General features: G+C 39.8%; 1 protein-coding gene across 5 annotated transcripts; it reads right to left on the bottom strand.

Moving 5' to 3' along the window:
* Positions 1-47481: 47481 nt before the first annotated feature.
* On the bottom strand, positions 47482-106563 carry LOC135629622 (alpha-N-acetylglucosaminidase-like). Of its 5 annotated transcripts, XM_065137254.1 has the most exons (21): positions 106263-106403; positions 106148-106175; positions 105506-105618; positions 103761-103837; positions 102620-102831; positions 100584-100705; positions 96409-96494; positions 96152-96246; positions 81773-81854; positions 80569-80675; positions 79574-79658; positions 56905-57022; positions 56163-56210; positions 55003-55111; positions 54785-54888; positions 53628-53726; positions 52305-52415; positions 49851-50095; positions 48378-48615; positions 48201-48279; positions 47482-48102 (listed from the first exon to the last, which is right to left on the bottom strand). In XM_065137254.1, the coding sequence occupies exons 3-21, from the start codon at positions 105506-105508 to the stop codon at positions 47795-47797; spliced, it is 2328 nt and encodes a 775-aa protein (XP_064993326.1). In that variant the 5' UTR covers positions 105509-105618; positions 106148-106175; positions 106263-106403; the 3' UTR covers positions 47482-47794. The 5 variants fall into 5 exon arrangements, with proteins under 5 accessions (XP_064993326.1, XP_064993327.1, XP_064993324.1 ...); XM_065137255.1 differs by lacking the exon at positions 106148-106175 and having other exon boundaries at positions 106263-106399; XM_065137252.1 differs by lacking the exons at positions 105506-105618; positions 106148-106175 and having other exon boundaries at positions 106263-106563.
* Between the last annotated feature and the right edge of the window lie 37616 nt (positions 106564-144179).

Raw genomic sequence — 144179 nt, 5'->3', positions numbered from 1 at the left:
ATCTCTCTTGGAATTTTTCATGCCAAATCTTTTGACAATAATGTCTATGTACCTGGACTAGGACAAGCCAAGCATCCTCTTGGATTTATCTCTATAGATCTGAATCCCCAAGATATAAGATGCTTCCCCTAAGTCCTTTATGGAGAAGTATCTAGATAACCAAGCCTTTACTATGGATAGCATTCCTACATCATTCCCAATGATCAGGATGTCATCCACATATAACACCAAGAAGGTGATAGTGCTCTCACTTACCTTCCTATACACACAAGGCTCATTTTCGTTCTTAACGAAGTCATAAGATCTAATTACCTCATCATACCTTATGTTATAACTTCGGGAAGCTTGCTTTAGTCCATAAATGGATCTAAGCAACCTGCACACCTTATCTGGGTAGTCCTTGGACACGAATCCCTTGGGCTGTATCATATATACCTCCTCCTTGAGGTTGCTATTGAGGAATACGATTTTTACGTTCATTTGTCAGATCTCATAATTATAGTATGCTACAATAGCCAATAGAATTCGGATTTTAGCATGAGGTGAGAAGGTTTCGTAATAGTCAACACCTTGCCTTTGACAATACCCCTTAGCAACTAGTCTTGCTTTATAGGTCTCTATTTTTCCATCTACTATGATATTTTTCTTGAAGATCCACTTGCAACCGATAGATAGAATACCCTCGGGCGCATCAACTAGGTTCCAAACCTTGTTGGAGTACATGGAATCCATATAAGAATTCATGACTTCTTGCCACTTCCTGGAGTTTATACTCATAATAGCTTCCTCATAGGTTTGAGGATCAATATCCTTAACATCCTCTCATCTAATATGTCCCACATATCTCTCAGGAGGATAGGATACTCTACCGGACCTATGTAAAGTTGTAACTAGTGTGTTATGTACCTGAATATACTCGGGCTGTAGAGTGGTGTTTGAGCTAGGTTCTCCAACCTCGCTCAACTCTATCATGCTCCCACTGTCTCTACTAAGAATATGTTCCTTCTCAAGAAACACCTTTCTCTTGGCTACAAAGACCTTTTGATCATCAAGATGATAGAAATAATACCCATAAGTTTCCTTAGGTTATCCCATGAACTTGCACCGCTCCATCCTTGATTCCAACTTATCGGGGTTGTGTATTTAACGTGGGCAGGGTAGCCCCAAATCTTAACAACTTTAAGATCGAGCTTCTTCCCTTTCTATATCTCATATGGTGTAGACACTACTGACTTAGTTGGAACTCTATTCAAAATGTAAGCTACGGTCTCTAGGGCATATCCCCAAAATGAGATGGGTAGGTCACCGAAACTCATCATGGACCGTACCATGTCTAATAATGTACGATTCCTCCTTTCAGATACACCATTGAGCTGAGGTGTATAAGGAGGTGTCTATTGGGATAGAATCCCATGGTCTTTGAGGAACTAAGTAAACTCTATACTTAAGTACTCACCTCCTCGATCTGATCGAAGATTCTTGATACTCTTTCCAGTTTGGTTCTCCGCTTCATTCTTATATTCTCTAAATTTCTTAAAGGCCTCGGACTTGTACTTCATTAAGTACACATGTCCATACCTTGAGAAATCATTAGTAAAGGTAATGAAGTAGGAGTAACCACCAATAGCATGAGTTGACATGGGTCCACATACATCACTATGTATGAGTTCTAGTAGCTCAGTAGCTCTTTCTCCAATTCCACTAAATGAAGAGTTGGTTATTTTTCCATAAAGGCAAGGCTCACAAGTTGCATATGACTCATAGTCAAATAGATCTAGATATCCATCTTTTAGCAACTTTTGAATCCTTCCCTCATGGATGTGACCTAGCCTACAATGCCACAGGTATGCACTATTCACCTCATCTCGTTTCCTCTTAGACACACTTACATTCATGATATGTGGAGTAGTGTATAGCATAAATAAACTATTATGTAATATTTCTCTCATGATGATCTCATCATCTAATAATATTGAACAACCATTGTTCTCAAAAACTAATTTATATTCACTAATTGTCAAATATGAAATTGAAATAATATTTTTGATAATAGAAGGAACAAAATAACATACATCCAATGCAATAATAGCTCCACCAAGCAAATGTAGGGCAACCTCGCCAATAGCTACTATAGCAATTTTTGCTCCATTGCCCATCTTGAGGTCCATCTCGCCTCTCGCCAGTCTCCTAGGCCTTGCTAGAACCTGTAAAGAATTATAAATATGGTAAAGACTATCGGTATCTAATACCCATGTGTTATCATAAGAGTTTGACAAATAGAGACAGATCATGAATGTATCTAAAGCTTCTCGAAGCTTCTGTTTCACCCTCTCTGCAAGGTACTTTTGTAGTTCATCTTCCAATGCCCATCTTTTCCGTAGTGGAAGCACTGACCTTTGTCCTTTGCCGGGTCTTTCTTGGCAACCTTTGCTTTACCTGGTTTGCCCTTGCCCTTCTTAAGGGACTTTTATGCTTTTCTTTTCTTTTTGGTCTCACCAGTATAGAGAACTAGCTTCTTTTTCTTGATAGTGCTCTATGCCTCCATCAACATATTGAGGAGCTCCGGGAGAGTCACCTCAAGCTTGTTCATATTAAAATTCATTATGAACTATGAAAAGGAATCTGGTAGGAACTGAAGCACAAGATCCATAGATATGTTATCCTCTAGGACCATTCCTAAACCTGTGAGTTTCTCTTTCCAATCAATAATCTTTAGGACATGTTTATAAACCGGTGTCCCCTCAATCATCCTAACGCGTAAGAGGCTCTTAGATATCTCTATAACCGTTATTATTAAATATTATATTTAATAATAATGTAACCGTTCTTATTAAAATTCATAATTCATTATCATGAATTTCTTTATTAATTATGATTTAAATGATTTCAGTTTTTTATTCTTTATACATGAAACCGTTATTATTAAATTAAATATTTAATATCATTAAAGTTCTTCATTATGGTCCAAACGTTACAAATTTGAATTAATTCTTGAATGTTATGAATTGGTGATGATAAATGTTCTTGATGGGAGAACATCTATATATATATGAGGATTTTGGTCCCTGGGCTTAATCATCTCTTTGAAGCAAAAAAAGCTTTCCTACACCATCTAAAGTGAGAGTTCTGAGCTAAGAAGTGCCAAAGTTGAAGAAGAAATCTCTGCAGAAATTCTTGACAACAATGGCTGAAGGTACGCTATTTTATTTCCGTATTAGTTTTATTATGTTTCTATTATAATGATTTAGAAACACAAGTTGGCTTCAATAGTTTTCTTACATTTGGTATCAGAGCCTTTTGACCTCTGTCTTGATATGAAATAGTTTTCATTTTTATGCCATGAAAATGATTTGATTTTGGTTTCTTCTTGGAATCTTCTTGATGCATTTTGTTGAAAATCATGAGGAAATATCATTTTCAATATTTTTAGTCGCTAATATGCTCATATTGCGTATGCATATTTAGTTATACAAAATTATGCTTATGAGCAAATTTTTTATGTTTAAAATGTCTAGTGATCCATATAATCTTAATTAATTAAAAATTAGCCACAACATCCTTGATTAATTAAAATTATATATAAAGTTAAAATAAGGATCACATAAGTAATTAGACAGCATATTATGATTAATTATATTTCATATAATAATTGTTATCCCATAGGATCTTTTATTATATTTAATATAATTAATCAGGATAAAATATCAAATTATTTTCATAATTTACCCACAGGGATTATGAATTAGAATATAATTTGATAGTTTTATTATAAAGACCATTTGAATCTATTTGAATTAAGAATTTAACCCATAGGCAATTTTTATGTCATGAGATTCATATTTTTGACATGTTTCACATTGGTAAAACATGTAATTTAATCTATTAAGCTTAAAATTTTGACATAAGCATGTTTGATTTTATGCAGTTTCTCAAACTGTTAATTTCTCTGATATTCGATGTAATATTCCCGAACTTAATGATGATAACTATAAGATATGGAAGGAGAGGGTTCTCCTCCATTTAGGGTGGATGGATATCGATTATGCTATAAAAAAAACGAACCACTTATAGTCACTAATACCAGCACTCCAACTGAGATCACGTTATATGAACGATGGGAGCAATCCAATCGGCTCAGCGTGATTTTATCAAAACTAAGATGACTACTGGCATACGTGGTTCTGTTGACCAGCATGAAAATGTCCGAGACTTGCTAAAAGCTATTGATGAACAATTCGTCACTTCAGATAAGACATTAGCAAGTACCCTTATAATGAAATTTTCATCCCTTAGACTCACTAACATAAAGGGTGTGCGTGAGCACATAATGCAAATGCGAGATATTGCGGCTCAACTTAAGAAACTTAAGGTTAATATGTCAGAATCCTTCCTGGTGCACTATATTCTGAATGCCCTTCCACCTTAATATCGCCCTTTTAAAATTTCATACAATACACATAAGGACAAATGGTCAATCAATGAATTAATGACCATGTGTGTTCAAGAAGAAGAGAGGCTAGTGATGAAATTGGGTGAGAGTGCATTGGTAGGAACCACTCGCGGGAAAAACAAAACTAACAAACATCAAGCCAATCAGAAAGCTCATCAGCAAGGAAAAGGTAAAATACCACCCCAAGCTGATATCAAGAAAAAAGCAAGGTGTTTCTTTTGTAAAAAAAAGGGACACATGAAGAAGGAATGCACAAAATTCGAACGGTGGTCTGAAAAGAAAGGTAAACCAACCTCATATGTATGCTATTAATCTAATATGATCAATGTTAATATTAACACCTAGTGGATTGACTCTGGATCAACAATCCATATTGCAAACTCTTTGCAGGGTATGTAAAACTTAAGGAAGCTAGTGGGAAGTGAGCAAAGCATCTTATCAGGAAATAAGATGGGCTCACATGTGGAGGCAATTGGAACATGCATTTTAACTTTAAGTAGTGGTTTTGTTTTAAAATTAGAAAGGACCTTTTATGTACCAAGTTTCTCACAAAACATAATTTCTGTTTCCAGACTCATACAATTTGGGTATTCCTTTAATTTTAAAGACACATCATTTCGTTTATTACATAAATCTGATTGTGTTGGGAATGATATTTTGTCTGATGGTCTTCACTGTATTTTATTACAAAATAATAATACTCAAAGTTCAATGCATATTCACGCTGGCATTAAGAGGTGTAATATTAATGAAGACTCCTCTATATTATGGCATCGAAGATTAGGATATATCTCCGTATAGAGAATTAAAAGATTAGTTAAAGATGGGATACTTAGGACTCTTGATTTTACTAATTTTAAGACATGTGTGGACTGTATTAAGGGAAAGCTGACCAATAAGTCCAAAAAGGGTGCTAATAGGAGTTCAGAGTTATTAGAGATAATTCATACTGATATATGTTGTCCAGACATGGACATACATGGTCAGAAATACTTCATCTCCTTTATAGATGATTACTCACGATACATGTATATATATTTTCTTCATAAAAAAAATGAAGCATTGGATCCCTTTAATGTCTTTAAGGCTAAAGTTGAGAACCAATGTGGTAGGCAAATTAAAATTGTGAGATCAGATAGGAGTGGAGAATATTATGGTAGATATATTGAAAATGGACAAGCACCTGGTCCTTTTGCTAAGTTTCTTTAAGAACATGGGATTGTTGCCTAATACATTATGCCTGGTTCTCCAGATCAGAATGGTGTTGTAGAAAGAAGAAACCGAACATTATTAGACATGGTCCGGAGTATGCTCCAATCTTCCTAAGTTCTTGTGGACTGAAGAACTAACAATGACTGTGTATATATTAAACCGAGTTCCAATCAAGGCTGTCCAAAAGACACCATTTAAATTATAGAAAGGTTGGAAACCGAGTTTGCGACATATACGCATTTGGGGATATCCATCTGAAGTCAGGATATATAATCCACAAGAGAAGAAACTGGACCCGAGGACTATTAGTGGGTGTTTCATTGGATATGCCAAAAAGTCCAAAGGTTACAGATTCTATTGTCCATCTCACACAACTAGGATTGTGGAATCAACAAACGCTAAATTTCTTGAGGATGATGTGATTAGTGGGAGCGATCATTTCAGGAACATAGTTTCCGCACATGATCATATAGAATCTCAACCTTCCATATCAAATGATAAATTAGTTATAGTTCATAGCACTTCTCAAGTACAAACTAGTGCTGAACAACCAATCATTGAAATTCCACAAGTTGTTGATAGTATTCTAATAGATCAAGCAGTTCATGAATTACAACAAGCTCCTGAACAACTAGTTGAACCACAAGTTCCTCAAGGAACCATTGGTATAACATTAAGAAGATCTACTAGAAATAAAAGATCAGCAATTCCTAGTGATTATGTTATATATCTACAAGAATCTGATTATAATATTAGAGCCAAAAATGATCCTGAAACATTTTCACAAGCCATGAGTTGCAAAGAATCAAATTTGTGGCATGATGCCATGAAAGAAGAGATGAATTCCATGATGCGCGATGGAGTCTGGGATCTTGTAGAGTTGCCTAATGAAGCAAAGGCTATTGGTTGCAAATGGGTCTTTAAAATTAAGAAAGATTCGTTAGGCAACATTGAGAGATTCAAGACAAGACTTGTTGCAAAGGGATTTACTCAAAAAGAAGGAATCGATTATACGGAGACGTTTTCTCCTATATCTAAGAAAGATTCTCTATGTATTATTTTGGCATTAGTTGCTCATTTTGACCTTGAGTTGTAACAAATGGATGTGAAAACGACATTTCTTAAAGGAGATCTAGAGAAAGAGGTTTATATGAAACAACTTGAAGGTTTCTCCTCTAGTGTTGGTGAACACTTGGTTTGCAAGCTTAGGAAGTCTATATACGGCTTAAAACAAGCCTCCTGCTAATGGTATTTTAAATTTCATGAAGTAATTTCTTCATTTGGATTTGTTGAAAATCCCATGGATCAATGCATATACCAGAAGGTTAGTGGGAGAAAAATATGTTTCCTTATTTTATACGTAGATGATATTTTGCTTGCAACCAACGATAAGGGTTTGCTGCATGAGGTGAAACAATTCCTTTCTAAAAATTTTAACATGAAGGATATGGGTGAAGCATCTTATGTTATTGGCCTTAAGATCCATAGAGATAGACATCGAGGCATTTTAGGTCTATCACAAGAAACCTATATCGATAAACTTTTAGAAAGATTTCGGATGAAGGATTGTTCACTAAGTGTTACTCCCATTGTGAAAGATGATAGATTCAATTTGAACCAATGCCCAAAGAACAACTTTGAAAGGGAATTAATGAAAAACATCCCATATGCTTCTGTCGTAGGAAGCCTTATGTATGCTCAGGTTTGTACTAAACCTGATATTGCATTTATTATGGGGATGCTAGGTCGATATCAAAGTAATCCAAGTATGGACCATTGGAGAACTGCAAAGAAAGTGATGAGGTATCTACAAGGAACCAAAGATTACATGCTTATTTATAAACATACAGACAATCTGGATGTGATTGGTTACTCCGATTGAGACTTCGCCAGTTGTGTTGATTCTCATAAATCAACTTTAGGATAAATTTTTATAATGGCTGGTGGAGCTATTTCTTGGAGAAGCGCTAAGAAGACCTTGACTGCTACTTCTACCATGGAAGCTGAGTTTGTCTCTTGTTTTGAGGCTATTTCACATGGTGTATGGATTAAGAGTTTCATTTTTGGGCTTAGAATCATGGATTCTATTTCTAGGCCATTAAGAATTTTTTGTGACAATTCAGCTACTGTCTTTATAGCTAAAAACAATAAAAGTCGAAGTCGAAGTAAACACATCGACATTAAGTATTTAGCCATAAGAGAACGTATAAAAGAAAAGAAAGTGGTCATTGAGCATATTAGTACTGAATTGATGATTGCTGATCCTTTGACTAAAAGCATGCCACCTCTGAAATTCAAGGATCATGTAGAGAAAATGGGACTTGGTTCCACTTTTTAATGATATTGAAACTCTTATATATTAAGAAAATTTCTCATTCATGTGCACATTATTTTGAGAAAATATATTGTTACTGAACCAAGAATAAACATAAGGTTTATTCATTAAGTAGTATTACCAAATTGAGATTAAGAAACTAAATACATCGTGATACATGGATGATAATACTCGCTCTTAGAGGACTTATCGCTCTGATTCATGTATTTATTTCTTAAGAATGTTGTTTGAGAAAGATTAATTTAAATTATTAAGATAAACGTATGGACCAAGTGGGAGAATGTAACCGTTATTATTAAATATCTAATTTAATAATAATGTAACCGTTCTCATTAAGATTCATAATTCATTATCATGAATTTCTTCATTAATTATGATTTAAATGATTTCAGTTTTTTATTCTTTATATATGAAACTGTTATTATTAAATTAAATATTTAATATTATTAAAGTTCTTCATTATGGTCCAAACGTTACAAATTTGAATTAATTCTTGAACGTTATGAATTGGTGATGATAAATGTTCTTGATGGGAGAACATCTATATATATGAGGATTTTGGTGTTGGGAAATCATGGGGGCTACATCACATGTGCAGCGGAAGAACAAGAAAACAAAATCCCCGATTCCCAAAGAGATGTTCGTCGTCGTGCGAAGATTGGTGCGCAAAAGTCCGCGAAACATGAAACTGCGTATAGAGTAGATTGTGTTACCTAGGGAGATCGTATATCCCTGTTTCCTTGCAGATCCTTAGGAGAGGGTGAAGGAGGTCAAGCGTCCTCCTCTCTAGCGGTGATCCACACAGCAGGGTTGCGACGACGCTCCTCAAGACTCCAGGCCTGCTCTGAGGTGGAGAGGAAGAGGAGAATAGGAAAGGCAAGCAAAGACTATAGCCTATGAGGCTGTGAATCCCTCCTATTTATAGAGATCCCCTGTCAAACCCTAATGGGTCCTCCCCTAATGGGTATTGGATCTGCATCCAATAAGACAAGGGCTCCGTCGGATATCTCATATCCGAACCTCTACTCATCGCAATGCCTACCATATGTGTGTGACCCTCTAGGCCCAATATCGAGTTGGCCGTGAGTCATACCTGTCAGAACTCCTTCTAACTGAGTGAATTATTATCTCTGTAATAATTCACTCGACTCATCGACTACGGACGTACTAGGCCACTACGCCGTAGTCCCCAGACGATACAGGGGAATCCAATCCATTGGACCTGTCTGTCCTCAGTTACCGTGTACCTATAATCCCTCATCCATCTAATATCCCAGAGACCATATATCGAGCATGGTGTTGTCAGACCCATACGGTTTCTACTCGAGTCTCGCTCTAATCGGATTCTCCCGGAGAACTCTTTCTCTCTCAACCCGAATGACCCTGGCCAGGGATTTGTCTGAGCAAGAACACATGGGATATTCCTCTCATGACGCCGAGAGTGGATGATCCTCTATCGACACTCAATAGCCCTCGTAAGGTCGACTACCACTCCCAATGACCAGCTGTACTAGATCTGGGACAGCCAAACCTATAAGTCTGGTATCAAAGAGTGGAGCACACATACAGGACATCCTTGGTGTCTCAAGTCTAAGGACCAGATACACCACTAGGACTACAGAATCGCTGTCTGACAATAAGGCATCATCAACCATCCAGCATTCCGTAAGCGGATCAATCAGTGAACTCATTCTCCAATGAGCACCTGTACTGTATCCCTAGTATCCCTACACGAGCAGCTATGAGACCAGCTGCATCCATCATATGGACGGGTATACAGCACACCAGTCTATCCGGTTATCACGATGTCCCTCTTGAGTAACCTATGACCGGGATTATTTAGGATATGTGTTTAAAGGTGAATCGATCTCATTATCGTGATCTCATCACGATCCGATTCCCATTGCACAAATCCAAGGACATCACAATATATATATGCATTTATGCAATAGTTATAAAGTGATATACGCCAAAATATAATAAGCAAAAAGATTCTGTATCAAGTCACACGTGCCATCACTCACGTGATTGGCTTGCCGGGCACCTATGACTAGCAATCTCCCACTTGACCTAAAGCCAATCACCTATGTGTCTGATCCCCATCAGACTCCTGTGACGCTCAAAGACAATCTGAGACAATGGCTTTGTTAGTGGATCTGCAATGTTATCTTCGGATGGAACTCTTTCCACTGCTACATCTCCTCGGGTTACGATCTCTCTGATAAGCTGGAACCTACTCAGAACACTTCTGATGAGACCCGGGTTCCCTTATTTGAGTAATCGCCCCATAATTGTCGCAATATAAGGAAGTCGACTTCTCGCTATCCGAAACGACTCCCAAATCTGTGATGAACATCTTCAACCAGACTCCCTCCTTTGCTGCATCTGATGCAGCAATGTACTCCGCCTCTGTGGTTGAGTCAATAGTGGTATCTTGCTTGGAACTCTTCTAGCACACTGCTCCTCCATTCAAGGTGTACACATACCCTGAATTCGACTTGTTATCATCGACATCAGACTAAAAACTTGAGTCAGTGAAGCCTTCAACCTTAAGGCTATTACCTCCATATACTAGTAAAAGATCCTTAGTCCTTCTCAAGTACTTAAGGATACACTTTACTGCTTTCCAGTGCTCCAAGCCTGGATCCGCCTGATACCTACTCGTGACACTCAGAGCATGCGCTATATCAGGCCTAGTACATAGCATGGCATACATGATAGACCCTATTGCTTAGGCATAAGGTATCATATCCATGTTCGCCCTTTCTTAGAATTTTTCATGTCAAACCTTTTGACAATGGTTTCTATGTACCTGGACTGGGACAAGCCAAGCATCCTCTTGGATCTATCTCTATAGATTCTAATCCCCAAGATATAGGATGCTTCCCCTAAGTCCTTCATGGAGAAATGTCTAGATAACCAAGCCTTTACCATGGATAGCATTCCTACGTCATTCCCAATGATCAGGATGTTATCCACATATAACACCAAAAAAAGGTGATAGCGCTCCCACTTACCTTCCTGTACACACAAGGCTCATCTTCGTTCTTAACGAAGTCATAAGATCTGATTGCCTCATCAAATCTTATGTTCTAACTTCAGGAAGCTTGCTTTAGTCTATAAATGGATCTAAGCAACCTACACACCATATCTGGGCAGTTCTTGGACACGAATCCCTCAGGTTGCATCATATACACCTCCTCCTCGAGGTTCCCATTGAGGAATGCGGTTTTCACATCCATCTGCCAGATCTCATAATCATAGTGTGCTGCAATAGCCAATAGAATTCTGATGGATTTTAGCATTGCTACGGGTGAGAAAGTTTCATCATAGTCAACATCTTGCTTTTGACGATACCCCTTAGCCACTAGCCTTGCTTTATAGGTCTCTACCTTTCCATCTACTCCGATCTTTTTCTTAAAGATCCACTTGCAACCGATGGGTACAATACCTTCGGGCGCATCAACTAGGTTCCAAACCTTATTGGAGTACATAGAATCCATCTCAGAATTCATGGCTTTTTGCCACTTCTCGGAGTCTATACTCATAATAGCCTCCTCGTAGGTCTGAGGATCAATATCCTCAACATCCTCTCCTCTAATATGTCCCACATATCTCTCAGGAGGATGGGATACTCTATCAGACCTGCGTAAAGTTGAAACTTGTGTATTAGGTACCTGAACAGACTCGGGCTATAGAGTGGTGCTTGAGCTTGGTTCTCCAACCTCGCTCAACTCTATCATTCTCCCACTGTCTCCGCCAAGAATGTGTTCCTTCTCAAGGAACACTGCTCTCTTAGCTACAAAGACCTTTTGATCCTCGAGATGATAGAAATAATACCCACAAGTTTCCTTGGGGTATCCTGCAAATTTGCATCGCTCTGTCCTTGATTCTAACTTATCGGAGTTGTATCTTTTAACGTGGGTAAGGCAGCCCCAAATCTTAACAACCTTAAGATCAGGCTTCTTCCCTTTCCATATCTCATATGGTGTAGACACTACCGACTTAGTTGGAACTCTGTTCAGAAGGTAAGCTGTGGTTTCTAGGGCATATCCCCAGAATGAGATGAGTAGGTCAGCGAAACTCATCATGGACCGTACCATATCTAATAATGTACGATTTCTCCTTTCAGAGACACCATTGAGCTGAGGTGTGTAAGAAGGTGTCCATTGGGATAATATCCCATGGTCCTTGAGGAACTGAGTAAACTCTGTACTTAAGTACTCACCTCCTCGATCTGATCGAAGAGTTTTGATACTCTTTCCAGTTTGGTTCTCTACCTCATTCTTATACTCTATGAATTTCTCAAAGGCCTCGGACTTGTACTTCATTAAGTACACATATCCATACCTTGAGAAATCATCAGTAAATGTAATGAAGTAGGAGTAACCTCCAATGGCATGAGTTGACATGGGTCCACATACATCACTATGTATGAGTTCCAACAACTCAGTGGCTCTCTCTCCAGTTCCACTAAATGGAGAGTTGGTCAGTTTTCCACGAATATAAGGCTCACAAGTTACATATGACACATAGTCGAATGGATTTAGATATCCATTATTTAGCAACTTTTGAATCCTTCTTTCATGGATGTGACCTAGCCTACAATGCCATAGGTATGCACTGTTCACCTCATCTCGTTTCCTATTAGACACTTACATTCATGATATGTGGAGTAGTGTCTTGCATAAACAAACCTTTATGCAATATTCCTCTCGTCAATCTCCCCTTGGCTTTGCTAGAATTTACAATAAATTGTAGATGTAATAAGCAATACTGGTATCCAATACCAATGCACTATCACAAAAATCTGCCAATTGGAGATTGATCATGAATGTACCTGAAGCTTCACCAAGCTTCTTGTTTCACCCTTTCTGCAAGGTACTCTTTGCAGTTCCTCTTCCAGTGCCCATCTTTACCACAATGGAAGCACTGGCCTTTGTCCTTTGCTGGGTCTTTCTTAGCAACCTTTGCTTTACCTGGTTTGCCCTTGCCCTTTCCCTTCTCAAGGGACCTTTCTGCTTTCCTTTTCTTTCTGGTCTCACTAGTGTAGAGAATTGGCTTCTCTTTCTTAATAGTACTCTCTGCCTCCCTCAACATATTGAGGAGGGAGAGTCACCTCAAGCTTGTTCATATTAAAATCCATTATGAACTATGAAAAGGAATCTGGTAGGGACTGAAGTACAATGTCCACACATAAGTTATCCTCTAGGACCATTCCTAGACCTATGAGTTTCTCTATCCACTCAATCATCTTTAGGACATGGTTCTGAACCAGTGTCCCCTCAGTCATCCTAGCGCGGAAGAGGCTCTTAGATATCTCATATCGCTGAGTCCTTCCCTATTCCTCAAACAATTTACGGACATGTAGGAGAATGGATCTGGCATCCATCTTTTCATGTTGTCTCTGTAACTCAGGAGTCATAGAGCCCAACATATAGCACTGAGCAAGAGTGGAGTCATCAATGTACTTCACGTAGTGAGCGATCTCATCCTCGTTTGCCCCTTCTTCGGGCGTAGGCATCACTGTATCAAGGATGTACACGATTTTCTTCGCTGTGAGAACAATTCTCAAGTTACGGAGCCAATCCGTATAATTTAGACCAGTGAGGCGGTTGACATCAAGTACGCCACGTAAGGGATTTAAAAACGACATTTTCTGAAAATAAAGATGTAGCAGAAATGAATAACATGCAGATTTTGCAAGAAATAAACTATCAAGATATGGACTTCTATCTTAATATGCTCCCACTATTTTACTAACGAGTCACGCGACACCCTTAGCACGTGAAACGGAAGTCTCCGGCAGACTTCTAGTGGGGATCAGGATCCAATCAGCGTCTTAGTATAACCTCGAGGGACTCGACCAATCACACTAAGCCTGAAAGGTAGGCAACTCTTGCCGATCACAACTCCTTGTGATTCCCGTCCTGTTCGGCCTCCGAATCACCATGGCCTCGAGGGACTCGACCAACCATGATGCTCGATTAAGTCAACACCTTCGTTACAAGATGAGTCTGATTTGATGATATACCCTCGAGGGACTCGACCAAGCATACCATGCCCTCAGGTCACCGGTGACATCTCTATGTCGTAAGCAAGATAGCGAATCGCGATATAGGTGAGTCTCGAGGGACTCGACCAACTCAACCTACACCGGGAATCGGTTCCTACTCATAACGATGGAAGGCCACGTGGGTCAATCTAATTGCCTCACGTTTACCGACTTAATATTATCGAGAGATGTTTCTATGATTTGGTCTCCTAATATGACATGTCACACATATACATATTTAATATATATCTACATCGCATGCAAATATATATACATATCTAGTATGTGTATAAGCAATCACACCAGATGATCATGGACCACAACCTAATATGATTAGGCCCGAGCCAGTAGGCCTAATCACTCACATCAAGATCTATGTGTGCAACGGTGCATCTCCATGCCCTATGATCGTCCATCTCGTCCTTGTCGATTACGTCGACATCTTGATGCATCTCCATGCATCACGATCGTCCGTCTCGTGGGTCCCGCTATTGCATCCACACTCCCACTGCGCCTCCTCATGTGATTACAACTTAATCATAGGCACGCAGGCCCGACAATAAACGAGAAATATAATGGAGGCTCGCAGACCTCAATAATTATAATCACAAGTACACACATTACACGGTCCATGATCATCCGTCCACACATCATACATCACATGTATAAATAATCATCATCATGTAGGACTACTAGATAATAATAAAAATAATAATCAACTAAACCATTTAATTAATTAATATTTTCTGAAATCAGAGACATGTAGGAAATTTCTGAATTTATAGGGGTATTTTCATAATTTAGACAAAAGACAGAAACTGGAATTTCTCAAATTCCGAGGGGCAAAACTATCTTTTGCCCAGAAAACCCTAATGCCCTTTCCCCCTTTCGCTGCTGCCGCCGTCGCCACCCTGCCGGCGGCGGCCTGTGCGGCGGGGCGAGGGCACTGCCCTCGCCTGCAGGCGGCACGCCCGCTGGCGGCGATGCCGCTGCGGGTGGGCGCCGCTGCCTCCGCAGGCGGTACTGTCCCGCCGGGCGGCCACCCCTGTGGGGGGGGGGAGTTTCGCCCGTGGGAGCAGCGGCGGCAGGCGTCGCTGCCCTGCGGCGGCAGGCGCTGCTTCCTTACGGCGGAAGGCGCCGCTGCCCTGCGGCGGAAGGCGCCTCTGCCCGTGGGCTACCAGCCCCGCCGGCAGCAAGCCTGCTGCAAGCAGGCCGCCGGCCGGCTGCTGCTGACGCAGCCCCTGTGCTGCTCGCCTTCGGCTGCGCTTCACGCACGTAGATCGAGGGCAGCAACTGTTGCTGCCCTTTCTCGCTTTTGCGTCAACGATTTTGACGTCAATATTCTTCCTAAACATAACACACGCAGTTAAAAACCAATCATTCGCACGAACAACCTGGCTCTGATACCACTATTGGGAAATCATGGGGGCGACATCACATGCGTAGCGGAAGAACAAGAAAACAAAATCCCCGATTCCCAAAGAGATGTTCGTCGTGCGAAGATTGGTGCACAAAAGTCCGCGAAACATGAAACTGCGTATAGAGTAGATTGTGTTACCTAGGGAGATCGTATATCCCTGTTTCCTTGCAGATCCTTAGGAGAGGGTGAAGGAGGTCAAGCGTCCTCCTCTCTAGCGGTGATCCACACAGCAGGGTTACGACGACGCTCCTCAAGACTCCAGGCCTGCTCTGAGGTGGAGAGGAAGAGGAGAATAGGAAAGGCAAGCAAAGACTCTAGCCTATAAGGCTATGAATCCCTCCTATTTATAGAGATCCCCTGTCAAACCCTAATGGGTCCTCCCCTAATGGGTATTGGATCTGCATCCAATAAGACAAGGGCTCCGTCGGATATCTCATATCCGAACCTCTACTCATCGCAATGCCTACCATATGTGTGTGACCCTCTAGGCCCAATATCGAGCTAGCCGTGAGTCATACCTGTCAGAACTCCTTCTAACTGAGTGAATTATTATCTCTGTAATAATTCACTCGACTCATCGACTACGGACGTACTAGGCCACTACGCCGTAGTCCCCAGACGATACAGGGGAATCCAATCCATTGGACCTGTCTGTCCTCAGTTACCGTGTAACTATAATCCCTCATCCATCTAATATCCCAAAGACCGTATAACGAGCATGGTGCTGTCAGACCCATATGGTTTCTACTCGAGTCTCGCTCTAATCGGATTCTCCCGGAGAACTCTTTCTCTCTCAACCCGAATGACCCTGGCCAGGGATTTGTCTGAGCAAGAACACATGGGATATTCCTCTCATGACGCCGAGAGTGGATGATCCGCTATCGACACTCAATAGCCCTCGTAAGGTCGACTACCACTCCCAATGACCAGCTGTACTAGATCTGGGACAGCCAAACCTATAAGTCTGGTATCAAAGAGTGGAGCACTCATACAGGACATCCTTGGTGTCTCAAGTCTAAGGACCAAATACACCACTAGGACTACGGAATCGCTGTCTGACAATAAGTCATCATCAACCATCCAGCATTCCGTAAGCGGATCAATCAGTGAACTCATTCTCCAATGAGCACCTGTACTGTATCCCTAGTGTCCCTACACGAGCAGCTATGAGACCAGCTGCATCCATCATATGGACGGGTATACAGCACACTAGTCTATCCGATTATCACGATGTCCCTTTCGAGTAACCTATGACCGGGATTATTTAGGATATGTGTTTAAAGGTGAATCGATCTTATTATCGTGATCTTATCACGATCCGATTCCCATTGCACAAATCCAAGGACATCACAATATATATATGCATTTATGCAATAGTTATAAAGTGATATACGCCAAAATATAATAAGCAAAAAGATTCTGTATCAAGTCACACGTGCCATCACTCACGTGATTGGCTTGCCGGGCACCTATGACTAGCATTTGGTCCCTGGGCTCAATCATCTCTTTGAAGCAAAAAAACTTTCCTACACCATCTAAAGCGAGAGTTCTGAGCCGAGAAATGCCAAAGTTTAAGAAAAAACCTCTGCAGAAATTCTTGACAACAATAGCTGGAGGTACGCTATTTTTATTTCCGCATTAGTTTTATTGTGTTTCTATTATAATGATTTAGAAACACAAGTTGGCTTCAATGGTTTTCTTACATTTGATATCAGAGCCTTTTCACCTCTACCTTGATATGAAATAGTTTTCATTTTTATGCCATTAAAATGATTTGATTTTGGTTTCTTCTTGGAAACTTCTTGATGTATTTTGTTGAAAATCATGAGGAAATATCATTTTCAATATTTTTAGTCGGTAAAATGCTCATATTATGTATGCATATTTAGTTATATAAAATTATGCTTATGACAAATTTTTTATGTTTAAAATGTCTAGTGATCCATATAATCTTAATTAATTAAGAATTAGCCACAACATCCTTAATTAATTAAAATTATATATAAAGTTAAAATAAGGATCACATAAGTAATTAGACAGCATATTGTGATTGATGATATTTCATATAATAATTGTTATCCTATAGGATCTTTTATTATATTTAATATAATTAATCAGGATAAAATATCAGATTATTTTCGTAATTTACCCATAGGGATTATCATAAAGACCATTTGAATATATTTGAATTAAGAATTCAGCCCACAGGCAATTTTTATGTCATGAGATTCATATTTTTGGCATGTTTCACATTGGTAAAACATGTAATTTAGTCTATTAAGCTTCAAATTTTGACACAAGCATGTTTGATTTTATGTAGTTTCTCAAACTGTTAATTTCTCTGATATTCGATATGATATCCCCGAACTTAATGGTGATAACTATAAGATATGGAAGGAGAGGGTTCTCCTCCATTTATGCTATAAGAAAAGACGAACCACCTATAGTCATTAATACAATCACTCCAACTGAGATCACGTTATATGAGCGATGGGAGCGATCCAATCGGCTCAGCGTGATGTTTATCAAAACTAAGATGACTACTGGCATACGTGGTTCTGTTGACCAGCATGAAAATGTTCGAGACTTGCTAAAAGCTATTGATGAACAATTCATCACTTCGGATAAGGCATTAGCAAGTACCCTTATAATGAAATTTTCATCCTTTAGACTCACTAACATAAAGGGTGTGCATGAGCACATAATGCAAATGCGAGATATTGCGGCTCAACTTAAGAAACTTAAGGTTAATATGTCGGAATCCTTCCTGGTGCACTATATTTTGAACACTCTTCCACCTCAACATGGCCCTTTTAAAATTTCATACAATACATATAAGGACAAATGGTCAATCAATGAATTAATGACCATGTGTGTTCAAGAAGAAGAGAGGCTAGTGATGGAATTGGGTGAGAGTGCATTGATAGTAACAACTTGCGGGAAGAACAAAACTGACAAACATCAAGCCAATCAGAAAGCTCATCAGCAGGGAAAAGGTAAAATACCACCCCAAGCTGATATCAAGAAAGAAGCAAGGTGTTTCTTTTGTAAAAGAAAGGGACACATGAAGAAGGAATGCACGAAATTTCAACAGTGGCTTGAAAAGAAAGGTAAACCAACCTCAAATGTATGTTATGAATATAATATGGTCAATGCTAATATTAACATCTGGTGGATTGACTCTATATCAACAATCCATATTGCAAACTCTTTGTAGGGTATGCAAAACCTAAGGAAGCTAGTGGGAAGTGAGCAAAGCATCTTATCGGGAAATAAGATGGGCTCACATGTGGAGGCAATTGGAACATGCATTTTAACTTTAAGTAGTGGTTTTGTTTTAAAATTAGAAAGGACCTTTTATGTACCAAGTTTCTCACGAAACTTAATTTCTGTTTCCAGACTTGTACCATTTGGGTATTCCTTTAATTTTAAAGACACATCATTTCATTTATTACATAAATCTGATTGTGTTGGGAATGGTATTTTGTCTGATGGTCTTTATCGTGTTTTATTACAAAATGATAATACTCAAAGTTCAATACATGTTCACACTGGCATTAAGAGGTGTAATATTAATGGGGACTCCTCTATATTATGGCATCGGAGATTAGGACATATCTCCATAAAGAGAATTAAAAGATTAGTTAAAGATGAGGTACTTAGGACTCTTGATTTTACTAATTTTAAGACATGTGTGGACTATATTAAGGGAAAGTAGACCAATAAGTCCAAAAAGAGTGCTAATAGGAGTTCAGACTTATTAGAGATTAGGACATATCTCCATAAAGAGAATTAAAAGATTAGTTAAAGATGAGGTACTTAGGACTCTTGATTTTACTAATTTTAAGACATGTGTGGACTGTATTAAGGGAAAGTAGACCAATAAGTCCAAAAAGAGTGCTAATAGGAGTTCAGACTTATTAGAGATAATTCATACTGATATATGTTGTCCAGACATGGACATACATGGTCAGAAATACTTCATCTCCTTTATAGATGATTTCTCACAATATATGTATATATATTTGCTTCATAATAAAAATGAAGCATTGGATACCTTCAAAGTCTTTAAGGCTGAAGTTGAAAACCAATGTGGTAAGCAAATTAAAATTGTGAGATCAGATAGGGGTGGAGAATATTATGGTAGATATACTGAAAATGGACAAGCACCTGGTCCTTTTGCTAAGTTTATTCAAAAACATGGGATTGTTGCCCAATACACTATGCCTGGTTCAGCAGACCAGAATGGTGTTGCAGAAAGAAGAAACCGAACATTATTAGACATGGTGCAGAGTATGCTTAGCAACTCCAATCTTCCTAAGTTCTTGTGGACTGAAGCACTAAAGATGGTTGTGTATATATTAAACCGAGTTCCAATCAAGGCTGTCCACAAGACACCATTTGAATTATGGAAAGGTTGGAAACCGAGTTTGCGACATATGCGCGTTTGGGGATGTCCGTCTGAAGTCAGGATATATAATCCATAAGAGAAGAAACTGGACCTGAGGACAATTAGTGGGTATTTCTTTGGATATGCTGAAAAGTCCAAAGGTTACAGATTCTATTGTCCATCTCACATAACTAGGATTGTGGAATCAAGAAACGCTAAATTTCTTGAGGATGATGTGATTAGTGGGAGCGATCATTTCAAGAAAATAGTTTCCGCACATGATCATATAGAATCTCAATCTTCCATATCAAATGATAGATTGGTTATAGTTCATAGCACTCCTCAAGTACAAACTAGTACTGAACAACCAATCATTGAAATTCCACAAGTTGTTGATAGTATTCTAATAGATCAAACAGTTCAGGAATTACAACAAGCTCCTGAACAACTAGTTGAACTACAAGTTTCTCAAGGAACCATTGGTACAACATTAAGAAGATCTACTAGAAATAAAAGATCAGCAATTCCTAGTGATTATGTTATATATCTACAAGAATCTGATTATAATATTGGAGCCAAAAATGATCCTGAAACATTTTCACAAGCCATGAGTTGCAAAGAATCAAATTTATGGCATGATGCCATGAAAGAAGAGATGAATTCCATGATGAGCAAAGGAGTTTGGGATCTTATAGAGTTGTCTAATGAAGCAAAGGCTATTGGTTGCAAATGGGTCTTTAAAACTAAGAAAGATTCGTTAGGCAACATTGAGAGATACAAGGCAAGGCTTGTTGCAAAGGGATTTACTCAAAAAGAGGGAATCGATTATACGGAGACGTTTTCTCCTATATCTATGAAAGATTCTCTATGTATTATTTTGGCATTAGTTGCTCATTTTAACCTTGAGTTGCAACAAATGGATGTGAAAATGACATTTCTTAATGGAGATCTAGAGGAAGAGGTTTATTTGAAACAACCTGAAGGTTTCTCTTCTAGTGTTGGTGAACACTTGGTTTGCAAGCTTAGGAAGTCTATATACAGCTTAAAACAAGCCTACCGCCAATGGTATTTTAAATTTCATGAAGTAATTTCTTCATTCAGATTTGTTGAAAATCCCATGGATCAATGCATATACCAGAAGGTTAGTGGGAGTAAGATATATTTCCTTGTTTTATACGTAGATGATATTTTGCTTGCAACCAACGATAAGGGTTTGCTGCATGAGGTGAAACAATTCATTTCTAAAAATTTTGACATTAAGGATATGGGTGAAGCATCTTATGTCATTGGTATTAAGATCCATAGAGATAGACATCGAGGTATTTTAGGTCTATCACAAGAAATATATATCGATAAACTTTTAGAAAGATTTCGGATGAAGGATTGTTCACCAAGTGTTGCTTCCATTGTGAAAGATGATAGGTTCAATTTGAACCAATGCCCAAAGAACAACTTTGAAAGGGAATCAATGAAAAATATCCCATATGCTTCTATCGTAGGAAGCCTTATGTATACTCAGGTCTGTACTAGACTTGATATTGCATTTATTGTGGGGATGCTAGGTCGATATCAAAGTAATCCAGGTATGGACCTGTTAGGACCCTTTTTCTGAGCATTTGAATAATGTTTATTGAGTATGTTTAGTCCAGTTGTTTATTGAGTCGGTTTAGTTCAGTTAGAGTCAAGTAGAGGTTTATTTAATATTTATTTATTATTAGAGTTCAAGTCCTAATGGACTCTAGGTGGAACTCTATAAATAGGGATGTAACTGCTTCTTTTCAGTTATCTATAAAAAATACTATTCTGTCTTTTGACAAACCCTAGGAGGTCGATCCCCTCGAAGCGATCAAGGAGGCCGCCCCTCGAAGTGATCATCCCCTTTCTCTTCTTCTTTTTTATGATAAGAATTTAGGGTCTTATCAATTGGTATCAGAGCAGCGATCCTCGGCGTTCTCCCTGTAGTTCGTCATCTCAAAAAAAAAAAATTTGTGAGTGCGAAGTCGGCAGTCACGCACGTTGTTCCTTCTCAACCAAGAAGGAACATTTGCTTCCCGGCGCCGACCACCCTTGCTTTCCTTCTCCTCCACCGCGCTACTCCCTGGCCAGCGCCCACCGCTGCCGTTGTGCCCCAGCCAGCAACCTTCTCACCTCGCCTCCTCGCTGCCCACATCTCGCTCGAGCGAGAAGGGCCACGGCTGCCGTTTCCCAGCCAGCGGACCACCCATCGCTGCTTCTACCGTCGGCGATGCTGCCCTAGCCGCACCGCCATTGCTGCCTTCCCTTGGTTGCAGCTTTGGCCATGCGATCTGTCGGCATCGCTGTTTCTATGGTGCGATAGAAACAGAGCAGCCGCCGATCCCTCTGCTGCCACAGGCGCCGGTTGCCTCTACCGCCGCCGCTATTTCTTGGCCACTTCAACGCCACCCCTCTCCTTCGTTGCCGAGCCACCACCGCTGCCAGCCACCGTGCGATGACCGCCGCACACCTCCTAGCAGTCGATCCTCCTTGCTTTGCATCTGTAGTGCCAGAAATAGGGCAACTCACCGGTTGCCCTTGTTCCCAACCGTGACACCGCCGACTCCTCCTTCTCCACCGCTACCGCTGCTTCTCGGCCGCATGATCACCACCGCACCGCTGTTGCTAGCAATGCCAGTGGCTCCGGCTATGGTGCGATAGAAATAGAGCACCCTGTTTCCCATCTCCAGCATCGCAACTTCTTGGCCAGCGACGACGCTCGTTGCCTTTTTCTCCACCGCCGCCATCGCTTCCCGATCGCTCGATCACCGCCGCCCGCCTCCCAACCGCAACCCTCGCCGTGGCCGCGCCCCCCCCCCCCCCCCCCCCCCCCCCCCCCTTGGGTTGCAGCCACAGCCACCGGTTGCCGCAGCCCTCGTTGCAACGGTTACAGAAACAGAGCTTCCTTTGTTGCTGCAGCCCCCGTCGATCCTGGCCACAACCCTCGCTGCCTCCTTCTCCACTGCCAATGCTGCGCTCCGGCCAGCAACCACTGCTGCTGCCAGCCATCGCAGCCTTCTCCTCAACCACTCGTGATCCTTCCGGCCAACTCCTTTGGTGGTGCGACAAAAATAGAGTATGCAGCAACCACCACGCAGTAACAAAAACAGTGGCACCCTCTGCTGCCGCAGCCATCGATTGTAACCACCGTCGTCGCTCCTGGCCAACGACCAACCCCTCGTTCTGCAGCAGCCGCCCTCCAACAGTGAACGCAGCAACCGCAGCAAGTACGCTGCCTTGCCTCAACCCCAACAGCGCACGCAACACCGATTCCTCTTCTCAACCTCGGTCGCATCAACGCCGCCTCCCCCTTGCTTAGTATATTCTGCCACAACCACAGGTTGCCATCACCACAGGTTGCAATCACCGCAGCCTCAACCCCATTGCTCAGCGATCGCCCCTTGGGTCGCAGCAACTGCAGCCACATCAACGCAGTCGCCTTCCAACCCCACCGCTCTCACCCTACGTAGCGATAGAAATAGGGCAGCTACTCTTCCTCCAACACAGCGACTACAGCACTGCCCTTGGTGTCCACCTCCTCGGCAACTTTGCATCGACAGTGTTGATGCCCTTGACCGACACCAAAAACAGGAGTTGAGATTATAGATTTGCAGTCTTACACAATGGCTACTGATAACTCGGTGAAAGCACAAATGGAAGTATTAGAAATCAGAATTGAGAACCGATTGCAAGAAACACTTAATGATTTCAAAAAGAGCCTACTGGAGAGTCTCAGTAAATTTCAACAAAATGGGGGCTCAAGTTCTATGTTGCACAGATATGAAAATACAGGAAAAAGGCCTCAAGATTGTGACACAAACTACTTATACATGAAGGTGGAATTTTTGAGATGGAAAGATGGAGATCTGACTAGTTGGATCTCTAGGGCAGAAATTTTTTTCCATTTTCATAGAACTCTAGAAGAATCCAAGGTGGAAATAGCCTCAATCCAGCTCGATGAAGATGCACTCCAGTGGTACGATTGGTATGAATCTGTTTACGGAGTTCCTTCATGGGAGAAGTTCAAAAGAGGGCTTCTTGTTCGATTTGGCCCATCCGAATATGAGAATGTTGATGGCTAGCTCACCAAAATTTTTCAAACTTCTATAGTGTTGGAATATCAGAGTAGGTTTGAAAGATTGTCAAATCAAGCTAGAGATTGGTCAGAACGATAACTTCTGAATACATTTATTGAAGGGCTTAATCCGGAGATCCAGTGTGAAGTTAAGGCTCGTCAACCCCGCACTATGATAGCTGCGATCTCATTTGCACATCTACATGAGAAAAAAATTAGTAAGGAAAGATCAGCAAGGGGTTTGCACTATAATGAAAAGTGGAGTATAGAGCACCAATGTAACCAAGGGCAACATCTAATGATTCAGCCAATTAGAGAGGAACCGAAAGCAGAAGAGTTAGACTCCGATTATGAAGGTGTGAAAACTAATGAAGATATTGAACCCATCACATATACAGTGCATGCATTGGCCGACTATACTAACTCACAAACTATGAAAATCAGAGGAACTTTGAAGCATCAGCCTGTCACTATTTTGATTGATACGTGCAGCACTAATAATTTTATAGACAGTGAGACTATTGATCGATTGGCCCACCACATTGAAGACTATGACATATTCGAAGTAAAGATCGTTGATGGACGGATTTTCACTTGTGATAGCAAATGTTCAAAGATAAAATTGATTATACAGGGCCAGAAATTTCATGCAATGATTACTACACTGAAAGATCGACCCGTTGCTTACACTATCAAAAAGTGGAGACCATACTTACTTGATCAACGGGTTGTAATGTGTTGCAGATAGTCTATGGCTAAAGTGTTGAAAGAGAAGCTCCCCGAGATTGATGCTGCTCAGCCTTGAGGATAAGGTTGATTTGAAGAGGGAGGAACTATTAGGACCATTTTTCTGAGCTTTTGAATAATGTTTATTGAGTCTGTTTAGTCCAGTTGTTTATTGAGTCGGTTTAGTTCAATTAGAGTCAAGTAGAGGTTTATTTAATATTTATTTATTATTAAAGTTCAAGTCCTGATGGACTCTAGGTGGAACTCTATAAATAGGGATGTAACTGCTTCTTTTCAGTTATCTATGAAAAATACTATTCTGTCTTTTGGCAAACCCTAGGAGGCCGATCCCCTCGAAGTGATCATCCCCTTTCTCTTCTTCTTTTTTATGATAAGACTTTAGGGTCTTATCCGGACCACTGGAGAACTGTAAAGAAAGTGATGTGATATCTACAAGGAGCCAAAGATTATATGCTTATGTATAGACATACAAACAATCTGGATGTGATTGGTTACTCAAATTCAGACTTCGCCGGTTATGTTGATTCTCGTAAATCAACATCAGGATATATTTTTATAATGGCTGGTGGAGCTATTTCTTGGAGAAGTGCTAAGCAGACCTTGATTGCTACTTCTACCATGAAAGTTGAGTTTGTCTCCTGTTTTGAGGCTACTTCACATGGTGTATGGATTAAGAGTTTCATTTCTGGGCTTAGAATCATGGATTCTATTTCTAGGCCATTAAGAATTTTCTGTGACAATTCAGCTACTGTCTTTATGGCTAAAAATAATAAAAGTCGAAGTCGAAGTAAACACATCGATATTAAGTATTTAGCCATAAGAGAACATATAAAAGAAAAGAAAGTGGTCATTGAGCATATTAGCACTGAATTGATGATTGTTGATCCTTTGACTAAAGGCATGCCACCTCTGATATTCAAGGATCATGTAGAGAAAATGAGACTTGGTTTCACTTTGTAATGATATTGAAACTCTTATATATTATGAAATTTTCTCATTCATGTGCACATTATTTTGAGAAAATATATTGTTACTGGACCAAGAATAAACATAAGGTTTATTCATTAAGTAATATTACCACATTGAGATTAAGAAACTAAATACATCGTGATACATGGATGATAATACTCACTCATAGAGGACTTATCGCTATGATTTGTGTATTTATTTCTTAAGAAAGTTAATCGAGAAATATTAATTCAAATTATTAAGCTAAACGTATGGACCAAGTGGGAGAATGTAACCGTTATTATTAAATATTATATTTAATAATAATGTAACCGTTCTCATTAAGATTCATAATTCATTATCATGAATTTCTTCATTAATTAAGATTTAAATGATTTTAATTTTTTATTCTTTATACATGAAACCGTTATTATTAAATTAAATATTTAATATCATTAAAGTTCTTCATTATGGTCCAAACGTTAAAATTTGAATTAATTCTTGAACGTTATGAATTGGTGATGATAAATGTTCTTGATGGGAGAACATCTATATATATGAGGATTTTGGTCCGTGGGCTCAATCATCTCTTTGAAGTAAAAAAGGCTTTCCTACACCATTTAAAGCGAGAGTTCTAAGCCGAGAAGTGCCAAAGTTCAAGAAGAAACCTCCGCAAAAATTCTTGACAACAATGGTTGGAGGTATGCTATTTTATTTCCGCATTAATTTTATTGTGTTTCTATTATAATGATTTAGAAACACAAGTTGGCTTCAATAGTTTTCTTCCAATCTCATATCGTTGAGTCATTCTCTATTCCTCAAACAGTTTGTGGACATGTAGGAGAATGAATCTGACATCCATCTTTTCATGTTGTCTCTGTAACTTAGGAGTCATAGAGCCCAACATATAACACTGAGTAAGAGTGGAGTCATCAATGTACTTTATGTAGTGAGCGATCTCATCATCACTTGCCCTTTCCTCGGGCGTTGACATCACTGTATCAAGGACATATGCGATTTTTTTCGTCGTGAGAACAATTCTTAAATTGCGGAGCCAATCTGTATAATTTGGACAAGTGAGGTGGTTAACATAAAGTATGTCACGTAAGGGATTTGAAAGCGACATTTTCTGAAAATAAAGATGCAGCAAAAATAAATAACATGCAGATTTTACAAAATTAACAATCAAGATATGGACTTCTATCTTAATATGTTATCACTATTTTACTGGCAAGTCACGCAACACCCTCAGCATGTGAAACGGAAGTCTCCGACAGACTTCTAGTGAGGATCGGGATCCAATCAGCGTCTTAGTGTAACTTCGAGGGACTCGACCAATCACACTAAGCCCGAAAGGTAAGCAACTCTTGCTAATCACAACTTATGATTTCCATCCTATTCAGCCTCTGAATCATCATGGTCTCGAGGGACTCGACCAACCATGATGTTTAGTTAAGTCAACACCATCGTTACAATATGGTATAATTCGATAATATACCCTCGAGGGACTCGACCAAGCATACCATGTCCTTAGGTCACTGGTGACATCTCTATGTCATATGCAAGATAGTGAATCGCGACATAGGTAAGCATCGAGGGACTCGACCAACTCAACCTACACCGAGAATCGGTCCATTCCTATAATGATGGAAGGCCACATGGGTCAATCTAATTGCCTCATGTTTACTGATTTAATATTGTCAAGAGAGAGGTTTCTTTGATTTGGTCTCGGCATGTCACACATATACATATTTAATATATATCTACATCACATATAAATATATATATACGTATATAGTAGGTATATAAATAATCATATATCACATGAGCAATTACACCAGATGATCATGGACCACAGTCTAATGTCATCAGGCCCGAGCCAGTGGGCCTAATCACTTACATCAAGATTTATGTGTGCATCGGTGTATCTCCATACCATATGATCGTCCATCTCATCCTCGTCGGTTCCGTCAACATCTCGACACATCTCCATGCATCGCGATCGTCCATCTCATGGGTCTCGCTATCGCTTTCACGCTCAAGCTACGCCTCCTCGTGTGATTACAACTTAATCATAGGCACGCAGGCCCGATAATAAATGAGAAATAAAATGGAGGCTCGTAGGCCCCAATAATAATAATCACAAGTACACACATCACACGGTCCATGATCATCCATCCACATATCATACATCACATGTATAAATCATCATCATGTAGGACTACTAGATAATAATAAAAAAATAATAATCAATTAATCTTTTTAATTAATTAATATTTTTTGAAATCAAGGACATGTAGGAAATGTTTTAAATTCTGAGGGGCATTTTCATAATTTGGATAAAGGACAGAATCTGGAATTTCTAAAATTTCGAGGGGCAAAACTATCTTTTATTCGAAAAAAGCCCTAAGCCCTTCTCCCTCTCCCCTACTGCTGTGGTCACCACCACCCTACTAGTGGCGGCCCTCTGCGATGGGGGGCGAGGGCGCCGCCCCTACTTACGGGTGGCTTGCCCTCGGGCGGTGCCGCCCCTATAGATGGGCGCCCCCATGGGTGGACGCCACTATGGGTGGCACTGCACCTCGCGAGCACTGTGCCCATGGGTGTAGTGCCCGTAGGCGGCACCCTCGTGGGTGGGCACCCCTGTGGGTGGCGCCCCTACGGGCGGAGCCCCCCTCTTGCGGGCGCTGTGCCACTCGCAGGAGCCGTCCTTGTGAGCAGGTCGCCCCTGCAAGTGCTATTCTTGCAAGGTGCGTCCGCAGGCGGCATCGCTCCTGTAAGCGCTGTGCCCACAGGTTCTACCCGCGGGTGGGGCACCTGCGGGCTGCCAGCCCCCTCCCCGTTGTCGGCCACAGGCTTGCTGCAAGCATAGCGCCTGCGCATGTGCTGGCGCTGTGCTGCTTGCCTACGGCCACCACTGCAACGGCTGCACGCACGCAGGTGGCAACAAGCTACCATATGCGAGGGTAACAAGGGCAGCAACAGTTGATGTCCTTTCTCGCTTTTGCGTCAACGATTTTGACATCAAATCCTTCTCCAAAACATAACACATAGTTCAAAACCAATTTTCATACGAACAACCTAGCTTTGATACCATTGTTGGAAAATCTTGGGGGCGACATCACATGCGCAACGGATGAACATAAAACAAAATCCCTAATTCCCAAATATATGTTTGTCGTCGTGCGAAGATTGGTGCATAAAAATCTGTGAAATAGAAAACCACGTGTGAGATAGATTATGTTTCCTAAGGAGATCGTATATCCTTGAATTCCTGCAGATCTTTAGGAGAGGGTGAAGGAGGTCAAGCGCCCTCCTCTCTAGCGGTGATCCACACAACAGGGCTGCGATGACGCTCCTCAAAACTCCAGGCCTGCTCTAAGGTGGAGAGGGGGAGGAGAATAAGAGAGGAAGCAAAAGGTTCTAACCTATAAACTATTGAATCCCTCCTATTTTTAGAGGTACCCTGTCAACTTAACCCTAATGGATCCTCCCCTATTAGGTATTGGATCTCCATCCAACTACCTAAGCCTCTTAGATTAGTCGATCTCTTTCCAATAATCTCTCATGGGCTCTTATTGGATCTCATCCATAGGATCCAATAATTTAGGGGCTTATTGGATATCCAATAAGATAGGAGCTCCGACGGATATCTCATATCTGAACCTCGACTCATCACAATGCCTACCATATGTGTGTGACCCTCTAGGCCCAATATTGAGCTGGCCGTGAGTCATATCTGTCAGAACTCATTCTGGCTCAGTGAATTATTATCTCCATAATAATTCAGTCGACTCATCGATTGCGGACGTACTAGGCTACTACGCCGCAGTCCCTAGACGTTACAAGGGAATTCAATACATTGGACCTGTTTGTCCTCAGTTACCATGTACCTATAGTCCCTCATCCATCTAATATCCCAGAGACCGTATACCGGGCATGGTGTTGTCAGACCCATATGGTTTCAACTCGAGTCTTGCTCTAATCAAATTCTCCTAGAGAACTCTTTCTCTCTCAATAGAATGACCCTGGCTAGGGATTTGTCTGAGCAAGAACACATAGGACATTCCTCTCATGACACCAAGAGTGGATAATCCTCTATCGACACTCAATAGCCCTCGTAAAGTTGACTACCACTCCCGATGACCGGTTGTGCTAGATCTGGGGCACCCAAACCTATAAGTCCGGTATCAAAGAGTGGAGCACTCATACAAGACATCCTTGGTGTCTCAAGTCTAAGGACCAGATACACCACTGGGACTACGAAATTACTGTTTGACAATAAGGCATCATCAACTATTTAGGATTTCATAAGCGGATCAATTAGTGAACTCATTCTTCAATGAGCACTTGTATTGAATCCCTAGTGTCCCCACATGAGCAGCTATGAGACCAGCTACATCTATCATATGGATGGGTATATAACACACTAGTCTGTCCAGTTATCTCGATGTCCCTCTCGAGTAACTTATGACCGGGATTATTTAGGATCTGTGTTTAATGGTGAATCGGTTTCATTATCGTGATCTCATCATGATCCGATTCTCATTGCACAAATCCAAGGATATCACAATATATATATACATATATGCAACAAGTAATATAAAGTAATAAATGCCAAAATATAATAAGCAAAAAGACTGCATGTCAAGTCACACGTGCCATCACTCATGTGATTGGCTTGTAGGGCACCTATGACTAGTAGATGCCAAGGCTGATGGTTATTGGAGTTACCACTTTGCGAGAAATATTGATGATGAGGATAAGGGGGGGTTTGCTTGGGACCCATAGGGTCAAGAGATATCTTGGCCAAATATTTGTTGACGTGTTTATGTACTGGTTGCTCTTCCTCTTGGACTTTTGACTAACTTGAGCTGTGATGGTTGGTCCGGGCAATTTGTCCTAGCGCTTCAAATACATCTCATAGCCAGTCAACTTGTCATAGAGTTCTTCAAATGATATTGGTGAGTCACGTGCCCGGATTGCGGTTGCCAATTCCTTGTACTCATCTCCGAGGCCATTAAGGGTATAGATGATGACTTCTTCGTCATATACGGAATGACCTATCAAAGCCAAGTTATCAATGATAACTTTGATATTTTGTAGATAATTAGTAATAATACTTTCCTCTTATTTTATTTTCATTAGACTGGATAGAAGATTGAGCTTACGAGTATGCAAATGATTCGCTAAGGTTATTTGTAGTATACCATGCTTCTGCAGCAGTCACATATGAAGATATCAATGGGGCGACGGATCCAGCAATTAAGGCTTGAATAGCTTGGAGGGTGAGATGATCTTGACGTAACCATAGTTTGTAAGTTGGATTTGGTGCTGGACTGGGTTCTTCGGGGATGTTGATCATGTCTAGTGGACAACTAAGAGAGCTATTAACTTAGCCTAATAAGTCATATCCAAATATAAGATTAGAAAACTAGGCTCGCCAGGATGCATAGTTGTCACCATTTGATAACTTGAAAAGGGATTAGCGTGGCAACATTAATGGAGATAAGTCCTGCATGTAGAGAAGTACTATGATTCCCTATAGAAATGGTAATTGGAACATCAAAAGAAGATAATAAAGATAGTGTCGTGCTTACGGGGGCACTGAGAAATCATCTCCGGTAAGTTGTGGGGAACACTCTAGCTTCAGGAGATCTTAGATCTGTAGATCTGGGATCTGCATCTTAGGAGGTATCCGAGGACACCAGCAAAGTCGGCAGCGACTTTTGTGGCTGATGAGAGGGTTGTCAACCGACTATAGTGCTGATCGGGGGTGCCAGCGAGTGCGACGACGAGCCTGAGACCACAGGAGAACTTGACAGAGCGAAAGACTTTAGGGTTACAATGGCAGCAACAGTGGGGAGTCACGGTGGAGTGAGGTTCGCGATTGAAGAGGAAAAGAATAGTGTCGCGGATCGAGAAGAAGATGAATTTCTAATGCAAGAATTGCTCTGATACCATGATAGAAGATAGATGATAGAAATTAAAGATAGAAGAAGTTGTATTCCTCATTGATATGTTCTCCATATTTATACATTTTAGCAGGGAGGATTTCCCTCAACAGAGCAATAAGATTTCCTCATACAGTTGGAAAAATCTTATCTGCTATTATGATCAACTGCCTCCATCATATGTACGGGTATACAGTACACCAGTATGTCTGGTTATCTCGATATCCCTCTCGAGTAACCTATGACTAGGATTATTTAGGATCTGTGTTTAAAGGTGAATCGATCTCATTATCGTGATCTCATTATGATCCGATTCCTATTGCACAGATCCATGGACATCAGAATATATTCATGAAACAGGCAATATAAAGTAATAAAATGTCAGATAATAATAAGTAGAAAGAATGCATATAATGTCACACGTGCCATCACTTATGTGATTAGCTTGCAGGGCACCTATGACCAGTAGAAGATTGTGGTGAGAATATCAGTGATGATGCTCCTATAATTGATAATGTTGAACCAATTGAATAATTTGAGTAAGCACCTCCACCACCAATTGAGATTCCATTGAGAAGATCCATAAGAGAGCGACAACCATTTACAAGATATCCTCCACATGAGTATATTATGCTTACTAATGGGGGAGCCCCAAAAACTTACCAAGAAATTATATATCAGCACAAGAATTAGTGGGTTAAAACTATACAAAATAAAATAAGATTCTTGCTTGAAAACCTATGACTTAGTAAAGTTGCCTAAAGGGAAGAAAACTCTCAAGAATAAATGAGTTTATAAATTAAAGACTGAAAATAATAGCTCACAAAAAAGATACAAGGCATGACTAGTTATGAAAGGGTTCAATTAGAAGAAATATATTGACTTTGAAGAAATATTTTCTTATGTGGTGTAAATATCCTTTATCTGAGTTTTTCTTGGTGTGGCTACCTACTTGAACTTAGAAGTTGAGTAACTTGATGTGAAAACTGTATTTCTTTATGGTGACTTAGAAGAAGAAATTTACATGGAGCAATAAGAAGGTTTTAGGGTCAAGAGAAAAGAAAATATAGTGTGAAGCTTAGGAAAAGCTTATATGGACTCAAACAAGCATCTAGACAGTGGTACATGAAGTCTGATTTCTTTATGACAAGCTAAGGGTACAATAGAACCATATTTGTGCTAGTCATAGATGCCCGGCAAGCCAATCACGTGAGTGATGGCATGTGTGACTTGATACAGAATCTTTTTGCTTATTATATTTTGGCGTATATCACTTTATAACTATTGCATAAATGCATATATATATTGTGATGTCCTTGGATTTGTGCACTGGGAATCGAATCGTGATGAGATCACGATAATGAGATCGATTCACCTTTAAACACATATCCTAAATAATCTCGGTCATAGGTTACTCGAGAGGGAAATCGTGATAACCGGATAGACTGGTGTGCTGTATACCCGTCCATATGATGGATGTAGCTGGTCTCATAGCTGCTCGTGTAGGGACACTAGGGATACAGTACAGGTGCTCATTGGAGAATGAGTTCACTGATTGATCCGCTTACGGAATGCTGGATGGTTGATGATGCCTTATTGTCAGACAGCGATTCCGTAGTCCTAGTGGTGTATCTGGTCCTTAGACTTGAGACACCAAGGATGTCCTGTATAAGTGCTCCACTCTTTGATACCAGACTTATAGGTTTGGCTGTCCCAGATCTAGTACAGCTGGTCATTGGGAGTGGTAGTCGACCTTACGAGGGCTATTGAGTGTCGATAGAGGATCATCCACTCTCGGCGTCATGAGAGGAATATCCCATGTGTTATTGCTCAGACAAATCCCTGGCTAGGGTCATTCGGGTTGAGAGAGAAAGAGTTTTCCGGGAGAATCCGATTAGAGCGAGACTCGAGTAGAAACCGTATGGGTCTGACAGCACCATGCTCGATATACGGTCTCTGGGATATTAGATGGATGAGGGACTATAGGTACACGGTAACTGAGGACAGACAGGTCCAATAGATTGGATTCCCCTGTATCGTTTGGGGACTACGGCGTAGTGGCCTAGTACGTCCGTAGTCGATGAGTCGAGTGAATTATTACAGAGATAATAATTCACTGAGTTAGAAGGAGTTCTAACAGGTATGACTCACGGCCAGCTCGATATTGGGCCTAGAGGGTCACACACATATGGTAGGCATTGCGATGAGTAGAGATTCAGATATGAGATATCTGATGGAGCCCTTGTCTTATTGGATGCAGATCCAATACCCATTAGGGGAGGACCCATTAGGGTTTGACACGGGACCTCTATAAATAGGAGGGATTTACAGCCTCATAGGCTAGAGTCTTTGCTTGCCTTTCCTATTCTTCTCTCCCTCTCCACCTCAGAGCAGGCCTGGAGTTTTGAGGAGCATCGTCGCAACCCTGCTGTGTGGATCACCGCTAGAGAGGAGGACGCTTGACCTCCTTCACCCTCTCCTAAGGATCTGCAAGGAAACAGGGATATACGATCTCCCTAGGTAACACAATCTACTCTATACGCAGTTTTGAGTTTCGCGGATTTTTGCGCACCAATCTTCGCACGATGACGAACATCTTTTTGGGAATCGGGGATTTTTGTTTTCTTGTTCTTCCGCTGCGCATGTGATGTCGCCCCCATGATTTCCCAACAGTGGTATCAGAGCCAGGTTGTTCGTGCGAATGATTGGTTTTGAATTGCGTGAGTTGTGTTTAGGAAAAATATTGACATCAAAATCGTTGACGCAAAAGCGAGAAAGGGCAGCAACAGTTGCTGCCCTCGATCTACGTGCGTGAAGCGCAGCCGAAGGCGGGCAGCACAGGGGCTGCGTCTGCAGCAGCCGGCCGGCGGCCTGCTTGCAGCAGGCTTGCTGCCGGCGGGGCTGGCAGCCCACGGGCAGAGGCGCCGCAGGGCAGCGGCGCCTGCCGCCGCTGCTCCCGCGGGCGAAACCTCCCCCATAGGGGCGGCCGCCCGGCGGGACAGCACCGCCTGCGGAGGCAACGGCGCCCGAAGGGGGAGCCCACCTGCAGCGGCAGCGCCGCCAGCGGGCGTGCCGCCTGCAGGCGAGGGCAGCGCCCTCGCCCCGCCGCACAGGCCGCTGCCAGCAGGGTGGCGGCGGCGGCAGCGGCAGCCGTAAGAGTGAATTAGGGTTTTGGGCAAAAAGACAGTTTTGCCCCTGTGAATTTGAGAAATTCCAGTTTCTGTCTTTTGTCAAAATTATGAAAATACCCTTAGGCATTGAGAAATTCCCTATATATCCCTGATTTCAGAAAATATTAATTAATTAAAAGGTTTAGTTGATTATTATTTTTATTATTATCTAGTAGTCCTACATGATGATGATTATTTATACATGTGATGTATGATGTGTGGACGGATGATCATTGACCGTGTGATGTGTGTACTTGTGATTATTATTATTGAGGTCTGCGAACCTCCATTATATTTCTCGTTTATTGTCGGGCCTGCGTGCCTATGATTAAGTTGTAATCACATGAGGAGGTGCAGCGGGAGCGTGGATGCGATAACGGGACCCACGAGACGGACGATCGTGATGCATGGAGATGCATCAAGATGTCGACGGAACCGACGAGGACGAGATGGACGATCACAGGGCATGGAGATGCACCGTTGCACACATAGATCTTGATGTGAGTGATTAGGCCTACTGGCTCGGGCCTAATCATATTAGGTTGTGGTCCATGATCATCTGGTGTGATTGCTTATACACATACTAGATATGTATATATATTTGCATGCGATGTAGATATATATTAAATATATATATGTGTGACATGTCATAGAAACATCTCTCGATAATATTAAGTCGATAAACGTGAGGCAATTAGATTGACCCACGTGGCCTTCCATCGTTATAAGTAGGAACCGATTCACGGTGTAGGTTGAGTTGGTCGAGTCCCTCGAGACTCACCTATATCGCGATTCGCTATCTTGCTTACGACATAGAGATGTCACCGGTGACCTGAGGGCATGGTATGCTTGGTCGAGTCCCTCGAGGGTATATCATCAAATCAAACTCATCTTGTAACGAAGGTGTTGACTTAATCGAGCATCATGGTTGGTCGAGTCCCTCGAGGCCATGGTGATTCGGAGGCCGAACAGGACAGGAATCACAAGGAGTTGTGATCGGCAAGAGTTGCCTACCTTTTAGGCTTAGTGTGATTGGTCGAGTCCCTCGAGGTTACACTAAGACGCTGATTGGATCCTGATCCCCACTAGAAGTCTGCCGGAGACTTCCGTTTCACGTGCTGAGGGTGTCGCGTGACTCGTTAGTAAAATAGTGGGAGCATATTAAGATAGAAGTCCATAACTTGATAGTTTATTTCTTGCAAAATCTGCATGTTATTCATTTCTGCTGCATCTTTATTTTCAGAAAATGTCGCTTTTAAATCCCTTACGTGGCATACTTGATGTCAACCGCCTCACTGGTCCAAATTATACGGATTGGCTCCGTAACTTGAGAATTGTTCTCACAGCGGAGAAAATCGTGTACGTCCTTGATACAGTGATGCCTACGCCCGAAGAAGGGGCAAACGAGGATGAGATCGCTCGCTACGTGAAGTACATTGATGACTCCACTCTTGCTCAGTGCTATATGTTGGGCTCTATGACTCCTGAGTTACAGAGACAACATGAAAAGATGGATGCCAGATCCATTCTCCTACATGTCTGCAAATTGTTTGAGGAACAGGGAAGGACTTAACGATATGAGATATCCAAGAGCCTTTTCCGTGCTAGGATGACTGAGGGGACATCGGTTCAGAACCATGTCCTAAAGATGATTGAGTGGATAGAGAAACTCACAGGTCTAGGAATGGTCCTAGAGGATAACTTGTGTGTGGACATTGTGCTTCAGTCCCTACCAGATTCCTTTTCACAGTTCATAATGAATTTTAATATGAACAAGCTTGAGGTGACTCTCCCAGAGCTCCTCAATATGTTGAGGGAGGCAGAGAGTACTATTAAGAAAGAGAAGCCAGTTCTCTACACTGGTGAGACCAGAAAGAAAAGGAAAACAGAAAGGTCCCTTAAGAAGGGAAAGGGCAAGGGCAAACCAGGTAAAGCAAAGGTTGCTAAGAAAGACCCAACAAAGGATAAAGGCCAATGCTTCCACTGTGGTAAAGATGGGCACTGGAAGAGGAACTGCAAAGAGTACTTTGCAGAAAAGGCGAAATAGAAGCTTGGAGAAGCTTCAGGTACATTCATGATCAATCTCCAATTGTCAGATTTTTGTGATAGTGCATTGGTATTGGATACTAGTATTGCTTATTACATCTACAATTTATTGTAAATTCTAGCAAAGCCGAGGGGAGATTGACGAGAGGAATATTGCATAAAGGTTTGTTTATGCAAGACACTACTCCACATATCATGAATGTAAGTGTCTAAGAGGAAACGAGATGAGGTGAACAGTGCATACCTATGGCATTGCAGGCTAGGTCATATCCATGAGGGAATGATTCAAAAGTTGTTAAATGATGGATATCTATATCCATTTGACTATGTGTCATATGCAACTTGCGAGCTTTGCCTTCATGGAAAACTGACCAACTCTCCATTTAGTAGAACTGGAGAGAGAGCCACTGAGTTGTTGGAATTCATACATAGTGATGTATGTGGACCCATGTCAACTCATGCAATTGGTGGTTACTCCTACTTCATTATATTTACAGATGATTTCTCAAGGTATGAATATGTGTACTTAATGAAGTACAAGTTCGAGGCCTTTGAGAAATTCAGAGAGTATAAGAATGAGGTGGAGAACCAGACTGGAAAGAGTATCAAAACTCTTTGATCAGATGGAGGTGAGTACTTAAGTACAAAGTTTACTCAGTTCCTCAAGGACCATGTGATATTATCCCAATGGACACCTCTTTATACACCTCAGCTCAATGGTGTCTCTGAAAGGAGAAAACGTACGTTAGTAGATATGGTACGGTCCATGATGAGTTTCGCTGACCTACCCATCTTATTCTAGGGATATGCCCTAGAGACCGCAGCTTACCTTCTGAACAGAGTTCCAACCAAGTCGGTAGTGTCTACACCATATGAGATATGGAAAGGGAAGAAGCCTGATCTTAAGGTTGTTAAGATTTGGGGCTGCCCTGCCCACATTAAAAGACACAACCCCGATAAGTTAGAATCAAGGACAGAGCGATGCAAATTTGTGGGACACCCCAAGGAAACTTGTGGGTATTATTTCTATCATCTCGAGGACCAAAAGGTCTTTGTAGCTAAGAGAGTAGTGTTCCTTGAGAAGGAACACATTCTTGGCGGAGATAGTGGGAAAATGATAGAGTTGAGCGAGGTTGGAGAATCAAGCTTAAGCACCACTCTACAGCCCGAGTCTGTTCAGGTACCTAATACACAAGTTTCAACTTTACGCAGGTCTGATAGAGTATCCCATCCTCCTGAGAGATATGTGGGACATATTAGAGGAGAGGATGTTGAGGATATTGATCCTCAGACCTACGAGGAGGCTATTATGAGTATAGACTCCGGGAAGTGGCAAGAAGTCATGAATTCTGAGATGGATTCTATGTACTCCAATAAGGTTTGGAACCTAGTTGATGCGCCTGAAGGTATTGTACCCATCGGTTGCAAGTGGATCTTTAAGAAAAAGATCGGAGTAGATGGAAAGGTAGAGACCTATAAAGCAAGGCTAGTGGCTAAGGGGTATCGTCAAAGGCAAGATGTTGATTATGAGGAAACCTTCTCACCCATAGCAATGCTAAAATCCATCAGAATTCTATTGGCTATTGCAGCACACTATGATTATGAGATCTGGCAGATGGATGTGAAAACCGCATTCCTCAATGGGAACCTCGAGGAGGAGGTGTATATGATGCAACCTGAGGGATTCGTGTCCAAGAATTGCCCAGATAAGGTGTGTAGGTTGCTTAGATCCATTTATGGACTAAAGCAAGCTTCCCGAAGTTGGAACATAAGATTTGATGAGGCAATCAGATCTTATGACTTCGTTAAGAACGAAGATGAGCCTTGTGTATACGGAAAGGTAAGTGGGAGCGTTATCACCTTTTTGGTATTATATGTGGATGACATCCTCATCATTGGGAATGACGTAGGAATGCTATCCACAATAAAGGCTTGGTTATCTAGACAATTCTCCATGAAGGACTTGGGGGAAGCATCCTATATCTTGGGGATTAGAATATATAGAGATAGATCCAAGAGGATGCTTGGCTTGTCCGGTACATAGAAACCATTGTCAAAAGGTTTGGCATGGAAAATTCCAAGAGAGGTCTCATACCGATGAGACATGGGATATCGCTTTCTACGAGTATGTCCCCAAAGACTCCAGAAGAAAGGGCGAACATGAATATGATACCTTATGCCTCAGCAATAGGGTCTATCATGTATGCCATGCTATGTACTAGGCCTGATATAGCGCATGCTCTGAGTGTCACGAGCAGGTATCAGGTGGATCCAGGCTTGGAGCACTGGAAAGCAGTAAAGTGTATCCTTAAGTACTTGAGAAGGACTAAGGATCTTTTACTAGTATATGGAGGAAATAGCCTTAAGGTTGAAGGCTTCACTGACTCAAGTTTTCAGTCTGATGTCGATGATAACAAGTTGAATTTAGGGTATGTGTATACCTTGAATGGAGGAGCAGTGTGCTGGAAGAGTTCCAAGCAAGATACCACTACTGACTCGACCACAGAGGCGGAGTACATTGCTGCATCAGATGCAGCAAAGGAGGGAGTCTGGTTGAAGATGTTCATCACAGATTTGGGAGTCGTTTCGGATAGCGAGAAGTCGACTTCCTTATATTGCGACAATTATGGGGCGATTACTCAAATAAGGGAACCCGGGTCTCATCAGAAGTGTTCTGAGTAGGTTCCAGCTTATCAGAGAGATCGTAACCCGAGGAGATGTAGCAGTGGAAAGAGTTCCATCCGAAGATAACATTGTAGATCCACTGACAAAGGCGTTGTCTCAGATTGTCTTTGAGCGTCACAGGGGTCTGATGGGGATCAGACACATAGGTGATTGGCTTTAGGTCAAGTGGGAGATTGCTAGTCATAGATGCCCGGCAAGCCAATCACGTGAGTGATGGCACGTGTGACTTGATATAGAATCTTTTTGCTTATTATATTTTGGCGTATATCACTTTATAACTATTGCATAAATGCATATATATATTGTGATGTCCTTGGATTTGTGCAATGGGAATCGAATCGTGATGAGATCACGATAATGAGATCGATTCACCTTTAAACACATATCCTAAATAATCTCGGTCATAGGTTACTCGAGAGGGAAATCGTGATAACCGGATAGACTGGTGTGCTGTATACCCGTCCATATGATGGATGCAGTTGGTCTCATAGCTGCTCGTGTAGGGACACTAGGGATACAGTACAGGTGCTCATTGGAGAATGAGTTCACTGATTAATCCGCTTACGGAATGCTGGATGGTTGATAATGCCTTATTGTTAGACAGCGATTCCGTAGTCCTAGTGGTGTATCTGGTCCTTATACTTGAGACACCAAGGATGTCCTGTATGAGTGCTCCACTCTTTGATACCAGACTTATAGGTTTGGCTGTCCCAGATCTAGTACAGCTGGTCATTGGGAGTGGTAGTCGACCTTACGAGGGCTATTGAGTGTCGATAGAGGATCATCCACTCTCGGCGTCATGAAAGGAATATCCCATGTGTTATTGCTCAGACAAATCCCTGGCCAGGGTCATTCGGGTTGAGAGAGAAAGAGTTCTCCGGGAGAATCCGATTAGAGCGAGACTCGAGTAGAAACCGTATGGGTCTGACAGCACCATGCTCGATATACGGTCTCTGGGATATTAGATGGATGAGGGACTATAGGTACACGGTAACTGAGGACAGACAGGTCCAATGGATTAGATTCCCCTGTATCGTCTGGGGACTACGGTGTAGTGGCCTAGTACGTCTGTAGTCGATGAGTCGAGCGAATTATTACAGAGATAATAATTCACTGAGTTAGAAGGAGTTCTGACAGGTATGACTCACGGCCAGCTCGATATTGGGCCTAGAGGGTCACACACATATGGTAGGCATTGCGATGAGTAGAGATTCAGATATGAGATATCTGATGGAGCCCTTGTCTTATTGGATGCAGATCCAATACCCATTAGGGGAGGACCCATTAGGGTTTGACACGGGACCTCTATAAATAGGAGGGATTCACAGCCTCATAGGCTAGAGTCTTTGCTTGCCTTTCCTATTCTTCTCTCCCTCTCCACCTCAGAGCAGGCCTGGAGTTTTGAGGAGCATCGTCGCAACCCTGCTGTGTGGATCACCGCTAGAGAGGAGGACGCTTGACCTCCTTCACCCTCTCCTAAGGATCTGCAAGGAAACAGGGATATACGATCTCCCTAGGTAACACAATCTACTCTATACGCAGTTTTGAGTTTCGCGGATTTTTGCGCACCAATCTTCGCATGACGACGAACATCTTTTTGGGAATCGGGGATTTTTGTTTTCTTGTTCTTCCGCTGCGCATGTGATGTCGCCCCCATGATTTTCCAACAATTTGATCATTGTGAGTTTACAAAGAAGTTTTCAGATAATGATTTCATTATTCTCCTACTATATGTTGATGATATGCTGATTGTTAGCCATGATGATAATAAAATTAAGAAGCTTAAAAAAGAGTTAAGTGAGTCTTTTGCCATGAAAGGCTTGGGATCGATAAAATAAATACTTGGCATGGAGATTCTATGATAGGAATAATGAGAAGATTTGGCTATCGTGGGAGACCTATATTGAAAAGGTTCTTAGAAGATTCCACATGAGTAAAGCCAAAGTAGTTTGTTCTCCACTTACAGATTATTTCAAACTTAGTTCAAAACAATATCCTATAAGTGAGAAAGAAAAAGAAGAAATATCCAGAATGCCTTACTCATATGTAGTAGGCAGTTTGATGTGTACTATAGTTTGTATTAGGTAAGATATAGCTCATGCAGTTGGAGTTGTCAATTGATTTCTCTTTAATCCTGGTAAGAAACATTGGGCAGTAGTGAAATAGATATTAAGATATATAAAATATGCTTCCAAGTTGTGTTTATGTTTTGGCAATGGTGAACCTATGCTAGAGGGGTACACAAATACAGACATGACAAGTAATACTAATTCTAAGAAGTCCACTTTGGGGTTCTTGATGACGTTTGCAGGGGGAGTAGTCTAAGTTACATAATTGTGTTGCTCTATCATCCACAGAAGCAGAATACATAGCAATTACTGAAGTATGCAAGGAAGCTTTATGGATTAAAAAGTTTCTATAGGAATTGGACTTGAAACAGAAAGGATATATTATTTACTATGACAGTCAGAGTGTCATTCACATATTCAAGAATTCAACATACCATTTTAGATCCAAGCATATTGACATGAGATATCATTGGATTCATAATGTACTTGAGATAAAAGAATTGTATTTAGAAAATATGCATACCGATGAGAATGAGTCAGATATGTTGATAAAATCTTTGCTTAAGGAGAAGCTTAAAGCATGCAGGCGACGAGCAAGCTTAGTATAGCCCACCATATGAGCTAGAGGGGGAGAATGTTTAGGTCTAGCCCTAGGTGGGCTTTGACTGGACAATAGGGGCATTGAGCCCAAATCTGATCAATTATTTAAAAAAAGAAAAGGAAGAAAAAAAGTAAGGTCATGTGCGACATCAAAGGTGGGCGAACGGAAAAAGAACGATATAGAAAACAAAACAAAGAGAGAGAGAGAGAGAGAGAGAGAGAGTGAGTGAGGAGAGAGAAAGCTAGGGTTTTGAGATTTTTACTAGATGATCAAGCAGCTAAATTTCATCAGGTTTAGCCCAAATTTTATGTGGAGAATCCTTACAACAAGCTCTACAATTGCTAATCTATGATTTGTCCTCTCTAAGGTGTTTTTATGATATACTCACTTAGTGAGACCTAAACCTTTTCTTTGATGAAATCTATGGTGATGATGATATGTTATTGTTGAGCTAAGATTTATGTTCTTGATGTTATTGTGATCCTTTATTTATTCTGGAGAAGACTTATTATAAACCTATTATCATTATTGGTGATAGTAGAGGTTTGAAGTGGACTATGTTCCCGTAGTTTTTCCCACATTGGATTTTTCATATAAAAATTTATCTCACTTTGTGATTGATTCATTGTTCTATTATTTATGGTACTTTAGTTAATATTTCTTTTGGTAATAAATTGATATTTTGGTGAGGAATCCATTTTGATACATAGAGGGAAAAGAATTATTCCACTGTAATAGTTTTTCCCAACAAAGTGGTATCAAAGCTAGGTTTTTTGGTGCTAATTTTTCTTATGTGATTGAAATAGAAGAGTTAGACGGTGTGATTAAATTGAAACCGACTATCATGTCATCTATAGACACTTCAATATTCCTCGTAATCTAATACTCAAACATCTTGTTCACATTCTTTGGTATGCCACCCTTATATTTTTCAGTAACAATAATGGTATGATACTTAAACATCTTGTTCATATCCTATTTATAGAGAGCCCTCTTAACTTGACCCTAATAGATTCTGCCTTATTGAGTGTTAGATTTTCATCCAATTACCCTGGCATATTGGATACTGGATCTCTATCCAATTATCCCTAGCTTAATGAAAATTAGATCTCTATCCAAATATCCACTATAAGCTCTTATTGGGTTTCACCCAATAAATCCAATAAACCAGGGGCTTATTGGATATCACATATTCAATCCTCTTTTTGTTGCGTCATTCACTATATGTGTGTGACCCTCTAGGCTCAATACCGAGTTGGCTATGAGTTGCACCTATCATAACTCTTTTTAATTTAGTGAATTATTATCCCCATAATAATTCACTCAACTCATCGATTATGGACGTATTAGGCCACTATGCCATAGTTCCTAGACAATACACGCGGATCTAATCCATTGAAATTGTCTACCCTTAGTTACCGTATGTCTATAGTCCCTTATTCATCTAATATCTCAGAGATCGTATACTAGACATGGCATTGTCAGGCCTATATAAAATTTATTTGAGTCTCACTCTAATTGGATTCTTCCGAAGAACTTCTTTCTCAATTCGAATTTCATGCTTATTAGATTTATCATGATATGATCGACTCTAGCTAGGGATTTGCCTGAGTGAGAGTATATGAGATATTTCTCTCATGATATTGAGAGTGGATAATCTTCTATTGACCCTCAATTGTCATCATAAGGTTGGCTACAACTGACTATGCTAGATCTGGAACCTCCAAACCTATAAGTTTTGTTTTCAAAGAGTGGAGTACTCATACATGGCATCCTTAGTATCTTAAGTCTAAGGACCAGATGCATAATTTGGACTACGAAATTGTTGTTTGACGATAAGGTATCATTAATCAACCAGCATTCCGTAAGCGAATCATTCAGTGAACTCATTCTCTAATGAGTTCCTGCACTATGTCCCTAGTATTCCCACATAAGCAGCTATGAGAATAGCTACCTACATCATATGGATGGGTATTTAGTACATCAGTATATCTGGTTATTGTTCATTTGGATAGACATTGATTCAACCCATCACCAATGAATTTACTTGGTTTATTTTAAATTATTCATAACTATGTATCAAAAAATTAATTTTAGATACTTTTACTCTATTTGTGCCTTTATGAGTAACTTCAAGTATGTGTAAAATATCATATGCGATGTCACAAGTAGAAACTTAATTAAACTCATTTTTATCTAAAGCACAAAATAAAGCATTCATAGCTTTAGCATTTAAAGAAAATATTTTCTTTTCAAAATCATTTTATTCACTCATCGGTTTAGAAGATTTTTGAAAACTAAACTTGACAATGTTCTATAGATCAAAATCCATATACACGTTTTCCAATAGGTGTAGTCCGTCCCATTGAACATAGGAGGATGAATAATGGAGTAACCCTCTTGGTTACTTGAAAAAGTCATTAGATCTCTCTTAAGTGTTAATCCAACTAAGAGAACTAAGCCCTGATATTAATTATTAGAATCGTTATGGCACTAAGAGGGAGGGTGAATTAGTGCTATAACAAATTTTATCCAATTTTAAAGTTCGATCGATAAATTCATATTGAAAATACGATTAACAAAAACTACAAGTAAGGGTTACAAGTAAATTAAATGAGTAAGCAATAACAAATCAAAGGTAAAAGAAAGGATGCAAATCGATTTATAGTGGTTCGATTTTCCTGATCTATGTCCACTCTCGATTCTTCTTCCCTTGAGGCCATCGGCTTTTACTACCGATCTTCTTTCCAATGGGTGAAGATCAACTACCCTTATTTTAACTTTTTTTCTTTTAATAAGCTTAGGAGAAAACCTCTACACTCACTCTTTTATAAGAGATTTTATCTCCTATAACTCAAAATCACCTCTAAACTCAATGAGGAGGAAGAGACAAATAATGCTCTAACCCTTCATAAACTTCATAACTTGATTCACGCCTCAACCAAGTCTTAGTGGGGTATTTATAGGCCCCAAAAGGATTCAAAATAGAGCCAAATAATTTAAATCATTGAAAATTTTGGGATATGGGTGATACTGCAACCACAACTTTTGACGTCATAATTTTGAACTTTTGGGTGGTACCACCACAGCAAAATTTAATTTCTGGGTGGTACCACCATCACCCTAGGTGGTACCACTATCGATAATGCTGATATTGTCTGTCGGTTGACTCAGGCAGTACCACTGTCTAAGCCTACTCAAGGCCACTATTTTGGCCTTCTAACAGACCTAGTTCAACCCTAGTCCAAGCCTATTAGCTTTCTCGATAAGTTGGGATGGTTTTCACACCAACACAATTTGATCCAAAAAGACTTTGATCAAAACTTTAACAATCCAACCACATATCTGGCATAATTATGAAGCTTTCAGCATATTGTATGCCATTCTAGCATGTCGTTCGATCTTTCGATATTTTATCCAAACCTCCGGCACATTGTCCTTTCCTTCGGTATATCACCCAATCTATTGACATATCGACTTTTCCACGACATTCGATCTTTTAGTGCAATATTCGATCTTCCAACACGATACTTGAACTTATAATACGAAGTCTAATCTTTGGCACATCGACTAATCATTTGGCTCGATATCCAATTTCCAATATGATACCTTTCCCGACATAACATCTGATTCTATTGCTTCAATAATTTGTCCTTCAATGGTTCGAGTTTGTGATCGAAAGTATTTTCTATGTTACTTATCTTAAAAGCATATTAGTCCATAAACTCATCAATTATTTTGTTTGTGATTGCTTACTTATTATTATTCACTTTACTTGCAAACCTTACTTGCTCTCAGTATTTGGTTAATTATATTTTCGATATAGATTTTACGATCAAGCTTTAAATCGGTTAAAAATTTCTATAACACTAATTCACCACTCCCCCCGCAAGTGCCATTGAGATCCTAACACCTATTTCGCTGTGAACTATTGGAGGCCCTCATCTATGACTCTTTTAGTAAGTCTACGATCTAAACATCTTTCTACCCTTCTATCCTAGCCTCAAGAGGAGGTCTTGATAACGAAGATCCTAGCAAAGTAGCACCCAGGCCAGCAATAATCGATTCTATCAAGAGATACTTTATTTAATACTATTTCATCTTCATCCTCAACGTCCAAAGACACAAAAGCAACTTTGATGTCCGAAGACGCAAAAGCAACCTTGATAGAGGACATCCCTTTTATAGCCCCTATTAGAGATGCTGTTGGATTGGTGAGAGGAGGAAAGAAAAGAAGAACGGATAGGAAGCATTCTGTTATGATCTATCTACATATGTGGAACAGAACTTTCGAGCGATTATCGCTTGAAAACTCTTTGCTTTAGTTTTTATTTTTTTTTTATTTTTTATTTATTTTAGGTGCTTTTAAGTTCATAGTAAGAGTGGATTAATTTTTCATTCTAAGTTATTTTTATTGCAAAATAAGTTTAACTCCTCTGTCAAAATAAGTTCATAGTATCGTATGGATGGAAGATAACCTAAGCTTTTCCTTGTTGCTGCTACCTGTTTGTGTTAATTAGGGCTACTTAGTCCATCTATGATCGTTAATTATGACAAGATAGTGAGAGGAAACTAAGAAGCTAACATGATTCAAGGCATGTTTCATGTAATAATATAGAAACCATCATACCCTACTTTTCTAGTCTCTAGGGGTTTCTTGTCACCACTCTTCATCTGACAATATGTTGAGCATATTATATTTTAATTTCTTTTTGCCTTGTGAAGAATGTGAATAATAAAAATGTTACCTTTCGAGAATTGAGGAATCGGAAATCTTCTGAGTTGACCCTTGCATCGAACTCAAAAAGTTGAACCTGAAGAGTATGTCCAAACAAAGCCGTCAGGCAGTATTGAAATCAGCATCTTTTGGAAATCATTGAAATACGTACTCAGTGACCTTGTAACCAAGCTGACTTGTCATGGTTTGATACTTTCTCTTGCATTTTGAGTCAGGACTGGAGAGAACCAAGAAAAGGTTAAATTATGGCTCGAAAGATTAAATTTGAGGTGGCTACAAAACTACAATCACTAGCTAATTAAGTTCACAAGGATTTCTGCCAGGAACTAGACGATGCTTAGATAAATTTCCAGCTTGAGAAGGCACTACCCTAGAAGCCGACTTGAACTTAATATTTTCACGTGTAAATCGTAATATTTATGCCCAGAAGTCACAAGTATGCTTTGAAAACTGAATTAAAAGTGCTGTAGCTTGACAGTGCCCATGACAATTCTGGTAAGTTTGGTCAATGTCGGTTCAGGTGTCAGGAAACTCAAAGAAATTAAAATTATTACAGTAGTCAACAATAGCATTTATCGTCAAAAATGATGATCTTCTTGTTTGGTACTAAAAGTTCCCATTAATATATTTTGAAATATCCATAGTCCATAAACAGTGGGAACACCAAACATATTAAGTACTAAGTTGACTCTGGTGTTACAGAGTAATAAGAAACTCAATTTGTGGCAAATTGACATATCATTGCCTAGACAATGCCTTCTTGACAAATAAATTAGGAATCCATTATGGAACAAACAACTCATAACATAATTGTTTTGATAAAAAGCCCAAGGCAATAAGATTCTTTTGAACTTCGGGAACGAAATTATCATCAGGAGATTGTGTCAAACATAGAAGCTCACAAAATTAGCAGCTTCATCATAGTTTGAACCCATATAAAGTGATTGCAAGTTATCACTACATAAATACTTGTCATATAGCCATCGAGATATATTTAGAGCATCACCAGAAGCTTTTACTGGAAACAAATTTCTACTGCTTTGCCACTTGTTGGTAAGGCCTATCCAGTCCCTCCTCCAGTCTTCTAATGGGAAACTCTCCCCCTTCACCAAGCTGTCTATCATGTACTTGAAATATATAGATGCTCTTGGCCCATAGTAGTCTAGTAGAAGACCACTCCAGTACTTGTTTCCTGCACAATTGAGATTGTCGCAAGAGTATTACATTAAAACAGATTGATGACACCAAAGTAAAGGGTATAAAGCAAATTGCTTCTGCATTGGTATGTACCATAATCACGAAGCAAACTAGCTTCAGTCTCAGTGTTATCAAACCACATGGTTACTTGAGTCCTTGCATTCCATTCAAACTGCACCATAGAAGCATGACAATGACAGAATCCTACTTAAATAGGCATACAAGTATTCAAATTTGAGGAGGGCAAACAGGTGACAACAAGAATCTTACCTGTTGCTCCTGTTCTGGGTCTCTTGCAAGGCGCTTGGCACTTTCCAACCAGGGGCCAAGCAGAAAACCATCATGGCATGACAAAAGCATGTCCAGATCTTTCACAAGGTCAAGAAAGTGCTGGCTATATATGGTCGCTTGTTTTAAATTACTAAGTTTGTACCCTTCTATAATCTTCAAGAATACTTTGTTTGCATACTTTGCTAATGCCTGACGGGTGAGATCCACAAGATCATATCTGGAATAATAGATCCACGAGATTTATATAAGATCCATTATCAAAATATAGCAGCATGTTAAAAGCTCCTAATATTGACATGATTTATAAAAAATTATTCTTGATGGGATTAAATATTTGAACTGTATAATATTGTTTGTAGCTGACTTTAAGATAATATTGAACTGTATAATATTTTTATGTGGAAGAAAGGGAGAAAAAATGGATAAGGATGCAGATAATTTACAATATTTATCATTTTATATAATTATCCGTTTAGTTTATCACATGAGAACAACAAGAATTGATAGAAAGAGTCATACCCATTGAAGCAGCAAAAATTTACATGTATCATAACAAACACAAGCCAATTCTAGTCATAGAGCTGTAGTCTAGACTGCTTTATATGGGTTATAACTTGATAAACTTTCATTGTCATAAAATAATATACAACTGGATAAAGAACTTGCAATCATGGACATTGAGAGCAATATGAAGTATGAACAATGTAAATTTACATGGGAAAGGAAGTATCTTTAACCATAAAAGAAAATTGGTCATTGGACAATGATTTAGTAAGTGGTTGGGACGATCTAAGCCTCAATGTTGCATATCATGCCAGTTTCACACCTGCTAAGGACCAAAGACCAAATTCACATGCAAAACCTCATTCTCTAGCAACATGTACAAGATCTTGTTTTAGAAACAAAGACATCTTAGTCACTTAGTAATTGGAAAAATAGAACAAATAAGAGATAAAAAGACAAAAAGAGGGGGAATAAGAAGGAAAGGAAAATATACTGACTTCATCCAAAAGTTTCACTGAGCAATTGACTCATCATAATTTTGCAGTTACAGAACCACAACCGTCTACCAATGTACATTGCTTAAACCTGTCAAATCAGAACTCTACTTGGATTTTGCCACTACCATCAGTCAAATTTCAGCTGCTTTTGAAACTAATATTAAGATGCAAATATGCTGATTTAGATGGAAGAGATGAATACCAACAATATGCAAGTCTAACATATAAGCAAATAACTAACACAGTGTGTTTGAATTCCTTGCTCTAGTCATGGCAAGCTTTATGCAGTCTAGCATATAAATACCAGTAATATGTCAGAGATGTGGATGGAAGAGATAGATACCAGCATTATGCAAGTCTAACATATAAGCAGATAACTATCAGTGTGTGTTTCAATTCCTTGCTCTAGTCATGGCAAGCTTTACGCAAAAACAAATGAATCGCAAATCACCTGAAAGTCTGGCTATCTGATACATCATACCCATTTTCTAGGAAAAGAACTAATGCGCGTGTGACATCAGCAGTTGAATACCATAAATGTGGTTGATCATAAGAATTAGCTGTTTCCTTCAGTGGCTCTCTTTCTGATAATTGTCGACTAAAATGCACAAGCTTTCTCTCTTCAGATATCTCTGGTATCAATATGACAGATGGATCAACATCTGGAAATGCAACAATTACATCTCGATTTTTGTCCTGTTGTTGAGCGGTTGAGACATATAGATACATCAAAAAGCATTAGAACTAATAACTGGTAAGTAAATGCATGAAAGCACCAAAAGTGATGCACTTAATTATTGATAATAATCTCAAAGAGGTAAAACTGTAATTTCATGTGGTAATTTAAACCAATTCAAGCAATGGTTTACCCATTAGAATCTGGAAGAAAGCTTAGCTTGAACCACTTCAATTTGGACTATGGTCTAGTTGCGCAATCCAATCACAAGCAAACTTTAAGTTTCTAATGCCCTTGATCATGAAATTCTCTCTCTTTGGTCTTTTAGCTCTCAGCACCTCTTTCTTTGCCTCTGCTTATCAAACTATTTTTATCTGGGACTTAATTCATAGTCTTGAAGCCATAAAAGCGGCCAAAGATTTCTAATGCTCTGCTGGGACATTAACCATCATGACCGATAGTACAGATGAAGGCCGTAACAAAGAAGATAAGGAAGAAAAGTAAAATGATAATAAAGAGAATAAGAAAACAGATGAAAAGATGTAGAAGCAAATGACGTGTTTCACTTAGACTGATACGAAACAGGCAGTACATACTGGTTCAGACATCAACTGGTATGTGGTATGTAGACCGCCCCTGTTTACGGCGATTCAGTTCATCCATATATAAGGAAACTACCCTAATTGTTTCTCACGCACAGCGCAACCTTTGCTTCTCAATGTGACCTCCACTTCTCAGGCACACCATGGCCTCACTGTATACCACCACCAAACACCACCTTTGGCCTAATTGCTTCTCATAGGAATGCCCATTTTCCTCTTCCTCTTCCTCCTCTTCACCATCTCCTCTTCTTCTTTCCTCCTACCTCCTTCCTCCTCCCTCCTCTTCCTCTACCACCCCTTCTTCTCCTTTTTCTTCTTCAGAACACCGATACACACAGTACACCAGTACTGATTGATATGTACTAGTCTGAGCATATTACCAAAATGGGTCCAGTACCCAAACGGTGATCCTTGAGTAGAAGTAATTCAAAGATTATCAAATGAGACAACTACGATTAGGAAAATAGGATTTTATGTTTCTTTTATTTTGTTCTTCAATAAGAAAATTCTAGAGTACTAGGTTTTGTACAAATCAAGAAATAATTTCGTAAATGAAAGCTACCATTGCCTCAAAAACTGAATAACCTTCGCATAATTATATAAAACATCCAAAAGCTGGTTCTTTTTTTTTCATGCCTTTGATATTTGCTTTCCAAATGAAAATAGTTTTCGTTATAATTTGCTCATCAACCTTTATCTAGAAAGTAATTAATCTAAAGCCAGGTTTGTAAGTACCATCATTGATGTATTATCAACATCAATGGTAAAATCTCTTTGATTCCTCGGACTTAAGTTGCAGCACTCTTTCTGCTGTTGTAAGAGAGGAAGAGTGTAGATCTCCTTTTTTACTAAAACCCAAGTGTTTCTCTGAATACCAAACCCAATAAGGATAGAAAACATTGAAGTTACCAGTAGTGATGCTGCAACTAAAGCAACTTAAAACATCATGATATTTTGAACTAAAAAGTCAATATAGGGTAATATCTAATTGTGCTATTATTGAACCAATTGACAGAGTAATGATTAATTCAAGTGATCAAATATTAAAAGATTTTTCTTACTGGTACCTTTATGGTTCTTGATCACTTCAATGTGATCACCACCAATGGTGGCAAGCTTTCACAATATCTTCGTCTTTTGACTTATTTGGTGTTATTGTGTCAACTGTCAAGTTTCTTATTATCAAAAGAAGACAATTGTATTTGCTTTTCCTGATCCTAATTTTAAAGAAAGTAAAAGAAATATGGAGTCCTTATGGACATTTACTTTCTTGGTTGCATGCATACAAATGATCTTTGGCATTTGACTTCTATTGGCAATTGACAAAATTATGGAAGAAGAATTATTTGTATTTGAACTCTCTTTTTGCAATCCTAGATTGTAACCTCCTATGAACAATTATATCCCTCCCAAAGCCATCAACTTTGGTCATGAAGACTTAACTAAACCCTATTTTTGGTGAACACTCAGAATGGTTAATTTTCTAAAGCCACAATGCACCACATTTCAAGCAAGAAGATTCGACTCTGAAAACCTTTAGATGAATATGAAGTTTATATGTGGATAATGAGGATCCACTATGAGTCATAAATTAGCCTACAATAGAGAAAACAAAGATTAAACTCACATAGGCACCATCTGTGCAATTATATAGAGTATGATATAGTATCTGCCAGGCGTCTTGTAGTGCTGGAACAAACCTTCCATATCTCCTTGTTGCATATAAGTCAACCCAGATCTGAAAAGAAAATGATAAAAGAAAAGCCAAAACATTTCTTGATGGGTCTGATCTAAATTTTGAAATAATCAGTCAGTAAATCAAGCTTTCATATGTTTATCACTTAACAATGTATATAATGAATTCTACATCATTAAAATTCCATCAAATTTACTTCTCAACTAAAATTGTTCATTGACAAAGAACAAAAGAGAATGTTAGTTGTAGGAAATTTAGGCAACAATCAAACTAGATGATCTAATTATTTCTACCAAATAAATCTGCTAAAAGTGAAATATGAATCTTTTTTCACATTGTGATTCCTCCTCATTGAGCTTCTAGTTCCATTATTCTTTTTCCACAAGTAAAAATAGGCATGCTTTTAACTATTATCAGATTCTGAAATCTAATTACTAAGCTGTCCTGAATTGATGGAACAAACTATTTTGCTGAGTTTGCATGATGACTAAGAAACTATATCTTGCTACATAATTGGAAGAATGGCAATAAGCGGATTATATATCCTAGAACAGAAAGAAAATGCTACATTTTGTTCTACCAAAAACTGACCACCTAAGCTCCTCAATATTAAAATGATGCATAAAAACCCAGAAATAGGTCAAGTACCTTGCCAGCTGGACATATTTAAATGTATCCGACCTAACAAAGGTTAAATGAAGGATAAAAAAGAAAGTAGGCAAAGTGAAGAAGTGAAAACCCATAAACAGATACGCAAATCACATTTGTATAATCAAAACACATGCACAAAGAAAAGAAACATGCTCCATCTGAGATCACATTTGGCCAAAATTTTGTTCACAAGGCAAGGTTTAATCTACAGCTAATGCAATTTGACCTACAATAAACAAATCAAAATTAAATTCCTATTTGCCCAATACAACAAAAATGCATTTAACTTGATACTGTCCTTCACAAAGTTCCAAATTTTAATTAAATTTCTTTTCTAGTGCTACTATTCTAGTTTATAGATTACTAGACTTAATCTGCCATTGAAGCAGGAACTACTTAACCGCTGAACCGAAAAAAGAATCTTAAATTATATATGTACCTGTTTGGGAAAACTATTTGAACTTATTCTATGTAACTAACCTATAGGATATCTTCAATTTATACATTACACCATATAGGAGGCGAGAAAGGGAAATTATAGCTTAAAACATGTGGATGGTATTCAATAAGGTAAAGAGATGGGTACACAAAAGTAAATATTACCTTGACATCTACTGGTTTATGATGAAATGCCATTTCAGACATCAGATCATAAACAACAGGATTTTGCTCGATGCCTTCCATAGACATTCCAACGCCAACCTTTAGACCAACGAAATATTAGACAAACATAAAACATACCAATGATATTCCTCAAGGATATATATGGATTAAGAGATGATATTAATATATAGCTCCTTCTAAATTCCATAACTTATAACAGAAATCACAACAAATTTTGCTACAACTTTTACTTGTTGTGAAAGAGACAGGGAACATTTTTTTAGCTAAAAATAAAAATTTTAAATCTGCAAAAACAAACTTACTTTATCCAAGTAGTCAAACTCATATGCTTTGATGCTCACAAAAAGGCTTCAGCACCGAAAAATATATTTTTTGAATAATAAAGATACGTTTGAGAAAAAGATTGACACTACCAGTTTATAAGAGTTCCTTTAACAGATAGCACAGATTTTGTTCGTGCTTCACCAATCATTTTCATAGTGAAAACGTGAAATGTGATTCACTATAGATTGTACAAAATTAAAATTGTGAACACTGTCATAAAATGGTGTTTATATATTCAAACATTTCCTAATAATTTTCTAGGGATGCAAGAAATAATATAATAAACTATATAAATAAATTATGACTACCACACCTAGATTAAGGAATAATTTTAACTCACTAGTGAACTAAAATAACAAATTCCAACAATCCTATATCACTGGTCAGAAGCACAACACTAACCACTGTAACGACATGTTTTATGTTGTTGAACCTTGATGACATTTGGCACAACCAGCAAATTCACAATGTGGAACTAGCCCAAATAATGGTTAGAAAGGAAAAAAAAATGTAGGTCACTGTCGAAATCAACCGTTATCGTGCTATGTCGAGCAGTAACTGTGTCGGGCGATAATGATCAAAATTTCAATTGTTACCGTTTGATATGCCCCTGTATCACCCGATACGGGCCATATTGAGTGTTCCGCCCGATAGCGGACGGTCCATGTAACGGTATGCTATCAGACCGGTACGTATCGTCCGTACCAGGCAGTATTATTTGAAATTAAAAACCCTGGGACTAGGTACCATGTATCACAAAATAAGCTGCACATAATAAATTATATTTTAAGTACCACAAAAAGGCAACTAACCATGGTTGAATTTTCACTTGTACGAGCTTCAATAGGTCCAAGTGCAATTGCATCGAGAATACCATACATCTCAATATTTCCAGCAAAATTGTGTAGCATGCACCTGTAGAAAATTAATATAAGTTGCTGCTGATCAAGATTATGGAAAATAGGAATCTTTACATATTGCTACAAGAAAATTAACGAAAACCAACATTTTGAGAAACAGAGAACTTTCCAGATGTATGGAACACCGTAAAACTGTTTTGATGTAATCCATATTGGTTTTACTTCAGCGAATAGATCAAGAACTACCATCCGCCCAATTGGAACTGAATGCAAGAGAGCCTAACAATAAAAGAAAAGTTAAATCGCAGGTTCTGAACCAAATTGTGGCAACAATTTATAAGTTTAACATCTTATGATGGTATAAGCCTAACAATGCTAACAACTTAGAAGTAACTAGTTCTGATGATAGTATAAGTTTAACATCACTTCTACTGTCAAAATGTGGTGCAGATAACTATAAAAAATTGTGCCAATATCGAGAAAAAAAAGTTTTGATGCACCAGAAACCAAGGTTTGCAGTACCGACCCGTACCGCCCGGTACGGGCGGTACGTACCGGTCCGATACGTTGCCGGTACGCGGACCACCTGTTACCGTGCCGAGTACTGTAGCAGCTACAGTACTCGGCACACCTGATTATACCGCTCGGTACACCCAGGTGTACCGAGCGGTATACCGTACCGTACCGGTACCGAGCGCCGGTCGAAACACCGGTACGGTACGGTATTGCGAACCTTGCCAGAAACAATAGCGTTGATGTAGTTAAAGAAAACTCTATATAGTCAAGTGACATGAAATGATCGACAAATTCAATCCCAAATAGTTATTCAATATTACATTGTGTGATGCAGTTTTGTAGTTGATAGGACCATATGCTTTCTTTTCTTGTTTGCCTTCAATTAAATCAATCCAGAGATACTTGATAAGCATTCTTCAATGCCGATCTCTCACTTCTTGAGAACATCTTATTTACAATCTCATCCTAGTTATAAACCTATAAATCAGTTCAAAAGATGGCCTACTAAAATTTATACAAATGATCATCATAAAACAAATTCTCAAATCATATGCCATTTTATTTGTTGTCATAGTATATTAAATAAGCACACATGATATTTCTAAATTGATCCCATGATTTTGCCAACCTCCATATACAAGAACATTTGCAACATAATTGCAAATCAAGGAAAACTTTATTATAAGGATTAACATAGGTATCAAATGTATTTGGTATAAAATGGACATGAACACAGAATTTCAAGTAAATAATAAGATAATGACGGAGATAAGTATTAATAAAATCTAAACTAGCAGGTCAACAAAAACACTACCTTCATCTGAGGTGGTTTCCAGAACGGGTCATATGAAAATAACCAACCCTGTAGAAGTTTAGAACACAAAAAGATTATTTGATGTTACTGTGAAACCAAGAGCATCACGCTTGACCTTGAAAGAAGCCCTAAAATCTATTAATTCATGGAAAAAAAAATTAAAGGAACCGGCATATTGTACATGTTGGCTAATGCAAAGTAGTATGTATCACCCCAACAAGGTGCCCACACATGATAATGAGGGTATCATGCCTCATAAAATGTTGATATCTGTTTATTATAAAACCACAAGAAACTCAAATAATCACTAGGCATCATCTAACTGAAATAGGAAAAGCTTCCTACTCCAGGATTGTTTAATGCTTAATATTCATTGGCAACCAATATGGTACAATAGCATGCATCTTCAACAATAACCTTGAAATTCTTTCTAATGACAAAATATCTATTACATGATACATAAGTTCCTAGTGTTCAAATTGGATCAATCGAAACAGGGATAAAAATTAAGAAAACTATCTATTTGTTCTGAAACCCAGCTTTAGCTAACATGTATTAAATCTAAAACCAAGTTTCCAAGTTTGCCAAACTAATCAATTGTTAAATTGTAAAAATTGACCACCAATATCTACACTTAAAAAGAACCCTCTTCAAGATGTCAACTCCTCATTCATGTGTTGGAGTAATTAAAGGATGAATAATATCAACCTATGGTGCCTATGAAATAACTAATTTATGATACCTGCATGAGCCATATTGCATCATCATCACCACTTTGCATTCCTTTATATATTGCAGAACCCAAGGAAGATATATACTTTGGATCATCTACAGGTGGAGTGTTCTCATCAAATGTATCACTGTAGAGACCAAAAAGAAACATAAGGTAATTAAGATCAGAACTTCTTTTGAAGTAAAAAAAATAAGTATATTGATATCTTTGAAACTAATACATTTTTGCACAATTTATAAATTATCTATCAACAATAAGAGCACATAACTAGGTGTGCATATTTTTTTATTTTTTTATAAATTAGAAGAATTAACAACTTTAATTAGTCTCTCCTAGCAACAATAAGAAAAAGGAGAACACAAATAGAACTTTGCATTCTTGATTGATCATCTTTCTGGGTGGTGTCATGTTTCACAAAATAGTTCAACTCTACTATTAGTCTATCACTCTATTGGATTTTTAGATTTCTTGTTAAGGTATTAAAGCTGTCATATTTTGTTCAATGAACCAAAAGAGCTTTCGGTATATCTTTTGCAATTAGGGAAAGAACAAATCTAAAAAAAAGAACAATACTATGTCTGATCTTTTTTTTTCCTCTTTTCTGCAACATAATCTGCAAATTGTAGAATTGCAATGCTCTTTGCACACATCTCAAACATCTTCACCAAAGTGCAAAGGTAGACATTATTCAAACCAGGGTTCACCTTCTTGGTCCAAACCAGTGTACCAACTGACCAGCAATACGATATGTACTGCCCTATACTAGTGTACCATGTGTAGATACGGCGGGGCATACCAACGACATAGGAAAATGATAAAAAAAAGCTCCAAAAATTTCTGAAAAATAAAATAAAATTATATTACGGGTTTTAAGTTGGAAAACACTATTCAACGCAAGGATTAAAATTTCGTACCATACCGGAGTTTCGAGATTCGCTTAGTACGATACAATACTGTATACTGAGCGGTAGATTTCGGTATACCGCTAAAAAAAAAAGGGACGAGTGCCTTGTCACCTTTTTTGGTGCGTGGAGAGAAGACACCTCGATTTCTTCTCCCCACGCGGGTAGAAAACCGAGGCGACGTCACCTCGTTTTATATATGTGCATATATGTATATGTATATGTATATGTACAAGGTATGCAATTTCGAATAATACCGCCCGGTACGGGTGGTACGTACCGGTCCGTCAGTTTACCAGTACACGGACCGCCGATTACCGAACGGAACGAAATATATATATATATATATATATATAAATTAATATATAAATATTTTATAAAAGGTGACGTCGTGTCGCCTTTATTGGCGACGTCGCCGAGGCGACGCGATGTCGCCTTATATATAAGAATATTTATATATAAATAAATATATATATATATATATAAATATATATATATATAAACGAGGCGACGTCGCCTCGGCGATGCGACATCACCTTTTATAAAAATATTTTATATATAAATATATATATAAAAACGAGGCGTCGTTGTGTTGCCTCGACGACGTCGCTGAGGCGATGCGACATCGCCTTTTATAAAAATAAATAAATAAATAAATAAATATATATATATATATATATATATATATATATATATACCGAGCGATATACCGAACGATATATCGCTCGATATATAGTTTCATACCGTACCGAGCGAACGTCGAAACTCCGGTACGGTACGAAATTGCATACCTTGTATATATATATATATATATATATATATATATATATATATATATATATATATATATATATATGTATATAAGTTTAAAAAAAAAGGGGTGACTGCCTCGTCACCCTTTTTGGCACGTGGGGAGAAGAAACCTCGATTTCTTCTCCCCACTCGGTATATATATATAAAAGAAAACCATTTTCTGCGACGTTGCCTCTTTTCTGCCCGTGCGAAAAAGGTGGGGAGAAGAAACCATTTCCTTCTGCCTCGTCTCCTCATTTCTTCTACTTGCATGGGGAGAAGAAACGCCGCCTCGATGCTCAGTTTCTTCTCCACGCGATGCCGAGGATTCTTCTCCTCTCGCGGATGAGAAGTCGCCGACGATACCAAGGTCTCATCGCCTCATATGAGACCTTGGTATCGACGCCGATCTCTAGGTTCACCTCTTCTTTCTTCTCCCTCGATTAAATCCACCTAGTAGCGGGAGGTGACGATTTAGCTTTCGGTCTGATCTTCCATGAAGCTGTCTCCTCGATTTTTTGGACCTTATAAGGTATTAGAACATATTGGACCAGTTGCCTACCGTTTGGATTTGCCTGCTAGCTCTAAAATACATTCAGTTTTTTATGTTTCATACCTTAAGAGGAAGTTGGGTGAAGATGAGATAGTGCAGCACCATTTGCCAGATACCTCTACTACTAGGAAAGTTCAAGCTCAACCACAAGCCATACTTGATCGACGAGTTGTAATGTACCGCAGACATCCCGTGAGTGAAGTGCTGGTGCAATAGGCTAATTTACCAAAGGAAGATGCCGCTAGGGAGTCCTACAGAGCACTAAAAGAGAAGTTTCCATAATTTGATGTTGCTCAGCCTTGAGGACAAGGCTGAATTGAAAGAGGAAATGTTAGGGTCCTTTTATTTTCTGAGCTTTTAAATAATATTTATTGAGTCGTTTTAGTTCAGTTAGAATCAGAACTCTATAAATAGAGATGTAGCTGTTTCTTTTGGCAATCAGGAAAATATTATTTAGTCTTTTGACAAACCCTCGGAGGCCGATCCCCTCGAAGTGATCATCCCTTTTCCCTTCTTTTCTTTGACGATAAGACCCTAGGGTCTTATCAAGGAGTTTGTTAGTAGTTGTAAAATACTTAATTTCGAAATTCCCTATGCATGAAGTGTTATTTCATGCACTAGTACTTATTTTGGTATTTAGGGCTTAGAAAGGACTTTAGAAACATATGATATTTTGGTAGAAGCTCTCTTTGAGTACTCCCTTAAACTCTGTATCTCTTGGATGTGTCCTTGAGTGGTGAGTCTTTTGATTTCAGTCCTGTATCCTCATTTATAATCCTTGGGGTGACGAACTTTCTGTATCCCTTTGTGATTTTAACTTAGTGGTGAGCTATTTTTCGATCTTATTTAAGTTTTATCGCGAATTCGTGTCTTTTCTATCCAAAACACTCATTCCAACAAATACAACTGTATTGTGACTTTTCTTCGAGAGTTCATTCCTTATCTATTGTGACTTTCTATCCGAAATACTCATTCCAGCAAATACAGCTCTACTATTGGTTTTTCGTCAAAATGTATTCTGCTTTGTCCACCTATTCTACATCACCCTTGGTATGAAACTTCGATTTTCCGCAAAGTTTATGACTGTCACGTTTTTTTTTGAAACTATACTTATAATGACTATCCTAGGGTAAATATGTTGGGAGTGATCAATTTTTTGAATTTTTGAGACGATGCGCAAAAAACCGATCGAACCTCGACATTGCAAAAACTTTATAACTATCATGTTTTTTTTCTGAAACTATGCTCGTACGGCATCTCATGGACAAATATGTTTGGAATGATCAATTTTTTGAATTTTCATGATAGTGCGTAGAAAACTGATCCAACATCGACTTTATGCAAAATTTATGACTGTAAGTTTGTTTCTGAAACCAAGCTTATACAACTATCTTAGGGCTAATATGTTGAGAATGGTAAATATTTTGAATTTTCAAGATGGTGTGCAAAAACTATTCGAACCTCGACTTTGCACAAACTTTATGATCGTTACTTTTTTTATGAAAACTGGCTTATACAACTTTCGTAGGTTTAATATGTTGGGCATGATCAATATTTTGAATTTTTTAGATGGTGCTTAAAAAACCGATCTAACCTTCACTTTGCACAAACTTTATGATCGTTATGTTTTTTTGTGAAAGTCCAGTGATTGCAAAAGGCGCTCGGGCGCTCGCCTAGGCGCTCGGGCGAGGCGAGGCGAGGCCCGAGCGCCTCGCTAATGTCCCAGGCGGCGCGCTTCAATCAGGCGCCGCCTAGGCGCTCGCCCGAGCCCAGGCGCTGGGCGCTTCGGGCGAGCGCCTGGGTAAACCGAACCAGAATTTTAGGTCTGGTTCGGTCCTGGTTCGGTTGTTAGTTGGTTCAATCGAACCAACTAAACCGATATAACCCTAATCCTAACCCAACACTAACCTGCTGCCGCTGCCGATCCCGATCCCGATCGCGATCTCGTCGCTCGTTGCCGCTGCTCCCGCTGCCGCTGTCGCTGCTCGCGCCTCCCACGAGCCCTCCCGCGAGCCTTCCCGCTGCTCGCGCCTCCCGCGAGCCCTCTCGCTGCTCGCGCCTCCTGCGAGCCCTCCTGCTGCTCGCGCCTCCCGCGAGCCCTCTCGCTGCTCGCGTCTCCTGCGAGCCCTCCCACGAGCCTTCCCGCTGCTCGCGCCTCCCTCGAGCCCTCCCGCTGCTCACGCCTCCCGCGAGCCCTCCCGCTGCTCGCGCCTCCCGCGAGCCCTCTCGCCTCCTGCGAGCCCTCCCGCGAGCCTTCCCGCTGCTCGCGCCTCCCTCGAGGCCTCCGGCTGCTCACGCCTTCTGCTCCCTTTCCCTTTCCCGCTGTCGCTGCCGCCACTCGCCGCCGCTGCTGCCGCCGCTCGCCGCTGCTTCCTCGTTTCTCCGTCAGCAGGTTTATACTATTAATGTGATTATATTTATTTATTATATTATATATTTTTATATTTTTATTTAAAATTTTAAATAATTATATTTATTAATTATATTTTATATTTTTATATTTTAGCGCCTCGCTTCGCTCGGGCGAGCGCCTAGTGCCTCGGGCGTTTTTGGACCTTGGCGCCTTTTGGCGCCTAGCGCTTTTTAAATCACTGTGTGAAACTAGGCTCATACAACTTCCATAATGCAAATATGTAGGGAATTGTCAATATTTTGAATTTTTTAGATGGTGCGTAGAAAACCAATTGAACCTTGACTTTGCGCAAACTTTTTGATTGACATATTTTTGTGTAAAACCATGCACAAACGACTTCGCTAGGGTAAATAAGTTGATAATGATCAAATTTTTGAATTTTTGTGATTGCGCAAAAAATCGATCAAACCTCGACTTTGCTCAAACTTTATGACGGTCATGTTTTCTTACGAAACTAAGCTTATACAACTTCCCAAAAGCTAATATATGGGGAATGGTCAATATTGTAAATTTTTGAGAGGGTCCACAAGAAAACAATCGAATCTCGGCTTTGGACAATCTTTATGACCATCATTTTTTTTTTTTGCGAAACTAAGGTTTTACAACTTCCATTGGGCAAATGTGTTGGGAATGGTCAATATTTTAAAATTTTGAGATGGTGTACAAAAAAACAATAGAACCTCGACTTTGCAGAAATTTTATGACCGTCATATTTTTTACGTGAATCTAAGCTTATACAACTTCTCTATGGCTAATATCCCAAAGATCGATAATTCTCTTCCAGAGAAGAGGTAGGGAGGCGACCCTTGAGATAGGCGGTGAGAAGCGACTGAGGGCAAGGGCACCTCGCGGGTAGCACGCGCTCCTGTGCCCTCAATGGCGAGTGCGAGGGCGGCTTAGGGTAGGGACGACGGTTGCTTCTTCCTTGGGCTACTTGGCTCATACAAATTTTATTGGGCTAATATGTTAGGAATGATCAATATTTTGACTTTTCGAGATTGTGCGCAAAAAAATCATTCGAAACTTAACTTTGCACAAACTTTATAACCATCTAATTTTTTTTGCGAAACCAGGCTTATACAACTTCCCTAAGGCTAATATGTTAGGAATGGTCAATATTTTAAAATTTGGAGACGGTGCATAAAAAACTGATTGAACCTCGACTTTGCGCAATCTTTATGACCATCATGTTTTTCCGTGAAACCAATCTCATAGGAATTCCCTAGGGCAAATACGTTAGGAATGATTAATTTTTTGAATTTTTGAGATGGTGCACAACGAACCTATCAAACCATGACTTTGTACAAAATTTATGACTGCCACGTTTTTTTACGAAGCCTAGCATATATGACTTCCCGAAGGCAAATATATTGGGAATGGTCAATATTTTAAATTTTTGAGGGATCGTAAAAAATCGATCGAACCTTGCCGCTTTGCAAATCTGATGACCGTCACGTCTTTTTGCAAAACCAGCTTGAACAACTTCCCTAGAGCTAATATGTTTGGAATGGTCAATATTTCGAATATTCGAGAAGGTGCACAAAAACTTGATCGAACCTCGACTTTGCGCAAACTTTATAATCGTCATATTTTTTTGAAAAACCAAGCTTAAACATCTTCTATTGAGCTAATATGTTGGGAATGGTCAAAATTTTGAATTTTCGAGATGGTGCGCACAAGAGCAATCGAACTTTGATTTTTCGCATAGTTTATGACTATCACATTTTTTTTCCGAAACAATGCTTATACTGACTACCCTACGACAAATATGCTGGGTGTGATTAATTTTTTGAATTTTTGAGATGGTGCGTAAAAAACCGATCGAACCTCGACATTGCAAAATCTTTATAACTATCACGTTTTTTTTCTCAAACTATGCTCGTACGACATCTCATGAACAAATATGTTTGGAATGATCAATTTTTTGAATTTTCATGATGGTGTGTAGAAAACCGATCAAACATCGACTTTATGCACAATTTATGATAGTAAATTTGTTTCTGAAACTAAGCTTATACAACTTCCTTAGGGTTAATATGTTTGTAATGGTTAATATTTTGAATTTTCAAGATGGTGTGCCAAAACTATTCGAACCTCGACTTTACGCAAACTTTATGACCGTTCCTTTTTTTTATGAAAATTGGCTTATAAAACTTCCGTAGGTTTAAAATGTTGGGCATGATCAATATTTTGAAATTTTGAGATGGTTCTAAAAAAATCGATCAAACCGTGACTTTGCACAAACTTTATTATCATCATGTTTTTTTGCGAAAGCAGGCTCATACAACTTCCATAATGCTAATATGTAGGGAATGGTTAATATTTTAAATTTTTGAGATGGTGTGCAGAAAACCAATTGAACCTTGACTTTGCGTAAACTTTTTTGACTGATATAATTTTTTGTAAAACCATGCACAACCGACTTTGCTAGGGCAAATAATTTAATAATGATCAATTTTTAAAATTTTTGAGACTACGCAAAAAATCGATCAAACACCGACTTTGCTCAAAATTTATGACGGCCATGTTTTCTTGTGAAACTAAGCTTATAAAGCTTCCCGAAAGCTAATATATGGGGAATGGTCAATATTGTAAATTTTTGATAAGGTCCACAAGAAAACAATCGAATCTCGGCTTTGGGCAATCCTTATGACCGTCTTTTTTTTTTGCAAAACAAAGCTTATACAACTTTCCTTGAGCAAATGTGTTGGGAATGGTCAATATTTTAAATTTTCGAGATTATGCACAAAAAAATAATCGAACATCGACTTTGTAGAAACATTATGACCGTAATATTTTTTACGTGAATCCAGGCTTATACAACTTCCCTAGGAATAATATCCCAATGATCGATAGTTCTCTGCCAGAGAAGAGGTAGGGAGGCGACCCTTGTGATAGGCGGCGAGAAGCGACTGAGGGCAAGGGCACCTCGTAAGCAGCACGCGCTCCCGTGCCCTTAATGGCGAGTGCAAGGGCGACTTGGGGCAAGGGCGACGGTTGCTTCTCCTTTAGGCTACTTGGCTCGTACAGATTTTCTTGGGCTAATATGTTGGGAATGGTCAATATTTTGACTTTTCGAGATTGTGTGCAAAAAATCATTCGAAACATAACTTTGCGGAAACTTTATAACCATCACATTTTTTTTACGAAACCAGGCTTATACAACTTCCCTAAAGCTAATATGTTGGGAATGGTCAAGATTTTAAAATTTGGAGGCGGTGCATAAAAAACCGATTGAGCCTCAACTTTGCGTAGTTTTTATGACCGTCATGTTTTTTCCGTGAAATCATTCTCATAGGACTTCCCTAGGGCAAATATGTTGGAATGATCAATTTTTTGAATTTTTGAGATGATGCACAAAGAACATATCAAACCATGACTTTGCGCAAAATTTATGACTGCCACGTTTTTTTACGAAGCCTAGCATATATAACTTCCCGAAGGCAAATATATTGGGAATGGTCAATATTTAAAATTTTTGAGAGGGAGCGCAAAAAATTGATCGACTTTGCAAACTTGATGGTCGTCGCGTCTTTCGGCAAAACCAGCTTAAACAACTTCCCTAGAGCTAATATGTTTGGAATGGTCAATATTTCAAATATTCGAGACGATGCACAAAAATCTAATCGAATCTCGACTTTGCGCAAACTTTATAACTGCCACATTTTTTTGAAAAACCAATCTTAAACAACTTCCATTGGAGTTAATATGTTAGAAATGGTTAATATTTTAAATTTTCGAGATGGTGTGCAAAAAACCAATCGAACTTCGATTTTTTGCAAATTTTAAGACTACCACGTTTTTTTTCCGAAACTATGCTTATACTGACTCCCCTTGGGCAAATATGTTGGGAGTGATCAATTTTTTGAATTTTTGAAACGGTGCACAAAAAACCAATCGAACCTCGACATTGCAAAAACTTTATAGCTATCATGTTTTTTTTCTGAAACTATGCTCGTACGACATCTCTTGGACAAATATGTTTAGAATGATCAATTTTTTGAATTTTCATGATAGTGCATAGAAAACCGATCCAACATCGACTTTATGCAAAATTTATGACTGTATCTTTGTTTCTGAAACCAAGCTTATACAACTTCCTTAGGGCTAATATGTTGGGAATTATTAATATTTTGAACGTTCAAGATGGTGTGAAAAAACTATTCGAACCTCGACTTTGCGAAAACTTTATGACCGTTACTTTTTTTATGAAAACTGGCTTATACAACTTCCGTAGGTCTAATATTTTGGGCATGATCAATATTTTTAAATTTTTAGATAGTGCTAAAAAAAACGATCAAACCTTGACATTGCACAAACATTATGATCGTCATGTTTTTTTGTGAAATCAGGCTCATACAACTTCCATAATGCTAATATGTAGGGAATGGTTAATATTTTGAATTTTTGAGATGGTGCGTAAAAAGCCAATTGAACCTTGACTTTGTGCAAACTTTTTGACTGATATAATTTTTTTTGAAACCATGCACAAACGACTTCGCTAGAGCAAATAAGTTGATAATGATCAATTTTTTGAATTTTTGAGATTGCATAAAAAATCGATCAAACCCCGACTTTGCTCAAACTTTATGATGGCCATGTTTTCTTGCGAAACCAAGCTTATACAACTTCCCGAAAGCTAATATAAAGGGAATTGTCAATATTGTAAATTTTTTCAAGGGTCCACAAAAAACAATCAAATCTCAGCTTCGGGCAATCTTTATGACCGTCATTTTGTTTTTATGAAACTAAGCTTATACAACTTCCCTTGGGAAAATGTGTTGGGAATGGTCTATATTTTAAATTTTCGAGATGGTGCACAAAAAACCAATCGAGCTTCGACTTTGCAGAAACTTTATGATCGTCATATTTTTTTTGTGAATCCAAGCTTTTACAACTTCCCTAGGGCTAATATCCCAATGATTGATAGTTCTCTGCCAGAGAAGAGGTAGGGAGGTGACCCTCGCGATAGGCGGCGAGAATCGACTTAGGGTAAGGGCACCTCATGGGCAGCACGCGTTCCCGTGCCCTCAATGGCGAGTGCGAGGGTTACTTGTGGCAGGGACGATGGTTGCTTCTCCCTAGGGCTACCTACTTGGCTCGTGCGAATTTTCTTGGGCTAATATATTGGGAATGGTCAATATTTTGACTTTTCGAGATAGTGCAAATAAAACATTCGAACCTCAACTTTGTGCAAACTTTATAACCGTCATATTTTTTTTGCGAAACCAGGCTTATACAACTTCCCTAAGGCAAAAATATTGGGAATGGTCAATAAAATTTGCAGACGGTGCATAAAAAACCGATTGAACCTTGACTTTACATAATCTTTATGACCCGCTTTTCTATAAAACCATTCTCATAGGACTTCCCTAGGGCAAATATGTTGGGAATGATCATTTTTTTGAATTTTTGATATGGTGCACAAAGAACCTATAAAACTTTGACTTTACATAAAATTTATGACTGCTACGTTTTTTTACGAAGCCCAACATATACAACTTCCCGAAGGCAAATATATTAGGAATTATCAATATTTTAAATTTTTGAGAGGGAGCACAAAAAACCGATCGAACCTTCACTCTTTGCAAACTTGATGAGCGTCACGTCTTTTGGCAAAACCCAGCTTAAACAACTTCCCTAGAGCTAATATGTTTGGAATGATCAATATTTCGAATATTCGAGACGATGCACAAAAAACTGATCGAACCTCAACTCTGCGTAAACTTTATAACCGCCAAATTTTGTTGCATAACCAGGCTTAAACAACTTCCATGGAGCTAATATCTTGGGAATGGTTAATATTTTGAATTTTCGAGATGGTATGCAAAAAACCAATCGAACTTCGATTTTTCGCAAAGTTTATGACTGTCATATTTTTTTCCCAAACTAAGCTTATACTGACTACCCTAGGGCAAATATGTTGGGAGTGATCAATATTTTGAATTTTTGAGACGATGCGTAAAAAACCGATCGAACCTAAACATTGCAAAAACATTATATCTATCACATTTTTTTTCTGAAACTTTGCTCGTACGACATCTCATGGACAAATATGTTTGGAATGATCAATTTCTAGAATTTTCGAGATAGTGAATAGAAAACCTTTCCAACATCGACTTTATACAAAATTTATGACTATAAGTTTGTTTCTAAAACCAAGCTTTTACAATTTCCTTAGGGCTAATATGTTTGGAATGGTTAATATTTTGAATTTTCAAGACGGTGTGTAAAAACTGTTCGAACCTCGACTTTACGCAAACTTTATGACCGTACTTATTTTTGCGAAAACTGGCTTATACAACTTCCATAGGTTTAATATGTTAAGCGTGATCAATATTTTGAATTTTTGAGATGGTGCTAAAAAAACCGACCGAACCTGGACTATGCGTAAACTTTATGATCATCATGTTTTTTTGTGAAACCAGGCTCATACAATTTCCATAATGCTAATATGATGGGAATGGTCAATATTTTGAATTTTTGAGATGGTGCGTAGAAAACCAATTGAACCTTGACTTTCCGCAAACTTTATGACTGACATAATTTTTAGTGAAACCATGCACAAACAACTTTGCTAGGGCAAATAAGTTAATAATGATAAATTTTTTGAATTTTCGAGACTGTGCAAAAAACCGATCAAACCCCGACATTGCACAAACTTTATGACGGCCATGTTTCTTGCGAAACTAAGCTTATACAATTTCCCGAAAGCTAATATATGGGTAATGGTCAATATTGTAATTTTTTTAGATGGTCCACCAAAAACAATTGAATCTCGGCTTTGGGCAATCTTTATAATCGTCATTTGTTTTTACGAAACTAAGCTTATACAACTTCCCATAGGCGAATGTGTACAAAAATCTAATCGAACCTCGACGTTGTAGAAACTTTATAACCGTCATATTTTTTTTGTGAATCTAGGCTTATACAACTTTCCTAGGGCTAATATCCCAATGATCAATAGTTCTATGCCATAGAAGAGGCAGGGAGGCGACCCTTGCGATAGGCAGCGAGAAGCGACTGAGGGCAAGGGCACCTCGCGGCAGCACGCGCTCCCGTGCCCTCAATGGTGAGTGAAGGGCGACGATTGCTTCTCCATAGTGCTACCTACTTGGCTCGTAGAAATTTTCTTGGTCAAATATGTTGGGAATGGTCAATATTGACTTTTCAAGATGGTGCACAAAAAATCATTCGAATCTCAACTTTACGTAAACTTTATAACCGTCACATTTGTTTTGTAAAATCAGGCTTATACAACTTCACTAAGGCTAATATCTTGGGAATGATCAATAAAATTTAGTTATGGTGCATAAAAAACCGATTGAACCACGACTTTGTACAATCATTTTTACCGTCATGTTTTTCCGTAAAACCATTCTCATAGGACTTCCCTAGGGCAAATATGTTAGGAATGATCAATTTTTTAGATTTTTTAGATGGTGCACAAAGAACCTATCAAACCTTGACTTTACGTAAAATTTATGACTGCCACATTTTTTTACGAAGCCCAACATATATGACTTCCCGAAGATAAATATATTGGGAATGATCAATATTTTAAATTTTTTAGTGGGAGCACAAAAAATCGATCGAACCTTGACTCTTTGCAAACCTGATGACCATCACGTCTTTTGACAAAACGAATTTTAAACAACTTCCCAAGAGCTAATATGTTTGGAATAGTCAATATTTCGAATATTCGAGACAGTGCACAAAAAACTGATCGAACCTCGACTTTGCGCAAACTTTATAATTGTCATATTTTTTTGCAAATCCAAGCTTAAACAACTTCCATAGAGCTAATATGTTGGGAATGATCAATATTTTGAATTTTTGATATAGTGCCCAAAAAACCAATCAAACTTTGATTTTCCGCAAAGTTTATGACTATCACGTTTTTTTCCGAAACTATGCTTATACTGACTACCCTAGGGCAAATATGTTGGGAGTGATCATGTTTTTTTTTTTTCTGAAACTATGCTAGCTCGACATCTCATGGACAAATATGTTTGGAATGATCAATTTTTTGAATTTTCGAGACGGTGCATAGAAAACTGATCCAACATCGACTTTATGCAAAATTTATGACTGTAAGTTTGTTTATAAAACCAAGCTTATACACAAAAACTGTCTTGGGTATTTTGAATTTTCAAGATGATGCACAAAAACTGTTCGAACCTCGACTTTGCGTAACTTTATGACCGTTACTTTTTTTACGAAAATTGGCTTATACAACTTCCATAGGTCTAATATGTTGGGCATTATTAATATTTTGAATTTTTGAGATTGTGCTAAAAAAAAAAGATCGAACCTCGACTTTGCACAAACTTTATGATTGTCTTGTTTTTTTGCGAAACCAGGCCCTTACAACTTCTATAATGCTAATATGTAGGGAATGATCAATATTTTGAATTTTTGAGATGGTGCGTAGAAAACCAATTGAACCTTTACTTTGCGCAAACTTTATGACTGACATAATTTTTTCTGAAACCATGCACAAACGACTTCGCCAAGGCAAATAAATTGATAATGATCAATTTTTTGCATTTTTGAGATTGCGTAAAAAACCGATTAGACCCCGACTTTCCACAAACTTTATAACGGCCATGTTTTCGTGTAAAACTAAGCTTATACAACTTCCCAAAAGCTAATATATGTGGAATGGTCAATATTGTAAATTTTTTAGAGAGTCCACTAGAAAACAATCGAATCTCGGCTTTGAGCAGTCTTTATAACCGTCATTTGTTTTTGCGAAACTAAGCTTATAAAACTTCCCTTGGATAAATGTGTTGGGAATGGTCAATATTTTAAATTTTCGAGATAGTGCACAAAAAACTAATCGAATCTCGGCTTTGGGCAGTCTTTATAACCGTCATATTTTTTTCGTGAATCCAGGCTTATACAACTTCCCTAGGGCTAATATCCTAATGATCAATAGTTCTCCACCAGAGAAGAGGCAAGGAGGTGACCCTTGTGATAGGCAACGAGAAACGACTAGGGCAAGGGCACCTCGCGGGCAGCACGCACTCCTGTACCCTCAATGGCTATTGCGAGGGCGACCTGGGGCAGGGGCGATGGTTGCTTCTCCCTAGGGCTACCTACTTGGCTCATACAAATTTTCTTGGGCTAATATGTTGGGAATGGTCAATATTTTGATATTTCGAGATGGTGCGCAAAAAATCATTCGAACCTCAACTTTGCGTAAACTTTATAACATTCATATTTTTTTTACGAAACCAGACTTATACAACTTCCCTATGACTAATATGTTAGGAATGGTCAGTAAAATTTGGAGACAATGCATAAAAAATCGATTGAACCTCGACTTTGTGCAAGCTTTATGACCATCATGTTTTTCCATGAAACCATTCTAATAGGATTTTCCTAGCGTAAATATGTTGGGAATGATCAATTTTTTGAATTTTTTAGATGGTGAACAAAGAACTTATCAAACCTTGACTTTACGTAAAATTCATGACTGCCACGTTTTCTTACGAAGCCCAGCATATACGACTTCCCAAGGCAAATAAACTGGGAATGGTCAGTATTTTAAATTTTTAAGAGGGAGCACAAAAAACCGATCGAACCTTGAAGCTTTGCAAACCTGATGATATTTTTAGAATGGTCAACATTTCGAATATTTCGAATACGTTTAGAATGGTCAACATTTCGAATATTTGAGTCGGTGCACAAAAAACTGATCGAACCTCGGCTTTGCACAAACTTTATCACTGTCACATTTTTTTTGCAAAACCAAGTTAAACCAACTTCCATGGAGCTAATATATTGGGAATGGTCAATATTTTGAATTTTCGACCAATCAAACTTCGATATTCCGTAAAGTTTATGACTGTCACGTTTTTTTCCGGAACTATGCTTATACTGACTACCCTAGTGCAAATATGTTGGGAGTAATCAATTTTTTGAATTTTTGAGACGGTGCGTAAAAAATCGATCGAACCTCGACATTGCAAAAACTTTATAACTATCACGTTTATTTTCTGAAACTATGCTTGTACGACAGCTTATAGACAAATATATTTGGAATGATCAATTTTTTGAATTTTCAAGACGGTGCGTAGAAAACCGATCCAACATCAACTTTATGCAAAATTTATAACTATAAGTTTGTTTCTAAAACCTATCAAACCTTGACTTTGCGCAAAATTCATGGCTACCACGTTTTTTTACAAAGCCCAACTTATACGATTTCACGGAGGCAAATATATTGGGAATAGTCAATATTTTAAATTTTTTAGAGGGAGCACAAAAAACCGATCGAACCTTGAAGCTTTGCAAACCTATGACCGTCACGTCTTATAGCAAAACCCAGTTTAAACAACTTCCCTACAGGTAATATGTTTGGAATGGTCAATATTTCAAATATTCGAGACGGTGCACAAAAAACTGATCGAACCTTGACTTTGCGCAAACTTTATAACCGTCACATTTTTTTACAAAACCAAGCTTAAACAACTTCCATGGAGCTAATATATTGGGAATGGTCAATATTTTGAATTTTCGAGATGGTGCACAAAAAACCAATCGAACTTCGATTTTTTGCAAAGTTTATGACTGTCACGATTTTTACAAAACTATGCTTATACAGACTACCGTAGGGAAAATATGTTTGGAGTGATCAATTTTTTGAATTTTTAAGATGGTGTGCAAAAAACCGATCGAATCTCGACATTGCAAACACTTAATAAATACCACGTTTTTTTTTTTAAACTATGCTCGTACAACAGCTCATGGACAAATATGTTTGGAATGATCAATTTTTTGAATTTTCGAGACGGTGCGTAGAAAACCGATCCAACATCAACTTTACGCAAAATTTATGATTGTAAGTTTGTCTCTAAAACCAAGCTTATACAACTTCCTTAGGGCTAATATGTTAAGAATGGTTAATATTTTGAATTTTCAAGATGGTGCGTAAAAACTATTCGAACCTCGACTTTACACAAATGTTATGACCATTATTTTTTTTGCGAAAACTGACTTATACAACTTCCATAAGTCTAATACATTATGCATGATCAATATTTTAAATTTTTGAGATGGAGCTAAAAAAACCTACCGAACCTTGACTTTGCACACACTTTATGATCGTAATGTTTTTTTACGAAACTAGGCTCATACAACTTCTATAATGCTAATATGCTGGGAATGGTCAACATTTTGAATTTTTGAGATGGGGCGCAGAAACCAATTGAACCTTAACTTTGTGCAAACTTTATGACTTACATAATTTTTTGTGAAACCATGCACAAATGACTTCGCTAGGGCAAATAAGTTGATAATGATCAATTTTTTGAATTTTTTAGACTACGCAAAAAACCGATCAAACCCCGACTTTGCACAAACTTTATGACGACCATGTTTTCTTACGAAAGTAAGCTTATACAACTTCTCGAAAGCTAATATATGAGGAATGGTCAATATTGTAAATTTTTTAGAGGGTCCATAAGAAAACAATTGAATCTCAACTTTGGGCGATCTTTATGACAGTTATTTTTTTTTTGCGAAACTAAGCTTATACAAATTCCTTTAGGCAAATATGTTAGGAATGGTCAATATTTTAAATATTCGAGATGGTGCACAAAAAACCAATCGAACCTCGACTTTGCAGAAACTTTCTGACGGTCATATTTTTTCCGTGAATCCAAGCTTATACAACTTCCCCAAGGCTAATATCCTAATGATCGATAGTTCTCTGCCAGAGAAGAGGCCGGGAGGCGACCCTTACAATAGGCGACGAGAAGCGACTAAGGGCAAAGGGCACCTCACGGGCAGCACATACTCCCGTGCCCTCAATGGCTAGTGCGAGGGCGACTTAGGGCAGGGGTAATGGTTGCTTCTCCCTAGGGCTACCTACTTGGCTTGTACAAATTTTCTTGAGCTAATATGTTGGGAATGGTCAATATTTTAACTTTTCGAGATAGTGCGAAAAAAATCATTCGAACCTCAACTTTGCGCAAAGTTTATAACCTTCACATTTTTTTTGCAAAACTAAGCTTATACAACTTCCTTAAGGCTAATATGTTAGGAATAGTCAATATTTTATAATTTGAAGATGGTGCGTAAAATACCAATTGAACCACGACTTTCCGCAATCTTTATGACCGTCATGTTTTTCCGTGAAACCATTCTCATAGGACTTCCCTGGGGCAAATACATTGGGAATGATTAATTTTTTGAATTTTTGAGATTGTTAACAAAGAACCTATCAAACCATGACTTTGTGTAAAATTTATGACTGCCACGTATTTTTACGAAGCCCAGCATATACGACTTCCTGAAGGCAAATATATTGGGAATGGTCAATATTTTAAATTTTTGAGAGGAAGGGCAAAAACCCTATCGAACCTTGACTCTTTGCAAACCTGATCACCATCATGTCTTTTGGCAAAACTTAGCTTAAACAACTTCCCTAGAGCTAATATGTTTGGAATGGTCAATATTTCAAATAAATCGAGACGTTGCATAAAAAACTGATCGAACCTCGACTTTGCGCAAACTTTATAACCGTCACATTTTTTTTGTAAATGGCCAATATTTTAAACTTTCGAGATGGTGCGCAAAAAACCAATCGAACATTAACACGGGATTGTCTAATTTGCTACAATCTAATCATATGGACCTTACTGATGAAATGGTATTTTTTTAAGCCAACAATGTTGCCTCATAATCTTAAACTCAGCCCACTCAAATATGACAGCTCATCAGCATATTCCCTGCATAAAGATAAAGTTGTTTCATGGTGCTTTTATTCATGACCAAGGAATGCATTTAAGGAGTTGGTTTACAGTGGTAAAACACTTAATTTTTGAAATTCCTTATGCATGAATGGTTGTTTCATGCACTAGTACTTATTTTGGTGTTTAGAGCTTAGAAAGGACTTTTAAAACTGATAATATTATGGCAGAAGCTCTCTTGAAGTACTCACAAAAACTGTATCTCTTGGATGCATCCTTAAGTGTTGAGTTTTTTATTTCAGTTCTATATCCTCGTTTATAATCCTTAGGGTGGTGAACTTTCTATATCCCTTTGTGATTTTAACTTGGTTGTGAGCTATTTTTCGATCTTATTTAAGTTTTATCGTGAGTTCGTTCTTTTTCTATCCAAAACACTCATTCTAGCAAATACAACTGTACTGCGACTTTTCTTCGAGAGTTCATTCCTCATCTACAGTGACTTTTCTAATCAAAATACTCATTCAAGCAAATATAGCTCTGCTATCGGTTTTCTATCAAAATCTATTCTGCTTTATCACCCTATTCTGCATCACCCTCGGTATCAGTTTGGTATCAGAGCTAAAGGTTAGAGATAATGCAAGGCGGAATGAAAAAGATATAATTGGTGAAGGTGGTTGCCATGAAGATGATGCTGAGTCATTGAGGCTACAACTACGAAGATTGCTGCGTAGTCTACAAGAAAAAAATGAAATAATCGAAGAACTTCAAAGTAGACACAACCAGTATGAAAATGATGCCCATGAATTTACTTCTGATAATAATACACCTCCTCATCCAAGGGAGTCGAGAAAATTCCGAGCAAGACATGATGTCCAAAACGAGTGGAAGAACAAATACAACCCAAGATTGGATATTCCAGAGTTTGAAGGTAAAATTAATGTTGATGACTTTATTGATTGGCTTAATAATGATTTCATTGTAATTTAACCAATATTGGGTCAATTTTATGTATTTAATCTAATATTAAGATGATTAACATATTTATAATGGCAAGGTGAGATTCATTACAAATAATCACAGCTTGTTATTTTAAATTCGATGGAAATTAGGGCTAATCGTAGCTTGTTAATTTAATAAATTTTTATAGGAACATTACACCAAAGGAATAGGTATATGATAATGCTTAGGATCATGCCTACTGTTTGGACAACAACCGTCATCATTAGCGGTGCGAACATTGTGACTACACTGGTCGGGATAGAGGAATCACTCGGTTGAAGCAACATTTGACCTATAGCTATCCCAATATTGTAAAATGCAAAAAGATTTCAACGAAGATCCGTTAATTATTTAAAAATAAGCTACAATAGGTAAGCAATGATACAATTCAAAAAAAAGCCAAGGAATAGGAAGAATACATACATGCTACGTAGGAACAGTTTTATGATGAATACGAGGGTCATAGCGATGATATCAATACGGATCTTGGCACTAGTACTCGTGCATCACTACAGTATCAATACATGTACCATACATACCATCAAGGATTTTAATTTTGAATAATACCGCCCGTACCGGGTGGTACATACTGGTACGTTGACCAACCGCTACCAGCCAATATCGTCGATTGGGGCTGTTTCTGCTACCACCCTAAATCAATCGATGACGATCGATTTCGACTGTCGCCGCCTGCTATCGGGTGGTATTAGCTGAGGTAGAAGAAAGAAGGGGGAGAGGAAAAGGGAGAACCTAGAGATCCGACGCCGCTCTCCCTCGATGATCCTGATCCATCGCAGCCCTCCCTCGTCGGACGCCGCAGATGAGATGTTACCTCCTCCTCATCTAAGGCGATGAGGCATCGGCATCATCGGCAATAACTCCTCATCCGTGCGGGGAGAAGAAGCCTCAACGACGTCGTGGGGAGAAAAAACCGAGCATCGTGGAGGCAACATTTCTTCTCCCCACATGGGCAGAAGAAACGAGGCGATGAGGCGGCGACATCGCCTCGTCACCCTTTTTTTCATGGGGAGAAGGAAACCTCGGTTTCTTATACCAACGCGAGCAAGAAATTACTTTTTATATATGTATGTATGTATATATATGTGTATATATGTGTACCATATCGATGCATAATCGATACACTAGTACAGATCGATACAACGAACCTTGCTTGTACCATATCCCAACTGAGATGGTCTTTTCACATAAGTTACATATGATTTTACTTCTATTGTTTTCAAGTTTTATAGCATACTCTTCAAATATTTGATTGATTTCTAGGAGCATTTTTTTTCCCTCTTAAAACTAGACATTTTGATAAAAGAACAATAAAAACTATAAAATAAGCATATAAAAGTAAGTACAATAAACAATTATAATTGTTATTTCATGCAACAAATGAAAAGATAATACATTACAATTGTAATTAATTATTCATGAAAATGACAAAAGGAGAATCTATAATAGAGCTACTAAGTTTAAATCAAATGATGACAAAGCACCGATAGCCTTTATATGTAAAATGATTGGTTACATGATGTATGCTCCTATGCTTCTTACTAAATTTTCCAAAGATTGAAATATCGTACCGTACTAGAGTTTCGACATTCACTCGGTACGGTACGATACTGTATACCGAGTGATATACCGTTCGGTGTGTGTGTGTGTATATATAACAAAATAAAAATTCGACGATATTGCCTCTCTTCTCCCTAGGCGGGGCGACGTCGCCCCGCATTGGAGAAGGGAAACGCGACGCGACATCACCTTTTATAATATATATATATATATATATATATATATATATATATATATATATATATATATATATATATATATATATATCGCCTAGTAACGGGCGGTCCGTGTACTGGTTTGTTGACGAACCGGTACGTACCGATCGTACTAGGTGGAATTATTTGAAATTGAAGACCTTGAAATTTTCTATATCTATAAAAGATTGGTTACATAAATTTGATCACCCTAATGTCGGTTACAACTCATATTGCAAACAAAAACATCTTTGGTTACATAAAAATAACGCATCACATATATCAATGTGATTTATATTGATATATAGGTGAGTGTATGAAATTGAACCTTGAAATTTTCTATATCTATAAAAGATTGGTTACATAAATTTGATCACCCTAATGTCGGTTACAACGCATATTGCAAACAAGAACATCTTTGGTTACATAAAAATAACTCATCACATATATCAATGTGATTTATATTGATATATAGGTGAGTGTATGTATGTATAAGTATGTGTATACACATACATATATCAATGTGATTTATATTGATATATATGTATGTATATGTACATATATACACACACACACACACACACACACACACACACATATATATATATATATATATATATATATATATATATATGTGTGTGTGTGTGTGTATATGTGTATATATATATATATATGTGTGTGTGTGTGTGTGTTTATGTATATGTATATATATGTAAATATATATGTATGTGCATACATATATATACACACACACATATGTATACATATTAATATGTATATATATACACACAAATATAAATATATATGTATATATATGTGTATATATATATATATTTGTATATATATATGTATATATGTATATATGTGTAAATATATGTGTATACATGTATAAACATAACGTACCGTACCGAACTGAACTCGATACTCTAGTACGGTACGAAATTACGAACCTTGCATATAATATATATATATATATATACACACACATATATATATGTATATTTATATATATGTATGTATATACATATATTTATATATATATGTATATATATATATATGTATATGTGTAAATGTATTATATGTATTTAAATACATATACACATATACATATATACATATACGTATATACATATATATACATATATATATACATATATACATATACATATACATGTATATGTATATATGTATATATGTATATATATATGTATATATATGTATATCCATATATACATATATACATATACATGTATATATATATGTATATGTATATATGAAAAAGAAAAGCCTAATTTCTGTAGTAGAATCTGACTGTTTTAGGGATCCAGGAAAAAGATGCAACCTCATAACCCACGATATGTATATATGTATATATGTATATATATGCATATACATATATATACAGAGATATATGTGTATATATATACATATTAATATATAGATATATACATATACACATATAGATATATATATATATATATATATATATATATATATGTATATATATACAAGGTTTGCAACATCGAATGATACCGCCGGTACTGGGCGGTATGTATCGGTCCATCAACAGACCGGTACACGGACCATCCTTTACCAAGCGGTAGTGTCGATTAAGGCTATTATCATCGACGGTGACCAAAGGAGAAGAAAGAGGGAGTCGACGGTGACCGAGGGAGAAGAAAGAGGGAGAAGAAGAGGCAAAAGGGGAAGAAAGAAATAGGAAAAACAAGAAAAAAAAGGAGACTCTGAGATCGACGTCGCTATCCTCATCTACGGTGACTTCTCATCCGCGCACGGGGAGAAGAGTATCGACATTGCGAGGCAAAGCGAGGCAATACCTCAGCGAAATTTCTTTTTTTCTGCGACGTCACCTCAGCAACATCGCAAAAAAAATTTTTTTTTTTTTTCTACGACGCTGCTCAAGAGAGGCGACGTCGCAAAACTTTTTTTTTCCTACGATGTCGCCCGAGAAGAGAGGTGGCATCGCCTCGGCGATGGTGCCCCGCGTGGGGAGAAGAGAGGTATACCGAGTAGTTTACCTCTTTTATATATATATATATATATATATATATATATATATATATATATATATATATATATATATATATATATATATATATATATATATATATACCGAGCGATATACCGAAATATACCGCTTGGTATACAGTACTGTACCGTATCGAGCAAATCTCGAAATTCCGATACGATACAAAATTTCAATCGTTGTATATTTATTTATTTATTTATTTATATTTATATATGAGAAGAATAACATCAAATTAAGTTACGAAGACAAAAAACACCTGGTAAAGAAAAGGACCACTTCTGCTGTTGAAGAGCTAACACTAAGTTCTCCAGTAGGAATATTTGTGCTATGTTATATTTTCTTTGTTAGTAAGGCTTGATTATAAGAATTGTATTAGCAGTATCTGCATTACCCATGGATATGCTCAGTCCTTGGAATTAACATAAGAGCTTGCATATAAAAGAAATTACTAGCAGCATGAATAAAGGTTTCTCAGAAGATGGAAAGAGAAATGTACCAATTGTATATGTGACTTCTCCTGCCATATTCTGCAGAATAAGTGAACATTGTTTCAAATCTTAAATGAGTAATTTGTTGCATTACTGGAGGAAGGTCACAATTAAATTTAATCAATTTATGGATTATAATATTATCTTCTGCGATGACATGAAAGGGTACATAATTTCTCAGAAAACATTAAAATATGACAGTGGTGGATGCAACCCTTACGAAAAAGAAAAAGCAAGTATACCAGAAAAGATATTAAATAATTGACAGTTGCTAATTTACATTATTTTAATAAAAGTGAATGACTACTTCTCTTTCATTTATGAGATGGAATAGAAAAAAGAGATCCAGCCAAATCTGGAAGAAATAGTTCACGTAAAAGAGCAACATGAAGAGTAAGCTAAAAAATATCACTAACACCAAGTCAACCCAACAAAAGAACAAGCAAACCAAGAAAACAACGTCTCAGTTGCACAAATTAAAAAAACCTTATTTAAGCCAATAAGATGCCAGGATGTGCCAATTACTCGCTGCCAAAATAGATTAGTGAATACCTACTTTTAAATCGTATTGATAATCTCCCTAATATATAAAAATAATGTGATTAGAACCACGATAAAAAAGCCTTATGGAATTGGTGCGATAGCCCCACACTAATTCTGTCAAGATAAAGCATTTATTTTACGCTGATCTTTAGATAAAACTACAAAGGAGAAGTTCCTTAACACCAAATGTGTATATTTCAGAATTCATACTAAAACGCTATTTAAATGGAAGATTTTTCTGACAGTATTGATACTGACACAGAAAAATATAGGCTTTGCTAAATGAAAAAAATGATGATGCTGATAAACAGAGCATCGCAAACCTAATTCAAGTGCAAAGAATTACATGGTACAATTTTTTAAAGCTTACAAGGCCCTCAAAGTCTATACTATTGAGATTATCGATGACTAACATCCATATTTCTATCCCACCAATCAAGATACGAATATAAAGTAGTACCTTTAAGTTGTTGTTCCATAAATGCCTTTCCAATTTCTATAAACAAAGGATCAGTTGCATCTAAAAGATATGTACAACACCACCTTGGATCACTATGAACTGTAAACCTGTAGCCAAAGAAGAAAACAAAATATCACCCTACAATCAAATGCAAAAATGTTATGAACAAAAATTCTTTGTATGAAGCAACTGATACAACACTGCAAACAAAAAAAGATGCATAAGTTGCATTATTGAAACCTACTTAGAAGAAAAACGACAATTAAGACATACTGCAAGGAAAAGATTACATTTTACTTAAGGTTAAAAATTCTCATAACATAGTTTCTTAAATAATCTATATCCATTCACAGCAGTTCTTTTACTTGAGTTTCTGAAGTAGTGGTTGAATGCGAAGAAATTAATCTTTAAGATCCAAACTACTATTAGAGATGGAACAAAATTTTGGTTATAACAGTTGATATAGACCTCCAGTATTATCAGTCTGACCGAGGACCAATTCCAGATCTTATTGATCAGTACCAATGTCTTTATTTATTTTTTATCATGAGACTGAAAGGTACAGGTCAGTATATCACCCAGTGTGCTGGTACCATATCAGATTTATTGGTTACAAAAACTGACATTAGACCAATATTTACATTTTTTCTTTCGTATCATACAAATAATAAGGAATGATAATGCATTAATACCCAGTGTTTTCTTTTATATGATTCATCATTGGTTTTGTTTTGCATAAATAACTGTTAGCAAAAACTTTATATTCTTTTAGACTTGGTAAATCTGAAAGGTTTAATTATTTTGCTAGCAAGTCTAGGCTAGCTGCTTATTGATCATAGGTTGATCATTAGATTACACAATTTTAGGCAACAATCTAATTACTGATCACAACAACTTCATAGAAAAGCAGAAAGAGCATTTCAAAATTTTGATTTATCTAATACATCATCAACATAAATAGGTTCATCATAGAAAGTGGACGGAGATGAATGATACAGTAGTGCAGACACCCAACAAAATACTGTCTGATAAATATCAAGATCATATAGGAAAAAAAAAAAGAGAAAATGACAAGCTGCCATTGTACCAAAAAAAAGGAATGACATGGTACTTCTCAAATTACGAAGATTAACAATGATCAAATTGCAATCTAAAACCATATCTCGGATAATAGGTAAAACAGTATTTAGGTCATAAATCATACCAATTTCCAAGGTGAGTAATTTTAGCTGAAGGAAATTTGGATTTCAACACCGAAGGAACATTCCCAGAAAAGGCAGGAAGAACTGCAAGTAAAATTGTTGCAAACTTACAGTATTGAAAACTTTAAACTGCAGAATAAGAAAAATATATAAACCAATACAAAGGCACATTATAAATTAAGTCATGATATTTTTATAAACAAGTTCATAAATGGCCCAACATGAATGCATAAGGTAACCACGAGAAGAAACTTTACCGAAATTATAAACTAGCTTCAATTGTTTCTGCACAATTCCAATGATTCTCTATGTTTAGGACCCAAAAATGGCTGATAATTAATAACAATTGCTACAACATTTTACCATTAAGTAGGGAAGGAAGAACAAATGTCCAGTTTAAAAAAGTAAAGTGAACAGACAACTGCATGTCAAATAAGATGGTGGCGCATCGAGATTAAGACCTTCTCTGACCATTGCTGAAACAATTTGACTCAATTTTAACAGTTCACCTATTTTCATACAGCATAATAAATCATTAATTGGATTGAGGACTCTTCTCTTAAATCTTTTTTCTAAAAAATAAAAAATTATGTATATAAAAAGGATTTCTCATACAAAAGCTAGGTCCATCGTATCGTGCTAACTGATGGTATTGGTCATGGGTAGACCAGTACATACCGATTGGTACCAGCATATCGTACATTGGGATATATCGATTTTAGAAAAAAACTGAAATTTTTTATAAATTCAAAAAATCTCTTTTTAGGTTTTTTATCCTAAATTAATGGCAATTTTATCGTATTTAACAAAGAATAATGTGTGTATGAGCCATAAATAATGTATAAGGCTGTGATTAAGTCTAAATGCCCCAAATTTTGGCCTAAATGTAAGACAGTAGACCTAATTGGGACTACCGCAAGAGAATGACCTTAACCATCTTTAATCTTTATAAATATGCAATGATATGCCTCTAATTATATGAAATAATAAAGAAAACATAAAAAGAAGCTAAATACCTTAAAATTAGAGAGGAACTCCATCAGATCCCAAATTTGAATCCCTCTTTTATCTAAATCAATAGCTTAATTACTACAAATCATCGATTAGAAGCTTTAATCACAAGCGAGAGTGTGAGAAAGAGTCTGAAAGAGAGTGAGAATGAGAGAGCTAATGAGAGTGAGTGAAAGAAGGGCGAAGGAGGGGGGATTTAAACCCCCAAAAGAGGGCCCAACGGTCAAATTGACCATTGGGGTCAAACTTAACCCTTTTCATATTGTTTCAGGCAGTACGCCAAACGTGGAACCCACACTAACCTGAAGTTCAGATCTGAAATACCAAATTAGCTTGAGTTGTACAAGATTGCAACACAAAAGCATAAGAGAAAAATATTACTAGTGAGAATGAAAAGGATAATTAAGCACTAAGGTACTCAATTCTCGGCAAGTAAAACATCACTCATTTAGTTGTCGTTTAGTTGATAATGAAGCCCATACAATCCTTTAAGTCCATTACCAATTTTGATTTCAATATAAAACTTTCTTGCTAGCAAGGAATGTCCTCTCGTGTCAACCAGCCAAATTGATCACTATTGTAACGGACTTAGCTGGTTTTGCCTAAGTCGTGCGGCACCCTTGCGTATCCGTCCACATGACACAACCTTTATTTACAAATATAAAACAGCCACCAATCCCAACTAAACTGGGGTTGTTAAACCTTCGACCGTCCCTCTACATACTGTGCAAAGCATTAACAAAACAAAAGACACGAACATACATAAGCATTACATCAAATATCCTGTTTAGAAGTTTGTCCGTAACATTCTCCCCCACCCATTCCTTCAACGTCATAGTCGAAGCCTTTGCCGACACTGTAACTTATCACCTTTGCTAAGTCTTCAATCTTCTACTCCAGCTGCAATAGACCTCTTGGCTCCCAGTTGCTCTACGCTGCTGTTGTTGAGTAGTCGAACTTTTGACCCTTTGTTATGCAACTGTTCAGAGTTTGTAAAGTCTGTTTGTAATTTGCATTGTCTATGAAGTGTTTTCGGAAATGTTTGCTTGTGGATCCCGAGTGAGACGTTTTCTCTAACCCGTTTTCTCGTTTGTAGGTCCTAAGGGACCATGGGAGGCTTCGGGGAACCTGACCTTTGCGGACGGACACGCAAGGGTGCCGCACGACTTAGGCAAAACCAACTAAGTCCGTGACACATGGTATCAGAGTGGGACAAGCACTCATAGAAACACTTGGCATGCAAACGTGAGGGACCTAGCGGGGCTGCGTTGAGGGCAGTCAGCACACACGCGATCGTTTGGGGGAAAACGAGCATGGAGATGTAGGAAAAAGGAGTCGCTCGGAAGAGCGGGCATCTGAGAGTGACATTCAGACGAATAGCCAACCCTTTGTGCAAGAGGCACCACGAGGACAAGCAAGCTGGGAAGAATGCAGAGCACACAAAGGTTAGGATGGCTTAGTTTGAGCTACGGCTCAACGTTGACAACTATACTTGATGGTGCTCAAGGCAAGCGAGGCGCTTGGTAAAGGATGAGACCATGCAAGGTGGAATGAATTGCTCAACGACCGAAAGAGTTGTGCAAAGCTCACAGAGGTGAGGAGAATTGCTAACTCAAAGAATTCGGTTCTCATGCAAGGGCTTGTATGCGGACGATGGAATGTTCGTGGCCATCCCAAGGCGATTGAAACTCGGCGCCATGGAGCATTGAAACTTTCTCTTCGGCATGTGAAGGATACGTCCGTAGGAGGCTGAATTATGCAGCGAGTTCAGCATGTTGCTAGGCCTTGAGTGGTGCAGCGGGGGCTGTATTGACGTGGAGTCGCAATCTAGCAAGTGCGTTTGCAGGAGGCAGAACAATGCGCAGTTTGTTCAGCAAATCGGAGTAGTCCAAGGGGATGGTGGTCTCCGAAACGAAGAGAGATGTTGCTCCAATGGGATAGATATCCAAGAGGGATAATTCTCGGCTCTCCAGAGGGAGAATCATGTGCAACAGACTGCACATGTTGAGGAAGAGTACCTCAACAAACAACAACTCCACGAAGCTTAATGGACCGAGCAAGCGGCGAGGAGTCGTCGCATGATCTCGCTTGAGAGAATGCATTGGTGGATGCATTGCGAGATCAAGTGGGGGAGCAACTCAAAGCAACACAAATGAAGGCACACTTGAAGTCGATATAGATATCGGACTCAAGGGAGAGCTGACCCGTGGAATGGTGGGCACGAGGGCCACCATCAACTCAATGCAAAAACGAGAAGCGAAGCAACTTGGGTGTAACTTGTCAAAGTACCCAAGCCGCATGAAGGGAGCCGGCGTAGAAGATGGAGCATGGAGCGAAGGCATAGTGCTTTCCTTGGACAGAGGTTAAGGACATGAACTCTTGCAGAGACAAGAGCAAGATCGTGTTGTTCCATGGGTCCTTCATTCTGACGGAGCGGACTCATCTTGCATGGTGCCAAAGACGAAGGGAGCTTCTGGGCACATGCACCTTATCTCGGAGAAGCATTTGTTAGAGGAACTAAGACGACTCAACTTGCAGAGGCGAAGTTGGGTTCAGAAAAACTTGGCACAGGGCAAGAGGACGCGGAGGCGGGTACTCTTGAAGAATATGCCACGGTGTTGCCATTCAAGTTGTCATAAAGAAAGCGGTGCGCAGCGGAGATTGTGCTGGTAGGGGCAGAGGCCCAGGATCCAGACAATGGTGCACCATTTTCAGCGAAGTCGATAGACTTCGGGAGCTACTAGGCGACGGACTGTCCTAGAGCAGTGCTTCATCTAGGTGCGACCCAAGAGTGGGTGGATGAAGGTCGATTGCCAAAGGAGCGAACAAAATCAAAGTTGAAGGAGACCCTACGATGTATTGGCAGAGGCCACACATGGAGGGATCACAATTCGAGTTCATCCCACAAGGATCAGAATGCAATGGAGATGTCACCAGGAGACGACATGGTGCAGCGAATCGTGGTGGAATAGTTTGTGACAATGCGATACACACGACATAGTCCCGTGAGGGACTAGATCATACGGAGGTATGATCGGGAGCTACTGGAAGCTCCACTTCGGTGAACAACACGACGGCAAGAAGGGCTATGGATTCAAGGAGTGAAGGTCATGGTACCGCAGAGGCGGATCTTCCGTGCGTGTATCGAATTTTGCATCGGATGAAAGCCTTGGTCATCAGTATATAGGAGCTGTGTTACACCAAGGAAAAAGTTCTAATGCAAGTACTAGTGAGTCCCATGGGAGGGACTTGATAATGCAGAGGTATGATCGAAGCAGTTGGAGAGCTGGACTACTCCAGAGCCCATATTCGCTTAACGGAGCCCGGCAAGTCAGAGGACAAGGTCGAGTAAGCGAACGTTGCTACCAAGGAAGCTAAGGAGAACAGAATCGGTGCAAATCCTACAACGTGATGGCAGAGGCCATGCATGGGAGTTGCAGTCTATCTTTCCATCGACCAAAGGAAGCTGCTTGGAGAACACAGAGGTGTTAAAACAGAGGGTCGAAAGGGGCGAGGAAGCGACGACGAGTCCAAAGGGACTTAGCTATCCAAAATCAAGCATCAGTTAGAATGGAGGTGGACTCGGAGGAGTGCCACATAGACATACCTACTGATCGTGAAGAAAAGGGATGCAGATGCGAGGCAACGGATAGTAGGGCTATGGGCATGGCAACACCATGGTACCGTAGAGGCGGGACTTCCATGAAAGTCATTAATCCCTTGCTCTCATGGAAGGAGAGCGCTTGGTCATGAAAGGGGCCTGGGAGGTGGAGCATGCAGAGGCAAACTCTAAGTACCGAGACAAGGTTGAAGGGCGGAGGTCAAGGAACTTCGTAAGACCGGTGTCAACAAGCTTCTCATCAAGATAGCCGAAAGTGAAGGACTTTGGGTCATGCAAGAGTGCACGACCAAGGAACGAAGCAGGCAGTACGCGGTGTTGTACCTTTGCTACTCAGTGGAGTAGGCGGCCGGGTTGATGGAGAACACAGTACAATCCCATAGGCAACTAAAACTACTAGAGACTTACTCCAAGTTGGGGTGAAAACTTCCTGCATTCCAGAAGTTCGATGGCATTGAGAAGGTGAATCACAGTAACTAAGTCAACGCAAGGAGTGCAAACACTTCAAGTGCTTCAGAAGTGTGAGCAAAGAGCAGGCGAAAGCCAGTAACCAGCTAGATGCATTGAGTACAACCTCGAGGAGGCGGGTGAAGTCAAGTAACTTTTGCCTTCTCAACTCTTAAGAGAAAGGGCGAAACCGAGTACCCCAATTCTCTTATCTATCCAGCAGAGGAGCTCTGCACAGGTTCAAAGACCCTTCGAAGATAATGGAAGATAATAGTTGTCAAATCCTCACCAACGGTGATCAATGCTACTGAGAGTAGATTGTCCGCTTAATTTCCCAACGAAATGCCAATCGAAAGCAGAAGTGATGCGAACCTACTTGGAAGTGACAACTAAGTGAAAGAAGAGTCAATGGACAAATTTTGTGGAGGAAGGACCCAAAACTTCAGAAGTTTGCGAGGCGATGCTCGTTAAAGCTCCAACAAGCATCCCCCCAGTTCAAGCAGCATGAGGCATTTGAGAGACTGACGCATAGTAAGTATAGTCTTTTCCTTCATCTGAAGGATCCGCAAGAACCAACAGGGATCAACATAACTCAACCAACCCCACACTAGAGTTAGAGTCATTGGCGAGTTGAAGCAATATGGCGGATCAAAGGTTCGACTACTCAAAAACAGCAGCGGAGAGCAGTTGGGAGCCAAGAGGCACATTGCAGCTGGAGCAGAAGATTGAAAACTCAGCAAAGGCGAGCAGTTGCAGTGTCGACAAAGGCTTCGACGAGGACGTCGAAAGAATAAGTGGGAGAGAATGTCACGAACAAAGTTCTAAATAGAATGTTTGATGTAATACTTGTGTATGTTCGTGTCTTTCTGTTTATTCATGCTTTGAACAACATGTAGAGGGACGGTCGAAGGTTTAATAGTCCCATTTTAGTTGGGTTTCGTGGCCGCTTTAGGCTTGTAAATAAAGGTTGTGTCATGTGGACACTTGTGAGAGATTTTCGATCTGTAATTGACCATTTTGACCCTTTGTTGTGCAACTGTTTAGAGCTTGTAAAGTCTATTTGTAAATTGCATTGTCTATAAAGTGTTTTTGGAAATGTTTGCTTGTGGATCCCGAATGAGGCGTTTTCTCTAATGCGTTTTCTCATTTGTAGGTCATAAGGGACCATGGGAGGCTTCGGGGAGGCTGACCTTTGCGGACGGACATGCAAGGGTGCCGCACAACTTAGGCAAAAACAGCTAAGTCCGTGACACCACAGTCTTTTTGGTACGGTCAACAGCTCCAAAAGTCCCACAGGCTTCCGTTACTCCATCTTGTCTTGTTGGCAAGTGAGGCACGTTCAAACATATTCCTCCACATCAGTCCCCATCTTCGGCCAGTAGAAGGCCCTCTCTACGAGAGCCAAGGTTCTGTGAATGCCCAGATGTCCAGCCCAAAGAGAATCGTGACACTCCCTTAAGAGCTCACGCCTCAAATTATCCACTCGAGGGACATAAACCCGATCCCCTTTTTTGTAAACGAGTCCCTCCTGGACCTAAAATCGTCGTGCCTTGCCTTCTTTGATGAGCTGCATCAAGGTTACTGCTTGGGGATCACTGTACAGTCCATCCATGATCCTGGAAAGGAAGTTGGAATGCAACTGACATGCTTGGCCTCTGCGCTCCAATTGTACGGCATTCACATGCTCCACTTTCCGACTCAATGCATCGACCACGACATTTGCCTTTCCGGTCTTGTACTTCATTGCCATATCAAACTCAACCAGGAAGTCCTACCATCGTGCTTGCTTTAGGGAGAGTTTCTTCTGAGTTTGGAAATAGCTCAAAGCGATGTTGTTTGTCCTCAGCACAAATCGTGATCCAAGAAGGTAGTGTCGCCAAACTCATAGACAGCGGACCACCGCTGTCATCTCCTTCTCGTGCACCGGATACCGCTGCTCGGTCTCGTTGAGCTTACAGCTCTCATAGGCCACCAGATGACCCTCTTGCATGAGTACTCTCCCAATAGCAAAGTCTGAAGCATTTGTATGGACTTCGAAGGGCTCCCCATAGTCCGGCAATTTGAGCACCGGTTCTTCCAACACAGCAGCCTTCAGATCTTGGAACGCAGCTTCACATTTATCAGACCACCTCCAAGGCTGCTCCTTCTTCAGCAACTCCGTCAATGGAGTTGCATGCTTCACATACCCCACTAAGAAGCGTCGATAGCAGTTAACGAATCCAAGGATGGATCTTAAATCTGACACCTTCTTTACAGTTCACCATTCCGCAACAGCTTGCACCTTCGATTTGTCCATTTGAATGGAGCCATCACCGATTTGATGCCCCAAGAATAAGATCTATGTTTGAGCAAAGTAGCACTTCTTCATTTTCACAAACAAAGTATTTTCCCTAAGAACCTTGAAAATTATCCGAAGGTGCTCGACATACTCCGCCAGCGTTTGGCTGTAGACGACGATATCGTCCAAGTAGACGACCACGAACTTATCCAAATACTCTTTGAATAGTTGGTTCATAAGAGTGCAGAACGTGGCCGGACCGTTGGTTAAGCCAAAAGGCATCACCAAGAACTCAAACGCTCCATACCTGGTCACGCAGGTAGTCTTCGCTTTGTCGCCTACAGTAATGCGCACCTGCCAGTACCCCGACCGGAGGTCGAGTTTATAGAAATACTTGGCTTTGCCTAATTGATCGAAAAAGTCCGCAATGAGTGGGATGGGATACTTGTTCTTCACCATCACTTTATTGAGGGCTCGATAATCGACGCATAGTCGAAAGCTCCCATCTTTTTTCTTTTGGAAGAGAACTGGAGCTCCGAATGGTGCTTTAGAATTGCGGATGAGACCACCGCTTAGCAGTTCACCTAACTGCTTTCTGAGCTCTGCCAACTCTGGAGGGGGTATGCGGTAGGGTGGTCTCGCTGGAGGCTTCACTCCTGGCTCCAACTCGATATAATGATCCACACCTCTGCGTGGCGGTAGAGTCTTCGCCAACTCAGGTAGCATAACGTCTGTGAACTCCTTCAGGACGTTAGCCACCATAGCAGGTTTATGAATAGCCTTCTCGTCGAGTGTCTCTAGCTTCATAGCGGCCACGAATGTTAATTCACCTTTTCGTACCCCTTTCTTCAGTTGTAATGCCGAAATCTAGTGGGGTTCCTTGGTTCCTCTCCGAGAGACGGTAACCACACAGGGGTCGTTACCTCCCATCATACATAGAGAGTTTAGGAATGGCATTGGCACTAACTTTGCTGCGTGCATAAACTCCATCCGAAGAATCACTTGGAAGTCGTCCAGTGGCACCACCATCATGTTTGTGCTCCCGCTCCATGTTCCGATCTTAATGGGAACTCCCTTTGCCAACCCGGAGATCCGCTTAGCCTTCGAGTTCACCGCCTTCATCCGACTTAGGTTTTTCTCCAAGATCAGTCCAAGTCGCTTTGCTTCTCGATCAGCAATAAAGTTATGGGTAGCGCCCGTGTCCACCATTGCACGGGTTGTTTGGCCATTGAGCTTAATGTCCACATACATCAGCTCGTTATTCCCTGCTTTCAATGGCTTTGACTTCATGTTCACCCCCACTTGACCCCGTAATGCATTCAACAAATGCATTGCTCCCATTCGGGGACCTTGCGACTCCTCATCGTCGCTACTAGATTCTGAACTACTTGAACTGAGGGTGACGACTTTGCCCTTGTCCGATTTGGGGGGATGGATGAAAGCTGTTAAAGCATTGAGTGCCTGTTTCTGTGGGCACTCCCTCACCATGTACGGCCCTCCGCACAAGAAGCATCCGCCAATCTTCAGGGGCTTGCCTTTTGAGCTTGGCCCTTTGTGGGAACTCTTCTTCCTTTGTTCGCCCTTGGGCTCTTTCCCTTGAGAATATTTTGAAGGGCGATTTCCTGAAGATTGTTTCCTTTTTCCCGGGTCCTCAGAGGTAACAAAATCGGTGAGCCTTTCTGCGACAGCAATTGCCCCGATCATATCAGTGACATTCCTTCGATGCAGTTCTTGTTGAGCCCAAGGCTTCAAACCATCGAGGAAGCTGAACAGTTTATCCTTTTCAACAATGTCTGTCGTACCGAATCGTACCGCCCGGTACGGGCGGTACGTACCGGTCCGACAGGCCAGCGGTACACGGACCGCCCGGTACCGGTTCGCACTGTAGCAGTACAGTGCACTGTAGCAATACAGTGCACTGTTGCAGTGCACTGTAGCAATACAGTGCACTGTTGCAGTGCACTGTAGCAGTACAGTGCTATAGTACTACAGTGCACCAATACACTGTAGTACTGCACTGTAGTAGTGCTACAGTGCTCGGTACACCGTACCGTACCGGTACCTAGCCCAGGTCGAAATACCGGTACGGTACGGTATTGCGAACCTTGCTTTTCAGACATGTCCTGTATGTCCAGCATTTGTGCAGAAAATTACTTCACGTAGTCTCGAATGGAAGTACTTTGACGGAGTTGTCTTAGTTTCCTCCTTGCGACGAACTCTGTGTTTTCAGATAGAAACAGAATTCTCAACTCCTGCTTTAAGTCCTCCCATGTGTCCACCTGACACCGACCTATGTTAGATCTCCTCCTAGCGGGTTCGCCACCAAAGTTTTGCATCCTCGTTCAGATACATGGTTGTTTTTGAAACTTTGGTATCTTCAAAATCAGGCCTTGTAGCTCGAAAATACTATTCCATGTCAAAGAAGAAATTCTCGAACTCTTTTGCATCCCTAGTACCTCCATAGCAATGAGGCTCAGGTGCCCTTAGATTTTGTGGCGGTGCAACGCGAGTGTTTCTCCCTCCCACATTTAGTGCCCTAGTGAGTGCTGTCACTTTAGAAGTGAGATCCGCCACGACTTCATACAAATGTTGCATGGAGTCTTTAGTATCATCCGTCAATCGATCGACTAGGGCCTCAACCTTGTCGATTCAGGATTCAGCTTCTTCTTGTGAGCTCTCTACCCCAAGAAGCCTTCGCTGGCCTTGGTAGAGTTCCTCCAAGCTCGCTTCAAGAACATCCAAGAGGGTTTCCACCGTTGTGAGTCTCTCCTTATGGCTCTTCTTCCCGGTTGGCGCTCTAGATTGCGCCTCCTCCGCTCGCGGAGAGTAGCCAATTTCTCGCTCATCATGTTCGCTGCCACGATCCTCCAAAGTGGCTCCAACGACATGAGAGCGAGTTTGCATTTGTAGCCCACCTGCGGCTGCTTGGGGTAAAGGTCCGGCTTGCCCCACCTTGCTTGATTCGCCCCGATGCTTTGCCATGGCGAAATTGCAAAGTTCCTTCGCTGCTTGCTCGAATTGCTTGCCTGCTCTGATACCACAATGTCACGGACTTAGCTAGAATTGCCTAAGTCGTGAGGCACCCTTGCGGCCAAGACGCGAACTTAGCTTGAGTTGCATAAGTCACGACACACCCTTGCAACAACTTCTCGGACTTAGCTGGGATTGCCTAAGTCTTGAGGCGTCCTTGCGACATATACATCCGCAAAGGTTCAGCCTAGTTGCAACCTCGTACAGGTCTCAAAGGACCTGTAAAACAAAAAGTTGATTAGATTGAAAACGAGCGACGGACAAGTCCCGACGTCTCGTAAAGAGGGAAGCTTTACAAGAAATTCAGCAAGCACCTTGTGTGCACAGAAGAAAAGAGAGAAAGGAGGAAACCAAGGACTTTAGAAGATAGAACGAACAGTCGCAAGTCCACAAACAACTGCTCACCAGGTGCCGAGTGCGAAGGCAAGTTCCCGTCAAGTCAACGTGCGAACTTATAAAGATTTTTCAATGCCCGACAATATACCGAAGCCCCATCCAGCCCTATGCCACCCGGGGGGTTCCAGGGTGCTAAGATGGCTGACATTTTGCGCGCTACAACGAGCTGCAGAAAACAGCTTGTGGCATGCGAAAACGAAGCCATTTTGGGGCTTTTTGACCCAGCACGGTGAGCGATCGCACTCTGCGCTGCAACCTGTTCGAACATGTATTTTTACAAGCAAAAACACACAAAACCAAGACAAAACAGGCTGCCATGTCTTTGTTCAAGTATGCAAAGGCGACGAACGATTCGTTAAACGAAGTTATTGAGAGTGCGCGATGACCGTTCGTGACATTATGGCTCTTTTTCCTAGTTGGCGCTCTAGATTGCGCCTCCTCCGCTCGCGGAGAGTAGCCAACTTCTCGCTCATCATGTTCGTTGTCACGCTCCTCCTGAACGGCTCCAACAGCATAAGAGAGAGTATGCACTTACAGCCCACCTACGGCTACTTGGGGCAAGGGTCCGGCTTGCCCCGTCTTGCTTGATTCGCCACGATGCTTTGTCATGGAGAAATTGTGAAGTTCCTTCGCTGCTTGCTCGAATTGCTTGCCCGCTCTGATACCACAATGTCACGGACTTAGCTGGAATTGCCTAAGTCGTGAGGCACCCTTGTGACCAAGTCGCGAACTTAGCTTGAGTTACCTAAGTCGCGACATACCCTTGCACCAACTTCTCGAACTTAGCTGGGATTGCCTAAGTCATGAGGCGCCCTCACGACACATGCGTCCACAAAGGTTCAGCCTAGTTGCAACCTCGTACAAGTCCCGAAGGACCTGTAAAACAGAAAGTTGATTAGATTGAAAATGAGCGACGGACAAGTCCCGGCGTCTCGCAAAGAGGGAAGCTTTACAAGCAATTCAGCAAGCACCTTGAGTGCAAGAGAGAAAAGAGAGGAAGGAGAAAACAAGGACTTTAGAAGGTAGAACGAACAGTTGCAAGTCCACAAACAACTGTTCATCGGGTGCCGAGCGCGAAGGCAAGTTCCCGTCAAGTTAACGTGCGAACTTGTGAAGATTTTTCAACGCTCGACAATATATCGAAGCCCCATCCAGCCCTATGCCACCCGAGGGGTTCCAGGGTGCTGAGATGGCTAACGTTTTTTAGCGCTGCAGCGGGCTGCAGAAAACAGCCCGCGGCACACGAAAACGGAGCCATTTTGGGGCTTTTTGGCCCGGCGCAGTGAGCAGTTGCACTGTAGCACTGCAACCTGTTCGAACATGTATTTTTTTACAAGAAAAACACACAAAACCAAGGCAAAACAGGCTGCCATGTCTCTGTACAAGTATGCAAAAACGACGGACGGTTCGTTGAACGAAGTTGTTTCAAGTGCGCGATGATCGTTCGTGACACAACGATCGAACTAACTATTGGAACTGATTTAACCCAAATGTTAATTGGTACCATTGAAATCCAACTGTTACCAACCCGTATTGATCAGTAATGGTGACCATATCAGGTGATACATGAGGCATACCATCCGGTACACCCCCCTTGTAGTGTACCATCCAAAAATGGTTGGTCAGTGTATCAATCAATAGGCGAACTGATACATACCACTCATCTTGTACCCTTTCAGCTGGTATGTCAAACCATCTCACCAATGCTCATCTTGTACCATCCGAAAATGGTTGGTCCACGTACCAATCAGCAATATGTACCGCTCATTTAGTACGCTTTTAGGCAGTACATCAAACCATGCTCACCAATGCTTTACTATTAGGCAAAAGGATAAAGAAGGAATGGTAGAAAGAAAAAAGTTGTACAGCTTAAATCAAGATGGTATCCAAACATAAAGGCTTGTTTGGCCTTCATTTTCATATAAATATGTAATAGTACTAGCCAAAATTCTTGAGGTTGCTTCAGCCCATCACTAGCACATAAGAGGATTTCTAAAACCTGAATCAAATAGTGATCAAATGCAAATTTACCTGATATTTCAAATGAAAAAGATTGTCCAAAGCACAAATTATTTTATTGAAAGTTATCAACACACTGACTTGTTTTCTTCATGAGCTCAGACCAAGAGGCTCTATTGAGACATCCTAATGGTTAGTGCGTTATTGCACAATTGATAGATCTCCGATTTGACATCCTAATGGTTAGTGCATTGTTGCACAATTGATGGATCTCCGGTTCGACTCTATGTGTAAGTATCTTGAACGTCATTTAATATAATGTAAATTTTAAATTTCTTCCTAATCTTCTTATAAAAATTAACAAAATTAAGATAAGACAAATCAATAAACTCTATATCATAAACAAATTACTTATTAAATAAATATTAGAATTTAGTCACTAACTATTCTGTTAAAATAGTCAGTAGTGGCAATATCATCATTGAACCATTGAATCATTAATATATTTGTATAATTTAAATATCCATTCACCAAGGCACATCTCAACACCATCAAGATAGTCACGATTTTATTATATCCATTATTACTAGTTATTTCCAATAACCAATCCTTAGTTAGTAAAAAACCAATTTAAGGATTGTTCCTATAGCACTTTGTGTTAACCAAATAGAGAGTTTGAATTATGTCCTCTTCCCTTGTCTTATTGTTGTTCATTCCTGGGTGTCAACATTACACCATTGATGACTCCAGTAATCAACTTATGTTGCCAATCCCACTAGCATGTAAGAAGGCATAAGTAATATGAACAAGTGAAAACAACGTTATATTTGTTGTCGCAATTCTCAAAATATACCTTCAAATCTATTCCCCTTGTCTTTATGTAATTTTGCAATTGGTACATTCCGTACCAAATTACTATGCTAATTATGCTGTTTATAATACCATTTCATTCTGCTACAGACATAGTAAAATTAACTGAGACAGGATACAATAGAATTTATGTCATACAATAGTACTTTGTTTAGTTCATATGATTGGTTTTGAACTCAAATTAAGTGTTATCCTCAAATATTTTGAGACAATAAATGAAAATAAATAAATTTTTTATTTGTTTACTTGTTTGTATAAAATTATATGGACATTAACCTGTCCAATACAGCTTGGCTTTGTGAGTAAAGTTGCAGCAGGGCATGACATTAATCTCATTTATTCCAATGTTAAGAGTTATTGAACAGTCATAAGAAACAGCCTCGTGTATATGAGAGAAGGGCATACACTCAGTTTCCAAACCTCAACTAATGCAGTCTGTCACATGTATCACGCAATATGTTATAAAACCTTAGCTATTTACAAGCATCAACCACAAAGTAATCTAAACATATAAACTTCACATTACAATGAAAAATAATCGAAGATGTGATGCAAACAATTTTTTCTCAATAAATAGATATATAACTTTTTAGAATCAAAATGTATCCGTTAATTGTGCAAGATTGTGATCTTAAGGACGTTACCAACCTAAAATATTATATTAAGAGAACTTACTAAGATTCAAAATGTATCTATTTATCATGCAAGATTATGATCTTAAGGATGCCTACAAATATAGAGGATTGAATTTAAATCTTCTTCTAAAAATACCCGGAGTCATTCCAAACGAGTACATCCTAGCAAGAATTTTCTTCTGAAGAACAAGTTGATCATCAAGCCAACTTTGAGGCAAGGGTCCACCCCATCTAGTATCAAGCACAGCAAAAGAATACAGAATAAAGGAATTTAAATTAGTATGTGGTCAAGCTTATAAATTTTGCACAACATTTGATTACCAATCAAAACCATGTATATAATCCATTTCTACTATGTACTGAAACTAAAATTAAACAAAATAGTAAACTCACCCATGCAAGTTTCCCATACGTGACCATGAAAGAAATGCAGGCCCCCCGAAAAAATCATCCAGATCTCTACGGCTGATATTATACCTCTAAAAAATAGTAGGAAGACTGTTTAAAAATTAATAATAATTCCAATTACCTGCTAGAGCAATGTGACAAATCTTGATAATCACTATGCAGACAAATAACAAAGAACTCGTACAAAACTTAAGTAGGTAATATCATCTGATGGAATTCATGGTAACATAAATTGTAAATGTATCCTTTTGTGGTTAAATGATTAGAGATGATCACATGTCATCAATAACCAAGTAGCAAAATAACAAAATAAAAAGCACATGAAGAGATTAAAGAATAATTGATATCATCCTATCCATGTCAAGCTGAATATCACAAGGAGAAATTATTTGCAATGAAGTTTTTATTTTTTTTTTAAGTATTAAACCATATGAAGCTTGTGAAATTATAAGGGAGTTGCCTATATACCATGTAGTAAGATCACCAAGCATATAATTATTAAAACAACAAGAGGTTCACATTCAGGGATTTTCTGTTCACTATTTTGTCAAAACTGCTCCCTATGTAAACTTCTAGACTCTAATATCTAGAGTTTCAGCTTCTTGCTCAGTGATCGCACAAGAAAAGAATTGATAAATGACAATCAGTGTGATAATTACTTTTTCATGCTAACTAGCTTATTAGGTTTTAGGGAAAATCTCTTTCCTAGAAGTATTATAGGTAGAATGGGAAAACTAACTTCAGAGCAGGGTTCTCAATTTCAATATGTACTGCCCGATACAGGCAGTATATATCGGTCCAAGAAGATATCGGTATGCAGACCACCCTCTATCGGGCGGTACCAATGTTTTGATCGGTACCGAGGCATACCGACCTGTCACGGACTTAGCTGGTTTTGCCTAAGTCGTGCGGCACCGTTGCGTGTCCGTCCGCAAAGGTCAGTCTCCCCGAAACCTCCCATGGTCCCTTAGGACCTACAAAAGAGAAAACGGGTTAGAGAAAGCGCCTCACTCGGGATCCACAAGCAAACATTTCGGAAAACACTTCATAGTTAATGCAAATTACAAACAGACTTTACAAGCTCTGAACGGTCCCACAATAAAGGATCCAAAATAGTCCACTACAGACCGAACATCTCTCATAAGTGTCCACATTACACAACCTTTATTTACAAGCCTAAAATGACTACCAAACCCAACTAAAATGGGGCTGTTAAGCATTCGATTGTCCCTCTACATATTGTGCAACGCATGAACAAACCAAAAGACACGGACATACATAAGCATTACATTAAAAGTCTTGTTTACAGTTTTGTCCGTGACATTCTCCCCCACTTATTCCTTCGACGTCCTCGTCGAAGCCTTTGCCGACACTATGTTAGAACCCTTGCAGATTCTAAACTTGGGATTGATCTCTTTAGGGGATCGGCCTCCTTGGAACTCTATACGGGTTCCTCCCTCCAAGTTGCTGCTCAAAGGCTGCAGAAAAGGTTCATCTATTGCTTATCAAAAGATGAGGAATACATGGCTATTTATAGGGTTTTTAAACCCTAACTCCTAATAGGACTTCTACTCAAGACTCCTACTTCTAACCAATTCCTAATAGGACTTCTACTCAAAACTCCTATTCCTTTACAACTCCTAATTCTTCTCTAAGAAACAACCTCCTAACCCTAGCCGGCCTCTTCACCTCTTTAATAGGGGTCGGCTTAGGTAGGTTTTACATGAATGTCCCTCTCAATTAGGACTCTCCTAGCTAGAGTCCTAACACAGTACAACTCCTTGCCTTTACTGAGTCTTTAATTTTCTGCTCCAACAGCAATGCATCTCTTGGCTCCCAGCTGCTCTCCGCTGCTGTTGTTAAGTAGTCGAACTTTTGATCCGTCATGCTGCTTCAACTCGCCAATGACTCTAACTCTAGTGTGTGGTTGGCTGAGTTGTGTCGATCCCTGTTGGTTCTTGCGGATCCTTCATATGAAGGAAAAGACCATCCTTACTATGCTTCAGTCTCTCAAATGCCTCATGTTGGTTAAACTGGGTGGATGCTTGTTGAAGCTTTAACGAGCATCGCCTCGTAAACTTTTAAAGTTTTCGGGTCCTTCCTCTACAAATTTTGCCCGTCGACTCTTCTTTCACTTAGTTGTCACTTCCAAGTAGGTTCGCATCACTTCTGCTTTCGATTGGCACTCTCTTGGGAAATGAAACGGATAATCTACTCTCAGTAGCACTGATCACTATTGGTGAGGATTTGACAACTATTGTCTTCCATTTTGTTTCTTCGAAGGGGCTTTGAACATATGCAGAGCTCCTCTGCTCGATAGCTAAGAGAATTGGGGTACTCGGTTTCGGCCATTCTCTTAAGAGTTGAGAAGGCAAAGGTTATTTGACTTCGCCCGGCTCCTCAAGGGTTGTACTCCATGCATCGAGCTGGTTACTGACCTTCACCTGCTCTTTGCTCACACTTCTGAAGCACTTGAAGTGTTTGCACTCCTTGCGTTGAGTTAGTTACTATGATTCACCTTCTCAATGCCATCGAACTTCTGGAATGCAGGAAGTTTACACCCCAACTTGGAGTAAGTCTTTAATAGTATTGGTCGCCTCTAGGATTGTACCGTCTTCTCCATCAACAGTCGCCTACTCCACTGAGTAGCAAAGGTACAGCACCGTGTACTGCCTGCTTCGTTCCTTGGTCGTCTACTCTTGTATCGACCCGAAGTCCTCCACTTTCAGCTATCTTGATGAGAAGCTCGTTGACACCGGTCTTACAAAGTTCCTTGGCCTTTGCCCTTCAACCTTATCTTGGTACTTGGAGTTTGCCTCCGCATGCTCCACCTCCTCGGCCCCTTTCACGACCATACGCTCTCCCTCCATGAGAGCAAGAGATCGAGAACTTCACGGAAGTCCAGCTGCTACGGTATCCACAAGCAAACGCCTCACTCGGGATCCACAAGCAAACATTTCGAAAAACACTTCATAGCCAATGCAAATTACAAACAGACTTTATAAGCTCTAAACGGTCGCACAACAAAGGATCCAAAATGGTCCACTACATACCGAATATCTCTCACAAGTGTCCACATGACACAACATTTATTTACAAGCCTAAAACAGCCACCAAACTCAACTAAAATGGGATTGTTAAGCCTTCGACTGTCCCTCTGCATGTTGTGCAACGCATGAACAAGCCAAAAGACACGGACATACATAAGCTTACATTAAAAGCCCTGTTTACAGTTTTGTCCGTGACAGGCCGGTACCGAGGCGTACAGACCAATACCAGGTATTTTTAAGGTTTTAGGATGTACCATCGATATACCCTGGTGTACCGACGGTACATACCGGTACGTGCCGTACCGAGCGGAGCTCAATACGTCGGTACGGACCGGTATTTAAAACCTTGCTTCAGGGTATTGACATTAGATTGACAACCAATATCAAATACTGTCAAATCACCAAAGGAACCTCCTCATTGTGAGTTGTATTCCATAGTTGACCTATTGTTGGTAGAGTCTTGAATGGTCAATGGACTGATGAGAGAGCTAAAAATTATGGTACAAGGATGAGAAGTAAAATATTGTTTTGTACAAAAAAGCAGCATGCAAAGTTGCATCCGTAAGGAACTAACATCTCAAACTATATAAAAAGGATCGTCATCTAGTGCATACTGGATGCATATCATTCCCTAGCCAGACCTATACCGGTCGGTACCAGTACACTGGTATGTATGAGTGAAGATGAAGGAGAAGGCACAGTAAAGGAAGGAAGAAAAGGAGGCAGTGGAGGAAGAGGAGAAGAGGTGTATGTGCTTGGTGGCTGTGCGCAGAGATGGTGAGTGGCGACATCACATGATGTATCCTTTGTGATTGAGATGCGATTAGGGCAAAGGTGGTGCAGAGCAACAGTGTACGAGGTCATGACGTGCACGATTAGGGCAAAGGTGCAAACATATTTTTTACATTTTATATGGGCAGGTTGAACTGGTCCAAAACGGGGGCAGTCCACATACTGGTTCACACACCAGGACTGTTATGTACATACCAGTCCAGGCAAAACATCATTTGTTGCTCTATGTTTGATAGAAAAGGTACATATATTGAGGTATTATACCTTGACAAACTAATAGCAAAGGACACTGATAGAAGAAAAAGAAAAGTATTGTACCTCAAAAACTTTCTGCCAAATGGTTTCTTGCCCATTGAAAGCAAGTGGTAAGTTGACCCCTTGGAGAACCATCCAATCAATTTCCTTCTCCCATCTTTCCCAACTCCACCATGCATATGAATCTTAACACAGTAAAAAACAAAGTTCACAACACGGAAGAAACAAATATAAATAGCATACAACTGGGGTGTCATCCCCTAGAATGCCACCCGAGGCAGTTCCAACGGCTGGCATTTCACATCATAAACTATGCATCAATATCTTAGCCAATTTATCCAAACACCGTAAAGGTTCTAGCAAAATCAAGGATCGAAAGTACAAGCAACACAAACTCACACTAGAATGTTACCATCATGGACAAATATTAGCACAAGGGCATGCCAACATTATGTAAAACGAGTACAAGGGCAGCGCAAAGTAGTAAAAAGCTCATGCAATGTGTCAGTTAAAATGCACCATGCACACACATTCAATGCACCAAGGAAGTGCTGGAGAAGTGAAAGCATTTACAAAATATAACCATAAACTAATTGAACTTGTTGTTATATGACAGAATTCAGTGTTTAAAGTAAATTGCACCATTTGCATTAAAAAAAGTTAACTGACAATTTAAATGGATTGACAACACTGATCTAACAACGTGTTGATGGCCAAACAGTTATGGATAGTTATTTATTGATGACCGACAACTTGGTAGCTAGTTGCTGGAGGGGTCAATAACCAGGTAGTCAGCAGTCAAGAGGTCACCAGCAATGGAACTAAATGGCAACAAACATATGTCATGGTAACTGACTATATATTTTAGATGAGTTTAAGCATACAACAGATGATGACTCTCCATGGTCCAAAGACACTGAAATGACTATAAATCAAATGGCTCAAACTTGCCATTCTTGGAAAATGTCACTTCCTGCTGCCCAACTAATAGTGGAGAGAAATCTATTCATGAAATTAATGATTTATTAAACATATCCTCATTTCTTTTGCGAAACAATTTTTTACTAGATGCATAATGAAGAAACATTCTAGATAATGTAATCACTAAAAATAGCTAATTGACCTAGATGGACTTAAGGACTATGACATTCTAACAGATTGACTATCTCTTAGCACATGTTTCAGTCGGTTTAACTTTTATGATTGTAAAATGTTAGTTAGAACTTGGAGGCAACCACCATGATTGTACATGTAACATCTGCACCTATGTAGCTGCTGAATCCACATCTAGTACAAACATTTTCTGGCCTATCCAAATTTCAGTTAGAAACATATAGAAAGCACAAATATCATGAGGCCAGATTATAACAAATTATGGAGTCTGATATGCTTATAGATGGTGACAAGCAACCATGTATAAAGCAGAAAGTGGAGCAAATTAGCACTCAGTTCAGCAAATTTAATCCAAAAAAATCAAACAAAAAAATCTATTTCATTTTTAAATGTGAACCTCCATTATATGCTCTGAAGTGAATGGTATAAAGAATGGAACTTCATGGAGGTTATAATCACGTTAATTTTACCTCTTTGTTCCATCTTTCATATTTTATTTTAACTAATAGCTATGTTGTTCAAATAACAATCAGGCAGCTGTGCCATTGCTGCACTGTAGTTTGAGTTGGTGTCTAAGCAATGTTAAGAACCATTTTCTTAATTATTATCATAGTAAAAACAGTGAAACTATCCATTTATTTCCCTTCTTTTGAGGATAAATAATGTACCGAAGTACATAAGATGCTCAAATAATTTGTAGTAGTATTCACTAAAATTTACGAAACTAAAAGAAAAAATGTCCATTATGCTAGCTCTCATACATACACATGATCAAAGTTGGTTTCTTGGATTTTCAGACTAGATTAAACTCGTTTCAACTTTATGTGTAGCTTTTAAGTAATATAAAAACTAGAAAGTGAATTTCAAATAATAGCTATCAAGATGAAAATAGATACTTCAGTCTCACATTAATAGACTTCTAGACCAAACTAAAGGGGCTATTGAGCGCCAAATCAACTTAAAAAATAAATAATAAAGTAACTTACAACTGGATGTAACAGCATTCTGGTAGTAACTCAACGGAACAGGTCTTTGTACCAAAATACCAGCCGAAGGAACATGCGGAAGGGAGCCCACTTTTGGTACAGATGACAACTGTAGACCACCGGTCTTCTCCCAAGATATGTGTATCAGACACCAGTGTTTTAAGTACCAATGGAGACCAGCAGAAAGTTCAACACCACTTGTCCCCTGGATTCTGTTAAAACATTGACAGAGTATTTCAACATTGGAACACAAACCAGGAGGCACAATTACAGGATAAGCATCTGAAGTATTTTTTAAATACTTTCATATTTCACTAACAGAAAAAAAATGAAAAACCATATACAAAAACTTATAGTAGCATAATTCTGTACCAAAATTCTGATATCCATAAATCTTGATGGAAAGTAGTTCCATAAATTAGAAACAAATTTATTGGCCAAGACATCCAGATGTTGTCCCACACAATATCTTGATGGACACAATCTAACAAACAGAACCATTAGAAGGAAGAAAGAAAGCCAACTAGATGGATTTTCAGCATCGACCAAGGAAAGCAGTAAGTAAAACCAATCAGATATAGAAGAATCAAGCTCCCTTTCATCTTTACCCAATGAATAAAAAATGTCAAAGTACAAAAGAATACCTCTGCATACTGTATCCAACACAACAAATGACAGAACATACAGAAAACACAACCAAGCTACATTTAAGTAATTTGGCTCCCAACTTATTCACCCTGGTTGATGACTTGGTGCCAAATTAGCATTCAACAAGAATAAGAAGGTCACCCTCCCACATCTTATGAGGAAAAACAAAATAATAATGTAGTAAAAATTAGCATCCATCAAAAATAAGGAGGTTGCCATCATACATCTTCTGAGGAAGAACAAAACAATAATGTAGTAGCCAATTAACAATATTACCAATCTAGCCTTGTTTTACTAATCTTATACTTTAGCAATTTCATTGAGGACCATAGTCTTCATGGATTTTTCTATATTTTGTCAGTGAAGTTCAATCTGATAAAAGAACAAAGCAAATAAGCACTTTAATCTTCAATTTACAAAATCACCAACCTATACCATCAATGAACAAAAGAATGAATCAATATAAATATGAAAAACAATTAATGGTACTTACAGTATTTCTGGGAATCCTTTTGTACTTAATGATGGATGGTTGCTAATAATGAAGCATGCTGCTCCACCACATGTTTCCTTAAAAATAAGTCCAGTGAAGTGTTATCCACTTAGCAGAGAATACAGTGATGAAAAAATTGAACATTTAAATGATCTGGATGTTGACAATTACTACAATCATATAGATACAAAAGATATCTTGATTAATATAAAACTTTGAAAGAGGATTGACACAATACTCCAATCAACAAATAGATGCAACTAAACGTTCTAAAATTTCAAGTATTCATCTACCACGTATCTCTATTGGATATTATATTCGCCTTCATCTAGCAAAAGTTTTTATACTTGTTTGAACCTATTACTGAATAGAATATATTAAACATGAATTAACTACTTGAACTTGTTACACATGTTAAGTTCCCTTACCCATATCCCAATTTTCTTTCTAAAGATAAATGAGTTTGCAGAACACTTAAAAGGCATAATCATTGAGTATTAGCAAGATTCAATTGTCCATGACACATCAGAAAATGTTAGATCTTTTAATATAGTCTAATCACGAAGGAGTTAGTAAAATACACTAATGAAGAGTGCAGATCCAATTTAATTATCAGCCAAAAGCCAGTCCTTTGTATCTTGCTGAAAAACCTCCTATAAATCAATTCCCTTATGGAAATTGAACAATTGTCTTTTTTGCTTTTCTCCACAAAATATTTACTAACTTGTAGACTCCTTTAATTAAGTTAACAGTAGCACTTTAACATCAACAAGATTGTTTTTCGATATGACCATTTGCTACTAATTTTCTATTTCTTCCAATTGCATCAACGAGGTCATGGTAGCTACATCCACTTGAAATAACAAAGTTCCTCATCAATTACTAAAAGAATATTTGAAGACCTAAGCACCAAAATAACCCAACCATATACAACAGTTACTTAAATCTCTATCCTTCTAATTTTTGTCTTTATGACCTTGATGCTAGAGCCGATTTAACCTTCGAACTGAGTCCTGAATTTTTCAGGTTATCTGCACATTATCTGTCCTAGATTTTGCATTCTCAGATGTTTCGATGAGACGATGGCTTGTTTTGTTCTTCATGCATCTATACCATTTGCTGCTTCATTGATCAGTCTATCTTGTCGCTAGTCCAAATTTTCAATTTAACACAATATAGTGTTGGTTGATTTTAGATGTATTACTTAGTTCATCATAAGAACGACTCTGCACTTACCAAAAATGGTTCCTGAGAGTTCTTGGAAACAATCCAACAGCTTCAGTTATGTTATTTGCAATTATTTTCTGTTATTTGCAATTAGTTCTTGGAAAATGTTAATGCATCCTAATGTCAATCACGAAAACTAAAATGATCAACAGTCATCAGGTTCTAAACTAAAATGATCAACAGTCATCAGGTTCTAAACTGATGCATAGAATTTTCCTTGTAGACACAAACAATTGTGCTACATGACCTACATCATTCTTGCTTCCAAGTAATCTAACTATTAACTGAATCCACTGTAATATTCAGAAGTGTCACTGTTAGATACTATGTAGCCACTAGTTACTATTCTTACACAGGAGATCAACTGTTGATACAAATTCCTGCCTGTAATCCACCCTTAACAATAAGTGGCAAATAAGCAAGGCGGTCAAACATTTGTAATAATTTTCTGTACATGTTTGAATGTGGAAGATGTTGCCAAAGTGCATGGAAATGCAAGAATTTCTTGAATAACATACCATGATCCTCTATACAATGATGCCAATACTTCCACTTGTCAATTTTTTCCTCCTTTGAAGATTCAGGTAATTCAACTCTCCTAAAGTAATCCAAGAACCAACGGTCTAGCACACTAGAGCACATCAAGAATCAAATCCATAAAAGCCCAATTCAGCAGAAACCTTTCAAGAAATGCAGAACCGCGTAGTCCTATAACAAGTTTGGGCAATAAATTCTACGGAATCATATTATTTGATCGTCTGTCTAAGGTAAGAGAAATTAGCAATAAAGACGTCGGCGACCTTGGAAACCATCTCAAACTCGAAGTTGGAAACGTGAAAAAGGGGGAGGCGGGCGAGGAGGCCACGGGCGGCGGCCACCTGGATGACGGCGGCGAGGGCCTCCGTTCTTGGATGTCGACAAGACTCTATATAGATTGGAGGACTCCAGCGGAGAAGAGCCATTCGTCCATGCGACGAGGCCTAGGAGAAAGACAAGAGAGAGAGGAAGGAACCCAAGACTCGGGGAAACGGACGAAGAAGGAAACCAATTCAGCAGAAACCAGATAATTTAACCCTCCTAAAGAAATCCAAGAACCAACGATCTAGCACATACAGAGCACATCAAGAATCAAACCCATAAAGCCTCGATTCAACACAAACCTTTCAAGAATTGCAGAAACGCGTAGTCCTGCAACAAGTTTAGGAAATAAATTCTACGTATTCATATTATTTGATCGTCTGTCTTAGTAAGAGACATTATCAAGAACTTGCCGACCTTGGAAACGATCTCGAATTCGAAGCTGGAAACGTGGAATGGGAGGAGGCGGGCGAGAAGGCCACGGGCGGCGGCCACCTGGACGGCGGGCGGTAAGCGCTCCCGTTCTTGGACGTGGAGGACTCGATATAGGTGGGATGACTCCAGCGGAGAAGAGCCGGCCGCCCATGGGAGGAGGAAAACGAGAAAGAGAAGAGAGAGGAAGAGAGCGCAGAGGGGACGGACTCGGGGTAGCGGGCGAGGAGAAGCCATGGGAATGGCCGGCCGGTCGGAGCATTTTTAAGTGGGTGAGTGGGGAAGGGGTGTGTCACCTGTGTCCCGTCCCAGTCACCATGCACGAAAGAATGCGCTACCAGAAAGGTCCTCATAACTCTCTTTGTTGGACCCACACAAAAACAACCAATCGGAAGTTGCCTTTTGGTATCCCGGGCTCACACTGGATACGGATGTAGGATGAGGCGGTGCTTACATAAGCCAGGAGAAGAGAACCGCGCAGGCCGGCAAGGGTTTTCGGGATTTTTGTATCATCCTCTACATTTAAGTATAATTTAATATCCATAATTCTTATTTATTCTTGTTAACATAAACGTCAGAAAATGAGATTTGATCTATCAAGACTTTATCCAATCTATCCATATACTGATCTATCAAGACTTTATCCAATCTAATCAATACATTTCAAAAATTACACTAATATCCATCATGTTAGCCCAAATTATTTCCTATATTCGATGAAACCCTAAAATTATAGAATTCACTCATCCACCTGTTTGGAGGGACGGTAAACATATACATTATATTAAAATTTTATAGGAGCAAATATTTCATTACGAAACTTTGAATATGTATAATGGATTTGTCAGAATACTACTGATATCAAGTTTTTTACCCTTAATTGATGGTAGCAAGTTAATTTTTACAATAGAATAATTTGATATTCGAGTATAATTAGGTTATTACATTATCATCGATAGGATACGTACAACAAGGATTATAAAAGAGACAACATTGCACATATTAGGATAAAAATTCTTGACGATAATGAATACTAAATGCATGGCATGTAAACACATTCGAAGGAGATGAGGTATTAAAATTCTGACATGCCTTGTATGACTCAAGGAAGCTCAGGATGTTTGCAATGCTCAACAACAGCCATGAGGAGTCCATCAAGTCCTCAAGAAGACAATGTAAACAATTTCTTGTTGCAATTATTTTTTTTGAAAAAGTAAATATTTATTTATTAATTTAACTAATTACATCATAAACAAGGGAGAATAAAAATCTGATTTCTAAAAGAAAAAACTCTGGTGAACTCTCCCGAGGCCAATTAGCTTGTGGGAACAAGTGTTAAGGGTTCTACTTATATAAGAAAATATATTGATAATGATTTGATGTACAATATGTAGCCCACAATTAATTTGCTGCTTAATCTCTTATAGTTACTTTTAGTTATGATATTTTTTTACTTTATATTATATAATAAATATATTATGATATTTATGAAACTATGCAATGAGAATTAGATTACGAAGAGATCATAATAATTAATTAGATCAATTTATCTTTAAACATAAATTTTAAATATTTATGGTCATAGATTACGGACATCTAATCGAATAAACTGATATATTATATACTTATCCATACGATGGAGATAATTGGTCTCATAGTTGTTTGTGTGAGAACACTAGGAGTATAGTGCAAGTGCTTAGTTTACTAAATGATTCGCTTACAAAATGTTGAATGGTTAATGATACCTTATCGTCAAATAATGATTCCGTAGTCTAAATTGTGTATCTAGTCCTTAGACTTGAGGTACCAAGGATATCTTGTTTAAGTACTTCATTCTTTGATACCATACTTATAGGTTTAGAAGTTTCAGATATAGTACAAATCGTTATTGGGAATAGTAGCCAACCTTAGAAGGCAATTGGGTATCAATAAAGGATCATCCACTCTTAGTATCATCAGAGAAATATCTCCTATATTCTCAATCAAGCAAATCCCTAGCTAGGGTCACTTCGGATTGAGAGAGGAGTTCTTTGAGAGAATTCAATAAGAGACTAGGATGGATCCCATATGGGCCTGACAACACCATGCCCAATATACAGTCTCTAGGATATTAGATGGATTGAAGACTTTAAATATATAGTAATTGAGGATAGATAGGTCCAATGGATTAGATTCTCTTGTACCGTCTATAGATTATACCATAGTTGCTTAGTATATCCATAGTCGATGAGTTGAGTGAATTATTATGGAGATAATAATTCACTAAGTCAGAAGAAGTTCTAAGTCAGAAGGAGTTCTAACGGGTTCAACTTATGGCCAGCTTGGTATTAGGCCTAGAGAGTCACATATGTTGAATCCCGGATTTTGATGATGAAACCAATTGATATGTGTTTATGATTTAATCTGTGTTTTGATTGACGCAGGATGCTTCGATCAGGATGAGATAATTAAAGCAGGAAGAATCATGTTGGGCCGGGGAAAAACATGTCAGAAGATTAGACGTCGGGCCGGAGGAACGGTCGACGTATCGACAGAAGGCTTTGGGCGGTGGATTCAGGAATCGGGCCAATAAGAGCGGATATTGCGCCAAGAATATCGGAGTTGCGGAGTCAATTGACCGATTGGGCAATAGGCCGCAAGAGAGGACGATGCGCCGAAGAATCGGACGAAGCATCAAGGGACCAATGACATGCCGGACAACATGATTATTGCTTAGTATTAATTGTCTAGATCGAAGTGTGTTTTACATATGCAGGATTAACTACGATAGCAAGGCATGAAGCAAAATGAAGTCCTGGAGTCAAGGACGTGACTTAGTTGGTGTTAGTTTGGCAAGTCCCATATAGTCCCACATCAGGAAAATCAAGTTTGATATCTCTTGTTTAAACTATAAATAAGGGCCTGGGCTTTGAAGTCAAATGTACCACAAGAAACACATAATTATTTGCTTTGGGTTTTCTTATTTAGTAGTTTCAGGTGTTTTATGGCCTAGGAACATCTTCCTAAGGCATTTGTAATAGTCCTCTTTTATAGTAGTGATTTGCTCTTCCTTCGTCCGTAGATGTAGGTCAATTGACCGAATCATATAAATCTGGTGTTCTTGTCTCTTTTATTTTTCTGCTTTATTATTTTTTTTTTGTTGCCAAAGTCCCCTTTGGTAAATTTCCGAGGGTTAGCTTTAACAAACTGGTATCAGAGCTTGGTTTCGGGATCTTTTGGCAACGATGATAATAATAAAGATCGTTGTCGAGAAATTCGATAGAAATATCAACTTTGGCATGTGGCAACTCAAGATACAGGCCATTCTGGTTTAAGACGGAGTTGATTTTGCACTACAGGGAGCTGAGAACATTCCAGATGATATGTTAAAAGAAGAGCTTGCGGGTATGGATAAGAAGGCCCGATCAAGCATTATTTTAAATCTCTTTGATGAGGTTTTACAAGAGGTAGCTACAGAGACTACGGCAAAGAGCATGTGGGACAAGCTTAAAGCCTTGTATATAAAGAGGATAGTGGAGAATCGTCTCTACTTGAAGTAGAGTTTGTAATGACTAAAGGTACATCTATACTCTCACATTTTGATAATTTTGATTCCTTAGTTATGGATTTGGAGAATATAGATACGAAAATTGATGACGAGGATAAAGCCCTATTACTTTTGTGTTCTCTTCCCCAATCCTTTAAGTAGTTCCGTGATACTATGATTTATGGAAAAGAAACAATTTCATATCAGGAAATTATTAAATCTGCACTAAAATCTAAGGAGCATATAGACAAGGATATCACTGGGGAAAGTAGAGGGAATCAGGTTGAGGGTCTGGTTGTCAGGGATAGAATTGATAAAAGAGAATTTGATAGTAGTAGATCTAAATCTAGATCTAAATCCAGACATAGAAATTTGGAGTGTAGATATTGTCAAAAAATGGGGCACATTAAGGCTGATTGCTTTAAATTAAAAAATAAATTAAAGGAAAAGGGAAAACTTGTTGAGAAAACTACTAAGTCTGTTGAAGCTAGTGTAGCAGTTGATGAGAATTTTAGAAATATTTTCTTTGCTACTGATGATAGGACGAGGTCTAAAAATGAATGGATTTTAGATTCGGGTTGTTCTTATCACATATGTCCCAATAGAGATTGTTAGAGCAGGCCCCAAGAATTTACCACAAGGTAATTTGGCAACCCAATAAAGACAATAAATCAGAAATATAAAAAGAGACAAGAACACCAAATTTACGTGGTTCGGTCAATTGACCTACATCCACGGACGAAGGAGGAGCAAATTACTACTATAAAAGAGGGACAATTACAAATGCCTTAGGAAGATGTTCCTAGGCCATAAAACACCCGAAAATACTAAACAAGAAAAACCCAAACTATAAGCCCAAACTATTTAACTAAGTGTGGACTTAAACCCAAAGCAAACACTTAGGTTTTTCTTGTAGTGCCTTTGACTTCAAAGCCCAGGCCCTTATTTATAGTTTAAACAGAAGATACCAAACTTGATTTTCCTGATATGGGACTATGTGGGACTTGTCAAACTAACAAATCTCCATCTTGGCATGTCCCAACAATACTTGCTCCACCTTCTTCACAAAAGCCCCAACGAGCAATCACCAACAATGAACACCAACCAAGTCCAAGCACTGCTTAAACTTATAAATCGGAAGAGGTTTCGTAAGCATATCAGTTGAATTGTCCTTCGTATGAATTTTCTGAACAAGGACCTTTCCCTCAACAATGATATCCCGAATAAAATGAAACTTCACATCGATGTGTTTCGTCCTCTCGTGATACATCTAGTCTTTAGTCAAATGAATAGCACTTTGACTATCATAGTAAATTGTAGTAACACCTTGATGCAGATATAATTCGCCGAACAAACCTCTTAACCATAAAACTTCTTTGATCGCCTTTATCACTGCCATATATTTTGCCTCTGTAGTAGATAAAGCCACGATAGGTTGTAAGGAAGCTTTCCAACTAACTGCACAACCGCCAACGCAAAAAACATAGCCTGTTAAAGATATCCGTTTATCAAGATCTACAGCATAATCAGAGTCGACGAAACCAACCAAAGTGTCACGATTTTTTCCAAACTCCAAACAAGCATCTGAAGTCCCTTGTAAGTATCTGAGAATCCACTTCACAGCCTGCCAATGTATTTTACCCTGGCGAGACATATATTTACTAACCACACTAACTGCTTATGAAATATCTGGACGAGTACAAACCATTACATACATAATACTGTCGATGGCACTGGAATATGGAACTTGCACCATATATTCTTTCTCTTCAACTGACTATGGTGATTGAGCAGTAGATAGCCGAAAATGGCTAGCAAGAGGAGTACTCACTGGCTAAGCATTTTTCATGCCAAACCTTTCCAAGACTTTCTTGAGGTAATTTTTCTGAGTCAGAAATAATTTTCCAACTCCTCGATCTCTTTTGATCTCCATGCCAAGAATTTTCTTAGCTGCTCCCAAATCTTTCATTTCAAATTCACTACTCAGCTGCATTTTCAAAGTATGAATTTCTGACAAATTCTTAGCTGCAATAAGCATGTCATCAACATAAAGCAACAAATACACAAAAGAGTCATCAGTTAACTTCCGAAAGTAGACACAACTTGCTAGTCATAGGTGCCCAACAAGCTAATCACGTGAATGATGGCACGTGTGACTTGATATAGAATCTTTTTTGCTTATTATATTTTGGCATATATCACTTTATAACTATTGCATATATGCATATATATATTGTGATGTCGTTGGATTTGTGCAATGAGAATCGGATCGTGATGAGATCACGATAATGAGATCAATTCACCTTTAAACACAGATCCTAAATAATCCCGATCATAGGTTACTCGAGAGGGACATCGTGATAACCGGACATACTGGTGTGTTGTATACCCGTCCATATGATGGATGCAGTTGGTCTTATAGCTGCTCGTGTAGGGACACTAGGGATACAGTATAGGTGCTCATTGGATAATGAGTTCACTGATTGATCCGCTTACGGAATGCTGGATGGTTGATGATACCTTATTGTCAGACAGCGATTCCGTAGTCCTAGTGGTGTATCTGGTCCTTAGACTTGAGACACTAAGGATGTCCTGTATGAGTGCTCCACTCTTTGATACCAGACTTATAGGTTTGGCTGTCCCATATCTAGTATAGCTAGTCATTGGGAGTGGTAGTCGACCTTACGAGGGTTATTGAGTGTCGATAGAGGATCATTCACTCTCGGCGTCATGAGAGAAATATCCCATGTGTTATTGCTCAAACAAATCCCTGGCCAGGGTCATTCGGGTTGAGAGAGAAAGAGTTCTCTGGGAGAATCCGATTAGAGCGAGACTCGAGTAGAAACCGTATGGGTCTGATAGCACCATGCTCGATATACGGTCTCTAGGATATTAGATGGATGAGGGACTATAGGTACATGGTAACTGAAGACAAACAGGTCCAATGGATTGGATTCCCCTCTATCGTCTGGGGACTACGGCGTAGTGGCCTAATATGTCCGTAGTCGATGAGTCGAGTGAATTATTATAGAGATAATAATTCATTAAGTTAGAAGGAGTTCTGACAGGTATGACTTACGGCCAGCTCGATATTGGGCCTAGAGGGTCACACACATATGGTAGGCATTGCGATGAGTAGATGTTCGGATATGAGATATCCGACGGAGCCCTTGTCCTATTGGATGCAGATCCAATACCCACTAGGGGAGGATCAATTAGGGTTTGACAGTTTTGCCCCTCGAATTTTGAGAAATTCTAGCTTTTGTCTTTTGTCTAAATTATGAAAATACCCCTAAGAATTAAGAAATTCCCTATATATCCTTGATTTCATAAAATATTAATTAATTAAAAGGTTTAGTTGATTACTATTTTTATTATTATCTGGTAGTCCTACATGATGATGATTATTTATACATGTGATGTATGATGTGTGGACGGATGATCATGGACCGTGTGATGTGTGTACTTGTGATTATTATTATTGGTGTCTGCGAGCCTCCATTATATTTCTCATTTATTGTCGGGCCTGCATGCCTATGATTAAGTTGTAATCATCAGATGAGGCACAGCGGGAGCATGGATGCGATAGCGGGACCCACGAGACGGACGATCACGATGTATGAAGATGCATCGAGATGTCAACGGAACCAACGAGGATGAGATGGATGATCACAAGGCATTAAGATGCACCGTTGCACACATAGATTTTGATGTGAGTGATTAGGCCTACTGGCTCGGGCCTAATCACATTAGGTTGTGGTCCATGATCATCTGGTGTGATTGCTTATACACATACTAGATATGTATATATATTTACATGCGATGTAAATATATATTAAATATGTCTATATGTGACATGTCATATTAGGAGACCAAATCATAGAAACATCTCTCTCGATAATATTAAGTCGGTAAACATGAGGCAATTAGATTGACCCACGTGGCCTTCCATCGTTATAAGTAGGAACTGATTCCCGGTGTAGGTTGAGTTGGTCGAGTCCCTCGAGACTCACCTATATCGCAATTCGCTATCTTGCTTACGACATAGAGATGTCATCGGTGACCCGAGGACATGGTATGCTTGGTCGAGTCCCTCAAGGGTATATCATCAAATCAGACTCATCTTGTAACGAAGGTGTTGACTTAACCGAGCATCATGGTTAGTCGAGTCCCTCGAGACCATGGTGATTCGGAGGCCGAACAGGATGAGAATCACAAGGAGTTGTGATCAACAAGAGTTGCCTACCTTTTAGGCTTAGTGTGATTGGTTGAGTCCCTCAAGGTTACACTAAGACGCTGATTGGATCCTAATCCCCACTAGAAGTCTACCGGAGACTTCCGTTTCATGTGCTGAGGGTGTTGCGTGACTCGCTAGTAAAATAGTGGGAGTATATTAAGATAGAAGTCCATATCTTGATAGTTTATTTCTTGTAAAATTTGCATGTTATTTATTTCTGCTGCATCTTTATTTTTAGAAAATGTCGCTTTCAAATCCCTTACGTGGCATACTTGATGTCAATCGCCTCATTGGTCCAAATTATACGGATTGGCTCCGTAACTTGAGAATTGTTCTCACGACGGAGAAAATCGTGTACGTCCTTGATACAGTGATGCCTACGCCCAAAGAAGGGGTAAGCGAGGATGAGATCGCTCGCTAAGTGAAGTACATTGATGACTCCACTCTTGCTCAGTGCTATATGTTGGGCTCTATGTGCTAGTCATAAGTGCCCAGCAAGCCAATCACGTGAGTGATGGCACGTGTGACTTGATACAGAATCTTTTTGCTTATTATATTTTGGCGTATATCACTTCATAACTATTGCATAAATGCATATATATTGTGATGTCCTTGGATTTGTGCAATGGGAATCGGATCGTGATGAGATCACGATAATGAGATCGATTCACCTTTAAACACATATCCTAAATAATCCCGGTCATAGGTTACTCGAGAGGGACATCGTGATAACCGGATAGACTGGTGTGCTGTATACCCGTCCATATGATGGATGCAGCTGGTCTCATAGCTGCTCGTGTAGGGACACTAGGGATACAGTACAGGTGCTCATTGGAGAATGAGTTCACTGATTGATCCGCTTACGGAATGCTGGATGGTTGATGATGCCTTATTGTCAGACAACGATTCCGTAGTCCTAGTGGTGTATCTGGTTCTTAGACTTGAGACACCAAGGATGTCCTGTATGAGTGCTCCACTCTTTGATACCAGACTTATAGGTTTGGCTGTTCCCAGATCTAGTACAGCTGGTCATTGGGAGTGGTAGTCGACCTTACGAGGGCTATTGAGTGTCGATAGAGGATCATCCACTCTCGGTATCATGAGAGGAATATCCCATGTGTTCTTGCTCAGACAAATCCCTGGCCAGGGTCATTCGGGTTGAGAGAGAAAGAGTTCTCCGGGAGAATCCGATTAGAGCGAGACTCGAGTAGAAACCGTATGGGTCTGACAGCACCATGCTCGATATACGGTCTCTGGGATATTAGATGGATGAGGGACTATAGGTACATGGTAACTGAGGACAGACAGGTCCAATGGATTGGATTCCCCTGTATCGTCTGGGGACTACGGCGTAGTGGCCTAGTACTTCCGTAGTCGATGAGTCGAGTGAATTATTACAGAGATAATAATTCACTTAGTTAGAAGGAGTTCTGACAGGTATGACTCACGGCCAGCTCGATATTGGGCCTAGAGGGTCACACACATATGGTAGGCATTGCGATGAGTAGAGGTTCGGATATGAGATATCCGACGGAGCCCTTGTCTTATTGGATGCAGATCCAATACCCACTAGGGAAAGGACCCATTAGGGTTTTGACACGGGATCTCTATAAATAGGAGGGATTCACAGCCTCATAGGCTAGAGTCTTTGCTTGCCCTTCCTATTCTCCTCTCCCTCTCCACCTCAGAGTAGGCCTGGAGTTTTGAGGAGCGTCGTCGCAACCCTGCTGTGTGGATCACCGCTAGAGAGGAGGACGCTTGACCTCCTTCACCCTCTCCTAAGGATCTGCAAGGAAACAGGGATATACGATCTCCCTAGGTAACACAATCTCTATACGCAGTTTTGTGTTTTTGCGGATTTTGCGCACCAATCTTCGCACGACGATGAACATCTTTTTGGGAATCGGGGATTTTTGTTTTCTTGTTCTTCCGCTGCGCATATGATGTCGCCCCCCCCTATGATTTCCCAACAGTGGTATCAGAGCCAGGTTGTTCGTGCGAATGATTGGTTTTGAACTGCGTGTATTGTGTTTATGAAGAATTTTGACGTCAAAATCGTTGACGCAAAAGCGAGGAAGGGCAGCAACAGTTGCTGCCCTCGATCTGCATGCCTGCAGCCACCTGCAGCGGCAGCCGCAGCCAGGCAGCACAGCGCCGGCGCATGCGCCGGCGCTATGCCTGCAGTAGCCGGCCGGCGGTCTGCTTGCAGCAGGCTTGCTGCCGACGGGGCTGGCAACCCACGGGCAGAGGCGCCGCAGGGCAGCGGCGCCTGCCGCCGAAAGGAAGCGGCGCCTACCGCCGCAGGGCAGCGACGCGCGACGCCTGCCGCCGCTACTCCCGCGGGCGAAACCCCCCCCACAGGGGCGGCCGCCCGGCGGGACAGCACCGCCTGCGGAGGCAGCGACGCCCGAAGGGGGAGCCCACCTGCAGCGACGCCTGCCGCCGCTACTCCCGCGGGCGAAACCCCCCTCACAGGGGCGGCCGCCTGGCGGGACAGCACCGCCTGCGGAGGCAGCGGCGCCCGAAGGGGGCGCCCACCCGCAGCGGCGTCGCCGCCAGCGGGCGTGCCGCCTGCAGGCGAGGGCAGTGCCCTCGCCCCGCCGCACAGGCCGCCGCCGGCAGGGTGGCGGCGGCGGCAGCAGCGAAAAGGGGAAAGGGTATTAGGGTTTTCTGCGCAAAAGACAGTTTTGCCCCTCGGAATTTGAGAAATTCCAGTTTCTGTCTTTTGTCCAAATTATGAAAATACCCTTAGGAATTGAGAAATTCCCTATATATCCCTGATTTCAGAAAATATTAATTAATTAAAAGGTTTAGTTGATTATTATTTTTATTATTATCTAGTAGTCCTACATGATGATGATTATTTATACATGTGATGTATGATGAGTGGACGGATGATCATGGACCGTGTGATGTGTGTACTTGTGATTATTATTATTGAGGTCTGCGAACCTCCATTATATTTCTCGTTTATTGTCGGGCCTGCGTGCCTATGATTAAGTTGTAATCACATGAGGAGGCGCAGCGGGAGCGTGGAAGCCATAGCGGGACCCACGAGACGGACGATCGTGATGCATGGAGATGCATCAAGATGTCGACGGAACCGACGAGGACGAGATGGACGATCACAAGGCATGGAGATGCACCATTGCACACATAGATCTTGATGTGAGTGATTAGGCCTACTGGCTCGGGCCTAATCATATTAGGTTGTGGTCCATGATCATCTGGTGTGATTGCTTATACACATACTAGATATGTATATATATTTGCATGCGATGTAGATATATATTAAATATGTATATGTGTGACATGTCATATTAGGAGACCAAATCATAGAAACATCTCTCGATAATATTAAGTCGGTAAACGTGAGGCAATTAGATTGACCCACGTGGCCTTCCATCGTTATGAGTAGGAACCGAATCCCGGTGTAGGTTGAGTTGGTCGAGTCCCTCGAGACTCACCTATATCGCGATTCGCTATCTTGCTTACGACATAGAGATGTCACCGGTGACCTGAGGGCATGATATGCTTGGTCGAGTCCCTCGAGGGTATATCATCAAATCAGACTCATCTTGTAACGAAGGTGTTGACTTAACCGAGCATCATGGTTGGTCGAGTCCCTCGAGGCCATGGTGATTCGGAGGCCGAACAGGACGGGAATCACAAGGAGTTGTGATCGGCAAGAGTTGTCTACCTTTTAGGCTTAGTGTGATTGGTCGAGTCCCTCGAGGTTACACTAAGACGCTGATTGGATCCTGATCCCCACTAGAAGTCTGCCGGAGACTTCCGTTTCACGTGCTGAGGGTGTCGCGTGACTCGTTAGTAAAATAGTGGGAGCATATTAAGATAGAAGTCCATATCTTGATAGTTTATTTCTTGCAAAATCTGCATGTTATTCATTTTTGCTACATCTTTATTTTCAGAAAATGTCGCTTTCAAATCCCTTACGTGGCATACTTGATGTCAACCGCCTCACTGGTCCAAATTATACGGATTGGCTCCGTAACTTGAGAATTGTTCTCACAGCGGAGAAAATCGTGTACGTCCTTGATACAGTGATGCCTACGCCCGAAGAAGGGGCAAGCGAGGATGAGATCGCTCGCTACGTGAAGTACATTGATGACTCCACTCTTGCTCAGTGCTATATGTTGGGCTCTATGACTCCAGAGTTACAGAGACAACATGAAAAGATGGATGCCAGATCCATTCTCCTACATGTCCGTAAATTGTTTGAGGAACAGGGAAGGACTCAACGATATGAGATATCCAAGAGCCTTTTCCGCGCTAGGATGATTGAGGGGACACCGGTTCAGAACCATGTCCTAAAGATGATTGAGTGGATAGAGAAACTCACAGGTCTAGGAATGGTCCTAGAGGATAACTTGTGTGTGGACATTGTGCTTCAGTCCCTACCAGATTCCTTTTCACAGTTCATAATGAATTTTAATATGAACAAGCTTGAGGTGACTCTCCCAGAGCTCCTCAATATGTTGAGGGAGGCAGAGAGTACTATTAAGAAAGAGAAGCCAGTTCTCTACACTGGTGAGACCAGAAAGAAAAGGAAAGCAGAAAGGTCCCTTAAGAAGGGAAAGGGCAAGGGCAAACAAGGTAAAGCAAAGGTTGCTAAGAAAGACCCAACAAAGGACAAAGGCCAGTGCTTCCACTGTGGTAAAGATGGGCACTGGAAGAGAAACTGCAAAGAGTACCTTGCAGAAAGGGCGAAACAAAAGCTTGATGAAGCTTCAGGTACATTCATGATCAGTCTCCATTTGTCAGACTCTTATGATAACACATGGGTATTAGATACCGGTAGTGCTTATCATATATGCAATTCGTTGCAGGTTCTGGCAAGGCCTAGGAGACTAGAGAGAGGCGAGATGGACCTCAAGATGGGTAATGGAGCAAAAGTTGCTGTATTAGCTGTTGGCGAGGTCGCCTTACATCTGCCTAGTGGAGCTTTTATTGCATTAGATGCATGTTATTTTGTTCCTTCTATTATCAAAAACATTATCTCCATTTCATGTTTAACAGTTAGTGGATATAAATTTGTTTTTGAGAACAATGGTTGTTCGATATTATTAGATGATAAGATCATCACGAAAGGAACATTGCATAATGGTTTATTTATGTTAGACACCACTCCACATATCATGAATATAAATGTGTCCAAAAGGAAACGAGATGAGTTGAACAGTGCATACCTGTGGCATTGTAGGCTAGGTCACATCCATGAAAGAAGGATTCAAAAGTTGCTAAATGATGGATATCCAGATCCATTCGACTATGTGTCATATGCAACTTGTGAGCCTTGCATTCGTGGAAAACTTACCAACTCTCCATTTAGTGGAACTGGAGAGAGAGACACTGAGTTGTTGGAACTCATACATAGTGATGTATGTGGACCCATGTCAACTCATGCCATTGGAGGTTACTCCTACTTCATTACATTTACTGATGATTTCTCAAGGTATGGATATGTGTACTTAATGAAGTACAAGTCCGAGGCCTTTGAGAAATTCAGAGAGTATAAGAATGAGGTGGAGAACCAGACTGGAAAGAGTATCAAAACTCTTCGATCAGATCGAGGAGGTGAGTACTTAAGTACAGAGTTTACTCACTTTCTCAAGGACCATGGGATATTATCCCAATGGACACCTCCTTATACACCTCAGCTCAATGGTGTCTCTGAAAGGAGAAATCATACATTATTAGATATGGTACGGTCCATGATGAGTTTCGCTGACCTACCCATCTTATTCTAGGGATATGACCTAGAAACCGCAGCTTACCTTCTGAACAGAGTTCTAACTAAGTCGGTAGTGTCTACACTATATGAGATATGGAAAGGGAAGAAGCCTGATCTTAAGGTTGTTAAGATTTGAGGCTGCCCTACCCACATTAAAAGACACAACCCCGATAAGTTAGAATCAAGGACAGAGCGATGCAAATTTGTGGGATACCCCAAGGAAACTTGTGGGTATTATTTCTATCATCTCGAGGACCAAAAGGTCTTTGTAGCTAAGAGAGCAATGTTCCTTGAGAAGGAACACATTCTTGACGGAGACAGTGGGAGAATGATAGAATTGAGCGAGGTTGGAGAACCAAGCTCAAGCACCACTCTACAGCCCGAGTCTGTTCAGGTATCTAATACACAAGTTTCAACTTTACGCAGGTCTGATAGAGTATCCCATCCTCCTGAGAGATATGTGGGACATATTAGAGCAGAGGATGTAGAGGATATTGATCCTCAGACCTACGAGGAGGCTATTATGAGTATAGACTCCGGGAAGTGGAAAGAAGCCATGAATTCTGAGATGGATTCTATGTACTCCAATAAGGTTTGGAACCTAGTTGATGCACCCGAAGGTATTGTACCCATCGGTTGCAAGTGGATCTTTAAGAAAAAGATCGGAGTAGATGGAAAGGTAGAGACCTATAAAGCAAGGCTAGTGGCTAAGGGGTATCGTCAAAGGCAAGGTGTTGACTACGACGAAACTTTCTCACCCGTAGCAATGCTAAAATCCATCAGAATTCTATTGGCTATTGCAGCACACTATGATTATGAGATCTGGCAGATGGATGTGAAAACCGCATTCCTCAACGGGAACCTAGAGGAGGAGGTGTATATGATGCAACCTGAGGGATTCGTGTCCAAGAACTGCCCAGATAAGGTGTGTAGGTTGCTTAGATCCATTTATGGACTAAAGCAAGCTTCCCGAAGTTGGAACATAAGATTTGATGAGGCAATCAGATCTTATGACTTCGTTAAGAACGAAGATGAGCCTTGTGTATACAGAAAGGTAAGTGGGAGCGCTATTAGCTTTTTGGTGTTATATGTGGATGACATCCTCATCATTGGGAATGACATAGGAATGCTATCCACAATAAAGGCTTGGTTATCTAGACACTTCTCCATGAAGGACTTAGGAGAAGCATCTTATATCTTGGGGATTAGAATCTATAGAGATAGATCCAAAAGGATGCTTGGCTTGTCCCAGTCCAGGTACATAGAAACTATTGTCAAAAGGTTTGGCATGGAAAATTCCAAAAGAGGTCTCATACCGATGAGACATGGGATATCGCTTTCTACGAGTATGTCCCCAAAGACTCCAGAAGAAAGGGTGAACATGGATATGATACCTTATGCCTCAGTAATAGGGTCTATCATGTATGCCATGCTATGTACTAGGCCTGATATAGCGCATGCTCTGAGTGTCACGAGCAGGTATCAGGCGGATCCAGGCTTGGAGCACTGGAAAGCAGTAAAGTGTATCCTTAAGTACTTGAGAAGGACTAAGGATCTTTTACTAGTATATGGAGGTAATAGCCTTAAGGTTGAAGGATACACTGACTCAAGTTTTCAGTCTGATGTCGATGATAGCAAGTCGAATTCAGGGTATGTGTACACCTTGAATGGAGGAGCAGTGTGCTGGAAGAGTTCCAAGCAAGATATCACTGCTGACTCGACCACAGAGGCGGAGTACATTGCTGCATTAGATGCAGCAAAGGAGGGAGTCTGGGTGAAGAAGTTCATCACAGATTTGGGAGTCGATACAGATAGCGACAAGTCGACTTACTTATATTGCGACAACTATGGGGTGATTACTCAAATAAGGGAACCCGGGTCTCATCAGAAGTGTTCTAAGGAGGTTCCAGCTTATAAGAGAGATCGTAACCCGAGGAGATGTACCAGTGGAAAGAGTTCCATCCGAAGATAACATTGCAGATCCACTAACAAAGCCATTGTCTCAGATTGTCTTTGAGCGTCACAGGGGTCTGATGGGGATCAGACACATAGGTGATTGGCTTTAGGTCAAGTGGGAGATTGCTAGTCATAAGTGCCCAGCAAGCCAATCACGTGAGTGATGGCACGTGTGACTTGATACAGAATCTTTTTGCTTATTATATTTTGGCGTATATCACTTCATAACTATTGCATAAATGCATATATATTGTGATGTCCTTGGATTTGTGCAATGGGAATCGGATCGTGATGAGATCACGATAATGAGATCGATTCACCTTTAAACACATATCCTAAATAATCCCAGTCATAGGTTACTCGAGAGGGACATCGTGATAACCGGATAGACTGGTGTGCTGTATACCCGTCCATATGATGGATGCAGCTGGTCTCATAGCTGCTCGTGTAGGGACACTAGGGATACAGTACAGGTGCTCATTGGAGAATGAGTTCACTGATTGATCCGCTTACGGAATGCTGGATGGTTGATGATGCCTTATTGTCAGACAACGATTCCGTAGTCCTAGTGGTGTATCTGGTTCTTAGACTTGAGACACCAAGGATGTCCTGTATGAGTGCTCCACTCTTTGATACCAGACTTATAGGTTTGGCTGTTCCCAGATCTAGTACAGCTGGTCATTGGGAGTGGTAGTCGACCTTACGAGGGCTATTGAGTGTCGATAGAGGATCATCCACTCTCGGTATCATGAGAGGAATATCCCATGTGTTCTTGCTCAGACAAATCCCTGGCCAGGGTCATTCGGGTTGAGAGAGAAAGAGTTCTCCGGGAGAATCCGATTAGAGCGAGACTCGAGTAGAAACCGTATGGGTCTGACAGCACCATGCTCGATATACGGTCTCTGGGATATTAGATGGATGAGGGACTATAGGTACATGGTAACTGAGGACAGACAGGTCCAATGGATTGGATTCCCCTGTATCGTCTGGGGACTACGGCGTAGTGGCCTAGTACTTCCGTAGTTGATGAGTCGAGTGAATTATTACAGAGATAATAATTCACTTAGTTAGAAGGAGTTCTGACAGGTATGACTCACGGCCAGCTCGATATTGGGCCTAGAGGGTCACACACATATGGTAGGCATTGCGATGAGTAGAGGTTCGGATATGAGATATCCGACGGAGCCCTTGTCTTATTGGATGCAGATCCAATACCCACTAGGGAAAGGACCCATTAGGGTTTTGACACGGGATCTCTATAAATAGGAGGGATTCACAGCCTCATAGGCTAGAGTCTTTGCTTGCCCTTCCTATTCTCCTCTCCCTCTCCACCTCAGAGTAGGCCTGGAGTTTTGAGGAGCGTCGTCGCAACCCTGCTGTGTGGATCACCGCTAGAGAGGAGGACGCTTGACCTCCTTCACCCTCTCCTAAGGATCTGCAAGGAAACAGGGATATACGATCTCCCTAGGTAACACAATCTCTATACGCAGTTTTGTGTTTTTGCGGATTTTGCGCACCAATCTTCGCACGACGATGAACATCTTTTTGGGAATCGGGGATTTTTGTTTTCTTGTTCTTCCGCTGCGCATATGATGTCGCCCCCCCCTATGATTTCCCAACACTATGACTCCTGAGTTACAGAGACAACATGAAAAGATGGATGCCAGATCCATTCTCCTACATGTCCGCAAATTGTTTGAGGAACAGGGAAGGACTCAGCGATATGAGATATCCAAGAGCCTCTTCCACGCTAGGATGACTGAGGGGACACCGGTTCATAACCATGTCCTAAAGATGATTAAGTGGATAGAGAAACTCACAGGTCTAGGAATGGTCCTAGAGGATAACTTATGTATGGACATTGTGCTTCAGTCCCTACCAGATTCCTTTTCACAGTTCATAATGAATTTTAATATGAACAAGCTTGAGGTGACTCTCCCGTAGCTCCTCAATATATTGAGGGAGGCAAAGAGTACTATTAAGAAAGAGAAGCCAGTTCTCTACACTGGTGAGACCAGAAAGAAAAGGAAAGCAGAAAGGTCCCTTAAGAAGGGAAAGGGCAAGGGCAGACCAGGTAAAGCAAAGGTTGCTAAGAAAGACCCAGCAAAGGACAAAGACCAGTGCTTCCACTGTGGCAAAGATGGGCATTGGAAGAGGAACTGCAAAGAGTACCTTGCAGAAAAGGCGAAACAAAGGCTTGGTGAAGCTTCAGGTACATTCATGATCAGTCTCCATTTGTCAGACTCTTATGATAACACATGGGTATTGGATACCGGTAGTGCTTATCATATATGCAATTCGTTGCAGGTTCTAGCAAGGCCTAGGAGACTAGAGAGAGGTGAGATGAACCTCAAGATGGGTAATGGAGCAAAAGTTGCTATAGTAGCTGTTGGCGAGGTCGCCCTACATTTGCCTGGTGGAGCTTTTATTGCATTAGATGCATGTTATTTTGTTCCTTCTATTATCAAAAACATTATCTCCATTTCATGTTTGACAATTAGTGGATATAAATTAGTTTTTGAAAATAATGGTTGTTCGATATTATTAGATGATAAGATCATCACGAAAGGAACATTGCATAATGGTTTATTTATGCTAGACACTACTCTACATATCATGAATGTAAATATGTCCAAGAGGAAACGAGATGAGATGAACAATGTATACCTATGGCATTGTAGGTTAGGTCACATCCATGAAGGAAGGATTCAAAAGTTGCTAAATGATGAATATCTAGATCTATTCGACTATGTGTCATATGCAACTTGCGAGCCTTGCCTTTGTGGAAAACTAACCAACTCTCCATTTAGTGGAACTGGGGAGAGAGTCACTGAGCCGTTGGAACTCATACATAGTGATGTATGTGGACCCATATCAACTCATGCCATTGGTGGTTACTCCTACTTCATTACCTTTACTGATGATTTCTCAAGATATGGATATGTGTACTTAATGAAGTACAAGTCCGAGGCCTTTGAGAAATTCAGAGAGTATAAGAATGAGGTGGAGAACCAGACTGGAAAGAGTATCAAAACTCTTCGATCAGATCGAGAAGGTGAGTACTTAAGTACAGAGTTTATTCAATTCCTCAAGGACCATGAGATATTATCCCAATAGACACCTCCTTATACACCTCAGCTCAATGGTGTCTCTGAAAAGAGAAATCGTATGCTATTAGACATGGTACGGTCCATGATGAGTTTCGCTGACCTACCCATCTCATTCTAGGGATATGCCCTAGAAACCGCAGCTTACTTTCTGAACAGAGTTCCAACTAAGTCGGTAGTGTCTACACCATATGAGATATGGAAAGGGAAGAAGCCTGATCTTAAGGTTGTTAAGATTTGGGACTGCCCTGCCCACGTTAAAAGATACAACCTCGATAAGTTAGAATCGAGGACAGAGCGATGCAAATTTGTGGGATACCCCAAGGAAACTTATGGATATTATTTCTATCATCTCGAGGACCAAAATGTCTTTGTAGCTAAGAGAGTAGTGTTCCTTGAGAAGGAAGACATTCTTGGCGGAGATAGTGGGAGCATGATAGAGTTGAGCGAGGTTGGAGAACCAAGCTTAAGCACCACTCTACAGCCCGAGTCTGTTCAGGTACCTAATACATAAGTTTCAACTTTACGTAGGTCTGACAGAGTATCCCATCCTCCTGAAAGATATGTGGGACATATTAGAGGAGAGGATATTGAGGATATTGATCCTCAGACCTACGAGGAGGCTATTATGAGTATAGACTCCGGGAAGTGGCAAGAAGCCATGAATTCTGAGATGGATTCTATGTACTACAACAAGGTTTGAAACCTAGTTGATGCGCCCGAAGGTATTGTACCCATCGGTTGCAAGTGGATCTTTAAGAAAAAGATCGGAGTAGATGGAAAGGTAGAGACATATAAAGCAAAACTAGTGGCTAAGGGGTATCGTCAAAGGCAAGGTGTTGACTATGACGAAACCTTCTCACCCGTAGCAATGCTAAAATCCATCAGAATTCTATTGGCTATTGCAGCATACTATGATTATGAGATATGACAGATGGATGTGAAAACCACATTCCTCAATAGGAACCTCGAGGAGGAAGTGTATATGATACAACCTGAGGGATCCGTGTCCAAGAATTGCCCAGATAAGGTGTGTAGGTTGCTTAGATCCATTTATGGACTAAAGCAAGCTTTCCGAAGTTGGAACATAAGATTTGATGAGGCAATTACATCTTATGACTTCGTTAAGAACGAAGATGAGCCTTGTGTGTACAAGAAGGTAAGTGGGAGCGCTATCACCTTTTTGGTGTTATATGTGGATGACATCCTGATCATCAGGAATGACGTAGGAATGCTATCCACAGTAAAGACTTGGTTATCTAGACACTTCTCCATGAAGGACTTAGGGGAAGCATCCTATATCTTGGGGATTCGGATCTATAGAGATAGATCCAAGAGGATGCTTGGCTTGTCCCAGTCCAAGTACATAGAAACCATTGTCAAAAGGTTTGGCATGAAAAATTCTAAGAGAGGTCTCATACCGATGAGACATGGGATATCGCTTTCTACGAGTATGTCCCCAAAGACTCCAGAAGAAAGGGCAAACATGGATATGATACCTTATGCCTCAACAATAGGGTCTATCACGTATGCCATGCTATGTACTATGCCTGATATAGCACATGCTCTGAGTGTCACGAGCAGGTCTGAGGCAGATCTAGGCTTGGAGCACTAGAAAGCAGTCAAGTATATCCTTAAGTACTTGAGAAGGACTAAGGATCTTTTACTAATATATAGAGGTAGTAGCCTTAAGATTGAAGGCTGCACAGACTCAAGTTTTCAGTCTGATGTCGATGATAGCAAGTCGAATTCGGGGTACGTGTACACCTTGAATGTAGGAGCAGTGTGCTGGAAGAGTTCCAAGTAAGATACTACTGTTGACTCGACCACAGAGGCGGAGTACATTGCTGCATCAGATGCAGCAAAGGAGGGAGTCTAGGTGAAGAAGTTCATCACAGATTTGGGAGTCGTGCCGGGTAGCGAGGAGCCAATCTCCTTATATTGCGACAACAACGGGGCGATTGCTCAAGCGAAGGAACCCAGGTCTCATTAGAAATCTAAGCATGTTCTGAGGAGGTTCCACCTTATCAGAGAAATCATAACCCGAGGAGATGTAGCAGTGGAAAGAGTTCCATCCGAAGATAACATTGTAGATCCACTAACAAAGCCGTTGTCTCAGATTGTCTTTGAGCGTCACAAGGGTCTGATGGGATCAGACACATAGGTGATTGACTTTAGGTCAAGTGGGAGATTGCTAGTCATAGGTGCCCAGTAAGCTAATAACGTGAATGATGGCCCGTGTGACTTAATACAGAATCTTTTTTGCTTATTATATTTTGGCATATATCACTTTATAACTATTGCATATATGTATATATATATTGTGATGTCCTTGGATTTGTGCAATGGGAATCGGATCGTGATGAGATCACGATAAAGAGATCAATTCACCTTTAAACACAGATCTTAAATAATCCCAATCATAGGTTACTCGAGGGGGATATCATGATAACCGGACAGACTAGTGTGCTATATACCCGTCCATATGATGGATGCAGCTGGTCTCACAGCTGCTCGTGTAGGGACACTAGGGATACAGTACAGGTGCTCATTGGAGAATGAGTTCACTGATTGATCCGCTTACGAAATGCTGGATGGTTGATGATGCCTTATTGTCAAACAGCGATTCCGTAGTCCTAGTGGTGTATCTGGTCCTTAGACTTGAGACAACAAGGATGTCCTGTATGAGTGCTCCACTCTTTGATACCAGACTTATAGGTTTGGCTGTCCCAGATCTAGTATAGCTGGTCATTGGGAGTGGTAGTCGACCTTACGAGGGCTATTGAGTGTCGATAGAGGATCATCCACTCTCGGCATCATGAGAGGAATATCCCATATGTTCTTGCTTAGACAAATCCCTGGCCAGGGTCATTCGGGTTGAGAGAGAAAGAGTTCTCTGGGAGAATCCGATTAGAGTGAGACTCGAGTAGAAACCATATGGGTCTGACAGCACCATGCTCGATATACGGTCTTTGGGATATTAGATGGATGAGGGACTATAGGTACACGGTAACTGAGGACAAATAGGTCCAATGGATTGGATTCTCCTTTATCGTTTGGGGACTACGGCGTAGTGGCTTAGTACGTCCGTAGTCGATGAGTCGAGTGAATTATTACAGAGATAATAATTCACTAAGTTAGAAGGAGTTCTGATAGGTATGACTCACGGCCAGCTCGATATTGGGATTAGAGGGTCACACACATATGGTAGGCATTGCGATGAGTAGAGGTTCGGATATGAGATATTCGACGGAGCCCTTGTCTTATTGGATGCAGATCCAATACCCACTAGGGGAGGATCCATTAGGGTTTGACAGGGGACCTCTATAAATAGGAGGGATTTAGAGCCTCATAGGCTAGAGCCTTTGCTTGCCTCTCCCATTCTCCTCCCCCTCTCCACCTCAGAGCAGACCTGGAGTTTTGAGGAGCGTCTTCGCAGCCTTGCTGTGTGGATCACCGCTAGAGAGGAGTACACTTGACCTCCTTCACCCTCTCCTAAAGATCTGCAAGGAAACAGGGATATACGATCTCCCTAGGTAACACAATCTACTCGATACGCAGTTTTAAGTTTCACGGATTTTGCGCACCAATCTTCGCACGACGACGAACATCTCTTTGAGAATCGGGGATTTTGTTTTCTTGTTCTTCCGCTGCGCATATGATGTCGCCCCCAAGATTTCCCAACAGTGGCATCAGAGCCAGGTTGTTCATGCATTAGATTGGTTTTGAACTGCGTGTGTTGTGTTTTGGAGAAGCTTTTGACGCCAAAATGGTTGACGCAAAAGCAAAAAAGGGCAGCAACTATTGCTGCCCTCGCTACCATCAAAGATGACAGCACTGCCATCTGCATGCAAGCAGGCAGCCTGCAGCAGCAGCCGCAAGGCCGCGTGCGTGCAGGCGACGACGCCCGTAAGTAGGGCCGTAGGCACGACGACCACCTGCACGGGCACTACGCCCACGTACAAGGGCAGCGGCGCCTGCGGCCGCTGCTCTCGTGTGGTGACGCGTCGCAGGGTAGCGGCGCCTGTGGCCACTGCTCCTGCGGGCAAAAACCCTGCATGGACGGCCGCCCGGCGAGGCAGCACCGCCTGCAGGCGCTGCCTCGCGAGCAGAACCGCCCGCGGAAGGGGCGGCGCCTACAGGGGCGCCCGCCCGTGGAGGCGGCGGCGCCCGCGGGGGCGCCCAGTTGCAGGGTTAGCGTCGCCAGCGGGCGTGCTGCCTGTAGGCGAGGGCAGCGACCCCGCCCTCCGCCGCATAAGGATTTCTTTAACAAGTAAACATGGTCTTCTTTACCGTCAACTTTAAATCCATGAGGTTGTTACATGTAAATTTGTTCTTCAAGTTCACCATGTAAGAAAGCTATCTTGACATCAAGTTGCTCCAATTCCAAATCATACATGGCAACTAAAGCAAGCAAAACACGAATAGAGCTATGTTTAACAATAGGTGAAAATACGTCATGAAAATCAACACCATGTACTTGACTATAGCCCTTTGCAACCAATCGTGCTTTATACCTTGCATCCTCAACCCCTGGAATACCTTCCTTCCTTTTGAAGACCCATTTGCATCCAACAATTTTCTTACCCAAAGGCGGCTTCACAAGATCCCAAGTTCTATTCTGATAGAGAGACTTAATTTCTTCATTCATCGCAATCAACCACTTAGCGGAATTATCACAAAGAAACTGCATCTGAGTAGGACGTAGGCTCACCAACTTCACTTGTTTCTTCTACAACAGACAAAGCATATGCAACCAAATTTGCATATCTTTGTGGTGGTCGAATATCTCTCCGTAGTCTATCCTTGGCTATGGAATATTGCTCTTCCTCTGGATTATATTCGTCAGTAGACTTGGGACCATCTACTGGTATTCTTTGAGTAGAAGAGTTCGACTAAAAAGAATCAGAACTACCAATCTCAAGCTCCACTTGTTTATGCGTACTATCATTTGTACAACTAGTAGATTCCTCTTTAGAAGATAACATAGATAATTCATCAAAAGTAACATCTCTACTGATTATAAATTTTGGGGATTTGGGATTAGAACACCATAATCTGTATCCTTTCACCCTAGAAGCATACCCAAGGAAAATGCATTTTTAGCTTAAGGCTCTAATTTTCCTTCATTTACATGCATGTATGTTGGACACCCAAAAATTTTTAAATCAAAGTAATCAGCAGGAGTACCTGACCAAACTTCCTCCGGAGTTTTAAAGTCAAGTGCTGCAGAAGGAGCGCGGTTAACAACGTAACAGGCCATATTAATCGCCTCTACCCAAAAGTCCTTTATCAACCCTGCATTTGAGATCATACACCTTGCTCTCTCCGAGAGTGTTCTGTTCATACATTTGACCACACCATTTTGCTGAGGTGTCATCCTAACAGTGCGATGCCGAACAATTCCTTCATTTTTGCAGAATTCATCAAAGTCACCTTCATAAAATTCTATGCCATTATCTGTTCGAAGTCGCTTAATCTGTTTACCTGTTTGCTTCTCAATTAAAGCCTTCCATTGTTTAAAGGTTAAAAAAACATCATTTTTATGCTTCAGAAAATAAACTCAAACTTTTTTGGAATAATCATCAATGAAAGTCAACATATACCTGGCACCACCCTTAGACTGAACACGAGCTGGACCCCAAAGGTCTGAATGAATATAGTCAAGAGTACCTTTCATTTTGTGAACTGCCGGATAATTGAAGCTGACTCTTTTCTGCTTTCCAAAAATATAGTGTTCACAGAAATCCAGTGCCCCAGTACTTTGTCCGTAACGTAGAGCCCTTTTGCTCAATATGCTCAAACCTTTTTCGCTCATTTGACCCAAACACATATGCCATAATTTGGTGATGTCAGAATCAGAGAATGATAATGACGAGACTACAACCGAGCCTGTGACAGTAGTTCCCTGCAAAATATATAAGCTACCAGACCTACAAGCTTTCATAACAACAAGGGCACTTCTAAAAACTTTCATAACTCCACCTTCAGCTGTGTATTTACACCCAAGAGCCTCTAGGGTGCCTAAAGAGATGAGATTCTTTTTTAAATCAGAAACATGTCTAACATTAGTGAGCATCCACACAATACCATCATGCATTTTAATTCGGATTGTGCCTCTACCAACAACATCACACGTGACATTATTGCCCATCAAAACAATTCCACCATTACAAGATTCATATGTGGAAAACAAATCTCTATTGGGACACATGTGATAAGAACAATCCGAATCTAAAATCCATTCATTTTTAGACTTTGTCCTATCATCAGTAGCAAAGAAAATATTTCCAAAATTCTCATCAGCTGCTACACTAGCTTCAACGGACTCAGTAGTTTTCTCAACAAGTTTTCCCTTTTCCTTTAATTTATTTTTCAATTTAAAGCAATCAGCCTTAATGTGCCCCATTTTATGACAATATTTGCACTCCAAATTTCTATGTTTGGATTTAGATCTAGATTTAGATCTACTACTGTCAAAATTTTTTTTATCCATTCTACCCCTGACAACCAGACCCTCAGCCTGATTCCCTCTACTTTCCCCAGTGATATCCCTGTCTATCTGCTCCTTAGATTTTAGTGCAGATTTAATTTCCTGATACGAAATTGTTTCTTTTCCATAAATCATAGTATCACGGAAATGATTAAAAGATTGGGGAAGAGAACACAAAAGTAATAGGGCCTTATCCTTATCATCAATTTTTACATCTATATTCTCCAAATCCATAACCAAGGAATCAAATTTATCAAGATGTGAGAGTATAGATGTACCTTCAGTCATCCGAAGTATATACAAACTTTGCTTCAAGTAGAGACGATTCTCCAATGTCCTCTTCATATACAAGACTTTAAGCTTGTCCCACATGCTCTTAGCCGTAGTCTCCGTAGCTACCTCCTGTAAAACCTCGTCAGAGAGATTTAGAATAATGCTTGATCGGGCCTTCTTATCTATACCCATAAGATCTTCCTTTGTCGTACCATCTGGAATATTCTCAGCTCGCTGTAGTGCTAAATCAACTCCGTCTTGAACCAGAATGGCCTCTATCTTGAGCTGCCACATGCCGAAGTTGACATTTCTATCGAATTTCTCGACAATGATCTTTGTTATTGTCATCGTTGCCAAAAGATCCCGAAACCAAGATTTGATACCAGTTTGTTAGAGCTGGCCCCAAGAATTTATCACTGGGTAATTTGGCAACCCAATAAAGATAATAAAGCAAAAAAATAAAAAAGAGACAAGAACACCAAATTTACGTGGTTTGGTCAATTGACCTACATCCACGGACGAAGGAGGAGCAAATTACTACTATAAAAGAGGGACAATTACAAATGCCTTAGGAAGATGTTCCTAGGCCATAAAACACCCAAAAATACTAAACAAGAAAAACCCAAACTATAAGCCCAAACTATTTAACTAAGTGTGGACTTAAACCCAAAGCAAACACTTAGGTTTTTCTTGTGATGCCTCTGACTTCAAAGCCCAGGCCCTTATTTATAGTTTAAACAAGAGATACTAAACTTGATTTTCCTAATATGGGACTATGTGGGACTTGCCAAACTAACAGAGATTTTTTTCCACATATGAATCTTGTAATGGTGGAATTGTTTTAATGGGCAATAATGTCGCGTATGATGTTGTTTGTAGAGGCACAATCCGAATTAAAATGCATGATGGTATTGTGAGGATGCTCACTAATGTTAGACATATTCCTAATTTAAAAAAGAATCTCAACTATTTAGGTACCCTAGAGGCTCTTGGGTGTAAATACGCAACTGAAGGTGGAGTTATGAAAGTTTCTAGAAGTGCCCTTGTTGTTATGAAAGCTTGTAGGTCTAGTAGCTTGTATATTTTTCAGGGAACTACTATCACAGGCTCGGTTGCAGTCTCATTATCATCATTGTCTGATTCTGACATCACCAAATTATGGCATATGCGTTTGGGTCATATGAGCGAAAAAGGTTTGAGCATATTGAGCAAAAGGGGTCTTCTTTGCGGACAGAGTACTGGACCACTGGATTTCTATGAACACTGCATTTTTGGAAAGCAGAAAAGAGTCAGCTTCAATTCTTCGACAGTTCACAAAATGAAAGGTACTCTTGACTATATTCATTCAGACCTTTGGGGTCTAACTCGTGTTCAGTCTAAGGGTGGTGCCAAGTATATGTTAACTTTCATTGACGATTCTTCCAAGAAAATTTGGGTTTATTTTCTGAAACATAAAAATGATGTTTTTCTAACTTTAAACAATGAAAGGCTTTGATTGAGAAGCAAACAAGTAAATAGATTAAGTGGCTTCGAACAGATAATGACATGAAATTTTGTGAAGGTGACTTTGATGAATTATGTAAAAATGAAGGAATTGTTCGGCATCGCACTGTTAGGATGACGCCTCAGCAAAATGGTGTGGCCGAATGTATGAACAGAACACTCTCGGAGAGAGCAAGGTGTATGATCTCAAATGCAGGGTTGACAAAGGACTTTTGGGCAAAGGCGATTAATATGGCCTGTTACGTTGTTAACCGCGCTCCTTCTGCAGCACTTGACTTTAAAACTCCGGAGGAAGTTTGGTCAGGTACTCCTACTAATTACTCTGATTTAAAATTTTTTGGGTGTCCAGCATATATGCATGTAAATGAAGGAAAATTAGAGCCTCGAGCTAAAAGTGCATTTTCCTTGGGTATGCTTCTGGGGTGAAAGGATACAGATTATGGTGTTCTGATCCCAAATCCCTAAAATTTATAATCAGTAGAGATGTTACTTTTAATGAATTATCTATGTTATCTTCCAAAGAGGAATCTACTAGTTGTACAAATGATAGTGCGCAGAAGCAGGTGGAGCTTGAGATTGGTAGTTCTGATTCTTTTCAATCGAACGCTTCTACTCAAAGAATGCCATTAGATGATCCCAAGTCTACTAACAAAGATGATCTAGAGGAAGAGCAATATTCCATAGCCAAGAATAGACCATGGAGTGATATTTGACCACCACAAAGATATGCAAATTTAATTGCATATGCTTTGTTTGTTGTAGAAGAAACAAGTGAAGTTGGCGAACCTACTACCTACTCAGATGCAGTTTCTTATGATAATTCCGCTAAGTGGTTGATTGCGATGAATGAAGAAATTGAATCTCTCCATCAGAATAGAACTTGGGATCTTATGAAGCTGCATTCAGGTAAGAAAATTATTGGATGCAAATGAGTCTTCAAAAGGAAGGAAGGTATTCCAGGGGTTGAAGATGCAAGGTACAAAGCACGTTTGGTTACAAATGGCTATAGTCAGGTACATGGTGTTGATTTTCATGACGTATTTTCGCCTGTTGTTAAACATAGCTCTATTCGTGGTTTGCTTGCTTTAGTTGCCATGTATGATTTGGAATTGGAGTAACTTGATGTCAAGATAGCTTTCTTATATTGTGAACTTGAAGAACAAATTTACATGGAACAACCTCATGGATTTAAAGTTGATGGTAAGGATGACCATGTTTGCTTGTTAAAGAAATTCTTGTACGGATTGAAGTAGTCTCTAAGACAGTGGTATAAGAGGTTTGATTCTTTTATGTTGAGTCATGGTTACTGATAGAACCCTTGCAGATTCTAAACTTGGGGTTGATCTCTTTAGGGGATCGGCCTCCTTGGAACTCTATAGGGGTTCCTCCCTCCAAGTTGCTGCTCAAAGGCCGCAGAAAAGATTCATCTATTGCCTATCAAAAGAGAAGGAATACATGGCTATTTATAGGGCTTCTAAACCCTAACTCCTAATATGACTCCTAATTAAAACTCTTACTTCTAACCAACTCCTAATAGGACTCCTACTCAAGACCCCTATTCCCTTACAACTCCTAATTCTTCTCTAAGAAAAAACCTCCTACATGAATGTCCCTCTCAATTAGGACTCTCCTAGCTAGAGTCCTAACAGAATGTCCCTCTCAATTAGGACTCTCCTAGCTAGAGTCCTAACAGAATGTCTCTCTCAATTAGGACTCTCCTAGCTAGAGTCCTAACAGACCCGCCCTCTTCAAATTAGCCTTGTCCTCAAGGCTGAGATTCCACGAACTCAGGGAATCGGGTTTTCAGCTCCTCATATGGTTCCCATGTGGCATCTTCAAGTGGTAGATTATTCCAATGCACTAGTACTTCAGTAGAGGGATGTTGGCGACGCATCACGATCCTGCGATTGAGGATGGCTTGTGGTTGGGCTTTAATAACTCCATTCTCAGTTGTGTTGGGCAGTTGGATCTGGGGTGACTCGTGTTCTCCCAACTTGGGCTTTAGGCATGATACGTGGAAGACAGGGTGAATTTTGGCATCCTCAGGTAATTTAAGTCTGTACGCCACGGCTCCAATACGCTCTATGATCTGATAGGGCCCATAAAAATGTGGGGATAGCTTCATGGAGGCTCGAGTGTTGATAGAGAGTTGCTTATATGGTTGTAGGCGAAGATAGACCCAATCTCCCACTGAAAATTCTCTTTCACTTCGTCGTGTGTCGGCTTACTGCTTCATTCTGGCTTGAGCGGTAGAGAGATTATCTTTTAACAGTTGTAAAAGTTTGTCCCTATCAATCAATTCTTGGTCAACCTGATCTACCTTGGCCGAGCCAATTACATACTTTGGAATCACAGTGGCTGGTCAACCATACAATGCTTCATAAGGGGCACATTTTATAGATGAATGATATGTAGTATTATACCACCATTCGGCCCAGGGAAGCCATTTCGCCCACTCTTTTGGTCGGTCGCTAGCGAAACACCGGAGATACGTCTCTAAGCACCTATTCACCACCTCTGTTTGGCCGTCGGTTTGTGGATGATACGCTGTGCTCATCTTGAGTTTGGTGCCTTGTAACTGAAATAACTCGGTCCAAAATTTACTAGTGAAGATCCTATCACGATCACTTACGATGGACCTTGGCATCCCATGCAGTTTAACAATATTTTCTATGAAAATCTGGGCAATACTAGCAGCAGTGTAGGGATTTCTCATAGCACAAAAATGAGCATATTTCGTAAGTCGATTAACCACCACAAGAATCATGCTTTTACCTTTGGAAGATGGCAGCCCTTCAATGAAGTCCATGGAAATGTCAGTCCACACTGAGTCTGGTATGGGTAGTGGTTGTAGCTTCCCTGGATTTGCCACAGTTTCACCCTTGTGCTGTTGACATACATCACATTGTGCCACATATTCAGTAATAATTTTTTTCATCCCTCTCCAATAAAAAATTTGCTTCACTCTTTTGTAGGTTCTTAGGAATCCAGAGTGCCCTACTGAAGGTATGGAGTGTCTTTCACGCAAGATGATTACGATGCAAGGGGAGTCAGGTATAAGCACAATGTGACCTTTGTAGCATAGATCCCTCGAATCCCAAGTGTAGTGGGCTATTGCACTTGGATCCTCCTCCAATTTTTTTATGATGTTGCTAATCTCTGGATCCTTCTTCCATTCTTCCCTAATGTCCTCGAGGAGACCGGTGGTAGGAAGGGAGATGGTTGAAACCTTAGCTTGTTCAGGTAGCCGTGAGAGTGCATCTGCAACAACGTTTTCTTTCCCCTTTTTGTAAATAATTTCATAATCAAATCCAAGAAGTTTGATTACCCATTTTTGCTGCTCAGGGGATGATATCTTTTGCTCCAAAAAGTACTTGAGGCTTTTATGGTCAGTTTTAATTTGAAATCGCCGGCCGATCAGGTAGGGTCTCCACCTCGTTACTGCGTGTACAATTGCAAGCATCTCCTTATCATATACTGACATGTTTTGATGGGAGGGAGATAATGCCTTGCTAGTGTATGCGAGTGGTCGACCATTTTGCATGAGAACGGCTCCAATTCCGACTCCAGATGCGTCGGTCTCAATGATGAAGGGTCTATTGAAATCTGGTAGCGCAAGCACCGGCGTCGTTGTCATGGCTGCTTTAAGTTTGTCGAAGGCAGTAGAGGCTTTGTCCGACCATTGAAAAGCATCTTTTTTCAGTAAAGAAGTGAGTGGTGCACTGATCTTCCCATAGTCCTTAACAAATTTTCGGTAGTAACCCGTTAGTCCAAGGAACCCCCGTAGTAATTTCACGTTTGTAGGTTTCGGCCAGCCTTGCATTGCCTCAATTTTTGTTGGGTCTACCGCCACTCCTTCTTCTGATATTATATGCTCAAGGTACTCTACTTTTTGCTGGAGAAAGCTGCACTTTGGTTGCTTAACAAAAAGAGTATTCTCCCGAAGGATCGTCAAAACAATCCGTAAATGCTGAAAGTGAGTCTCAAGAGAAGGGCTGTAAACGAGAATATCATCGAAAAATACCAGCACAAATTTACGAAGAAAGCTCCGAAATATATCATTCATGAGACTTTGAAAGGTTGAAGGAGCATTAGTGAGTCCAAAAGGCATTACCAAGAATTCATAATGGCCATCATGTGTGCGAAATGCAGTTTTTGGAATGTCATCGTCACATACCCGAATTTGGTGGTAACCGGATCGGAGGTCCAACTTCGTGAAGACTCGAGCTCCTTTCAATTCATCAAGAAGTTCATCCACCACTGGTATTGGGTATTTATCTTTGACGGTGATGCCATTTAAAGCTCGGTAGTCGATGCACATCCGCCAAGTTCCGTCCTTCTTGTGTACAAGTAGCACCGGTGAGGAATAGGGGCTGCAACTTGGCCGAATCACCCCTGTTTCAAGCATCTCCTTTACGATCTTTTCAATTTCATATTTCTGAAGGTGAGGATATCGGTATGGTCGAGTGTTCGCTGGTAGCTTGCCCGGAAGGATTGGAATTCGATGGTCGTGTTGCCGAGAAGGAGGAAGACCGCGTGGTTCAGCAAATATGTCAGCAAATTCAGTAAGTAATTGGGCAAGATTTTGATCTTCAATTTCTATTTTCTTCTCTTCTGGTTGTGGCTGGAGATGCATCAAAAAGCCACCATTTACCTTGTGCAAAACTTTCTCCATTCGTTGGGTCAAAACAGTGGTAACGTTGCTTCCGCGCTTCCCACGTAGGATGATCTGTTTGCCCTTACAGTAGAATTTCATAATTAATTTAGAAAAGTTCCAAGAGACATCACCTAGTGTAGTCAGCCATTCTATACCAAGCACTGCCTCATAGTCATCGATTGGTAGGAGGAAGAAATCGGTGATAATTTCTTGGTCTTGCAGTAATAGTTTCACCTGCGAGCATCTTTGGTCGCACTTTAGGATTCTACCTTCGGCAACCTTTACGTCGAACTTGCTGCAACCTTCAATATGCAGTGCCATCCGAGCAGCAACCTTACTATTCAGGAAGTTATTAGTGCTACCCGTGTCGATGAGAACAGTGATTGGCTGTTGTTTGAGAAGGCCTCCAACTTTCATCGTTTGCGGATTTGAGTAGCCGGCTAGTGCGTGTACCATAATGTCGGTCGGCTGTGGCTCTTCTTCCATATCTTCTTCTTCATGTTCAAGGCTCACTTCTAGATGTTCAATGACCTCTTCTTCTACTGGTTCAATCATAAGAAGTCTACCTTTTTTACAACGATGCTCGCGGCTCCACGGCTCATCGCAATGCCAACATAACCCCTTCGCAGATCGCTCCCGAAGTTCTTCTCTTGTCAACCTTTTTGGTGCAGGGACTCGGTTGATAATAGGGGGGGGTGAGGGCTTTAATATTATAGGTCAAGGAGTGATCCTAGTCCTTCAGGCTTCATGGTTCAATCGGTCCTCTTGAAGTCGTGCGAAAGAGATGGCTGCCATAAGCGTGTATGGTTGTCGTGCTTTAACTTCTCCCCGGATCTCCGGCTTCAAGCCCTCAATGAAGGTCCCCAATAGCTGTTTTTTAGACCAATCATGAGTTTGATTAGATAACCTTTCAAACCTGGTTTGGTACTCCTGAATGGTGGAGGTTTGTCGGATCTTTGCTAGTTGTCCGTCAATGTTCTCGTAATCGGTTGGTCCGAAGCGGATCAGCAGTCCTTCTTTGAATTGTCGCCATGAAAGGACTCCATAAGTGTGTTCAAACCAGTCAAACCACTATATAGCATCCCCTTCAAGATGTATAGCTGCAATTTTCACCATGGATGCGTCCGCAGTTTTATGGTACCGAAAATACCGCTCCGCGCGCGAGATCCAACCAATTGGGTCTCCTTCTTCCCATCTAGGGAAGTCCACTCTCATGCGTGAATAGTTAGGGTCCGTTGAATCTCGTATTTTGATGATGAAACCAATTGATAATTATATTTATATTTAACTGCATTTTGAGTGATGCAGGTCTACTCGATCAAGATTAGACAATTAAGGCAGGAGGAGTTGATGTTGCGCCGGAGGAAATCACGTTAGGATATTGGATGGCAGAAGGCTTCGGACGTTGGGCATCGGGCCAAGAGCGGAATTGCGCCAAGGATATCAGCGTTGCGGAGGTCAACCGCCGATTGGGCAACAAGCCACAAGAGAGGACGATGCGCCGAAGAATCGAACGAAGTGCCAACCAATGACGTGCCGGGCAATAGAATGTCAATTCGCTTTATAATAATTGTCTAGATCGGAGTAAAGTTTTTGCTTGTGTGTGCAGGATTAACTATGATAACGATGAAGACATAAAGCAAAACAAAGTGTTAGAGTCAAGCACGAAGGATTCATTGCGAGTTCGAGATTCGACGGAAGTCCGAAGGTTCGTCGGGAATGCTGCTGGAACTAGCCAAGAATGAGTAGGGAGCTTGCCGAAGGGTTTTTCGGAAGCTCGCCGGAAGGTTCGTTGGAAGTTCGCGGAGCTCGCCGAGAAAGATCGGAGCTTGTCGAAGAAGCTCATCGGAACTCGCCAAGATCAAATCATGAAGTCTAGGAGCTTGCCAGGAGTCCGCAGAATGGTTTCCGAGAGTATATCGGAAGACCGCCGGAAGTTCACCGGAAGCTCGCCGGAAGAAGTCTTGACTTACGGACTTTGTAATAGCTTAGAAAATGTCTTTAAATTCGTAGTTAGTACATTAATTAGGGTTAGGATTAAGTGTTAATCTTATAACCCAAGTAGGGGCCAATTGGGCCCGAGTTCGGACTGGTTTGGGCCAAATTTGGAGCCCAACCAGTGAGCTGAATTGGCCTAGGTGGTGGCACCGCCTAGGCTGGGCGGTGGCACCGCTCAGCACTCGAGAGCTGGGCAGTGACACCTCCTGGGCTGGGCGATTGCACCTCCCAGCACCCGAGCGCTGGGCGGTGGCACCGCTTGGTTGGGCGGTGGCACCGCTAGCATCGGGAACATAAGAGAATTCAAATTTTTGGAGCCCAAATTTGAATCCTCTTGAGGCCTATAAATACCCCTCAAGTCTCAACTGAGAAAACAACTTTTTGAGCAGCAATTGTTTGAGAGAAAGGTCTTAGAAAAGTCTTTGCTAGTCTTATTTTCAATTTGCTAGTGTTCACCTCCTTCTTTCTTGCTAAAAATCTGTAAGAGAGTGAACCGCTTGTAAAAAGTTGTAAGAGGGGTATTTGTCCTTCCATTTCAAGAGATTTGCTAGTGGAAGGTGGGAGCCTCATCGAAGAGGGGCCTCGCAAGTGGATGTAGGTCATTTGACCGAACCACTGTAAAATCGGCGTGATCTCTGGTTTGCATTTACTTATTGTCATTTACATTACTGCAAACCATTTGCATTTTAATGCTCTACTTCTTTGTCTCCGTCTTACTTATCTCTTCAAGTTAAAACGCAATCGAAACGGTTTCAAACGAAAACGTTACTTTTATCGTACGAAGTTTTCGAAAGTGTTTAAATCGTCAAAAGTTTATCACACTTTACCGCTGCAATAATTCACCCCCCCCTCTTAGTGCCGCTCTGATCCTAACAATTGGTATCAGAGCCACGGTTTTCCACTTTGGTTTAATACCCAATTAGAAATGGCTCTTTTCGGCTTTCAAGAGGGCTTTTCGGTTGTTCGTCCACCGTTGTTTAACGGATTGGACTACACTTATTGGAAAACTCGAATGAGAGTTTTCTTGATTTCTATGAATTTGGATTTATGGAATATCGTTGAAAACATTTTTTTAACTTCCCTCTAAATCGATGAACGAATGGTCGGATTTGGAGAAGAAGTATTTTTCTTTAAACGCAAAGGCTATGAATGCCTTATTTTTCGCTTTGGACAAAACTGAGTTCAATCGGATTTCAACGTGCGAAACGGCTTTTGATATTTGGCGAACACTTGAAATCACGCACGAGGGAACTAGTAGAGTCAAAGACTTGAAAGTTAACATTTTATTGCATGATTTTGAGCTTTTTCGAATGCAACCAAGCGAGACTATAGGCGACATGTACACCCGTTTCACGGATGTTGTCAATAATCTAAGTGTTTTGGTAAATCTTTTTTGAATTTTGATCTCGTAAGCAAGATCTTAAGATCCCTTCCAAAAAGGTGGGATCCTAAAATAACTGCAATACAAGAAACAAAAGATTTAAATATTTTTTCACTTGAAGAACTAATTGGTTCATTGATGACATATGAAATGGTTCACAATACACATGATGAACATGATGAACAAAATCACCTTCCAAAGAACAGGAAGAATTTGGAACTCCAGACAAATGAATACCACTTGAACGATGACTCAAGTGATGAGGATAATATTGAACTTGAACTTCGAATACTAAATCTTAATAAGTTTATTAAACAAAAATCTAAAATAAACAATGAACTTGAACGGAGGAAGAGGCCAAAGAAGAGGAAGGCAACCAAGGATGAATCAAAAACTTCCAAAGGCGAAACGACGAATTGGGCTTTGACGGGCTTCGACTACAAGGTAAGTAACTCAACTCTCTTGAATTATTTTGAAATTACTTGATGTTTTCCATGATGCATTTTCTCTTTTCTTTTGAATAATTATTTTTCTTGAAAATTGTATGTTTTATGTTAATAGAATAAAATGTTAGATTTAAATAATCATATATATGTGTTTGAGAAGCAAGAATGTGTATTTTGATGATTTCTATATTAACCTTCAATGATGATGCATGGTTTTTATATGGAAGGCTTGATGATTTTTTTTTAAACCTTGTCTTTGGTTTTCAAACATGATGTATGTTTTTGACATAAGAACAAAACTTGAGCATGCTAATATAAAGTCAATCACATAAATTAAAACTAAAGAAGTTTTAGTTATCTATAAGAATCATTCAAAATTATGTTCAATGAAACCATTGCATAATGATGTAATGAAAATATTAAACATTTTGAAACCATGTTTTAGTGTCATGCATAATGATCATGCTTAATAAATTTCGAAATTATGCATATGAATCTTGTGATTTATGGATTATTGAATTTTACCATAATGAAAGTGCCTTATTAATCCTTGTTATAATAAATCTTACACTTTCGGTTTTAAACATTATACATGTTTTTATTTGGTATAAGTGAAATAAAATCATATGAATTGAAACAACTAAAAAGAGGAAAATATTTTTTTCTTGAAAATTTATTTTTCTCTATCCTATTGATCTTGATGTTTATTATGATAAATCTATGTATACCATTTTGAATCTCTTGAAAGTAATGTTGATATTTTGATGATTTAAATTTGAAATGAGTTTTATCAAAATCATGATATTGATTTCTTGGAATAACATGAGATTACCTTTGATGATCATTTTGATTCATGGAATTTTGGATTCATGACTTGGTCTTACATTTGTTTATGAGATGATTGAAATCTTTGTACGTTTGAATTCTTCCCTTCTCCTTTCAATTTATGCATGTTATATGTTAAAGATTTAAAACCATATTTTGGTATCATGCATATCTAAGAAATATTGATGTGACAAATTGAATAAGTTGAAAATGAATGATGATTTTTCTCTTGAATATAACTTGTGATATTTTTTATATAAATCATCATTTTGATTTCTCGACATTCGATACATGAGATTTTATTATAAATCAAAATTTCTCATTAATCGATCTTCTACGATTTTACTTGATATTCTCTTGAGAGGAGATTTTCTAAATGAATCATGATTTTTCCTTGTGAGTTCTTGGAGTTATTACTTGATTTTTCTTTTAAAACAAGATCTCTTCTTTGTACTCCTATGATTTTTCTTGATATTTTATTTAAAGAAGATATTTACTATATGAATCATGTCTTATGGTATTCAAATGATTTTATCCTTCATGACATGATTTCTTTGTATTTATGGCTTGCATGGCTTGAAATGTTTTGGTATAATGCATGCAATAATGAAATATTCATAAAGTTAAAATGATGTATGCAATACTTATGATAATGATGTACATGATGTATTTATTGCATATGATGTGTATCATGAATGCTTTAAATGATGAATGTTTGGTATCACGATCAACATGTTGATAAATGCTTAAAAATTTTAATGTTTGAGTATCATGTATGATATGCTTATTAATGATGATTGATTTATTTTTCGGTATCGTGCATGAAAAATAAGGTTATTGAAATTGTGTATGTTTTAATTTGAATATATAATGATGCACAAATAAGAATGATACTTACCTTTGTCATAATATGAAAATTGATATAAGGGTCTTCCCTTCTTTTTGACAATGACAAAGGGGGAGCAAGAATTTCTAGCGTGGACATCATGAAAAGAGGCAAATTAACTAGCTTGCACAATTCAAGATGAAAGCAAAAATTGCACTTATCAAAAGAGAAGATGAAAATGTAACATTTGCCAAATTGTTTGCTTGCCTCATGTAAAACATTATCTCTTGCTAGTTTGGCATTTTTGCTAGCTTGTATGTTGCAAAACTTGATCACTTTTTCAAATATTTTGCTAGCTTACACTTTGCAAAGAAAGCAAAAATGACACTTCTAGAAGAAAGAGCTTGTTATTTTGAACATCACAAGCTTGCCTATCTTAAGAAATAAAAATTACAAAAGTGCTATCTTGCCTATCTCAAGAAGCAAAACTTGCAACTTGCACATTGCAATAGGAAGCAAGAATTATGAGCTTACACAAGAAAGCTATCTTGCATTTGCTTTCGAAATTTTTGCTAGCTTGTATATTGTGAAACTTACATATCGTAAAAATTGCTAGCTTGTAGTCTAAAGAGAAGCAAAAAGTTGCTATCTCAAAAGAAGCAAATGTGCTATCTTGCCTATCTTAAGAGGTAAAAATGCTAAATTGCACATCTAGCAAAACTTGACAAATTTACATATTTCAAGAAGCAAGAGTTGCTTTCTTGAACATCTCAATATTGCTAGCTTGCATGATGTAGAACTTGCTATCTTGAACATTACCAAAAGTGCTATCTTGTATGCTGTAAAACTTGCATATCTAAAACTTGATAGCTTGAATGTCCAAAGCATGATGTATTACTTGCTAAATTTTTTTGCTTCAAAA

This window comes from Musa acuminata, chromosome BXJ3-1 (genome assembly GCF_036884655.1).
Source record: "Musa acuminata AAA Group cultivar baxijiao chromosome BXJ3-1, Cavendish_Baxijiao_AAA, whole genome shotgun sequence".
NCBI lineage: Eukaryota > Viridiplantae > Streptophyta > Magnoliopsida > Zingiberales > Musaceae > Musa > Musa acuminata.
The sequence above is the reverse complement of the archived record's forward strand: the minus strand, read 5'-3'. Positions and strand labels throughout refer to the sequence as shown.

Excerpts from the sequence above, each read along its gene's own strand:
- LOC135629622 (XM_065137252.1), bottom strand. The coding sequence starts at position 106,514 with ATGGCTTCTCCTCGCCCGCTACCCCGAGTCCGTCCCCTCTGCGCTCTC. Across the intron at positions 57,023-79,573 it reads AGAAGTCACATATACAATTG|TGATACATTTGATGAGAACA; the intron begins GTACATTTCTCT and ends TGGTCTCTACAG. Across the intron at positions 54,889-55,002 it reads TTACGGTGTTCCATACATCT|GGTGCATGCTACACAATTTT; the intron begins GGAAAGTTCTCT and ends TAATTTTCTACA.